This window comes from Delphinapterus leucas, chromosome 11 (genome assembly GCF_059928025.1).
Source record: "Delphinapterus leucas isolate spDelLeu-1000000601 "Yukka" chromosome 11, BTC_Dleu_Yukka2, whole genome shotgun sequence".
NCBI classification, from domain to species: domain Eukaryota; kingdom Metazoa; phylum Chordata; class Mammalia; order Artiodactyla; family Monodontidae; genus Delphinapterus; species Delphinapterus leucas.
This window is the reverse complement of record NC_143139.1, coordinates 18,113,737-18,257,915: the sequence shown is the minus strand read 5'-3', so window position 1 is coordinate 18,257,915 and position 144,179 is coordinate 18,113,737. Positions and strand designations below refer to the sequence as shown.

Below are 144,179 nucleotides of genomic sequence, written 5' to 3'. Positions count from 1 at the left end.
GCTGCATTGGGTCTTGTTGCTGCTTGAGGGCTTTCTCTAGTTGCGACAGGCGGGGGCTACACTTAGTTGCGGTGTGCAGCCTTCTCATTGCCATGGTTTCTCTTGTTGCGGAGCACAGGCTCTAGATGAGTGGGCTTCAGTAGTTGTGGCATGAGGGCTCAGTAGTTGTGGCTCGCGGGCTCTAGAGCGCAGGCTCAGCAGTTGTGGTGCATGGGCTTACTTGCTCTGCAGCATGTGGGATCTTCCCAGACCAGGGCTCGAACCCATGTCCCCTGCATTGGCAGGCATATTCCCAACCACTGCACCACCAGGGAAGTCCCTGTCAGTTATTTTTAAATTAACCTACATCAATTAGCTTTTCTCTTCTTCCTACCCCTTACTAATCTTGAACTGTGCATCTCAAAAGTCCATCAATACAGCCTGGCAGAGTGACCTTTTCTCTGGAGGAAAAGACGGGGGGCTAGGACAAAACAAAACAAAGCAAAACAAAAACAAAGTCAGCATTTTCTTTTTTAGCAGAGGGAGTGTCATTTCCACATTAAGAATTTTTTTTATCCTGTTCAATTATGAGCATGCTAACAGAATTTAAGATATCAAATATTGAAACTTGTTATCAAGTTCCAAATATTGAAACTTGGTATTCAAGTATGATTATCAAACTGGTTTTTTTTTGTTTAAATGTATCAACTTATAAATACGTGCACCAGAAATCCATCCTATAAGCCTTTATCAATATTGGGTATTTTACTTCTTTGTCTCTTTTTTCAGGTGAAACTAGGAAAAATTATTTTCAAATACTGATAAATACACAGTTACAACAATAGTAACATAAATGGAAGAACTAAAATGTAAAGCACTAGAAAGTTCTCCCCGCCGAAAGGGGAAGGATTTTGTGGTACAAATGAAAACTTTTATTGGAACTATGTCCTAGGATCCTGCCATTCCCTTGCTTAGTCACATAAGTATGATTTACATATATCCTAGGTACACTGAGAGGTCAGAGTGCTGAGAAGTAGCCAGTTGTTAATAGGGAATATGTCAAGAGGAAGTAAAACAGAAGTATGGACTTAAAAATACTTTAAATTGCTTCCTTGTTTTTGATTTTTAAAAAAAATTTCCATTTCTAAACATAATTGATATCACTAGAGCCCTGCTGCTCTCTTTGATTAAATGAGAAAAGATTAATTGCTGCACTTTGCACCACACTAGATACTTCCTGTAATATCCTGTTTTCTGTTAACTACTTAATCAATAATTCAATTAAAACTCAGTAAAATTGTAAGTAGGTGGGATGAAGTCTCATGAGGTCTTGGATTTACTTTAAAATACTTTAGCAATAAAAAGAAAGAAAAGGAGGGTGGATAAAGCCAGGATGGCTAATACTGATAAGTTTTAAAATCTCTGTGTTGCATGTATTAGGGTTCATTATACTAGCCGCTCCACCTTTGTGAGTGTTTGTAATTTTTCGTAATAAGATTAGAATCAGTAGTTACATTGAAGGCAATTTCAAGCTCTTAGCTTTAAAGAATAAGATTTCACATTCTATCGATGAAGATTTTTTTGATTTATGCAGAATAGCATTGAAAATTATCTGAAAATGTTGTAACCATCCAAGGATGAAAAAAAAAACCATGTATACCATAAATATCAGATTTAAGATATTTTGACATTAACAGTAACACCAATGCATTTCTTATTACAAGTGAAAAATCAAACTGCTCCTTGATTCCAAGATTCTTCATTAACTCTCTCCCACTTCCTGCATCACCCCTCTTCTTGCTCTTGTACCTCTGGAAATTTAGCTCTCAATTATTTTTTTACACCATACCTCTACTTTCTTAGGAAAATCACCTGTGTATAAAATAGTGTTGCTTGTATTTTAAAATTAAAGGAAATTAACTTAGAGCAGTTACAGTAGACAAAGCAAGAGGTATTTAAATCCATACCGCCTGTCCACAGCCACAGATTTCCTCATCCTAAAACTTGACTTAATTCCAACTTTGTTTCCTTATCTGAATAGTTCTGAATAGATCTCACTCTTGTTTTCTCCCCGCAAGTCCCATTTTTGCCTTGAAATCTCACCAAGCATCTCCCTTCACAGAGATGTGTTTCTGCCTCCAAATTCCTATCACATTTACCACTTATGTTCATACTCTTCTCTATTGTTACATTTAAGTATCTGAACTGAAATGGAACTTTTCTTAGAGCAGTGACTGCTTTCTAGATCTCTCTGAGCTCTCAAGGGGTTGAATGTGATGTTTTGTACATAGGCTAAACATTAGACTAAAACTCTGCTTTGGTCAGAACACATGCGTTCTTCCCCTACCCCTCTTTGGTTCCTTTTAGCTTAGTAACCAGCACGGACAATCGAATGTGAATCTTAGGGTTCCCTAGGGAACCAGGAGGGTTCCCAAGGATACAAAACTCTGAAGACATACCCTTTTGATATGGTAATGAATGAAACAAAGGAGGTAGTCCTAAAACAGAGTACAGTTCCAACAAATTGGAATCATATGTCAATATTAGAACTACTGTATAATGAACCGTGGCTTTCTGGTCATAGGAGGAGCCATTATTGCCCTCTCTATAATCAAACGTTTTACTTCAGTCACATCAAACAAACATCTCTAACATTTTAAAAATGAAATAATGAGGACATATAAAGGAGTGCCAAGAACGATATTACAACCAACCATGTTCACATAAGCCAGATTTAGCAAACATTAGCATTTAGCCATTTTTCCTAAGAAATAAAAATTATCGAGTTGAAGCCCTCTTACCTGGTTTTCTTTCCTCTTTCCCCAGAAGAACAGCTATCCTGAAGTTGAAATGTATATTCTTCTTATACATGTTTTTATATTTTTTAGCGTATGTATATATCCATTATATACTATGTAGTATTATTCTGCATGTTTACAAATGCACAAATGTTACACAAATATTATATAATACATTGTATCCTGCAAACTGCTTTTTCATTAAAAATTATGCACGGGTTTCCCCCGCTGTCTGAAAGTTCGTAGAGCGTTCCTGTGAAAACTTTCCTAAGTCAAAATTCTGTAAAGCGAAGAAGCATTTTCCTTAGGACACATCCTGCTAACGGGATGCGCAAATTAAGTCGAGATAAAGCACGGTACTCGCACAGTTCAAAGCTATGGCGGCTTGATGCTGAGTGTATTTCCCAGGGAAGGAGCTTGGCGTGCCATTCTCACTGCTCTGGCACACACTGCCTCTGTAATCGTTGGCTGCAAAACAAATGCTGAAGGCGATTTTCACTTTTTGCCATTTTCCTAAAGGTAAAAGTCCTCTTTGGATTTCATTAGGTTAGTGTAAACACGTACTAACGTAGGTCTTTGGTGAAAGGGAAGTGGCATAAAGCAAACGTTTGGAAAGCGGGGCGTACCTGTGTTTGAGATTGATGCCTGCAGATCTATTTAATAGATTCGTTTTAATTGCTGCATAGGATTCCATAGAGTGAATAACATACAATTTGCTTACTTATCGAAAAGCATTTAGATTATTTCCAATTTTTTGGAAATTATACCCAAAAAAGCCACAGTGAATAACTTTTACATGAGGACATGTGTGAGAATCCCTTTAGCGTATATATTTGAACATGAAAAAAACGTTAATATGATAAATTGTTACAGATTTTCTGGGGTTGGACCATGCTTATATTCATGAAATAAATCTTATTTGGGCATAACTTTTTTTCAATTACTAGATTAGAAACACATTTTGTTTATGATCTTTGGCTCTAGTTCATATGTGAGGTTTGTCTATGATGTTTTTTTCTTGTAGAACACTTAATTTTGGTACCAAGGTTACACAGCTTCATAAAATGATTTGGGGACCTTCGTGGTGGCACAGTGGTTAAGAATCCGCCTGCCAATGCAGGGGACATGGGTTCAAGCCCTGATCTGGGAAGATCCCACATGCTGCACAGCAACTAAGCCCACGCGCCACAACTACTGAGCCTGCGCTCTAGACCCTGTGAGCCACAACTACTGAAGCCCGCACACCTAGAGCCCATGCTCCGCAACAAGAGAAGCCACCGCAGTGAGAAGCCCGCGCACCACAGCAAAGAGTAGGCCCCGCTCGCCGCAACTAGAGAAAGCCCTCTCGCGGCTACGAAGATGCAACACAGCCAAAAATAAATAAATAAATTAAAAAAAATGATTTGGGCAACTTCCCTTCTATTACTATTTCTAAAAGTTTGATTACAACAGAACTCATTTCACATTTTAAAATCACTGGAGTACCTTTGTTTTGTTGATATGTTTTGAATACTTTTTCAATAAATATTGGAAAGTTAGCTTTTCCAGAACATTACCCATTTAACAATATTTTTATATTTATTGATGAAGTGATTCACAATATTTTTCTTATAGTTTTAACAGTCTAAACTGTATCTATAGTTATATTCTCTTTTCATCCAAATATTATTTATTTATGGCTTCTCTTTATTTATTTATTTTATTTATTTATTTTTTTTTGCGGTACGCGGGCCTCTCACTGTTGTGGCCTCTCCCGTTGCGGAGCACAGGCTCCAGACGCGCAGGCTCAGCGGCCATGGCTCACGGGCCCAGCCGCTCCGCGGCATGTGGGATCTTCCCGGACCGGGGCACGAACCCGTGTCCCCTGCATCGGCAGGCGGACTCTCAACCACTGCGCCACCAGGGAAGCCCGTTCTCTTTATTTTTTATTTTTGCTAGAGATATACTATTTTATTAATTTCTTCAAAGAATAAGCTTCTTCATTTACCTGTTGTCTCTTTTTTCTCATTATTTTCTACTCATTATTTCTATTTTCTTTGTCATTGCTTTATTATACTTTTTGTAAGTATTCAATGTGTGCTTAAAAATATACATTTTTCTGATTATTGTGTGTAGTAGGTCTATTAAAAAAGAATCAAACTCTTTCACTTGTATTACTCAAATGTTCTATATCCTTTAGAATTACATTTGTTTGATTCTTCAGTTTCCAATAGCATTGACAGTTTTTTCTTGAAATGTATTGCTAGAAATACATATACCAATATCTTCATTATTATAACTTTTCATGTGTCAATTCTTTCTCATGATGCAACCTTCATTTGTAACAGTATTAAATTTTTTGCCTTAAGTTTTTGTCTGCTGTTAATATTTCTATATCAACTGTCTTTTGCATAGTATTTTCCTTGCTTAATTTTTCCTTGTTTAACTTTTTCCATCATTTTATTTTCAGCCTTTTCATGTTGTTTTGTTATCAGTATGTCTTTTATAAGCAGCATATAACTGTATTTCTATGAATTTCTATTTTGCAATTATTTTGGACTTGCAAAAAGTTGAAAATCTAGTACAAAGAATTTTTATATACCCTTCACAAAACCCTCAACTGTTTACATTTTGAAAAATCACAATACAATGATCAAAATCAGAGAATTAACCCTGACACAATACTACTAACTAAGCAGTAGAATTTATTTAAATTTTGCCAATTACCCACTGTCATTTTTAAGCCCAGGATTCAATCTAGAACATTAACTTTCTTCAATTCTGAAAATTTTTCAGCTCTCTGGTATTTCATCACCTTGACAATTTTGAGGAGTACTGTACAGTTGTTTCATAGAATGTCCTCAACTTGGATCTCATTTTTCCTCATGATGACATTCAGGTTATGTATTTTTGACAAGAATACAACATAAGTGATGTTTTGTCCATCTCAGTGCATCCTATCAGGAAGTGCATAATATTGATATCTCACTAGTGATGTTGATTGTAATCACTAGGTTAAGATAATGTCTGCTAGCTTTCTCCACTGTAAAATTTCTATTTTTCCTTTTGTAATTAATATGTATCTTATGGAAAGGTACTCTAAGACTGTAAATATCCTGTTTCTCAATATACATTTGCCTACATCCATCGATGACACTTGTCTGAAACAATTATTACCATGGTGTTTGCCACGTTGTTATTTTCTATTTGCACTATGCTTTCTACATTTGTTAATTAAAGTTCTCCGGTAAAGAAGAGCTTTCCCTCTCCACTTGTGGAATAAGAAGAAAGGTATTTGTTCTTTGTCCCCAGTTCCTGGCACAGCGCACCTAAAACCCCTGGAATTTCCTGAGTGATAAGGGTGTTGTGAGCATCTTTTGTTCTAATACACTGAGTTTTGGCAGGCCCATAGATAGTTTCAGGATGACAGCTGGTCCTCAGAAAGACCAAACTTTGATTAGAAGCTTGGAATGTTCAGCCCCACCCATCACTAACCTCAGGTGAGAGAAGAGGGGCTAAAGACTGAGCTAGTCACCAGTGGCCAAAATCATGCCTACACAGTGAAACTTCCATTAAGTCTCCCAAATGACAGGGCCCAGGGAGCTCCCAAGTCGGTGAATATATCCACGTGCCAGGAGGGTGGCACACCCCAGCTCCACAGTCTCCTGGGTTCAGGACCCTTCTGGACCTTGTCTTATGTACTTCTTCATCTAGCTACTTATTTGTATCCTTTATAATAAACTGTAATAGTAAGTATAGCAATTTCTTGAGTCCTGCAAGTTGTTCTAGCAAATTATTGAAACTGAGGAAAGGTTTAAAGAAACTGACTTTGTGGCCAAATTGGACAGAACTGTGGATAACCTGGGTGTAACTTGTGACTGACATCTGCAGTGAGGGCAGTCTTGTGGGACTGAGCCCTTAAATCTGAGGAGTCTAATATTAGTACTAGGTAGTTACTGTCCAAACTGAATTGTTGAATTGTAGCCACCTGGTTGATGTTGTAGAGTTGGACAAGTGATGATGGGAAAGACACCATGTATTTGCCATCATTGTGGATTTGTATTTTATTTTAAAGGTTATAATTAATGGTATGCTGGAGCCAATTTATACTGGCCCAGAAGAGCCATTTGTTAACTTCTATGAAATCTGTCGGCTGGCTGTTAAATACAATTACACACACACATACTACACAAATGGTAGCATTTTTATGTACTATTTTGACCTTGACTTTTCATTAATGATATATCTTGGAGATTGTTCTATGTTAACAGAATTTTTTTTTTAACAGATACATTGAATTCCTTTTTTACTTTTAAGATGATCTAAGTTTGCTTTCATTATGATTGGTCTATGTGGATTACTTTATTTTATAATATTTTATTTTGGACTTTGGTATACTCCCTGATTTTCAAGATTTATGGCTTTCTTTAAGTCTGGAGTATCTTATTTATTATCTCTTCAAATACTAGTTCCCACCATGCCATCTCTTTTTTTGAAACTCCTCTTATTGCTTACTGATTATGCCACTTAATTACACAGATATCAAAATTGCAAAAGTATCATTTCAGTTAGTAGCAAAACCTATGCCCTGTGTTTTTAAGGTAAGCTTTAGTTAAAAAAAAAAAAAGACACCCCAATATACAGTGGCTTTAAAATGTCATTATTTAGTGCTCTCATATGTAAAAACCCTGGGGTGATTGGGCCACGTTTTCTGGACGGTTCTGCTCCACAACAAGTCATTAAATGAACCTGTTTCCCTCAGCCTGCATCTCCACCATTGCCTAGGGTGAGAGTTCTTAATCATTTTTGTGCCGTGAACTCCTTTGGCACTCTACTCAAGCGTATGGACTTTCTCTCAGAATAATGTTTTTTGTATTTGTTTCTGTTTTTTTTGCAGTACGCGGGCCTCTCACTGTTGTGGCCTCTCCCGTTGCGAAGCATAGGCTCCGGACGTGCAGGCTCAGCGGCCGTGGCTCACGGGCCCAGCCTCTCCACGGCATGTGGGATCTTCCCGGACCGGGACACGAACCCGTGTCCCCTGCATCGGCAGGCGGACTCTCAACCACTGCGCCACCAGGGAAGCCCTTCTTTTGTTTTTTATTTCTTGGCCAGCCACAAGGCACGCAGGATCTTAGTTCCTCAACCAGGGATCGAATCTGCACCCCCTGCAGCGGAGGCGTGGAGTCTTAACCACTGGACCTCCAGGGAAGTCCCAGAATAATGTTTTTTAGTGTGTAAAATGAAATGCACTTGGAGTCAAAGGAAACCAATTATACTGGATTACGGTTAACAAAATAGCGTCCTAAATTGTGATACAATAAAACATACTTTTCTTCTTCTTCTTTTTTTTTTTTTTTTTGGCTATGTGGCTTGCAGGTTCTTAGTTTCCCAACCAGGGATTGAACACAGGTCCTCAGCAGTGAAAGCGCAGAGCCCTAATCCCCCGACCACCAGGGAATTTCCAAAAACATATACTTGTTAATTCATTAACCCAACATGATCAATGGGTCTAATCACAACCATAACTATGAAGTAGGACTGAGTTATGATATTTAAATACTATTTAGGAAAATCTGAAAAAATGATCATGTGATATGAAAATATTCTTTTGGGTGGCCAATTCATAGGAATCAATATCACACTGTGGTTTGTGGTCTATACCCATAACTGAAAATATTAATTTTAGCTAATGGCTAGTTAAGACAAGGATGTAATGTTTTCCCATTCATGTTCATGAACCTAAGGTTAAGAACCCCTGCTCTAGGGTATCTCTTTGGCTTGAAGTTGAGTCCTAGGCAGCTCAGTGTTGTCGCTTACAGAAAGGGGAAGAGTACAAATAAGTTCACACTCAGTGTTTTAAAGTTCTACTCTGGAAGTGGCATATATTACTTCTGCTCAAAAGGACTTAGTCAGTGGCCACATTTAGCTACAACAGAAGGTAGGAAATGTAGTCTTCAGCTGGGTAGCTGCATGTCCAAATATAACTATGTTACATGAATTTTAGTAAGCAGCTAGCAATCTCCTCCACGCTCTTGTAAGAAAAAATAGTTTTTACAAATTTTGACTTATAGAACAGATAAATGAGAAAGTGGGTTTAGCTGATCATTTCTTTGAGGCATAAACTTCATAAGTACTTTTGTATAGTTTAGTTAGATGAAATATAGTTTCACATCGCAAACCTATAGCAAATAACCTAAGTTAGGGTAGAACCAGGGAATTAGCTCACCACAAAGTGGTGAATTAGGTAAGATTTATTTCAGTCATGATAACATTCTCATTCTTATCCATTTTTTTCAAATACCCTCTCCACTTCTCTCCCATTTTATGAATCTCATCTTTCAATCTTAATTTCCAATATTTTATTTTGAAAATTTTCAAACGTACAGAAAAGTTGAAAAAATAGTGCAAATGAATATCTGTATACCCTCCATCTAGATTCAATAATTGTTAATTGTAAATATTTGCCTTATCCTTCTTTCTTTATTTAATATTATATATATATTATATATTATATATATATATATTTTTCTAAACAAATTGAATGTTAGTCACAGATGTCTGGGAGGAAGAAATTTTCCTCTGTCCTTCTAAGTTCTTCTGCCTGCTCCAAGAATTAAATTGGCATGGGATGGATTAACAGGAGAAAATCAAACAAAAATTTAATAGCATGCATAAATGGGAGAGCCCCAAGAAAACTGAGTAACTCACAAAAATGGCTGACATCCTCACCTGAGATACCATTTTCAGCTAAAGACGAAAGAGGATGTTGGGGGTAGTGGTTTGGGACTTCAAAGAGGAGGAAGGCAACTGACATGGAGATGGAAAGGCAAATGTTCCAGGTTGCAGGTTGGGTGCAGGTATACTCTATGTGTTTCTACAGCAGCTACCCAGGTCAAATCACCAAAGCACAAGAAGAAAAGACAAACTGTGAGCACACATAAAACATGTGCTCACACAATTTCCTATCATATTATATTCTGTTGGCCAAAGCAAATCACATGGCCAAGCCCCAAATCAGTGAAGCAGGAAAATAGAGTCCACTCCAAGTTGGAAGAGGGGTAGAGTGAATATTTGTGAAACATTTATTTTATCTATTACACTAAGATTTCCAGGAATATGGACACAGAAGAGGATAGAAAGCATAGGCTTCAAAGGGCAGGACACAGAGAAGCTTAGCTCTGGCCACAATTGGTGTTGGGAAGGGGGAAATTTACCCCTCTACCCTTCTTGGGTTCTCGTGGCTGGACTAAGAGTAAAACTGACAAAAGTCAGATTAACAGGAGTAAAAGGAACAAATGTTGATTCACAGAGGTCTCATAGAAATGTGACCTAAGAAGTGGACAGAGGAGGCAGCTTTTATACTTTTTAGACAAAGAAACAGTAAAACTGTGAGGAATTGACAAGACAAAGAAACTTATGTTTGGGATGCTTAATTGGTGAAGAATCTAAATAGTTTAGTCTTGGGGTAATTAATTAAATAAGTAACAAGGTTTTCAATTATATATCAATAGAACTGGAATAATTTAAAAAAGGACGGGCTTCCCTGGTGGCGCAGTGGCTGAGAGTCTGCCTGCCGATGCAGGGGACACGTGTTCGTGCCCCGGTCCGGGAAGATCCCACATGACGCGGAGTGGCTGGGCCCGTGAACCATGGCCACTGAGCCTGCGCGTCCGGAGCCTGTGCTCCGCAACGGGAGAGGCCACAACAGTGAGAGGAGGCCCGCGTACCTCAAAAATAAATAAATAAATAAAAATAAAAAAGGAAAAAAAGTAGTAACAAGTTTGGTTTATAGAGGCTTTTCAGCCTAAATTTCCTACCTCTGTCAATAAGGACGTCCTCCTCCAGAGGCTGGGAATGCACCTTGCACACGAGACATGTATTTTTTGCTTGACAGAAAGGAGGGTCAGAGTTTCCCTCTTTCATTGGCAGTTTCTTAAGAAACTTTAATTTAAAACAATCAATATGCCATTGAGACATATTTGGGAACAGCCTACCCTGGGTCTCAACATTAGAGATGGAAAAGGAGAAACAGCTCCCCAGACATCAAATATCAAGAATTAATGTGGAGGACCTATGATGTGGCGTATGATGGTAATAGTGATGAAATGATGATGATGCTATAGGTATCACAAAAAGTCATAGACACTGATGCTGGGGAGAGAGAGGAAGAATCCAGAAATAAGAGGGAAAAAAATTATTTTTGATTGTGTATGATGAATTACAGCTATTTGTGTGAGCTGCTTAGCCTTTATGATTCACAATCCTTATGTACAATAACGATCACAAACATTGAATACGTCAAATTGTGTTATTTTAGTTATAGTAGAAAATTTATAGAATGAGTATTTATATATTTTTGGCATGCAATCTGATTTTTTGCTCATAATTAGAGGTATGCATGATCTAAACTAGGATAGAAACTAAGAGAATAGAAATTGTAAAATATATTTTAAACTATTTTACATAAATTAGGATAGTCAATAATTGGATTAGGTTTAAAGGAGATGGAAGAATGTGAGATACTTATGTACACAAGCCTATGTGACTTCTTGAATAGTACAGTCAACAAAAGCAAATAAGTTGTGAGGGGTTTGAGAGATAATCTCCAAAAATGACTGCCAGCAATTCCTGTCCTTCCTGTACAACACATGCTGCTCCTCTCATTCAGACTGCCTTATGACTTGTTTTGACCAATGAAATATGGCAAAAGGTATATTGTACAGTTTTACCGGGCAGTTATGGGCCTTTCCTTCAAGGAGTGATCTTGAACTTTTCAGCCCTAGCTGAGCTCCCAGCTGACTGTAGCTATAAGGGTAACCCTAGTCAACACCAGGTTGGCAGAGCTACCATTCAGCTGAAACTAGTGGAGTCACAGAATCATGATAAATTATAGTTATTGTTTTAAGCCATTAAGTTTTGGGATAGTTTGGTACTCAGTAATAGATAACTCAAAGAGAAATTGGTACTGGGCGTGGAGTCCAGTCACAACAAATAACACAGCATTGGCTTTGGGATTGGGTGGTGGACAGAGGAGGGAACGATGCAAGGAGACTGTTGGGGGAGGCTGGAGAATCAGGGAAGAAGCTGTCAATAAAGGCTGGAGAAATTGCAAGAATAACACTTCATGGAGACTGGAAAGGCAATGAGGAAATTACTACTGGGGACTAGGAAAGAGGAAGTCGAAGTACGTGGTGGCAGAACAATTAGCAAACCTGATAGCTGTAGTAACTTGGAAGAGAAGAAGTACTTGGTGAACCTATAAATTTCTTTATGGAGTTTTCCAGGCAGAACATTGAAAGTGCCAATTGGTTTCTACTGACAACAACATATGATAAGGTGTTACAAGAGAAAAGTGAGAGTTAAAAAAGGGGATTGTTCCGTTTTCAAGCAGAATTTAGAGGACATATAAAGGGCCCAGGACGGTCTTTCCACCAAGCAAAGAAGTCTCAAAGCTAAGAAATAGCCTCAGAGCAAAGTTAAAATTCAGAGTTCTGCCAGTAAAACACAGTCAAGAGCAAGTCAAGGGTGCAGCTGTAAGACCCTTTGTTAAGACCTCAGAATGATTAAGGAAGTGTCTTGTGGATCCTAAGAGTTACACAGAAGGGCTTCTAAGAAACATAAGGGCATCTGACCATGGCAGCCTAATATGCCCCAAATAGAAACACATGCCCCAAAATTCTAATGGTAGAAAGCAGGCTGCGAGAATGACTTATGGAAAAGGAATGATAACACAGGTGAAGCAAAGATCCCACAGAGGCTAAACCAAGAATCAATTAGACAATGAATATGGAAAACTCCCAGGGATCAGAATTGGGACCCATCCATGGGGTCTGAGGACTGGGTCACAAGCTGATTTCAGATTGCTATGGACCAGTGACTTACATGTATCTTTCATGTCCTTTTTTAGAACTTGAGTTCCTCTTGCAGTTATCTTATCCTTTTCTCACCAATGTATACTGGTATGTCAGGGAGTAGGGAGTGGGGATGGGTAGACAGGCATTTTTAACTCACAGGTCTCCAGGTAAAGATGAAATGAACCTGAGGAATCTCATCCACATCTGGACCTAATACAGATGACAAGATCGTGGACTTTTTGCTAGCAGCATAATGGGATGAGATTTGGGGGAGAGGGAGAGATGAATGTATTTTGCATATGGATGGAAGGTAAATTGTGTTGCTGGAGGCTAGACTGTGGTAGATTGTTTCTCAAGATAGCTATCTTAAGAAACAACTGAGCCAACAATTCCTCCCATCTCTGAATGTGCAGGTTACTTCACCAATCCAAAGGTAGATTCTAATTTCCCTCCCCCAGAATATGGGTTGGATTACAATTTACATGGACCTATAGAATGTATTAGAAGTGATGTTCTAAGTTATTAGAGAAATGCAGATCAAAACCACAATGAGGTGTCACCTCACACCTGTCAGAATGGCCATCATAAAAAAGTCTACAAATAATAAATGCTGGAGAGGATGTGGAGAAAAGGGAACCCTCCTGCATTGTTGGTGGGAATGTAAATTGGTGCAGCCACTGTGGAAAACAGTATGGAGTTTCCTTTAAAAACTAAAAATAGGACTACCATATGATCTAGCAATTCTACTCCTGGGTACATATCCAGAAAAAACAAAAACACTAATTCAAAAAGATACATGCACAGCAGCGCTATTTAAAATAGCCAAGATGTGGAAACAACCCAAGTGCCCATCAACAGATGATTGATTTAAGAAGATGTGGAATATATATACAATGAAATAGTACACATTCATAAAAAAGAATGAAATAATGCCATTTCAGCAACATGGATGCACCTAAAGAACATACAAAGTGAAGTAAGTCAGCAAAAGACAAATATATGATATCACTTATATGTGGAATCTAAAAAATAATACAAATGAATCTATATACAAAACAGAAACAGACTCACAGACATAGAAAACAAACTTGTGGTTACCAAAGGGGAAAGAGAGGGAGAGGAAGGATAAATTGGGAGTGTAGGATTAACAGATACAAACTACTATACATAAAATAGATAAGCAATACTCACTTACTTTGTAGCACAGGGAAATATACTCAATATCTCGTAATAAACTATAAAGGAAAATAATCTGAAAAAATACATATATCATTGAATCACTTTACTGTATACCTGAAACTAACACAATATTGTAATTTAAATATACTTCAAAAAAAAAAAAGAACTCAGATTCTAGAACATCCAAGCACAGGTGGCCTCAAGAGGTTTCTACTTTTAAATTATAGTACAGATATGGATTTTAGGCCTCAAATCTCTGCTCTTGGTCCTTTGTAAGTTTTTTATTGTCATTATTATTGTGACAAGCCAAAGTTGAGCACTTGTTCTTGTGTTCAGTATTGTTTGTGGGCATTTGAGACTACCTGCATGAATACATTGGTGTAGACTTAATCACTCAATATCCCTTTTTAAAGTAATAGTTTAACTACCACACACATAGCTATCTCAGTAAACCCCTTTATCTGAGAAATATGGTTAAGTGGTTATGGTCTTAAGGTAAGAGTAATGAATACCTGCTACTGTTTTCTTCCCAGAATCTACCCTATTCAACTGGCAACGGTATCTGAAATTTTCTTAGGGGAAATGAAGCCTTTATAAATCGGCAGTGTGGTTACTGTGGGACGTGACCCTGCCCAGGTTTGATGCATCACACTTTCCCTGCCCGGAAAGACTGATTCCGAGGTTGGTGCATGAACCGGATCAGGCCAATTAGTCAATGTATTGGAACCCTTTAAAAAGAGAAGCTATTTGTCTCAGAGTTACTGCTGGTAGATTTAAGCTTAGAGCTGCTGAATGCCACTTTTATTACCACATGTGTGGAGAGTCTGCATGAAAGTGAATCCTAGAGGGAATAGAGCCAAACCGAGGGATGGAGGGAAGCAGAATCCTGATAGCATCATCTGAGTCTTGGAATCTAGCCATACTTGGGCTTTTCAGTTATGTGTATCAGTCAGTAACAATCCTTTTTCTTGATACATTATTAGTTCTTGATAATTATTTTCATTGTTATATATTATATCATTATTAAGTCTTAATAAACAAAAAATGTTCTTCAGCCTATTTTTTAGGGTTTTTTTGAGTTTTTTAATTGAAGTATAGTTGATTTACAATGTTGTGTTAGTTTCAGGTGCACAGCAAAGTGATATATATATATATATATATATATATATATATATAGGTTATTACAAAATGTTGAGTATAGCTCCCTGTGCTGCACTGTAGGTCCTTGTTAGTTATCTAGTTTATGTATAGTAGTGTGTATATGTTCCAGCCTATTTGAATTGAGTTGTAATTAGTGACTGAAGAAGTCTGACTAGAGCTTGTTTGCAGAGCAGAGGTAGGGTCACAGATGTGGAGGGCAAACTTGTGGTTGCTAGTGGGGGGGTGGGTGGGGAAGGGGCAGTGGGGGGAGGTGGATTGGGACATTGGGATTGACATATACATACTACTGTATGGAAGGGTAGATAACTAATAGGAACCTGTTGTGTAGCTCGGGGAGCTCTTCTCAATACTCTATAATGACCTGTATGGGAGGGGAATGTAAAGAAGAGTAGATATATGTGTATGTGTGTCCAATTCACTTTGCTGTACAGTAGAAACTAACACAACATTGTGGATGAACTATACTCCAATAAAAATTTAAAAAGAAAAAGAAAGGAAAAGAAGCCTGACTAATACAATGGCATATAAAATCATCAATTCTAGAACTTGGAATTTCAGAGCATTCTGACCTTACCCCAGTGTCTTTCCAAACTGAATATTGGCTAAGACTGGGCCATACTAATGAATAACACTTTCTCCTTATCCAGAAGTGAGTTGTAAGAACCAGTGCAATTGTGCTGTTCCATCTACATGCATGCTTATCCCACAGTTCCCGCACAATATTTTTTTTCCCAAAGGCATGGAGAATGTTGTAGTATAATAGAGGAAATAAACAGAGCATTCTCAAGTGACCGGTTTATTCATTTTAGGAGAGAGTATGTATAACGAAATGCACTTTTGCTCAGAAATGAAAAGGGTCCTCTCTTCTATTGTCAAACTTGTTTTTATAAACTCCTATCTTATATTTTATTTTGGTTTCTCAATCTTGAGTACTTTATTGTCAGGTCTTCATTGGTAAACCCCTTCCCTATGACAGTACAATGTGTACTCAATTTTGGAGCATGGAAAATACATGTACTTGTTTTGGACCTGTAGTTTGGATATATAATTGACAGCTTTGTGCTTTGGTGTTTCAAAAATTTTAAGGCTATAATGAGGAGTCACATTTACAATCATCAATATATTCTCTACAATGAATATGCTCCCTTAATTAAATCATGATTCTGGAAATACACACACACAAACACACACATACACACAAAGAGGTTTCTACATTTTTGGGATCCAGCAGCAATATAAATAAGCTTGGGCTAGACCACTGAATAGTGAGAGACCACGCACTTCAAAAGAAAAGCCCTGGGCTTCCCTGGTGGCACAGTGGTTCAGAGTCCGCCTGCCGATGCAGACGACACGGGTTCGTGCCCCGGTCCAGGAATATCCCACATGTCGCGGTGTGGCTGGGCCCGTGAGCCATGGCCGCTGAGCCTGCACGTCCGGAGCCTGTGCTCCGCAACGGGAGAGGCCACAACAGTGAGAGGCCAGTGTACTGCAAAAAAAAAAAAAAGAAGAAAAGAAAAGAAAAGCCCTGGCTGTCAGTGCTCCCTGCTAAGGCCCCAGACTTATAAGGGAAGTCGTCCTGGGTATTTCCATCCAGCTTAGCTCTTAGATGCATGAATGACTTCAGCTGGTACTATATGAAACAGAGATAAGCCATTGCCACTGAGCCCTGCTCAAACTGCAGAATCATGAACAAATAAGTGATCGTTTTTAAAAGCCACTAAATTATTGGACTGATTTGTTATGCAAAAATAAATAACTAAAACAGGGTGCCTAAGAACATTTTTGGGGATGGTGGAACACATTTAGGGAAACAATGGTTTAATAATTAGGGATTCAAATATGTTGAATTTGAGATCAGAGTGGGATATATAAACAGAAATGTTCTGCTGTCAAATTTATAACACCTTAAAGAAGAATAAAACAGGATTATATATTTATAAAATAATTTAAGTACTGATTGATTTAACAACGATTTACTGGTATCTGTTATGTTCCAGGCATTCTGCTAGGGGTTGAAAGACAATGTAAATGTTTCAAGATGTCTTAAGTTAACTTAGCCAGTTAGCAATTTTGAGAATATTTTTGTATGTATTTGTGGCTCTCTCTCCTTTCCCAACAGCCTTGATATCAGTAGTATCTTACAAGAAAGATAAGCCATAGGTCAAATTCTGACAGATGTACTAAGATTTATTAGAATATCATTTTAATTTATATAAAAATTATGGCCCTTCCATGATGAGAAAGCAGAATTCTATTTAAGAAACGCATATTAAAGTGATGAAGGAAAGCAAAATTACAGTATTAATATTTTCATGGTAGGTTTGAGAATAAGTTGTTTGTCATTGGTATATTTTAATGTTTTGTGTTTTGCTGCTTTGAGGAGTATGGCGTATTTAATATTTTACAGATTATCTTTATGATTCCAATATAAAAATTTCATTGATTTATGTTTGCAGTTTCAAGTTGAAAGGCATAAGACAAAGTTATTAGGCTTTATAAATAGCATTATAACTTTTAAAATAACTTAAGATTCAATATAAATATATACACATATTTAATTTTCTAGATTTAGGAGTTATTTACGTACTTGGGGAGTTTTGCCGATCAGACAATTGAACTATTAACTAAAACAATAAATGTGACCGAATATTAATCAAAAGCCTCTTAAAAGTAATTGTTAAATTTTTTCAGATTTATAAATTACTAATTTAGTAAGTGAAATTAAAAGCTTAAAAACAAATAAGTTGAGGGGCTTCCCTGGTGGCGCAGTGGTTGGGAGTCCGCCTGCCGATGCAGGAGACACGGGTTCGTGCCCCGCCGCGGAGCGGCTAGGCCCGTGAGCCATGGCCGCTGAGCCTGCGCGTCTGGAGCCTGTGCTCCGCAACAGGACAGGCCACAACAGTGAGAGGCCCGCGTACCGCAAAAACAAACAAACAAACAAGAACAAATAAGCTTTTTAACTTATAACTTTAATAAATCAAACATTAATTTTAATAACCTCAACTAATCTTTTGGAGTCATTGTCAAGGACCCCAAAATATTCTCATTGGCATAATGCAGATCGAGAGTTTATCAATGTTAGGTGCAGTCTTTGTTGAAAAGGAATAAATGCTACCGTGTATGTGTGTTCTTTCGCTTTGTTTTTCTATTTGTTTAACGGCTAAAATTTACATTTCTAAAATTCAGTTTGAATGTTTAAGTATTTCAAGTAATAAACTGCTAAGAAAGAGATTTTTCTTTTCTTTTCTTGAGTACTACACCGTGAGGAGCAGAATTGTTTAAAAATGGCCCAGAGAACTCACTGCAGTTTTCCCAGACAAAAAGCAGCTATCTCCCAGGGGGTGGGGCTGCCGTTGACCTCAGCTATCCATCAGCTGGTGGCTTCTTCTACCTAGCAGGAGGGTTACAATTTTCCATGGGTTGAAAGATCTCCAGAAAGGGCTAGATCTAGGATTTGTGGGGCCTGAAGTTTACAGTCTCCTTTTCATAACTTTCATTTTTATTTCCCCAATAAATCTTACTCCTTAACCATATCATGTGACACTGTGGAATTCACTTTGACCCTCTTCTTAAGTTCTGCTGTTTGTGTGCTGATTCAGTGCTATTACTTTACATCTCTTTCACATGCAGCAATGGAAGAAATTAATTTGAAATTTTATCCTGCTCAAATACAAAGGAAGTGTAAGATACAGCCCTGCAGTCACAATTATGTGCAAGTGGAATGTAAGAAAGCTTAGAAAGACACTTGAAATAATTAAATTAGAAAGTGTCATTCCTATGAGCAAATTACAACAGATGTGAAAAATGTTTTAGGAATAAAAGAGGATATTGCTGTAAATTATGTGTTTTTGCACTATACAACCCTTTTTCATCTATGTGGTTAACGTGCCCTTTTTAGTAAATACAAGATCTTCAAGAGAAAACCTATCTTGAAAGAAAAAAACCTATCTTCAAGAAAAAAACATCTAAGAATATGAGCTTTGGTTTCTGCACATGCTCCCGAGTGATAAGTAGTTTTACAAAGAAGATTCTAGAGGTTGGGGTTTTGGTCCTGGCTCTGCTCTGCCTTTTTCCTGCCATGTGACTTCACTTGAGATCCCAGGTAAAGCAGAGATCATACAGCTTACTCTGCCAACCTGACAAAGTTATTTTGTCGTTTAGCCAAGTGGACGTGAAAGGATCTTTAAAGTTCAGAAGAGAGGTGCTATTGTACCCATCACTTAGTCATTGCTCCATAATCATGAGCACACAGCCTGCCCCGTGCCTGGAATACACTGCGTATTGGAAGGGCACTTGCCCTCTAAGTCCATGTTCAAGAGCTATCACTTCCTAGAGCTTTCATGTGGGTGTTCAACTTCATCTGAAGTCTTCTTTAGTCTGAAAGCATTTAGTGATCATCGGATTATTTAGCTCATACTTTTTGTTATTTCCTTGAATTATTTTATATATTTTTTTTAATTTGGCCATACTGTGTGGCTTGTGGAATCTTAGTTCCCCCACCAGGGATTGAACCCGCACCCTTGGCAGTGAAATTGCGGAGTCCTAACCACTGGACCACCAGGGAATTCCCAATTGTATTTTTCTAATGGAGTGTAATGTCACGTATTGAAGGTAGGAAGCGTATAATATTCAACTTCACAGGCTGAGCGGATGTCTACTTATTTTTTGCTAGGCAATGTGGCGATTCTAAGGTGAACATTCTTCCTCTTTCTAGGAGTATCATAATGTAGTAGTAGAGATGAGACATTTTGCTTATTAAATATTCATATTTATTACCACTGAACACTATAAAATCATTAACATCTACACGGTATCTGAAGCCCTAGGAGTAAAGGAGCTTGATCTGAAAAGATTTTAGAGAGAAGAGAGCCTAGGGGAGAGAGCCTCAGAGATTCAATATCTAAGACATCAGGAGAGGATACTGAGAGTCCAGGGAAGGCTGTGTGCCTGAAACTGCTCTTTCAAAAAGTCTATTTTTAAAAAACGAACACCGAAAAAAAAAATTACTCAGTGTCATAAGTCATGAGGGAAATACAAATTAAAACCGCAGTGAGACACCGCTCCCCATTCACTAGAGTGGTTAAAATTTATTTATTTATTTTTGGCTGCGTTGGGTCTTCGTTGCTGCCCACGGGCTTTCTCTAGTTGTAGTGAGCGGGGGCTACTCTTCGTTGTGGTGCCTGGGCTTCTCACTGCGATGGCTCCTCTTGTTGCAGAGCACAGGTTCTAGTCTCGCAGGCTTCAGTAGTTGTGGCTCACAGGCTCTAGAGAGCAGACTCAGTAGTGGTGGAGCACGGGTTTAGTTGCTCCGCGGCATGTGGGATCTTCTGGGACCAGGGATCAAGCCTGTGTCCCTTGCACTGGCAGGCGGATTCTTAACCACTGCGCCGCCAGGGAAGTCCCTTTCATGTGGTTTTAATTTGTATTTCCCTAGTGATTAATGATATTGAACTTCTTTTCACAGACTTATTTGACACCTTCAGGTCTTGTGAAGTATGCATTTGCACACAATTATGAATATTAGTATACAAAACCAATTTTTGCTCCACAGATTTCTTAGTTTGTTAGGATTACTGTTTTTACCGTGATGCTGTGATTCATCAGTAGTTTGTATTTGAATAAACTTTGCAAAAATTAAGTTTCAATGCTGATATCTTTAAATGGAATTTACAGTAACCTTCACAATCATGTTAGACGTTTAGATGTTTTACCTTTGACAGAATGACTCTCAAAAACTTAATTTTGATTGCATGAATTGTATTAAAAACTATTGAAATGAACTGAGTTTTTAATTTGAAGCATCGGATAACACTGACATGAAAACAGGCACCATTTAACTATTTGCAAAGCTCTTATTCTGCTAATGGAGCCGACACATTAACAACTCTTGCTCCACTTTTCATAAGAGCACAAGAAAACGTTCAATAAAAGATGAGTGAAATTAATGGAAACAGCCGTTTGACCTAATGCATCACAAAGTGATATGTTAATGGGTTTTCTACACCTGCACATGTTAAATTTTTGGTCTTTGGGCATAGTCTTTTTAAAATAAGCACTTACTTTTCAAGTATACACCCATGTTTCTTCCATTGATTTGTGTCTTCTGGATTTTTAGCAGTCATTTAGTAGTTATTACTGTTGTCCCCATGGTAGATATAAATAGTGGCAAATATATTGTGCAAGTAACACTTCTATCATCAATGTTCTTAAGAAATGGAAACACAGTACTTAATTTTTCATTAAACATGCATGTTATGGGTTGAATTGTATTGTTTTCCTGAAAATTCATATATGTTGACATCCTAATTCCCCATATGACTGTGTTGGAGATAGGGCCTTTATGGAGCTATAAGATCATGAGATCATAAGGGTGGGGCTCTGATCCAATAGGATTAGTGTCCTTATAAGAAGAAATGCCAGAGAGCATGCTTACTTTCTCTTCAACATGTGAGGACACAATGAGAAGGTAGCTGTCACCAAAGAGCTCTCACCAGAACCCAGTTATATTGGCACCCTGATCTTGGACTTCTAGTCTCCAGAATTGTGAAAAAAATAAATTTCTGTTAAGTTACCCTATCTATAGTATTTTGTTAAGATTGCCCAAGCTAATACAGATAGGAGGACTACCTTGAGACAAGGAGTGACATAATCTGACCTTTTATGGGGACTATTCTGGCTGCTATGTTGAGAAAACCTAGACAACCATAGGTAGCTAAGGGAAGAAACAGGAAGACCAGTTAGAAATGTGGTGGAATAATATACATGAGATATGATGGTGGCTTGAACCACTTGGATAGTAGCTAGCAGATGGTGAGAAATGGTAAGAATCCGGTTTCTGAAGCTACAAAGTGTGCTGACAAATTAAATGTGATGGACAAAAGAAAGAGGGAATCAAGGATGGCTCAAAAGTTTTTTGCCTGAGCAAGTGGACAGGTGATGAGAACAATTAATGAGATAGAGAAGAATGCAAGCAGTAATTTAGGCGAAGACTTACTAGTGAGATCAGGAATTCTATCTGAGAATGTTAAGTTTGAAATACCTATACACATCCAATCTGCAGGAGAATGATTCAGGCTGTAGATATAAATTTAGTAGTTGTGAGCATTTAAATAATTTTTAAAGTCATGATGTAACACAGAAGAACAAATCTGACTCCATATTGAATCTATTGCTTGAGTTCTAACCCTTGTGCTCTGTTACCTGTGCTTATCATGCTGGCTCTGCACCTTTTGTAAAAGAATGTTGCCTATGGCCTGAAATATGCAGGAGAGCCTATCCTTAAGGCTCTGACCTGGAAAAGTATAACAATTTTCCATAGAGATATAAAAAGTTGCAGAACAGAGAATAACATCCGTCTTGTTGGAGTTTTGTAAGAACGTTGTGACCAGGCCTATGTGGACAACTGCAAAAACAAAGGATTCTGGCACCAAGAAGTTTGCAACAACCAGCCACACTTCTTCCTGTTTTAGTATAAAAGAAGCCTGAATTCTAACTCGAGTAAGATGGTTCTTTGGGACATTAATCTTCTTGGTCTGCTGGCTTTCTGAAAAAAATCGCTATTCCTTGTCCCAACAAGTCTCTCAATTTATTGGCCTATTGTGCAGCAAGCAGTATGAGCTTAGACTTGGTAACTCTTCAACCAAAACAACATAATTCCAAAGGATTGAGTAAGAAGCAGAAATCAGAATCCAGCTGGCTCCTATTAAACTAGACAAACTAGACCAGGAATGGGCAAACTTTTTCTATAAAAGTCCAGATAGTTAATATTTTAGGATTTGCAGGCCATATGGTCTCTGTCACAAAAATGCAACTCTTCCATTGTAGCGGAAAAGCTGCCATAAACAGTATGAAAGTGAATGAGCATGGCTATGTTCCAATAAATTTGTATTTACAAAAATAGGCAGTGGGCTGAATTTGGCTTGTAGGACATAGTTTGTGGACTTCTGGACCTCTAAAATGGACAGTAAAGAGATTTTCAAAAGTGTAAAACAATGTCAGTTTTTTCACTAATTTCTTTTGAAGAATACAGTTTTGTTTCGTTTTTCTTTCATTAAAAACATGCCCTTGTACACTGCTGATGGGAATGTAAATTGATGCAGTCACTATGGAAAACAGTATGATGTGATCCAGCAATACCACTTCTGGGTATTTATCTGAAGAAACTGAAAACATTAACTTGAAGGCCATATGTACCACCATGTTCATTGCCACATTATCTATAATAGCCTAGACAAGGAAACAACCTAAGTGTCCATTGACGGATAAATGAATAATGAAGATGTGATACACACAGACACACACACACACACACACACACACACACACACACACACACTGGAATATTATTCAGCCATAAAAAAGGAGAAAATCTTGCCAATATGAATGGCCCTTGAAGGCATTATGTTAAGTGAAATAAGTCAGGTAAAGAAAGACAAATGCTATATAATCTCACATATATGTGGAATCTTAAAAAAAAAATGAGCTCATAGATACAGAGAATAGATTGATGGTTGCCAGAGACAGGGGGTGGAGGTTGGTGAAATGAGTGAAGTGGGGAAAGGTACAAACCTCTAGTCATAAAATACATATCATGGGGATGTAACGTATAGCATGGCAGCTGTAGTTAATAATACAGTATTGCATATTTCAAAGTTGCTAAGGCAGTAGATTCTTAAAAGTTCTTATCAGGCTTCCCTGGTGGCGCAGTGGTTGAGAGTCCGCCTGCCGATGCAGGGGATGCAGGTTTGTGCCCCGGTCCGGGAAGATCCCATATGCTGTGGAGTGGCTGGGCCCGTGAGCCATGGCCGCTGAGCCTGCATGTCTGGAGCCCGTGCTCCGCGACGGGAGAGACCACAACAGTGAGAGGCCTGCGTACTGCAAAAAAAAAAAAAAAAAAGTTCTTATCACGAGAAAAATTTTTTGTAACTATGTGAGGTTACATACCTAGTAACTAGACTTATTGTGGTGATCGTTTTGCAATATATACAAATATTAAATGATTATGTTGTACACCTGAAACTAATATATGTCAATTATATCTCAATAAGAAGAAATTTTTTTAAGGGAATTCCTTTATTTTTATTTTTTATTTATTTATTTTTGGCTGTGTTGGGTCTTCGATTCTGTGCAAGGGCTTTCTCTAGTTGTGGCAAGCGGGGGCCACTCTTCATCGCGGTGCGCGGGCCTCTCACTATCGCAGCCTCTCTTGTTGCGGAGCACAGGCTCCAGACGCGCAGGCTCACTAGTTGTGGCTCACGGGCCTAGTTGCTCCGCGGCATGTGGGATCTTCCCAGACCAGGGCTCGAACCTGTGTCCCCTGCATTGGCAGGCAGATTCTCAACCACTGCAGCACCAGGGAAGCCCAATAAAAATTTTAATAAAAATAATTTTTAAGTATTTATGTTAACATGTAATGGGTTTTTAATTATCATTGTAAATGAATTAATAGATTTTCTAAGTCTCAACTTTAATTTTTAGGGGAGTAAATATTAATAGATATAAGCCACATAACCAAAATCTCTTTGAGGTTCTCAATAATTTTGAAGAGTATAAAGGGAGTCCACAATGTTTGACGGAAGTACTGCTTTACAAGTTGGGGACTTGAGTAGGAACCAGAAAATGGTACCAAAGAGGACCAGCTCATGAGGAAAGAGGAAAACCAGAAATGTGATGTCCTGGAAGCCAAGTGAAGAAATTGTTTCAAGGAGGGGGTGAGGGTAATTGTGCCAAATGATTGTCAAAATTCTAATGATAAGGACACAGTAGACAAGAAATTGTGGAGCTTCAAGGGAAAGGAGGGCCAATTATTTGTGGTAGAACACTGAAGAAGAAGAAGGTGATGGCATCCAGAGCACTGGTTGAAGAATTTGCCTTAAATGAGTGAAAAGTCCCCACTTCTACAGAAACAAGAGGTAGTAAATGAAGGATGAGGGCAACTACTGGCAAATTTGTAGATGCAGGAGCAGGAAACTGAAGGAGTGCCAATCGAAGGGCTTCTATTTTCACCGAGAGGTTAGAAGTGAGACATCTGTTAGGATGAGGTTGTGATGTGTTTGGAGGCTTAGAGAGTGGAAAAAGTGAAAGGTGAGAAGATAGCTGACTAGAGAAATGAGAAGGCTAAGCAGGTAATGTTGAATTTCCACGTGGGGTTAGAGATATGAATGTATCATCTAATTCACCAATTGATGTAATTGATGGATTTTCTCTAGCAAATATTTAACAGCTCAGGTGTTGGGATAGAGAAGACAGACAACAGAATGGCTGGACCAGTGATAGGTAAACTTTTTCTGTAAAGAGCCTGATAGTAGATATTTTAGGAATTTGGGTCATATGGTCTCCATCACAGCTATTCAACTCTGTCTTTGTATTGTGAAATCTGTCATAGACAATATATAAATGAATGAGCATTGTTGTGTTCCAATAAAACTATTTATGGACACTAAAATTTGAATTTAATATATATTTTTTGTATTTATTTATTTAAATCCGTTTTTAAAAATTAATTAATTAATTTTTTTTGTCACACCATGTGGCATGTGGGATCTTAGTTCTCTGACCAGGGATCGAACCTGCACCCCCTGCAGTGGAAGCACAGAGTCTTAACCACTGGACCACCAGTGAAGTCCCTAAATTAGTTTTTATATATTGCAAACTATTATTCTTCTTTTGATTTTTTTCAACTGCTTTAAACTGTACAAGTAAATATTAGCTTGTGGGCCATACAAAAACAGGCAACGAGTGGATTTGGTCTGTAGGGGCCAGAGTTTGTGAGCCCCTACACTAGACAATGTGACAGATTAGAAAAAGTTGCACCCTTGAAGAAGAACTGTACCAGAACTTTGAGTAGTGCCAGGGTTGGCTTCCATTTGTAGGGTGCACTTGTACAGTACACAAATGCACCTATGTATGTGATGGTGCTCACGGAGTTAGAGTCTATCCAATGACATGACAACAGGAAACAAAGCATAGGAATTAAGGATATCAGCACAACAATGGCTGAAGTGATGTGTCACTGTAGTGTAAGCTGAATAGGAGTGGAAGTGAAGGTGGAAAGGGGCTGATAGACACCCAGGCAAGTGGGTCAAGGGCCCTTAAGTCTTGATGAGCCCAAGGAACTGATGTAGTAGTAATGGTGAAAGGAAGAGTTGGAAGGAAGATGAAAGTCCTAGAGTGGTGTGTTTGAGTTCAAGGTTTTAGAGTGAAAGGTTTTCAGATAATAACAGGATGTATGTGGCTCATCCAGGGGTCAAAGTCTGTGATGAGAAAGAAGGAATGAACAAGTTGTCAATAAGTGAATGTACAAACAAAGGTTAGAGTTTGCTACAGCTGATAACATGAACCATAAAGGAATAGTGAGGGTGAAAGTGTAATGACCTGAAAATGGTTCAGAGCCAGAGAGAAATCCATCAGTTGCTCTATCGTATGCCTGATAGTCCCTGACCATCTCCCTTCCAAAAATTAGCTCCCAAATTTTTGTTCCAGCATCCCAAGGAATTAAGTCCTTCAAGATCCATTTTTTTCCTCCCCAAGAATTTGTCTGGCAGAAAAACAGCAGTGAAGAAACTTAGAGGCTAAAAGGTAAGGGAGTGGGAAAGCTGGGTAACATGTTTTGCTTCATTATATTCATATATTTCAATTACTACCGGTGCTCCAGCTGAAAGTATCAGAGGCTTCTTAAACTAAGTATATGCCCAAACAGAATTTAATTTTCTCCTTGACACAGTCTCCCAGCTCCCCTTACCTAAAATTTGCCTCCCTTGAGTATACACTATTAGTGAAAGACATCACCAACCCTCCCCTGCCACAGCTCCTTTCTTGGTTCTCCTTAATCCCCAACTGTGTTGAGATCCATTGCTACTCTTCTGCTTTAGGCTCTCATCATCTCTTACTTGGATGATGACAACATCCTTTCAATGATCTCCCTAATAACTCTGCCTTTATTTAAAATTTTCATATATTGTTCATCATGGATTTTTTGCATTGTTTTTGATTTTTGAAAATATTGCATTAAAATATTGATCTTGTTGACTGAGTTTTTGGGGGCCTCCTTAAATGGTGCACAAAAAGGAAGTGCTTCACTCGCTTCGCCCTTGTCCCAGCCCTACTTAATATCTCTGTTCTTGTCTCCCACAATCTGTTTTCCATTTAGCGAGGGCAGCCAACTTAAATACATATGTAATCATGTCACATTTCTACTTAAAGTTCTTCAAGGGATTCCTCTCAGGCTAATTCGACAAGACCTCAATAAGCTCAGTCTTTTTCCAATTCCCACTTACTATTTTAGCCTCTTTTCTAGATTTCCTCCTCCTTTTCTCATCATCACGATGGCTAACATTATGTCTCAGTACAGAATGAACAAGTTGTTCTTAAAGCTTTCCATGTATTATCTCACTCTATATAATGAGGTAGGGTAAATACTTTTACATTATATTATTTATTTATGTATTATATTGTACCCAAAGACACTGAGCTATAAACTTCCACACCTCCCTTCCTCTAGGTTTTTTTAAGCCTTTTCCACATGTTTCCACTGCCTGGAAGGCTCTCCAATCTCCTTTTATGGTTACTTCCTGTGGTAGACTAAATAATGGCTTCCCAAAGACATCCACAGCCCAACCCCCAGAACCTGTTACTTGACATGGCAAAAGACACTCTGAGGGGCTTCCCTGGTGGTGCAGTGGTTAAGAATTTGCCTGATAATACAGCGGACACGGGTCCAAGCCCTGGTCCGGGAAGATCCCACGTGCCGTGGAGCAACTAAGCCCATGTGCCACAACTACTGAGCCTGCGCTCTAGAGCCCGTGAGCCACAACTAGTGAGCCCACGTGCCACAACTACTGAAGCCCACGCACCCAGAGCCCGTGCTCTGTGACAAGACAAGCCACTGTAATGAGAAGCCCACGCACCACAACAAAGAGTAGGCCCCGCTCGCCACAACTAGAGAACGCCTGCACACAGCAAGAGAGCCAATGCAGCCAAAAATAAATAAATAGAATAAATAAATAAAAGAAAGAAGAAAAGAAAAGACACTCTGAGGATGTGACTATATTAAGAATTTTGAGGTGGGGAAATTATCTGGATTATCTGGGTGGCTCCAATGGAATCACAAAGGCCCTTACAAGAAGGAGGCAGGAGGATCAGAGTGGGAGAGAATGTGACATAGAAGTAGTGGTTAAAGTGATGCCATTGCTAGAAGGGGGACATGAGCCAAGCAATGCAGGTGGGCTACAGATATAGGAAAAGACAAGGAACCAATTCTCCCCTAGAGCATCCAGAAGGAATACAGCCCTGCTGACACCTTGACTTTGGACCTCCAATGTCCAGAACTGCAAGATAATAAAATCATGGGTTTTTAAAACTGAGATGTAATTGACATAGAACATTGTATTAGTTTCAGGTGTACAATAAAGAAGATTGGTATATTTATACAATGGACTATTATTCAGCCATTAAAAAGAATGAAATAATGCCATTTGTAAAAACGTGGATGCATCTAGAGATTATCATATTAAGTGAAGCAAGTCAGAAAGAGAAAGACAAATACCATATGATACTTCTTGTATGTGGAATCTAAGAAAAGTGATACAAATGAACTTATATACAAAACACAAATAGACCCACAGACATAGAAAACAAACTTATGGTTACCAAAGGGGAAAGTGGGGGAGGGATAAATTAAGAATTTGGGATTAACATAAACACACTACTATATGTAAAATAGAAAACCAACAAGGACCTACTGTAAAGCACAGGGAATTCCACTCAATATTTTGTAATAACCTTTAAAGGAAAAGGATCCGAAAAAGAAGAGACATATATGTATAACTGAACCACTTTGCTGTACACCAAAAACTAACACAACATTGTAAATCAACTATACCCCAGTAAAAAAAAATATATATATATATATTAAATGATTCAATATTTGTATATAATGCAAAATGATCACCACAGTAAGTCTAGTTAACATCCATCACCACATGTTACAATCTTTTTTCCTGTGATGAGAACTTTTAAGATTTACTTTCTTAACAATTTCCAAATATGCAATACGGTATCATTAACTATTGTTGCCACGCTGTACAAATGTGTGTGGTTTTAAGGTACTAAGTTTGTGGCAACTTGTTACAGCAGCAATAGGAAACACTTCCACAGGGAAGCATTTTTTGATGCCCCCAAACTGAGTTAGATGTTTCTCCTCAATGTTCTCTCCCCTCCCTGGCCTTGCCTTTCTTGTAGTACTTGCCTTGCTGCACTGCATTTCTGGGCTAGGAGTATAGAGGAGCAAGCCTTGCTATCCACAAATGTCTCTTTGGCATGAAAACAATCAAGGCCCACAAGACTCAGGAAGAAACTTTGACCTTCCCACAACTGCCTAGAAGAATTAGATAGAGAACCTGTTTCAGGAAGGAAGCTATCGTCATAGATAACTATAGTATGAGCTATTTGTGTAGACAGAGAGGAACGTAGCAAAGTCTGTTAAAATTTCTCTCTGGGTCTCATTGTCTCTGCATGACCCAGTAAACATTTGTTTACCAAACAGTTGCTTTTCCATCTCTGTGTAAATTGCCTTCCTCCACTTTGAGGTCCCAAACCACTCCCCACAACATCCTCTTTTGTCTTTAGCTGAAGATGACATTTCAGGTGAGGGTTTCAGCTATTTGGGTGGGTTACTCTGTTTTCCTGGGTTTCACCCTCATATACATGTTATTAAACTTTTGTTTGATTTTTCTCCTATTAATCTGTCTCATGTCAATTTAATTCTTGGACCAGCCAGAAGAACCTAGAAGAGTAGAGGAAAATTTTCTTCCTGCCCCACAGGGGACCATCTCTAACTCTAGACTGTAAATTCCTTCAAAAGAGATCATGCCACTCCTTTGTATCCCCAGAGCCTAACTTACATATACACAACTGCAGCTCAAGAGATTTGTTGAGTGAGTGAAATGAATGTGACTTCTCAATCAAAGAGGGCTGAGATTACGTGTCAACTGAAATAAAAACACACACCACTGGATAAACAACAAGGTTCTACTGTATAGCACAGGGAGCTATGTTCAATATCCTGTGATAAAACATAATGGAAAAGAATATGGAATATATGTATGCATATATGTATGTATATGTATATATGTATAACTGAATCACTTTGCTGTACAGCAGAAATTAACACAACATTGTAAATCAACTATACTTCAAGAAAATAAAATAAAATAAAACATAAAAATTGTGAGTTAAGGGCTCCCCTGGTGGCGCAGTGGTTGAGAGTCCGCCTGCTGATGCAGGGGACACGGGTTCATGCCCCGGTCCGGGAAGATCCCATATGCCGTGGAGCAGCTGGGCCCGTGAGCCATGGCCGCTAAGCTTGCGTGTCTGGAGCCTGTGCTCCGCAACGGGAGAGGTCACAACAGTGAGAGGCCCGCGTACCGCAAAAAAATAAAATAAAAAATTGTGAGTTAAGCTTTATTTGGGGAACTTACTGAAGACAATAGCCTGGGAGACAGCCTCTCAGATAGCTAAAGTGAAGCAAAGTGTTCTTTACCCAAAGTGAAGAACCTGATAAGAGCTCAATGAGAGATGAGCAAAAGCTCTAGCTATATAGGCTCTTCCTCAGCCAAGTCAGCTGAGTTTCTAGATTTCACAGAGCAGGTAAATTATCTATTCATGCTTTGGAATTTGTGCATTGTTTAGAAGATTAGAAATCCAAAGATTTCCCAAAGTTTCCTTTATATTATGCAGAGAACCAGAATTTTTAAGCAAAACCGTTGTGACTTTTGTGACCACACAATACAGAACAATATAAAAAAAAAGTGTAAAGCACCCAAAGAGCAAGGTACCTATTTTCTCCTAGATACTGTTTCTGTGGTTTCAGTTACCATCACCATGTGATGAGCCCAAAAATGTATTCTTCTCTGTGGATAGGCTACACTCTAGGCGAGAAGAGAAGAGAGCTGAAATGAGCCTTTGATTCAGTTAATTATGATTGCTACTGTAAAAAGTATTTAAAAGAACTATTAAGTTTTAGCTTGTTACTTAATGAAACATCTAAACAAAAGCATCATATTCTGACATCGACATCAATCTCTAACTTATTTATTTAATTTGACCCCAAGCAAAAATTTTCCAGGCAAGTTCCAGATGCTGTTCACCAGCTATTTTCTCCTCACATCTTCCTTATTAAATCCTCATGCCTCATTACTCCAAGCCTGTAATAATTGAGGTCATTGACGAAGATGTCCTCACTCTGTTAATCCCCACTTATTTTTTCCCAAATTACTAATCTTCAGGGAATATCTCAAACCATCATTTCTATTTCTGAGTCAGAAAAACAAAAAGTGGAGAAAGATATGGATGACAAGGACTCTTGGAACATTAGACTTTAACATGGGCCATGTGACAATCTCTCCTTTACCTGGAAAGAGATAGATTTGATACTCTGTCATTGGAAATTCAAGGTGCCCCAAAGCTAGGATTATTTTATTCTCGATACATAACTTTTAAAAACTAAAACAAGATCTAGGGAAAGAGTATGAAGGATGTTTTTGTCTTTGTATCTTTCTCTTTGTTATGAGAATTTTTGTGTACATGTGTTGAGGAGGGGGAAATTTCCCCCTCTACACTTTTTGCATTCTTGTGGCGGGACTAATAATAAAATTGACACAAGACTGATTAATAGGAGAAAAGGAAACAAAATTTAATTCATGCATATGGTAGACCCATAGAAATGGGACCTAAGAAGTGACCAAAGGAGGCAGCTTTTATATTTTTTAGACAAAGAAACAATAAATTTGTGAGGAATTGACTGGACAAAGAAACTTAGGTTTGGGGTGCCCAATTAGGAATCTAACCAGAATTTGGGCTGGGGGTAGTAAATTAAAGACGTTGCCAGGTTTGTTTACACAGGTTTCTCAGCCCCAATTCCCTGTCTCTGGTGATAAGGGTGTCCTTCTACCTCCAGATGAAAAGAGGGCACCTTTCACATGAGCCATTTATTACCTGCTTTCAGGGAGACAGAGAGGAGGGTCAGAGTGGCCCTATTGCATTGGCTGTTTCTTAAGTAGCTTTAATTCAAAATTATCAATATGCCATTGAGGTACATTTTGGGGCGGCCTACTCTGAACCCCAACACATGTAATGCTTCAGTTAAAAGAAGCCCACCTTTCAAGGCCCTAAATATAAAAAAATAAAATGTTTTAATTTGGTGTCACTTTAGGCATCAAGGTCACTTTACAAGGAAAGAGGCAACTAGGTCATGACAATGGGTCCTAACCATAGATGGACTTTTCAAACTTTGGAGACAGTTAAGGCAAGAAATGTCAGCAGCAGGTAGCTTTTGCCCTACTGGAATTCTGCCTGAGACTACCATGTTAGAGCTAATCTAACCCGCCATAGGATGGCAGGCCATCTCAGGAGACCTGAGACCTATCGCTGACAGCCAGTGCCAAACTGTCCATCTTGTAAGGCCACATTCCCCCCTGGCCAACCTATATGCAGCTACATGAGTGGGCCCAGCAAAACTGACAGAGGGGCCATCCAACCAACCCCCAGAACTGGCATAAGGAATCCTTGCTGTTAAGTCACCAAGTTTTGGGGTGGTCAAAACAGATTGGAACAGTTGAGGAAGACATCATGAAACTCAGCTAAAAAGAAACAGGCCCCAAATGGAGTCATTTATGCTAAGTCCACATCACCAAACCAAGACTTAATACCTAACCTAATTGCTATCTCAACCCCCTCAGAACGTGACCTTTAACGAGTCAACCTGGAATTGCCTGTCAGCACTAATCGAGGTAATTTGCCCAATAGGTACTTTCTTTCCCATTAGGAAGGTGACTCTGCCTGAAACTGCATTCTTTGTTAATAATTTTGTTTCTGCCCCCCTTTTTGCCTTTAATAACCTTTCCTTTTCTGTAACTCAAGGGAGCTCCTATCTATTTGCTAGGTGGATGCTGCTTGATTACGAACTGTTTAATAAAGCTAATTTGATCCTTAAATTGACTCCATTGAATTTTTGTTGTTTAACAACATGTTTAACAACATGTACAAAACTAAACTCAATTTTCTTGACTTTAACCACTTTTTCTAGTAATAGTGCCTTCATTTCTATTTCCACTGTGTCTTGAAACAGAGGCATACTTTTTCCTTCGTTTTCTTTATTTCCCTCTCTAATGTACAGCGTGTAAGTCTCATGAATTCTTCCTTAATAATTTCCTTCTCCGTTTTCCCTTCTTTTAACACTGTTGCCATGTTTATGTTAATTTAATAACTAAAGCACAGCAATGATTCTTTGTTTTTGATCTTTAGCAGTTCAGTTTATCCTGAATCCTCATGGAGCTGTCATTGTAATAAAATATTGCTCTAATTATGCTTCTTTCCTCCAAAAAGTCCTTAAATGGCTTCCTTTGCTGACACAACACTGTTCTTACTCCTTCACTTTATTGATTGAACCACCTCCCTCCCAATTCTGGTTGCCATGTGTAGTCCTGAGCATAACCTATCTTTCTTCCAAGCTATCACTTTTCTCCAAAACCCCCAATTCCGGCCCAATAACAGTAGTTATTATTTCTACACTATTCCATAAGTATTCTTTCTTCAATACTTTTGCTCTTCCGTGACCATTCTCAGATTCTTTTTTAACTCCTTTAATATTTTGTCCAAACCATGCAATTAACACCCACTATATAGGCATTTATTATAGTTACATTTTTCATATGTAATATATGTTCTAACCACACACCTAAACTGCTAACTTCTGGAGATCAAGGTGCATACCTCAGACCCTGTATAAGGATAAAGTGTTGTCAGAGTAAAGAGTGATCAGTAAAGAGTAACTGATACTGAAGGAAGCAGTCAGATTTGGGTAGGTGGGCAGAGAAAGGGCATTTGAGAGGAACAAGAGGAACAAGAGAAAATGCACCGCTTGTTCCAGAGACTGGAAATATGATATCAAATAAAGGGTCAATTTAATTCCTTAACAACAACAACAAAAGCAGGGCTCAGCTATTCTTCTTCCCCTTGCTAACTTTTCTCCAAGGCACAAGGGTGGTCATTTTTGCCTCAGGACTTTTACACTTGTTGTGGAAAATATAATCACCAAAATAGAATTTTAAAATTACTTTGTTGTTTGCAAGAGCCGTGTTACAGGAAGGAAAGAGGGGGAGGGTTCACGAACTGTAGGCAAATTACCACCGTACCCCAGTTCCTTAACATACAAAATTACAGGATCTATTTTATCCAACTCCCCCGCCCCCGCCATCCTCCAGGGTTGCCTTGTGGTTAGCAGGGGGGAAATGCCTCCTACACCCAGCAGGGTGGCGGAAGGGAGGGTCCTGTAGTCAAAAGTTCCTGAGAGCTCTTTAAAACGGGCACTGTTTGCATACATTTGAGGGTTTTTTTAGTTTTTAATTTTTAAAAATTTTTAAATTTTTTGGCCACGCTGCGCAGCATGAGGGATCCTAGTTCCCCAACCGGGGATCGAACCCATGCCCCCTGCAGTGGAAGGGCAGAGTCTTAACCGCTGGACCTCCAGGGAAGTCCCTATCTGCATGTATTCGAGAGGGTCACACAGGTGGTCCAGTAAAACACTCAGGAACCACCATTTACACAAGCCCTTAACTTCTCTAACAACTGATATGAAGTGCTGTAACCATTCAACAAACTCATTTATTCGACAGATATTCTCTGAGTACTAGAGAATATTTGAGATAAACACTGTTCTAGAGGAAACATGCCTCACAATTAACAATATACAAAAATCATATACACAGAAGTTTTATGAAAGAGTAGGGAAATATATATACCATGAGAATACTGATCAAAAGAAAACTGGTCTAGCAATATTAATATAAATGAAATACACTTTCATACAAGAAAATATTACTAGTAGTTCACTTGTAATGTTGAAATGATCATGAGGAAGACATCACAATTTTGTTTCTGTATCCTCTGAATAACAGCCTCAATACATATAAAGCAAAAAAGTTGACCGAACTGTAATGGAAAATAAATAAATCCACATTCTTAATAGATTATTGTGGAGAAGCTAATTTCTTTACCATCCCTTCTCTCCCTAAATCTTTGCATTGCGTATTCCTCTTCTTTCTTCCTGATATTATCTTCTTAGAGAGCTAGTTTCAAGTTATTCTATTTAAAATAATGCCTCCCTATTATTCTTTTTCTTTTCATTAAATTATTCTATAATTTAGACAGTAAATATGGTCTATTTTTGCTTCTTTCCAATAGAATACATTTGATCACTTTTTTTTTTATACGGCAGGTTCTTAATAGTCATGAATTTTATCCACGTCAGTATATACATGTCAATCCCAATCGCCCAATTCATCACACCGCCACCACCAGCCCCCGCTGCTTTCCCCGCCTGGTGTCCATACGTTTGTTCTCTGCATCTTTGCCTCAATTTCTGCCCTGCAAAACAGTTCATCTGTACCATTTTTCTAGGTTCCACATATATGCATTAATATTTGTTTGGTAATCAGATATTTGCCCCACCATGAAGGTAAATCTTTCAGATAGAAAAGTTACCTCTGGTAATAGCTCTCTCTCTGGGCCAAGCCCCCTGTCTAAATTCTTTTAGACAGTTAAGAGAGAGAGAAAAGTTTTTCTTGAATCTGCTGGGTCTTGATTGCCTTCAGCTCAAAATAATCCACGTGTGCAGAGGGACATATTTTGGGGTGGTGTGTTCTGCTTCCCTTCACTCCAAAATACAAAGAGTTAGAATAGCTGTGACACTGTTATTATGCCTAAGAAACATGATAATATTATCAAATTTCCGGTCAAAGTTAAAATTTTCCTGATTGTTTCAGAAACGTTCTTGCAGTTGATTTGTTAACATAAGGATCCAATTAAGATTCATACACTACATTTGGTAGAATTGCTTCTTAAATCGTTTAAAGTAGGTAACATTTTGTCACCTTTTTTTTTTTTAAACAGTATGTTTGTTGGAGAAATTGTTCTATAGACTTGCCCTTAATTTCGGATTTTCCTGATTGCAGCCCCATGATGTTATTTAACATGTTCCTTTGTCCCCTGCATTTTCTGTAAAACTGGTAATTAGGTATAGAGATTTGATCAGATTCAGGTTCAATTTCTTTTGGCAGTAATACTTCACAGGTGTTGTACACATCCTATGGTATCAAATCAGGAGACATATAAGCCTAATTTTCTCTCCTTTTGTGATGTCAGGAGCCATTGATCACCATTGCATAAATCCAGGATTTCATTAGGGTTTGCAGTCTGGTAATATTTTTGTTGTTGTTTTTTAACTTTTTAAAATTGAACTATAGTTGATGTAAAATACTGTATGTTACATGTGTACAATATAGTGATTCACAATTTTTAAAGTTATACTCCATTTATAGTTATTATAAAATATTGGCTATATCCCCCATGTTGTGGAATATATCCTTGTAGATTACCTTATACCTAGTAGTGTGTACCTCTTAATCCCCTACCCTTATATAGTTCTTCCTCTCTATCCTCTCCCCACTGGTAACCACCAGTTTGTTCTCTATATCTGTGAGTCTGCTTCTTTTTGGTTATACTCACTAGTTTGTTGTATTTTTTAGATTCCACATATAAGAGATATCATACAGCATTTGTCTTTCTCTGTCTGACTTATTTCACTTAGCACAATGCCTTCCAAGTCCATCCATGTTGCTGCAAATGACAAAATTTCATTCTTTTTATGGCTGCGTAGTTTTCCATTGTGTATGTGTATATATACACACACACACACACACACACACACACACATATTCTTTATCCATGCATCTTTTGGACACTTAGATCGCTTCCATAGCTTGGCAATTGTAAATATTGTTATGAACATTGGGGTGCATGTATCTTTTCAAATTAGAGTTTTTGTTTTTTTCTGGTGTATACCCAAGAGTGGAATTGCTGGGTCATATTGACAGTTCAATTTTTAGTTTTTTGAGAAACCTCCATACTGTTCCACAGTGGCTATACCAGTTTATTGATACATTCCCACCAACAGTGTACAAGGCTTCCCTTTCTCTACTACCTCATCTACATTTGTTATTTGTGTTCTATTTGTTGATACACATTCTGACAGGTGTGAGGTTATATCTCATTGTGGTTTTTTTTAAATTGAAATATAGTTGATTTACAATGTTGTATTAGTTTCTGGTGTTCAGCAAAGTGATTCATATATAGTTTATATATATATATAAACTATAATGGAAAAGAATATATACATATAAAGAATATAAAGAATTTATATATATTCTTTTCCATTATAGTTTATTACAAGACATTGTATATAGTTCTCTGTGCTATACGGTGCAGACTGGTAATATTTTAATATTACTATTCCATCTTCAATTATGAACTGGAATACATCTATATAGAGAAACTTTCCCTTATAAACTATTCCCTCAGGTTATCCTGAGGTGCAATTCTTCTAGGAAAGGCAAGATAAATGCTTCATTCATTCTTTGTTTAGTTTCTGTCTTCAGAATAATGTGTTGGTTTCCTAGCATTCTCCAAAGGGAACAACGAGGCTTTTTATTCTATTGTTGTAAATATCACTATGACTTTTACAAATTTTAAATGTTCCAATAAAAGTATACATACATTGATGTGGTCCAAGAATAAATGTATGTATATTACACACATGTATACAACACCCATATTATTACTAACAATTTGATCACAGAAAAGAGATTAAGATTTCTTTGCAGTTATTTTTGTCCTTAGGATACTTCCCAGTGGGGATACATAGATAAATTCCTATGTTGTAAAGACATTTGGAATAATTTTTTTCTATGTGATTAATCTGTCATTTTTCTACATAATTAGGTTTACTTATTTTATTTCAATTATTTTTTAAATTTTACTTTGCTTTAAACTTACATATTTCCAAAGTCTATGCTACAAAACAAGGTACCTTTTTGAAAAGATTAGCTTTTTTCCTATCTCACACACTCTGTCTTCTCTATCCCCTCATGGCTAACCATTTTTATTAGTTTTCATTTATTCTTCATTTAAAAATAATATATGTGAATACATTTCTCTATATTATTATTCCTCCCCTTCCTTAGATAAAAGATACCTGGTGTTTTTTTTTTTTTCCTAAACATGTTTGTTTTCTAAACATGCTTGTTTTTCATGCTTAGCCAGTATATCCTGGTAATTACTCCACAGTAGTATACAGATACTGTCTTTATTCATTTTACAGTTGTGTACTATTTAAATATGCAAAATAACATAGTAGTTTATTCAGCCTGTCTTTTCAAGATGGGCATATATGTTGTTCTTAGTCTTTTGCTGTTACAAAGAGTGCTATCATTTATAGCCTTGTGCATTCAACTTTCTGTGTTTTTGTTAGTGTTTCTTTGGGATAGGTTTCTGGAAGTGAGAGTTTTGGGTCAACACAAATGCATTTGTACTTGTCCTGAATATCACCACGTTCTCCTCCATGTCGGTTACGTAATTTTGCATTCCCACCAGCAATGTATGGTAATATCTGTTTCCCCACAGCCTTGCCAACAGAGTATGCTGTCAAGCTTGTGGGTTTTTCTCCATCTGATATGCAAGAAATGGCAACTCATAATGGTATTAATTTGCATCTTTTTTTAAAATTATGAGCAGCTTTCTATATGGTCAAGGATCATGTGATTTTTTTGTGAACCATCTGTTTATATTTCTTAACCATTTTTCAAAAGCTCTTTTAGATGTTCTTTACACATCAGGGATAGTGCTCCTTTGTGATACAAGTTCCAACTATTATTATGTGAGGAACACGTACGATTTTTCCTTTTCCATACAGCTATTCAGTTATCCCAACATCAGTCATTAAGAAATGGAACATGGCATTGTTTTGCAGCTGAAAGGGGACCAATGTAGTTGGAATAGGTCACTGGGAGAGTCATGAAAACAAAGCTAATAAACTTGGTACGGGGTAGATTATATAAAATTTTACAATACAGATTAGAAATTTTCAATTTTATCTTGGTAGCAGTAGATAGACACTGCTGTGGGGGTGTTTGAGCAAGCTACCCTTGGCTGGGGGTGGTGGCAGTGGATCAATTTCTTTACCCAAGTTGAAGGCAAGACAAGCCACAGAGGTTAAGTAGTAGCAAAGGTCCCGAGGTATGTAGCTGAATTTATACTTGGAATATTTATTCAAATCCCAACATATTTAGTATTAAAAGACATGTAGTTGACTTTTCTTGTTCCAATATGGTTCCCATAGGTATTGCTAAAATTTCAACTGGCCGCATCTGAATTGCAGTAGCTGTCTGCGTGGATGGTGCCTGTAATGTGTGAAGCTACTCCCTCCTGCGGGAAGCAACTCAACCTACAGCAGGTCTAGAAATCCCTTATGCAACTGTCTGGAACAGAGTGCATAGGCATCGTATCACAGTGGGCTATACAGGGATACTAGCCATAGATTCGGCTCACTTCTGTTCTTCCCATCAATTGCAGGAATTACTAACTGCCCCACTTGTTAGCACCCCTCCTCTAAATAGTCCACAGTGAGTTCAGCTTGGAAGCTGAATCTTGCTCAAGACACATTTAGTAAATATATATCTATAGCTTTACTTTTTTTTTTTTTTTTTTGCGGTACGCGGGCCTCTCACTGTTGTGGCCTCTCCCGTTACGGAGCACAGGCTCCGGACGCGCAGGCTCAGCGCCCATGGCTCACGGGCCCAGCTGCTCCGCGGCATGTGGGATCTTCCCGGACCGGGGAACGAACCGGCGTCCCCTGCATCGGCAGGCGGACTCTCAACCACTGCACCACCAGGGAAGCCCTAGCTTTACTCTTTAAGGTACATTGTATACATTATTGGACAGCCCCTCTAACAAGATGAAAATATTGGAAGTTAACAAAGGGGGTGGGAAATTATGTATCAGTGTAATCCAGTCATTGTTGCATAGCAGCGGTCCCCAACAATTTTGGCACCAGGGACCGGTTTCGTGGAAGACAGCTTTTCCACGGACAGGGGGTGGTGGGGTGGGATGGTTCAGGCTGTAATGTGAGCGATGGGGAGCGATGGGCAGTGGCAGATGAAGCTTCTCTCGCTGGCCTGCCGCTCACCTCCCGCTGTGTGGCCGGGTTCCTAACAGACCTCGGACTGGTACCGGTCTGCAGCCCGGGGGTTGGGGACGCCTGGCCTATAGGATCCTAAAAACTCTCTTAGTGCCAGCTAACTGGCAAAGGAAAAATAACGTAAATACAGTGTTGAGTTAAAACTTTTAAGGGTCAGGTTTATAACTTGTAATGAACTGAGGTGAATTGGGATCTATTTCAGTTTGTATATGCTGAAATGAAACAATTCATTCGAAAAACAATCCCCTTGAAATGGAACAGTCTAGCACTAGGTGATAGGGTTAACACAGGTGGAGCATCATGGTTTGACTTGAAACAAACCCAGCAAGGCAAAAATTAAATAAAAAACCCACTTCTGACTGATGCCCTTCTCTTTAAGTTCTGAACATTCTTACTTTCTTATGAAGAAAAGGGTCTGACAAGAATAAAGGGGCGTCACCTGGTCTTTGGCAAAAAATTCCCCTAAAATAGAGTGATGCAAATATATTCACTATTTAAAAACATCACTTTGGCTGCTTCACGGTGAATGGATTAGAGGAAAGCAAGAGTGGAAGTGGGGATACCAGTCATCCAGGTGATAAACAATGGAGGAAAGTAGATGGATTTGAGAGATGTTTAGGAGTTATAACCCATGGGACTTGGTTTGTCAACGGTAAGGAAGAGGAAGAGTCAAAGGTAATTGCCAACTGTGGCTAGACTTTTCCAGATAGACCTTAAGTACACATAAATGGAAAATCTCTCAGCTTTGCAGTACAGACACTAATAAAGGGAGCTTGTCCTGGTGCTGGCACGGTAAGAAAGTCAAGGCCTTTAGCCTGCTTTTTACACTTGCGTGACATGGCTCACTGAGTGCATTGTTGGTTACTGACACAAAGCAATGGGTTCCGCTTTAATAATCAAACAATCTGGAGCACATCGTACTCAATGTGGTGAGGATGCCCACCATCCACTGGGCTTGGCTTTATGAGATTCAAGGAAACCAATGGGAGGATGAGCCTACCTAGCTGCCTATTTGGCTCATTTTTATCCTTTATGCAGCTGATTTGCTGCTTTAGAAGTGAATCAATGCAAAAGTAACTGAACCGAGTTCAAGTTGTCATTTGTATCTACCCTCAATCTTAAACCAGTGAGTCTCCGGCTTGAGCAGTTGACTAGGCATCTGGTTACGCTACTGTTTGAGATGGGGACCACAGTGGAGGAGAACTGGGCCTTTTATTTTGCTGCTGTTGTTGTAACTGCTGTTGCTGCAGCTGTGTGAGAGGTAAAGAAAATAAATTCCGTTTTGGATATGTTGACTTTAAGGTTGCTTTGATATTCCAAATGGAAATAGGAACTAGGCAGTTGTATATATGGGTCCAGATCCCAGAAGAAAGTTGTGGGCTAAAGATAAAAATATGAGAACCCTGGGCTTCCCTGGTGGCGCAGTGGTTGAGAGTCCGCTTGCCTATGCAGGGGACACGGGTTCGTGCCCCGGTCGGTCTGGGAGGATCCCACATGCCGCGGAGCGGCTGGGCCCGTGAGCCATGGCTGCTGAGCCTGCGCGTCCGGAGCCTGTGCTCCGCAACGGGAGACACCACAACAGTGAGAGGCCCGCGTACCGCAAAAAAAAAAAAAAAAGTGAGAATCCTTAGCCAAACAGATAGAAATGGAAATTATGAACATGAATGAGATCGCCTAGGGAGAGAGTATAGTTAGAAGAGGAGCAAGAACGGGACTCTGAGAGAAACACGTTATTTGTCAAGGACAGAGAGCGGGCTGAGAAGACAGATGTATATAGCGGAATAGGGAAGAGAAGCTTGGGAGACTGTTTCAAAGGAACGTGATCAACTGTCCAATGCTATTGAGAGTCCTGTAAAATGCAAACTGTCCACTGGATTTAGCGAGCAAAGTTTATTGATGGGCTTAAGCGAAAGCTGTTTTGGTATAGCAGTGGTAGCTAAAGCCAGATAGAAATAGTTTTAGGAGTGCCTGGGACGTGAGGAGAGGACACCAAATATAGACAACCCTTGAGAAGCTTAACTTTGAGAAGATGGAGAGAGATTAACAGATTTTAGGAAGCCAGGAAAGAAGAGAGAGCAAAGTAGTAATAGTATATGTGCTAAATGTTACGTAAATTTAATTCCACAAACATTTGTTGATCGCATGAGGGGCACAGGGCGGGGAACTGAGAATTGCAAGATGAGAGAGTAGAAAGCAGTCCTTCCCCTCAAGGTGCTCAAAGTTGAATAGGGGAGAGACAGCTAAATAATAATGTATAAGGACAGTGCAGTAACACATGTGCTAGACACAGTGGTAGCATAGTATGTTTATTACGAAGGAGAACAGGGAAGACATTTGAAGTCACGTTTAAACTGAGTTATGAATTCTTAATTGTTTTCTCGGATGACTATGAGAAAGGTATCCCAGGCAGAGAGATAAGCATCATTTACCGGAAAACTGCATACAGCCTTTAAAGAATATGGGTTCTTGGAATGGCATTGTCTAGATATAAACCCTGTCTCCAAAATTACCAGCTCTGTGACTTTGGGTAATGACCATACCTTTGCCAAGCCTCAACATCCTCATCTATAAAATGAAAGCTGATAATTCCTATGTCAGATTTTTCGGGAGGCATAAAAGCTGAGATGCACTGAATTCAGCAGCTGGTACACAGTAAATATTCAATATACATTAGCTCTTGTTATTACTGTAGGATCTAAAATGCAAAAAGTGTGGCAAGGTATGAAGCTAAAGAAGGTAATCAGGAACCAGATCATGGTGGATTTGTCAGGAAATTCAGCATTGTTCCCAGCACTAATGAAAAGAAACTGGTGCAATTATTAGAAGACAAACTGAAGTCAGGCTTAATTCTACCAAAAAAAAAAAAAATCTTCAGGAAACATCTTAATTATAATCTCCTGTTGATGAAGCCTAAGGCGACAGCTATGTACAAGTACCTCTCAGGCTACTAATTAGGAGGCTGAACTGCTAACCTCTAACTGTGCAATTTGCAATTTTTTTTTTTTTTACATTACAACATCTTGTAACACAATGTATTATTTTTCATTAAGATTGTTGCTAAACTTCAGTTTTCTAATTCTTCTCTTTATATTTTTTGGTATCTAAAGTGAAAAACTGGTAGTATGGCAACGCTTTGATTTCAGTAAAAAAGCTCTTTCACCTCTACCACCAAAAACAAAACAAAACACACTAGGATTAGCTGATCATGTACTATAGCTGACCTCGAGAGTATGACAAGGGCATTTTTTTTTTTTGTGGTACGCGGGCCTCTCACTGTTGTGGCCTCTCCCATTGCGGAGCACAGGCTCTGGATGCGCAGGCTCAGTGGCCATGGCTCACAGGCCCAGCCACTCCGTGTGGGATCCTCCCGGACCGGGGCACGAACTCATGTCCCCTGCATCGGCAGGCAGACTCTCAACCACTGCGCCACCAGGGAAGCCCTGGTAAGGGCATTTTTAAGTGTAGGGTTAGACTCCATAAAAAAACTGCAGGTAGATCTAAGGAAATTTGCATTGGAACTGTGGTCTCTATCCTTTTGTCATAGTTTGGATGGATAAAGGTTTCCCTAGTCCAAAAAGTCAGTGGTTTCTCTTTTAGATTTTTATTTTGAGGTAGTTCAACTTCTCACTTATGTAAGCAATATTCCTTCTGTAAAAGAAATTTTTGCTTTGAAAAGATAATTCTGGGTCACCACTGCCTAGAGTACTTAATTTAACCCATTGAGTAATTTTTAAAAAATTTTTATTTATTTATTTTATTATTATTTTTCCTTTCTGCGGTACGCGGGCCTCTCACTGTTGCAGCCTCTCCCATTGCGGAGCACAGGCTCCAGATGCGCAGGCTCAGTGGCCATGGCTCACCGGCCCAGCCGCTCCGCGGCATGTGGGATCTTCCTGGACCGGGGCACGAACACGCATCCCCTGCATCGGCAGGCAGACTCTCAACCACTGTGCCACCAGGGAAGCCCTATTATTATTACTTTTTAAACAAATCTATTTATTTATTTTTGGCTATGTTGGGTCTTTGTTACTGTGCATGGGCTTTCTCCAGTTGCAGTGAGCGGGGGCTATTCCTCGCTGCGGTGCGTGGGCTTCTCATTGTGGTGGCTTCTCTTGTTATGGAGCACAGGATCTAGGCACATGGGCTCAGTAGTTGTGGCTCGTGGGCTCTAGGGAGCAGGCTCAGTAGTTGTGGCACAGGGGCTTAGTTGCTCCGCAGCATGTGGGATCCACCCGGACCAGGGCTTGAACCCGTGTCCCCTGCATTGGCAGGCGGATTCTTAACCACTGTGCCACCAGGGAAGCCCCTTTTTTTTTTTTTATTGAGGTAAGATTGGTATGTAACATTACATTAATTTCAGGTGTACGACATAGTGATTTGATATATGTATACACCACAAAGTGATCAACACAGTAATTCTAGTTACCATCCATACAATTGACCACTTTCACCCATTTTGCCCACCCCCAACTGTCTTCTCCTCTGGTAACCACCAATCTTTTCTCTGTATCTATGAGTTTAGTTTCGTTTTGTCTGTTCATTTGTTTTCTTCTTTAGATTCCACATGTAAGTGAAATCATATGGTATTTGTCTTTCTCTGACTTATATCACTTATCATGATACCCTCAAGTTCCATCCATGTTGTCACAAATGGCAAGATTTCCTTGTTTTTTTATGGCTAAGTAGTATTCCACTGTATATACATACACCACATATTCTTTATCCATTCACCTATCAAGGGACACTTAGGTTGCTTCCATATCTTGGCTATTTTGTAAATAATGTTGCAATTCAAATGCATACATCTTTTCAAATTAGTGTTTTTGTGTTCAGCAAATACCAACAAGTGGAAGAGCTGGACCATATAGTAGTTCTATTTTTAATTTTTTGAGGAAGCTCCATAATGTTTTCCATAGTGGCTGCACCAATTTACACTCCCCCCAACAATGTACAAGTGTTCTCTTTTCTCCACATCCTTTCCAACACTTGTTAAATTTTGTCTTTTTGATAGTAGTCATCCTGATGGGTGTGAGTTGCTATCTCATTGCAGTTTTGATTTGCATTTCCATGATAATTAGTGATGCTGAACACCTTTTCATGTGCCTGTTGGCCATCTGTATGTCTTCCCTAGAAAAATATCTATTTAGATCCTCAGCTCATTTTAAAATCAGATTGTTTGATTTTTTTACTATTTAGTTGTTTGAATTCTTTATACCTTTTGGGTATTAACCCCTTATCAGATATATGATTTGTATTCCCATTCAGTAAGTTGTCTTTTAATTTTGTTGATGGTTTCCTTTGCTATGCAGAAGCTTTTAAGTTTGATGTAGTCACACTTATTTTTGCTTTGGTTACCTTTGCTTTTGGAGTCAGTCCAAAATTTCAATGCCAAGACCTATGTCAAGGATCTTACTGCCTATGTTTTCTTCTAGGAGTTTTATGGTTTCAGGTCTTACACTCAAGTCTTTAATCCATTTTGAGTTAATTTTTGCCTATGGTATAAGATAGTAGTCTAGTTTCATTCTTTTGATGTAGCTATCCAGTTTCTCACTGTATATTCTTGGCTCCCTTGTTGTTAATTGACCATATATTTGTGGGTCTATTTCTGGGCTCCCTATTCTGTTCCACTTATCTGTGTGCCTATTTTTATGACAATATCATACTGTTTTGATACTATAGCTTTGCAGTATAGTTTGAAATCATGGACTGTGATACCTCCAGTTTTGTTCTTCTTTCTCAGGATTGCTTTGGCCATTTGTGGTCTTTTGTGGTTTCATACAAATTTTAGTATTGTTTGTTCTAGTCCTCGAAAAATGGCATTGTAATTTTTGATAGGGATTTCATTGAATCTGTAGAATGCTTTGGGTAATATGGACATTTCAACAATATTAATTCTTCCAATCCAGGAGCATGGAATATTTTTCAGTATTTTGTGTCTTATTTCTTTCACCAATGTCTTATAGTTTTCAGTATACAAGTCTTTCACCTTGTATTAATTTATTCCTAGGTATTTTATTCTTTTGGATACAATTATAAATGGGATTATTTTCTTAATTTCTCCTTCTGATAGTTGGTTATTAGTTTAAAGAAAGCAACAGGTTTCTATACATTGATTTTGTATCCTGCAACTATAGTGAATTCATTTATGAGTTCTAACTATTTTTCCATGGAGTCTTTCTTTATACAGTATTATGTCATCTGTAAATAGTGACAGTTTTACTTCTTTCCTTCCAATTTGGATGCCTTTATTTTTAAAGTTAAAAATATCATCCTGATATCTTCATTTGGGAATTTGCCACTCCTGATGAATCCAGTGGTATAATCTTTTTACTGGAATGGTTAGTGCTGATTTTAGTATTTGATATGGCACTTATTGTTATTTCTACTTTTGATGCGTGGTATGGAGTGATTTGTGTTGCCTCTTGCGTATGTGTGTTTCAACTTCCCTAAATTTTTTCTGATGGTCTGAGCTTATAAATTAGGCCTCATTTTAGCATGTTTATGTATATATACAATTGGGTCGATTCTTCAAGATGTTTAATCAAGCTTATCTGGTCCAATTAGTTGAACACAATTTCCTATGATAGGAGGTCCTGAACTACTGCCAGGTCTTATCTTTAGGTTTGCAGATGTTTAATAACCACACTGAGATGATCTAAGAGTGCAGGGCAATTTCTTTCAAGCAGTGGCTTTGGATTTCGAAATTTTTTGTTTTTTTTTCCCCCAAAGATCTACGTTAACCTCTGTCACCCAGTACACGTGTGTATGACTGAATAAACAGTGTTACTGCAGAATACTTACTCGACTATCCAAGATGTTCCTGAAATTTTTCACTCTGTTTCAGATATAAGAAAAACTGTACCCTTTCCAGGTGGAAACCAGTTAAGCTGATTTCACAAACTACTAGTGGGTTGTTAAAGGCAGACTGAAATCGCTCCTCTAGCAGTCTCCGCTGCTTCTCCTTCTGTCCCAGCCTTTTGGAAATGCATTGCAGAAGTTACCGAGCCGCAGCTGCGGTTCATTCCCAGAGGGTGGGCAGGTTTTCTTCCTGGTAAGCAGCAAGGCGCCAAACTACAGCCCCAGACTCGGTGGATGATGCGGGGCTCGACCCGTTTCCCTGCCTACCAGCTTCCTCGAAGTCCGTCCCGCCTCCTTTATCTGCTCTCCGCGAATTTAGTGCCTCCCAGGAGAAGTGGGCCGAGCGCCGAGCGATCGATGCCTCCTCCCCGCCCTGGGAGCCGCCATTTTGGGGGGAGGAGAAACACTCGTATGGGCGGCTGCGGGTCAGTGGGATGTTGACTGGCTTCTGCTTTTCTTTCCTGCGCTGTGGAGCCGGGGCAGAATCCTCCACCGGGGTCGCTCCTCCGGCTGCCTCTCCGGAATGAGGCCTCAGTTCCCGCGCAGGACGGCTCCCTTTTTCTTCCGAGAGTAAGTGGCGGCGCCGCTGCGCGCCCTCCGCTGTCAGTTACCCCGCGCGCCCCCGTCCCTCCCCCGCCCCACTGGGCGCTCGGCTCAGACTCGCTTGTTTATTTCTGCAGGAGCCCAAGGAGAGGCCGAAGCCGAGACGATGCCTGGGAAGCTGAAGGTGAAAATCGTGGCCGGGCGCCATTTGCCGGTGATGGACCGAGCTAGTGACCTGACTGATGCCTTCGTGGAGGTTGGTGCAAGGTCCTGCCCCTCCAAACACAGGGAGCGCCGAGCCCTGTGAAGGATCTTAGTCACCTCGCCCGCAGCCTCTCAGCCTATTCCCCTGTCGACCGCCCTGCTGGGTGCAGTGTTTGTACAGCCCTCCCTGGAGGGCTGACTGCCGAGACTGCAGCCCATGTGATAGGAGCACTGCTCGCAGGCGTCCGCGGCGCGCTGTGCCGCGCGGGGAGGCTGTTACTGCTCTGCCTGCAGGGTGACCCTGATGTCAGGACTCCTAACAGGCCACCTGCCAGTCAGGACATCCCAAGGTGTGACCACGCGGCCACTGAAACACACACACACATACACACACACACACACACACACACACACACACACACACACACCCTTCGTTGGCGGGGGGAGGGTAGCTAGCTTTTAATGCTAGAGTGATGGAGATGATGTTTAAAAAAAAAAATTGTCATGATGAGCCAGAGCATTAGAACGATAATCATTTGGGCTATTAATGTTTGGAGTTGATAGATGCATGATAATATACAGCCTGATTCCATATCAATATAAAATATTGTTGATATTTCCTAAAGATTCTCTGACCTAATCAGACATTGCCATGGCAATACTCAAGCTCAACTTCATTTTTATGTGAGAAACAGTTACTGGGTGTGTTATTGGGCCAGATGATAGGTAATGGGGATACACAGATTGCCAAAGCCTAGTCTTTGCTTTCCGGTATCTCAGAGACTGACCCACACAGTTTAGGTTAATAAATAATAGCTAATATGTATTGAATCTCATTATTGCCAGGTCTGTGCTAAGTTTTTTTCAATTCTTAGTCCTTATAACAGTCCTGCTCTTGTATTATTTTCCCATATTGTAATTGAAGTACCTGAAAGATACAAGTTTTTTGTTTGTTTGTTTTAATATCACATGGACTTTTGTTTCCAAGCAATATATACATGTAATCAATTAAAACATATCTGAAAGGAACCATGAAACCTGAGAACTGCTATGGGGACTTGCTGGTACATAGGAGCCTAGCATATTCAGGAAACAAGGGAAAATGTTCTGAGATAACATTTGCGTCGTCAACCTCTATTGACTGTTTTTACAATTAAAAATATTTTATAACTTAAAAAACCCTAGGAACAGTAAATAATTTGCCCAAGGTGCCTTAACCTTGTAAATCTCCAAAGCCTAGTGGTTTGTTAATACACGGTGCAAATACTGCCTCTCCAGACAAGGTGATGAGTGTTTCTGTAGACTGTGGAAACTTAATTCTGTCTCTGAAGGTTTAGGGAGGCTTCCTAAAAAAAGTGACATTTGAACTGGGCCTTGTAGGGTACCCAGGATTTTACCAGGCAGAGGGAACATCAGAGGCACAGAGTGGCATACGTGGTATGTTAGGAAACGATCTTAGTTTGGGATGTGTCTGGAGTCAAAGCGGATGCGTGCGTAGTGGAGGTTGTGAGGGATAAGGCTGGGAATGTAGGTTGGCACCAGCGCCCTTTTCTGTGTTTTTTGTAAACGGGGTAAACGGGGGAAGTTTGTAAGAGGGTAAACGGGGGAAGTTCTTCAAGCAGAAATGAAGTAAGATCATGTTTGGATTAGGTTGTTTCTTTGTAGAATGACTTGAATGGTGATGTTATCGATGGACTGGATAGATGAGAGATGAGGCAAGATCAGTTAAGAAGGTGGTAAAATTACCCAGACAATATGTGCACGTTTAGAATGGCAATGGGAATGGATTAAAGGGGAAAGATTTGAGGGACATTTCTTAGGTAAAATTCTCAGGCCTTGGTAACAAATGGCTTTTGCTGGTGAGGGAGGGGTTGGATTAAAGGGTGACTCATTAATTCCTTCTTTCAGCAAATAGTTACTGAGTGTCTGCTCTTTGCCAAGCCCCATGCTAGTCACCGATCTAGCTGATGCATATGTGACGGTGAACAAAATAGACTTGGTTCCTGTGTTTATGGAGTGTATATTTTGGTGGGAGAGCCAGACATTAAAAAGTAAAGAAAGAGTATATTTATTTATTTATTTATTTATTGGCTGTGTTGGGTATTCGTTGTTGCGCGCGGACTTTCTCTAGTTGTGGCGAGCCGGGTCTACTCTTCATCGTGGTGCATGGGCTTCTCATTGCAGTGGCTTCTCTTGTTGCGGAGCATGGGCTCTAGGGAGCGCGGGCTTCACTATCAGTAGTTATGGCTCATGGGCTCTATAGAGCGCAGGCTTAGCAGTTGTGGCACACAGGCTTAGTTGCTCCACAGCACCTGGGATCTTCCTGGACCAGGGATCAAACCTGTTTCCCCTGCATTGGCAGGCGGATTCTTAATCACTGCGCCACCAGGGAAGTCCCAAGAGTACATTTATAATTACAGGTTGTGATGAGTGCCACGAAAGAAAACGATGGAGAATCTCAGGAACTTTAGGTTGAATTATCAGGGGAGGCCTCCGAGAAAGTGCCAGTTAGGCAGAGACCTGTGGACGAGAAGGAGCTAGCTGCTCAAGGTGTGTTTGTGTGTGTGTGTGTGTGTGTGTGTGTGTGTGTCTGTCTGTCTGTCTGTCTGTGTAGGGGAGGGGCCGGGCAAAAGAGGCTGGAGGATAGGAGAGTCTCAGCAGAGGGAAGATCCTGAGGGTTTGCTTTGTTTTAAGAAGTGAAGGAAGATGTGTGTGCTGGCATGTAGTAAGTAAAGGGGAGAGTGCTGTAAGGTAACGTTGGAGAGTTAATCAGGGAGCCAGCTGTGCAGGATCCTAGAGGCCATGACTGAAGGTTGGATTTTATTCTCAGTTCAGAGGGAAGCACTTGTTGAGATGAGCACTGTTGCTGTTTGCAGAATGAACTGCAGAGGGGAAAGAGCTGAAGCAGGCAACTAGTTAGGAGATTCCATTATAGTTCAGAAAAGAGGCAGTGAGGGTCAAGGTGACGGTTTTGCTAGTAGAATGGATGGATTCCAGATATGCTTTGAAGATAGACAGTAGGGGATTTGTTGGTAGACTGGAGTAGGGCTCAGGGAAAGGGAGACTGAAAGGTGATTCCTAGCTTTCTGGAGTCACTGGGGCAATTTTCTCACTCTCCATAGGGTTGAGAGAGGTTGAGTTGGTTGAGACTCACCTTCCCTTTGGGCATGTTAAATTTGAGATGTCTTTGGTTCCTTTAATTGGAGTTGTCAAGGAGAAAGTTGGATTTGTGAGTGTGGTGTTTCGAAGAGAGGTATGAGTTAAAAATAAGCTCACACAGGCCAGTGCTTCTCAACTTTGTGAGACCCGGTCCTGCCTTTATATGGCAGGTGTTTTGAAATCTTCCCTTTACTATCTTGGCATGATATCTATAGCTAATATAACCTATCTATGCCCACAGTTTAAAAATATCAATATAATGCTCTAACTGTAATATGATAGAGAAATAAAAGTATTTTTTAATGTGTTTCAATATGGAAGTGCTTGTTAATGACCACAGAAGACATGAAGTAATCAGGTTGCACCCATGATATTTACTGAGCCTTTGTCTATATCAGATACTATACTGGCTGTTGTGCAGCATGCTGGGGATAGAGCAGTGAGCAAAATGAAAGTTTCTGTAGTCACTGAACTTAGGTTCTAGTGGAGGAAGGAGTTAATCAAAAAAATAGCTAAGTAAGAGATAAAGTATGCTAGATGGTGAGAAGCTCCCCATGTGGAGAAAATAAAGCAGAATTCAGGATAGGAAGTACCTCACCTCCCTGTAAAATCACGTGAACATGACTGCTCCTCTCACAGAGTGAGACAGTTGTGTAGTTTTGGCATCTCGGATGGGCCTTCACTGCCACTGGTTATCTGATTTCCCAAAATACACTATAGTCAGCTCATGGGAAAAAAAGAGAGTTGTCCATTAATTTTCACAGTGGTTGCATTTCTTGACAGTTAATGTGTATTAAAACCCATCATAATATTCTATCTATAAACCTGAGTTAGGGTCTAGGTAGGTTTTTTACCCATGTGGCTATCTGGTGTGGATATTTGAAAGTCATGACATGAGACAAGTCTTCATTGTTGGGGACTGTCTCTTGAATTGCAGGACACCTAGCATCTCTGGTCTTCCTTACTAAATACTATTATTATTCGTCCCAAAAACGAAATTTTTGAAATTTAGAAATTATTCGTCCCTAAATTTGTAAAGTTTCTTTAGAAGTTGGTTCTGTCCCTTTTGCGAACCATTGACTTAGGGGAGAGAAGAGGGAGCGAGAAGACGGATAGATTCTTGAATGAACATGACATTAAGAATTTATTAGAGGTAGAGGACTAGGGGAAGGAAACTGAGATTGTTAGCCAGTGGGTGGGAGAAAAATCCAGAAAGTAATGTCTCAGAAGGCAAGAGAGGAAGTTTCTAGAAAGAGGAAATCCTCAACTGTCAAATGGCACTGAGAGGTCAGGTAAGGGGACAGAGAAATCACAGGATTGGACAACATAAGGATGTTAAGGGTCCTGGCTTGAGGAGTGTCAAGGACGGAAGCCCATACTGTAGTGATTTAGGGGGTTAAAGTACATGGGAGTAAGGAAGTAGGAGAGGCGTGAATAGGCAATTGTTTCAGGAAATATGGCTGTGAAGGGAGAGAAGAAATAGTGTGTTATTCGGGGGGGAGTATGCAGTTTTTAGTACTTAAAAAAAAATAAGGTGGAAGATATTAGAACATATTTGTGTGCTAATAGGAATAATCCAGCAGAAAGGGAAAGATTAATGCATGAAAAAGGGGATAATGAAGGATTACAATATAATAAAGGGATAAATTTTGTGATATGGGATAAAGGGATAAATATGTGATAAATAAAGGGATAAAATAAAAAATAAAGGGATAAAAAATAAAGGGATAAATTATGTGATATGAAAGATTTCTATCTTTGTGCTGGGCTTGAAAGATGGTGCCATTTCCATAGGCAGAGAGGAAAAGGGGGCATTTTTTGGATGAAGAGGATAAATGATAAAAGCAAAAGGAGGGAATATAGCACATGTAATTGAAGGGAGGGTTCTTGTTAAATAGAAGTGGGAAATAAAATTTGGCTGGGTAGAGAGGATGCGGATTACTAAGTGGTCTGAAAACGATGGGGAGAAGTCTGTACAGCAGATGCTCTCTTAACCAGTTTCTATTAACTGCCTCATTACAGTGCCCAGTGCTCTGCATTTCTGCCATAAACACATTCTTGAATACCCCATACCGTTAGCTTATACTCCAGTGTGCCTGCTTCTCCCATCAGTTGGCTGATATGCTTTACCAAGAGGCAGTTGCGTTTATTCCCTAACCTATTTATGCCAACACTATTTGTTATTGTTATTTATTTAAATCTTATACAAATCAGTGAAATAAGTGGGATAATGAAGTTGATAATGCTGTGTAAAGCATTATGGATACAGTTGCTAAAAATTGCTCTTGAATTAGATGAAGATTGTAAAAAATCTAGGATTCTCTATCCATAGTTATTTTACCAGTGATTTTAAGTTTTACCACATTTTAAAGAAACCCAGACTGGCAAACACAGATGATATGTTATGAGAGACTGGCAAACACAGATGATATGTTTTGGTTTATGCAAAAAAGATGACACAGAACTGTCAACGGTGGACCCTTACTCAAAGAAGAGGCCTCAGTCTTATGATAAAAGATAGAGGAATGAATATTTATTTATATGTTTTATTTGAAAATGTTTACTGTTTGTATCATTTTTAATGATTATCTGATCTAACCAGATTATTTGATTGACTAATCAGATATTGGTCCTGATTGCGTTGGGGTTGAGGGAATTTCTACTATATATGATGTGAGGAGTTTAGGAAGCCAGTGAAGACCAAGTAGTACTTAAGGATGATTATTGTGGGAATCTCCAGGATGAACAGGATGGGATTCTGTACCAGGGGAGTATTAATCAAAATATATCCCAATATTAATGTGCATGTTACAAACTGTTCCGCTAAACTACATTATCGTTTTGTGTTTATCCAGGAGCCTTTGAGGGAACAGGGAGAGGAAAGGAAATTAATATTTAATGAGCATTTTCTACCAGACATTTTGCTAAGTCTCTACATACATTATCCTGTTTAATGCTCACAGCAACTCCCCTTTTCAGAGGAGGAAGCAGCTTTAAATAACAGGTTAAATAACTTTCTCAAGGTAATTTAGCTAATGAGTGGGGAAAGAGAAAGCGTTTACCTTAGTAGGGAATCTTGTTAAAATCCCTGATGTTCTTTAACTAAATTGTAAGGCATTCATTTAATTGCTGAGTAATAAAATCTCCTTCGAATTAAATAAGGCCAAATGAACTCTGATTCTTCTTTAGTAGAAGGGGAATCACCACAATGTTGGCAAAACATACACTCTAGCCTTTTTCTTCTTCTAAAATCTTGTCTTTTGCTTGTTTGTTTAGTATAGTGTGGGGACTATCAGATTTTTACTATATCTAGAATGGACAGTTGACCAAAAAAAAAAAAAAAATCACAGTATAGCACTACATTATAATGGGACAAAACTGAAGAGGGCTCTGAAATCATAGCTTAAGAAATGATATGCTGTTTTTGGCAGTTGAGCCAAACTCCTTAAGTACATTTGGCTTTTGAATGGTTTTGAATGCGTTTATGAATCCTAATGACATTTTACTTCAAATAAAGCAGTTTTTAGGTAAATTAAACAATAAGTATTTCTTTGATATTTTGAATATTGAAATGTAATGAAAACTAGATAAGTAAGATTTCTGAAGTATGAGCAGATTTCTTCCCAGGTTTCTTTTTCCTTGTTTCATTTCTTTAACATTTGTGATTTAAAAGTAAAAAAAAAAAATGATGCAAGTAATACATTTGGCCCTTCGTATCCCTGGGTTCCACTTCCTCAGATTCAACCAACTGCAGGTAGGAAATATTTGGAAAAAAATTCCAGAAAGTTCCAAAAAGCAAAACTGGAATTTGTTGTGTGTGATCGCTGTTTACATAGTATTCACATGGTATTTACAACTATTTACATAGCATTTACATTGTGTTAGGTGCTAAAGAGATGATTTAAAGTGTATGGGAGGTTGTGCATAGGTTATGTGCAGGTACTGTGCCATTTTATATGAGGGACTTGAGCATCCACAGATTTGGGTATCTGTGGGGTGGGGGATGGGTGGGAAGAGTCCTGGAACCAATACCCGTGGGTACTGAGGGATGACCGTACATGAATAGCTCCTGTTAGAAAAGATTCAAATACTCAAGTAAAACTTGAAAGCCCCTTACTTCTTACTTACAACACTATACTGTGTTGTCTACACCCTTATCAGTCCCTTCAGAGATAATTGCTGTCACTTCTTTGGCATGTATTCATCTACTCCTTCTCCTTGGCTTTAAAAACAAAAACAAAAACTTTTACATATCATATTTTTAAAAACAAATGTAATCATACTTTTATATTCTACTACTTGGTTTTTTCAGTTATTATGCCATTGACATCATCCCCTGACAGTACATGTAATCAACTCCATTCTTTAGTAGGGAGCATGTGATTTATTTAGTCGTTTTCTTGTTGTCACTAGGTTTTTGTATATCTTTTGGGAAGGGGCCATATGTGAAAGTACTTCAGGAGAAATTCCCGGCAGTGAATCCAGAATTTTATAACTGAATCAAAACAGTTTTTGCCATTTGAATTTTATTTTAATTTTTGATGTTTTTGAATTTTAAATAATCCGTTTAAAAAATAGGTAATATATGTGCATGGCTCAAAATTCAAAATGTACAGAATGAGTCAGCCTCTCATGGCCTTTCCTTTAACCGATCTGTCTTGTTTCGTTTAGTGGCCACTGTTAACATTTGTTGTATATCCTTCCAGAAACAATCTGTGCATATATAGGCATATATCATATGCCTTATAACATTTCGTCATTTTTTTTCCTCCACAAAGAATGCCGTACACACTGCTCTGCAGTAGAGGGATGTATCTTGGACATTGTTCCATACTAGTGCACGGAGAACTGCTTCTGTCTTCTGTATAGCACTGCATTGTGTGGCTTTCCCATACTTAATTTAGCCAGCTCCTGATTGATGGACTTCTAGGTTATTTCCAATCTTTTGCTACTATATGCTGCTTATATATGTCATTGTGCACCTGTGTATGAATTTAAAGGGTATAGGCATTTACAATTTCGATAAGTGTTGTCAGACTGCACTTTGTGAAGATTGTTCTAATTTGCATTCACAGCAACAGAGTATGAGAGTGCCTCATTCACACTGTGTTTTCAAACTTTTTGATCTTTGCCAACCTGAGTAGTAAAAATGTCGGTTTAGTTTGATTTCTCTTAGTATGAATGAGGTTTTCAGCTCTTGATATACTTAAAAGGCATCTATATTTCCATTTCTTTGAATTTCCTTTTTTTGGTTGGTTTGTTGATCTTTTTCTTATTGCTTTGTAGGAACTTGTTAGAAATTGAAGAAATTAGCTGTTTGTGACATATTTGGCAAATCCTTTTTCTCACTTTCTTGTTTATCTTTGACTTTATCATATTCCTTACCATGCAGGAACTCATTATTTTTATGTAATTTCTTAAACCTTTTCAACCCTCTGACCAAACTGCCTAGGTACCAAATGGTTGGTATCATTCCTTGATAATTCAAATTGCATGATTAAATAACTAGAAAAATGTACAGAAGATAATAACTATAGGTTTGGGTATTTTGCTTTTAGAACATTTTCTGGACTGATTAAACATTAATATCTACAAGTATTATAATACCAATAGTAGGGTTGTAGGTCAAGAAGGAAAGGAGATTTCATAGATTATCTGATTAAACCAGCATTTCCTAAGTATCTACAACATGCAAAACTCTTTACTGGGTATCGGGATAAACCTTTAATGAATTTTGAGGTTAGAAAAGATACTTAATGGTGATAACTGATAGAATTAGGGAAGAGCTTAGAGAGATCAAGTTTAGGAAAGGTGAAACAATCTAGGGAGTAGTTTCTTAACTGTTTTGCTCTTAAGCTTCCTGACCACTTCTCAAGTCCAGGCTGAGGTTTCACAATCTCCATCCTTTCTTAGAAGCAAGTCCCAGGGATTTAGCCTCCTTTCTGCCTTCTTCCTTTTCTTCTTATTTACTTTTGCATTTTGATTCAGTATCTGCCAAGACTGGCTATGAAACAGGGTAGTCTCCCCATTCCAACCCCTTTTATTGTCCCTGAAGATAGAAACATAAAACCCTTAATGACCATAGTTTATTGCTGATCACTGTGTATGCACAGGTAAGAATTTAAAAAGTAACAAATACTGAGGAAGTGAGAAAATATGAGGATATGTTACTAAGTTCTTATAATAATGGGCTGTAGTTCTGGATTCCCTTGATGAGATGGTAAGAGTCATTTGTCCTTTCTACCTTCTGATTGTATTTTGCTGGTCCTCCACCCTTAAGACTTTCCCCTTTTGTCTGAGCTCCTGTTTAGTGAAGGCCATGTGATTACTTTCTCCACACTGACATAATGGTCTGATTTTAATTTCCCTGTAGAGCTAGTCAGGCAGAACAGTGGGTGATCCCTTGTTCCAGGTTTAGTTTATAAACTTGCCTGGACCCATCCATACTTTCTTGCCTTTTGTCTCAGGGGATAGTTGTCTTTTATCCCCTTCATGGTTAATCCTCCAATTGTTTAGCTGATGTTAAATTTTAATTTTATTCACATTTTTAATATTTTTATTTGAACTGTTCTTACTTGTTTTTAGGTAAAATTTGGTAATACCACCTTTAAAACAGATGTGTATCTCAAGTCCCTCAACCCTCAGTGGAACTCAGAATGGTTTAAATTTGAGGTAAGTTTTTAAATGTCAGCATTTTTGCGTGTGCATTTTTGAGGTGACCCTTTTTTCGCAGGAATGATTGGACTACGTTTTATTTCAGGTATAGTAGTTTTCCTACACCATAAAAATATTTCCTAAGAATATTGAGTTTTCAAAAAATTATGTTACAGTTCAGAAAATATCATATATGAATAGGAGAACCCAGATTAAAAAGGTATTATATTATTATATAGTAATTTTCTCTGGATTTTAGCATATACCAAAAATCACTTAAGAATAATGTACAGATTAAACATCTTTTTGAATTGTGATAAAAATACGTATCATAAATATTGCCATTTTAGCCATTTTTAAGTGTACAATACAGTAGCATTAATTGCATTCACATACATACAATGTTGTGCAACCATCACCACTATTTCCAAAATTTTTTCATCCCTCCAAAGAGAAAATACTCATTCAGCAATGACTCCCCATGCCCTCCTCTCTCCAGCCCCTCGTAACCTCTAATCTACTTTCTGACTCTGAATTTGCCTATATAAGCATTTCATATAAGTAGAATCATAAGTATTTGTCCTCTTGTGTATGGTGTCTTTCACTTAGCATAATGTTTTCAAGGTTCATCCATGTTTAGCATGTATCAGAATTTCATTCCTTTTTATGGCTGAATGATAGTCCATTGTATGAATATACCATATTTTGTTTATCCTCTATCTGTTGATGCACACTTGGGTTTGTTTCTGCCTTTTGGCTATGGTGAATAATGCTGCAGTGAACTTTGGTGTACCAGTATCTGTTTGACTCCCTGTTTTCAGTTCTTTTGGGTCTATACCTAGAAGTGGAATGGCTGAGTCACACAGTAATTTCTGTGTTAAGCTTTTTAAGGAACTGCCAAACTTTTCCACAGTGGTTGCATCATCTTACATTCCTACCAGCATGTGTGAGAGTTTTGGTTTTTCCATATCCTTGTCAATACTTGTTATTTTATTTTATTTTTAAAATGTAAGCCATCCTAGTAGGTCTGAAGTGGTATTCACAGTATAATTTTAATGTGTATTTTTATTATGAATGAGGTGAGTTTGATTTCCTATGGCTAAGGACCATCTGCATTCTTTTACTTTGAACTGTCTCATATTTAAACCGCCTGAAGAAGGTATTTAGGTTTCGGAGGTTGACTTCACCAGACTTGATGACCAGTTTAATACAAAGAATGTAGATGTGAGGTGTTATCTAATTGGTTTTGATTTGCATTTCCCTAATGACTTATCTCTCTACCTTTGCTTAGAGATAAATCTATAAGATTTCTTTTCCTGGAAATAAGTAATCTTTTACATGTGGTATATGTATACATTTATGGTAATGAAGATTTTTAAATTATAAGATTTAATTTTTAAGATATACTTTTTTAGGTGGATGATGAAGATTTACAAGATGAACCTCTCCAGATCACAGTTCTTGACCATGATACATATAGTGCAAATGATGCCATTGGTAAAGTGTACATTGACATTGATCCTTTACTCTACAGTGAGGCTGCAACAGTCATCTCAGGATGGTTTCCAATTTATGATACCATTCATGGTAAGCAACACATTTTAAGAAAATAAGTCACAGTCTTTTAATTTATCCTTAAAGACTTTTGTGTTGTGCCTGGTATTTTTTTTTTTTTTTTTGCGCGGTACGCGGGCCTCTCACTGTTGTGGACTCTCCCGTTGCGGAGCACAGGCTCCGGACGCGCAGGCTCAGCGGCCATTGCTCACGGGCCCAGCTGCTCCGTGGCATGTGGGATCTTCCCAGACCAGGGCATGAACCCGCGTCCCCTGCATCGGCAGGCGGACTCCCAACCACTGCGCCACCAGGGAAGCCCCGTGCCTGGTATTTTTAAAATACATATCTTCAAAAGATGTCTTCTCTTTTAATAGACATGTGGTAGTCTGTATTGTTGGTAGAATTGTAACTTTTCTGACCATAATTTGAAATAATGCCTGCTAAATTTGTACAATATAGTAAGCAGATGTATCATTTGAAAATCATCTAATATTGCTACTCTGTTTCTAAAACACATTTTAAAATGAATAATCTTGAAACTTTTCTACTTAAAAATTCTTGAAAGGAAAAAAAAATTCTTCAAAGGCTTTTTGTTGCCTAAAGCAAAGTTCTCAAAGTATGGCCTGGGGACATCTGTGGGTCCATGAGATACTTTCACAGGCTCTGTGAAGTGAGATGAGAACTGTTTTCAGGATAATACTTATATGACATTTGCCATTTTTAGTCTCACTTTCTTACAAGTTGTACAATGGAGTTTTCAGAGGTTTTATGATGTATGATGTTACCACACATTGAATGTAGAGCAGAAATTAGAATCTAACTATTTCATTAAGCTACACACTGTAGAGATTGGCAAAAATGTAATGTAATGCCACTCTTATCACTAAAATTTCTTTTGTTTTTCAAAATAGTTATTTTTATAAAAGTGTTTATTTTGACATAAATCGATTTACTGCTACTTTAAATGAAGTAATAAGTAAATATTTGTCTAAATTGTCAATTTAAATTTATAATATGGTAAATATTGAAGGTTTTGACCCGCATAGACAAAGATTCTTTGAGATCTTCAGTAATTTTTGAGATTGTAGAAGGGTCCTGCAATCAAAAAGTCTGAGAGCCACTAGCCTAAAAATATGTCATCTCTTTAAAATGGCAGAGGGACCATTATGGGCATAAGGAACTGGCAGATGCTCCTGCCTACAGTCTTGCATTTTTCTGTCTATTTTACATTTTTGACCTGGCAATTCCATTGGTAGTAGTTTATTATAAGAAGATAAGATGTTTGATGAGATTTATGTGTATTGTAACATTCATATTCTATATTATTCATTGATGTTTAAAATGGTAAAATAAATTGGAGAACAGGATTTACTTAAATAAATTAGAGCATCTATAGAATGAAAATAATTAGGAAACAAAGTTAGCATTGCTGTTATGATTGATACATTATTTTTAAATCATTATTTGCCTGATTATTTAATTATACTTTATTTTCTTAAGGTAGAAACTTGTTTTTCCTTTTGAAATTATAGGTATCCGTGGGGAAATCAATGTAGTTGTCAAAGTAGACCTCTTCAATGATTTAAATCGATTTAGGCAGTCGTCATGTGGAGTCAAATTCTTTTGCAGTAAGTAAATATATTTTATTACTTATTTGACAGGAAATTTAATAATTGTTAAATATGAGAAATCACATTAATGTTTCAGAAGTCTAATGGAAAACGTATTATACCTTGGTCTTAATGCCAGAGAGAAAATTGTGAATTTTTCAGAAGTAATTACTGTAGCTCTGGGAACTGTTTATCTGATTTTAAAGTAAATGATATCTAATTTTTCACAAGTTCATAGAAAGTTTTTTTAGAAAAATCCAGTGGGGCATGTGTGTGCATGCGGTCATCATGACAGTGACACTGTGGCCCACAGGGAGGCTGCCTCTGGCTGTTCCCCACATCCCCCCTTCTCTAGTCTCTGTGCCAGCCTCTGCCCACAAGAGTGTGATTAGAAGGAATCACATTAATCATTGCTGGTTACAGTCACTTAACTCCAGTAGAAAGGGTAACAGGTGAAGATTTTTGGATCTTTTTCAGAATTTTTAAAGAAGAATCCATATATTAATGAGACAATATTTACATAAACCTTATGTTTACTGATATTGAGTCTGAGGTGGAGAATTAATTGTTAAAGCACTACATAAGATTACAGCTCTGAAATACTTAAGAATGACTGGAAACAAGATTGAAAATAAAGGTGGAATGTTTTTTCCTGCAATGCAACAATTTAATTCATCCTTAGAGAAATTAGATATGGGAATGCAAAGTGTGCATTTGTAGGTGAACTGTGCATTTGCTACAGTCCTAACTCAAAACCCAACAATTAAGGGAATAAACCCAAACGGACCTATACAGAAAGAGTCCACAATTCATTTAGGCCACATGTTGAAAGAAAATCACTGCATTGTTAAACTAGGTATGTGTCTGCATAATATGAAACATTGTGATATGAAACAGATGATACACTGTATCTGAACAGTAGCCTATGCTACTTTGATGTCAGCAGGTTGTCAGAGGTTAGCGACAACATAGGGGGAGAGGACTTGTCACACTTTCTCAGCCAATGAAAACAAATCCCATTAATGTCTACATTTGGGAAACAAATTTGATGAGGCTACACGTGTGGCATATTCAGACTTAATTCAAATGGGCTCTTCGAAACCGGGCCATACAGACGTGGAGCCATTTGTGGTGGATGGACGTGTATATCTTGCAGAAGTCTCAAATGGCTTTAAAAAGCAGAATTATTTAAAAAGCATAATTACTGGACACTAATTTATAGAGAAGATTGCAAGCTAATCATCTAACGTAGATTTTACTCTTGTACCAGTAGGTCAACAAAGGTTAAAATAATTTTCACGTATTTGTCTTACTTTATAAAGGTTAATATTTTATTGCCCATTACATTTCTTTCAAAAGTTAGAACAAATTACTTTTGTCAAATGTGTAAAAGATCTGACTATAATTAAGCTTTGAGTAACTGTCAAAAAAAGAAAAAGCCAGTGGCATTTTATGCTGGTATAGGATGCTAAAAGATAGGAGTGGAGCACTAGAGGTGGCACTGTGGTACTATCCATAGTGACATAAGCATCTACAGGTATGGAGCCCTGCGGATGCCATGAAATATGGGTCACAATTAAACAGATCTGGGCAATTCATAGCCAGCCTGGACTAATAGGGTTGAAAACTCCTATGTAGTGGAGTTAGTTTCAAGGCATGCATATAGTTTGGTATAGATGTTCTCACATTCTCCCGTTTTTAATAAATCCAGTGACGTTTGTTGTTCTATGTATTGAATGAGTCTATTAAGTAGTATAGTGACTACTGAACCAATTGGCCTTATAACCATGGATTATTAGAAACTACAGGCCTGTATGACTTCTCAGATTATGTCAGAAAGGTAATGGCTTGGTTTTTAAGGCTGCAGTATGTGCTGTGCAGAACTTTTTCAAAGGGCTTCCAATGATTAGAGTGTTTTGGTATTCATTATCTGCTTTCTGATTTTTTATATAATATCAGCTAGCTCACTTTAATTTTGACTTTTTTACACTTCGTATTGAATGCTATTTAAGATGGTCTGTAGCTGTTTTCTAAATTATAAAAATACAGTTTATATCTTACTATGCTTACTTGAGAAAGGCAAGAGGCCTCATGAATGAAAATGATTATGTCTAAGAATAAAATGGAACTTAGAAGACTGTTTGATTGAAAGTATTATTATGATTGCATTGAGGTTATCACAGTAAAAGATGTTCTTGTACTATGTATCCAAAAGGTAAGAACTTAGTTGTACATTTTTAAAAAGTTAAATTTAGCCTTGTGATAAAGAGAAGCATAATAGATAATTTTTTTTAACAGCGACATCTATTCCAAAGTGCTATAGAGCTGTAATAATTCATGGATTTGTAGAAGAACTTGTGGTCAACGAAGACCCAGAATATCAATGGATTGATCGAATTCGCACACCAAGGGCATCAAACGAGGCCAGACAGAGACTCATTTCTTTAATGTCAGGTATTAAAAAAAAAAAAACAAAAAACTTCATGGCTGATTGACTTAATCCACCAAAATTCTTCACTTCCTTTTGACATGCTACTAAAACTTTACAATGAAGACTATGAATTGTTAACTGACTGATTCCCTATCCCTGGCCCCGTCCTCACATGTGCATTGCCATCTTATAACAAGACGAAATCTGAATCAGAAGCTTATAGTTACTTCTTAACTAGGTAGTAAAAGGAAATTGGGCTTATGAAGTGGCATGGTAGAAAATGCCCTGAGCAAGGAGGTAGGAAACTGAGTTCTAGTTTTCCTCCTTGGAGTGTTTATTTGTTGTCAGAGCTTAGGTAATCTCTCTAAGGTGTTTTGTTTAAATGTTGCCTTTTCATAGTCCTTCTCTGACAACTTGTACCTCCTTTTACCCCTACTCCCCCGCCACTCTTACCCCATTACTTTTCTTTATTTTCCTTTGAAGAACTTATTTCCATCTAAAGTTTGTATTTATTATGTACATATGCGTGAGTGTATATATACACTCGCGCATGCATACATACACACACACACTCTCACACAGATATATCAGATAATAAATATGTTATATTTAATAAGTACAAATGTTACGTTTATAATAAATTTATGTATTTAAATAGAAAATAGAAATATATTTATACTTATATTAACATGTTAATTGTATTTAATATTTATAAATACATACAAATGTTATATTTAACATAATGTTACACTTAATATATTAAATAATCTATGATTTTCTGGACTCTTTCCTATTGCCACCATGTCCAGCTTTGTATTATGCAACATGCAGATAAGAGGCCGACTGTGTTTTCTTCCTTTTTTCGTAGGTGAACTGCAGAGGAAGATTGGCTTGAAAGTACTTGAAATGAGAGGAAATGCAGTTGTCGGGTACTTACAGTGCTTTGATCTGGAAGGCGAATCTGGGTTAGTGGTACGAGCCATAGGAACAGCGTGTACACTGGATAAATTAAGTAGCCCAGCAGCATTCCTTCCTGCATGTAATTCCCCGTCCAAAGAAATGAAGGAGTAAGTATGAATCGATGAATTGTTCTTATGGAGCTTTTTATCTTTTGTCTACATATTTTCATTTGATTTGAAAAATTTTTTTTTTTTTTTTTTGCGGTACGCGGGCCTCTCACTGTTGTGGCCTCTCCCGCTGTGGAGCACAGGCTCCGGACGCGCAGGCTCAGCGGCCATGGCTCATGGGCCCAGTCGCTCCATGGCATGTGGGATCTTCCCAGACCAGGGCACGAACCCGTGTCCCCTGCATCGGCAGGCGGACTCTCAACCACTGCGCCACCAGGGAAGCCCTGATTTGAAACATTTTAGTAGAGTTGTTCAGCATACATTTTTTCCTGCAGCAGTTTTCTTATCAGAGATGACTATCAAAATTTGAAGCTTAAAACTATTTAGATATTCCTAATATTTTATTTATACTGTCATGAAATTCAAATTAAGTAATGTAAAATTAAACTTGTTCCACATCTTTAGACACTGTATATCTAAAGCTTATGCATTCTGAAGAATTTTACTTGTTGTCTGGGGAATGCTTAATACCCTATATCTGATATTCCAATTATGCCTATTATTAGCAACATAGTATAGAAAGCAGGAAAGATTGACCTGTGCAGGGGTCTCAAACTCCAGTGTCTACAGAGGCCAAGCAGTTTATATAAATAAAATAATTGGGTATAATGGAGAATACTGGGTACTGCATAAAGCAGATGTTGGCAGACTTTTTCTGTAAAAGGCCAGATAGTTAATATTTCAAGCACTGGCCATATAATTTTTATGTTTGTTTACCAAAAAAAAAAAAGGAGTTTGCCAATCTTGATCTAAAGGAATTTAAACTCTTACATTTTTTTAAAAAAGTATTTGTGATCCAACAGAACATTTCTGTTGGCTCCATTTGGCTAATGTGTCATCATTTGTGCCTAAGGCAGAGATTCTCAACATGGTGTTGGTGGTGCTATCAGCAAAGAATGCTTGAAATGAAAATTTTCTGTCGTAATGCTTGGGGTGAGCAGGATGATTCTATTGGGGACCAGAAATGCTGACTGTCCCGCACAGCTAGGGACAACTCTGTACAACAAAGACTTGTTCCATACTAAATGCCGATGGTACTTCCATTGAGAACCATTGCTCTAGAGATTTTTCTAGATCAAGGGTCAACAAACTTCTTTGGTAAATTACCGGAATGGAAATAGCAAGGACTCAGGTCTGCAGATGTTGCATGAAAGCAGCCGTCAATAGTATGCAAATAAATGAGTGTGTCTTTGTTCCAATGAAACTTAATTATTTTCGAAACAGATGGCAGGATGGATTTTGGCCTGTACTGTATATAGTGTGCCTCTGTCTTTTATCATCAGGAGGTCAGAGTTCTGTAGTCAGAAAACCCAAAATGTTTCCCAGTTCAGCAGTAGTCAAGAGAGGTTGCCTAGAAAGCAATCACAATTTTTTTTTTCAAACAGTCTATGTAAAAGTGAGATTCTTTATCAACTTTTTCTTTTTGTTTAATTGTTCCTTTCTGCTGGCCTTTAGTTATTTGGGTTAAATTTTAGTCACAAGAGGGAGCACAGTATTACATATATTGCCTAATTTTATTTGGAAATATATTGATAAGTGAAATGTTTTAAATGATTTATTGAGTGAATTTGCTTTATCTTCCATTTAAAATCTGTCTTAAAAAAGGTATGAACTGCCTTCTGCTACAGGTAAAGTCAGATTGCAGGTATAACTTTTTGAGGGATTTAGTTTTTTTTTCTCTTTCCGTAGCAAATTTAAGTAAAGAGCTGGGTCCCTCTTCCTTCTGCCACCCTCCAGCTTTATCTGTACTGCCTGAAGGGGCCTGGCCTTTGCAATTGTGATGTCTGAAGTTTTCCTCTTTTCACTGAATTACTTAGTGGAAAGAAAGCTGCAGTACCTGTTGGTGCCTTAAAGTGACATATGGATGGTAGGGGAATACATTTCGCCTTCATTCAGGAAGAGCTCCATTAATGTAAATCTGAGCTTGTCTAAGTTTTCTTTTTCTAATTTTGTTGTAGCCATTTGCCTTAAGTTGTCAGCTATTCACACCATGAAGAATTTAAGTGGCTTCATTAAGATTTCCTAATGGCATATTACTGCATAAGTCATGTTATTTAAAAAAACAAAAACAATACCTCAGGCTGCTTTATTTCAACCAGCTTCTTTGTATTTTTGTTAATGAATCAATTTGGGCACTAGTTTAAAATTGTTTTATGAGTCACCTGATTATAATTATTTTGGTTTTTAATTTTAACATTGTTGATTCTAGACAGGGATTTGATAAGGTAGTTTGGATTATGTTCCTGCCTGAATAGATTTAATGTTAGAAATACCACTAGGGTATTCTTGTAAGGCAACCTTTCATGCAAGGAGATTGATAAGAATTAGGACTCCAAGAATACATTATGGTGATGCTCTCTCCATTGTACTTGGATTTTAATTTGATGTCATAATTTGAACACTTAATGATGTTCATTTTATTTTACTTTTATTAATGGTGTGTTCTGCTCCATCAGTTTGTGTTTTCCTTTTAGATATTTAGTGTATTATGGAGTATAAAGCTCTTTGGTGTTTCCTAGCTGAACTATCTTGATGGTAGAAAGTGCATTTAAATATGGTTTATTGATTCTCTAATTAAAAAAAAAAGTACTTTCTAGGAGACATTAGTCATAGTTTCTCCTCTGTACGGCACCGATTCTTAGACTTTTTAACTCCATTAGCCACTTACTTCAACAGAGAAAGAAAAAACAAAAATAAAACCTCACCCAGTTGCTTGTGTAGAAATTAGTCACCAGTGAGATATTTGATTTTTACCAGTTAAACACTTTAAAAAATTAAATTAGCAACAAAAGCAGAAACATTTGTCCCATAGTAAAAGCAGTGATATTTTCAGAAAGTAGATGGTCTTTAAAAGACCATTATTGCCAGTTAACGAAAACTCATGTTTGGATCTTGGTAAATTGTGATTATTGGGAATGTTCACTGGGCAGCGGAAAAGGAAAAAAGGCCAGGAAAAGTTGGGCTCTCGATTACTTTTAATTTGAATTCTAAAAAATGGGAGTATGATAGTTTTTCAGAGTGTAGTGACTTAATTCATTTCCCCTCATTGTGCATAAGGGAAGGCATTGCACGATGAAATAGTTGCTAATATGAAGTCTAGGATTCTTAATTATATAATATACCTTTTTTTCCCCATCCACTATAACTATGCTCTTTCAGCTAAATTTCTTTGTGAAAATTTAAGTGCCATAGATGTATGTTTCTGGTCTAAGTGTATCTGGTCTAAGTATCCTTTACATGTGCATAGATGTGATCTATTGCAGGATGTTAGTTGATATCTTACACAATTTCAGTTTAGAATGTAGTTTAACTAAATTCTGTTTAAGTTTAATAATCTATTCTGTTTGAAAGCTACACAAAAGTGATTATATTGCTTAATGTTTTTTTTTTTAAAGCGGTGTCCCTTTGCTTTGTTTTGTTCCCAGTGTAACCTGGTTTTAAGCTATGTACTTGGGGTGCTGAAATATGGAATAATTGGATCTACTTATATTAATTCAATTCACTCATTTCTCTTTATGCTGTCATTTTCATATTCTTATATAACTCTGTCTTGATATGCTAGACAGAAACAGTTCTGTTAGTTAAACCTCCTTTGTAGAAAAATATATCAGCAGTTATTCATATCTCAGTTTCAAAGTAGTATAAGAACATCATATTTGGCTTTTCATTTTTATGTGTGTTTTCTTCCTGAAATATTGTTTAGTAAGCTCTGTGGTGATCAAAATAATAGCAAACATTTTAAAGTAACTGAAAATCCAAATTTTAATCTTTTTCTTATTTAATTCCACTGGCAGTTCTGCTTGCTATTTTTCTTATTCACATTCCTAATTTATTAACCTGATTCTTTGTAACTATTTCTTAACAAATTAATATTTAGCTCTTCTTTTTTATCTCAACTTGTTTTGTGCATGCTAGGGATTAAAAAATAATTCCTGTCCCCTAACTACAAGCTCCTTTGAAATTATTTTAACATAACTTTGCTATCTCTTGTATGTATTGTTTTCTTTTCTTCCACTTTGACCACAAATTCCCTCAGGTCTCCGCTGGTTCATCCTCCAAGCCATGGATGCCGCTCGACTCACAACAGCCCAATTCACACTGCTACTGGCTCACGACTTACTCAGAACTTCTCTGTGTCTGTTCCCACTCTCATCTATACTGGTACGAGACTGCTCAGACTCCAGAGCTGGGGAAGCAGGCCACGGGCAGAGTGGCTGCAGAGGGCAGGCAGGCAGGTAGCGTAGGCAGGTACCACAAGTCTTTGCTTCCTCCTTTTCTCACTCGTAGTCCAGTGGCACTGAAGAAATCCTGTATTTAGCCGCCGCAGAGGCTCTAACTACATGGAAGTGAAAGTGTTCTTCCAGCTTCCAAAGTCTCTTCCATAGATCCTCTAAGAACCCTATCTTGTATATGTATACTGTGAGTTTTTAGGAGAATCCTCCAGTATGTATTTTTCCATTATTTCTGCATTTGGTTAGAAATAAAATTGATGATTGGACTCTAAGTGAAATAGCTGCCAAAGCTTCTGATTTGCTTATTTTCTTTATATACAAAACTTGTAACAGTAGGGTCTGTTTCATTCTGTGGAAGAGAGCTGTTGGAAAACAGGTAAGCGACTCTTCTGCATAAAATGCAATGTTTCTGTGTAGCCTATATTCATTTTCCACTCTGCTGTGTTTTTAGCTGTGGCACTCTTGATGCTATAGGATAAGGAAACATGTTTTTCTTTTCAAGATATCTGTGTGTGCAAATATAAAAAATATTGTGAATATTTACACACACCATTTGCAGTCATCATTTTTTCTTTCGTAACTTAAAAAAGCATTGTTTGTGTGAAAATATTTTTATTCATGTATTCTTTTTGTTTATTTCTTCTTTTAATGTTTTTTTACCCCCTTAGTCTGCCATTTCATGCTGTTTTGCTTTTTTACTTGGCTTATTAACTGTTTCAAGGCAGATAATTACTTATCTGGAGAATGATGAATGGTTAAACAGCAATTGGATGTCTTTGGCCTCATACCCAGCTCCACACTTAAGAAATGACTGCTGGCCCTGCCCCAATATTTTCCTGGTGTTTAGATCATGCTGCCTCTGTCAAGTCCTTTGGCACATGATTACTTAATATTTCTCCACCTTCTTCTGGCAGGATTCCCTTCAATGAAGATCCCAATCCCAATACTCACTCATCAGGACCCTCAACCCCTCTGAAAAACCAAACTTATTCCTTTTCACCTTCCAAGTCCTACAGTCGACAGTCCTCTTCTTCTGATACAGATTTGAGTTTGACACCCAAAACTGGTAAGGCACTTCCACTCACTTTTTCTCTTTTTTTTCCAAATTTGTTTATGTTCCTTATTAGCTTTCCATCCAAGCCTTTCTTCCTGTTTTTGGCATTTAAGTTAAAAGATAATGTGAATACTGATCATTTTCAGTTACTACAATTAAAATGTGAAAATTTTGTGTAGTTCAGAAGTTACCTTGTTCAGAGAGTGACATTTTGTTGATTTAATCATAGCGTAGATAAGAAGGCCAGAATTTATTTTTGCATGTAGTCATTTTCCATTTCATGCTCAAATTAAGAGGAATAACATCGTAAAGCATTTGGATAGAAAGTAACACTAGTAGCTTGCAATCCAATTCCTCATGCAGTATAAGCATTTTTGAATTCATTGTTTCTATTTTGGAATTTAATTCTAAGATTTTATTAAGAAAAAAATCTTACAACTGATTTGGTTATTTTGGAGTACATATATCTTATTTATTAGCTTATTATTTAAAATATTTGGTTTTGCTAGTCTTACTCTCTAGGTTAGAAAATAGCATTTTTGCTTTACTTATTCTTGCATATTTGCCAGGGTATGAAATTTATAATTTTTCCCTCTCCTATTTGTATTTTGTTAATCTCTGAGTTTTTGTGAATATGTTATATGATAAAAACTGATTAAAAAAATCAAATTAGTTTCTTACTCCTTAAAATAGAATTAGCTTATTTAAGTCATTGAATTATTATTCTTAAGAAAAATAAAAAATAAATAAAACATTTAAAAGTTAATAGTTTGCAGTTTTTGCAAATAGCATTTTTGTCTGGGAGTTTCCTTGCCAGATTGATGAAAACATTTTGCCTAGTTTATTTGCATTATTTTTAATTTATCATCTTTAATAACTTTATTTTTGTGTTAGACAAGAGATTTAGAAAATGACCCCAGATTTTACGAAAACAATGAAAAGAACCAGCACTACTTCCAAAGTAAAGGGCATTTTAAAAAATCCTGTAGATATAATATCTATTTTTATAAATGTAGTCACAAAATGTAAAGAAGATAATTATTAACACCTAATTCTTTGAAAATAATTGCTTTATTTTTACATGTATAATTATAAATAACAACTTAAAATAATGTGATATTTGATAGTAATGGATGCTTTGGAATATGGCATCTTCACCATATTTGTGTCATAAAAACTGAACCATTGAAATTGTAGTGAAGTGGGTTTTCTGTTTTGTTTTTAAGTAAAGGCTGAGGTTCTGGCCTTGAAATTCATAACAATGAAAACAATAAAGACCTAGGATAGCATTTGAAGAGTAAGTTTTCTTAAACATATTTTTGAGGCTTTGTCCACTGGTTGTTTATTTGTGTATTCCAGGTCACTTTTCAGTATTTCTTACCTTCCTTTTTTTTGCCATACTACAGACACATTTTTGAAAGTATTTCCTTGGTCTTTCTGTTTCTTTTTTTTCATTCACCAGAAAAGCCAAGTCTAAAGAAGATTGTCAAGTAATAAATTAACTGAAAGAGACTTCTCTTCCCTTAGCTTTCTAGTAGGCAATCAATTGTACTATCAATGAAAACTTTTTTGCATTTTATTTTCTAGCTCCAAATTTTTAGTTTTTAAAAATTAACTTACAAAAGAGCTATTATTCTCATGTATTTCTACATTTATAAGCTGTCGCTAAATTAATCATTTTGTTTTACTATAACTATTCAATACCTCAATGGCATATTTATAGGATATTAACAATTTTTAGTTGTTTGGCCTTATCATGGGTCCCAAAAATATCTTTGAATACTCCTGAGGAGCATTGTTATTTCTCATGGAGATTTAAAGTGGCAAAATTATGAATGTTCTAAAGTTCCTAGAGCTGTAGTTCAGCATGTATTTCATGATAGATTAGTTGTTTATGATTGATTTATTATAGGTAAATTGGAGAGCCAAAAAAAATAGAATAAAGTTAATAAAACTTAGACTGAGAAAGTTGTTTTTCTGTTTGTAGTTAAAGCTATCACCCACCTTCAGGTGGGTCTTCAGATGGGTTTTTAAAAAATTTCATATTGATTTAAATGTTTTTATAGAGTCTAATTTTTGACATTTTACAAGGTTTTATTTTCATTTTTTTTGCAAGTATTCAACTAGTAGGAGTGGAATTTTAGAATTCTAGTGTTAGGATATTGATGTGACACCTGACTAAGCCAGTTTTTACTTTTTTTGGTCAGGCTTTTTGCCATGTATGTTTTTTGTGATCCAGAGGGTATTTCTTTGGCTCTTAGGTACTCAAATCTTTGTAAATATAAACAGTACTGTGATAGCATTTGCGTATTTAAAATTTTAGAGGAAAAAGAAAATCATTAATGTACATCTCAAAGATGGACAGAAAGAAGTTAATATTTTATTTATTTAAACTTAATGGTGACTATCTGCCTAATGTGGCAGCAAGTGTTGATTTGTTTTGATGGGTATTCAATTAAAATACTCATACGTGGTATGTTTTAGTTAATAACATTTGAAGAACTATACTTTTACCACTTTGAATAAGTTTTTATATTTGAGACAACAAATTTCTGGCTTTAAAAAATGTGGCACATTTTAGCTTTACACAGCCTTAAGCAAAAAATGGCAGGAAAGTCAGCTAAAAGTAATTAGAATGGCATAAAATCCTATGTTAGTGATTTAAAAATTTTTAATGAGTGCAGAGTTTGTAAAGGTTTTGTTGAATTTTAGACTCTGCCTTTTATTTATATTATGTTGAATAGATGATCTTGCTGATGACTTCATATGCTTACTTGATTTGTGTATGCATTTTACAGTTCATTTCTACTGTTATGTTTTGCTTCATCATTGCTTTCCTTATCCTGCATTTTCTGGTCATCTTCTGAATCTGCAACTTTTCTCTGCTACTTTCCTCCACAGCACCTTACCCACAGGGGGCTAGGATTTACCTGTGTCCCAGCTCCCCCTCTCTCTCTTGTGGTTCCCTTCATCTTAAAAAGTCCTGTCTTCTCCTCTCGGAATCTAGCCTTCCCCCTCATCCTTCTAGCCTTGTCAGCCCAGTTCTGAGGAAAAGTGTTTCTTTCAGTGAAGAGCTGTTCCTGGCTGCTTCTGGTAGGATCATATTATGTCAGCTTTTTAATCCCTTTATTTTAAATCATCTTTGAAAAAAATTATTTCATACCATATAGAAGTATTGGGTATTTTACACAGGATGTACTCTTATTTTTCTTATTGGCAGACAGAGTTTAATGGTTAGCATTATTATGAGGACATGATTGAGGATTACTTGATGGATAATTATGAATATTCTGCTAAAAGAATTTTATGTATTAAAAATTATGTCTAAGGACACGTAGATCTGCATATTTCCAATAATTTTTAGATTCTCATTACCAGAGTTTCTGTTTTAGATGCTTTACTTTCTTTCCCTTCATACCAACTCCATTCATGTTGGACCTATACCATCATGTTGCTAAACCATATGGTTACATTAGTAAATTATTCTGTTTGAATCAGTTTAAGTCTCATTTTGGTGATATTCTTTCATTATCCATTTTTTTTCTGTCCATTGCATTAATTTTCAAGTTATTCTGCTCTATTTTCTGATATTTCATTTATCTCTACAAAATTACGTTTTATTTTATGGCTTTCAATATGCTTCATATAAAAATCTTAGTTTCATTTCTGTGTTTAGTATTGTATAGTCTCTAAAAATTACATTTAGGTTACTACAAGAAAAATACATTTCTTTTTTATTTTTAAACAACAGAATGGGACTATACACATGCTAACTTTTGTTTCCTTATCCAAGAACAGCTAAAAATGTAAAAGTAAATTAGTTCCTTTTTTAAGTCATCGTACGTAGTAAATCTGCCTGCATGTATCTTCAGTTTTAAAAGGTGGGACTAAACTATAAACTCTAGTTTGTAGAGTACTGGCTTCTCACCTGTCCCCTGCTTTCTATAATTCTTTGACCATAATTGGTCTATTAGTATTATCAAAAGAATAAACTAAGATAGGGAAAGAAATTTAAAATTAAGCCTTTAAAAAAATACATCTAAGAGCTTGGGAAATATAATTCTTTCATCCATGACTGTGTACATTTGTGAGGTGTCTATTATATGCCTCTGGTTTTTAAAAAAAACTCTTTATGTTAATTTTTGCCAACGAGTGTTGAAAACTATGATATGACTATTAATACTGTTTTGTCATGAATGTTATGTTTAGGAATGGGAAATTATCAGAAAATAGATGTGACTATATTTCAGAATTGCCTGAAATTATTCATGCTCTTTAGAGAATTTTAGAATATTTTAGATAAGCCCAATTAGTGCTTTTTCTCTCTATATATTTACTTTTAAACAAACATTTAATTTTCTCTTATTTCTTTTAGTACTCTTAAATTGTTAGCATGGTATAAAAAATTGGTATTATATTGATTATTTTTTATTAGAAGGTTCAACTTTTAAAATTGAATATTACATAAAAATTTATCACCTTAATATAATTTTATAAATGATTTTTAGAACAAATTAAGTCCAAAGCTTGCTGTGATCAGTAGGACTTTGGCATCTTGCTTCTAAAGAAAACTTTGTGAATAAAAAAAGTAAAATATGTGCTTAGTTGCCATCACAAATACTTTAAATGTTTGGATTGTTTTTAACAGATTTTGACTCATGATATTTATGAAGATGAATGCAATTAAACTGTCTGTTTCTCTAGTTGTTTTTTGGTTGTTATTTATGTACTGATGTTCTGTAGGAATGGGAAGTGGTAGTGCTGGAAAAGAAGGGGGGCCCTTTAAAGCTCTATTAAGACAGCAGACTCAGTCAGCATTGGAACAGAGGGTAAGAGTCACTCAACATTCTTTATTCTTACACTGTTAATATGATTTTATTATCATGCTTCCATGTACTTATAACTTATTTTTATAATTTTATAATAAGTTTATTTTATAAACTTATTTTTATAAACTAGTTTTGGTCATGTATCTATAATACTGTAATTTCAATCCAGAATATATTTAAGGTATCAGAGTAATTCATTTATGAATAATTACTTTTAATTTGGAATAATTCTATAAATATTTTTGTTTTGTCTTCCAATATTATATTAGAAATAATCTATTTGGAAATACCCACTGAATGATGAAATCCTTTCTGATTTTACATTAAAGTTATAGTATGTAAAAGAAAATAGATAATTTTCTAGAAAAAATTTTATTGATGTTATATTAAAAATAATTCTTTAGTATATTAATATATTTATTTTCTGAGATGATTTTTATCACTGGCCAATGTCCTTGGGGTTAAGAAATGCAGATTCCATATTTCTACAGATTAGCATAGATAATGTGGTTGTTCAGTATGTGAATACATCACTTTTAATTACTATAAATTTGTTTTATTAAATATGTTGTATGGAACAATGAATAGTTAAAGTTTTGGGATGATTTTCTCTTTTTATTTTTTTGTATAAACTTCATTGCTAAGGGAGGATCACCTCATAGGTTCTGTAGGAGGCGGGTATGTTTCTGAACCTGTGTGAGAACCTATTTCATGTATTGGTAGCTTTTGTAGTTTGAATCTTGATCATTTAAATTTTATTTAAGCTGTTAACAAATGTTGCCAGCTTTTTTCCTTTTCATAATGCAAAGTTTCTTATTTTAATTTAATAGCACTATGAGGCTCATTTTTTTTCCTACTTAACTAATACAGTGCATGATTTTATATGTCATGTCAGTTATTTTAAGGCACAGTTCCATAGCTTTCATTATGTCTGATTTGGAAGTTATAAGCGTTTACAGAATTTTCTTTTACATATTCCATTTTATACTCGCATTAAATTAAAAGAAAAAGAAACATAGTGAATGGCTGTAAAAGGATGTATTTTATAAACCAAAGGTATTTCTTTTCTAGAGGTTGACTTTTGAGAAGAGTGTTTTTCAGATCCTATTATTATAAACAGTACAATAAGTAATTTTTTTAGACTTTCTTTCCTAGTGCTGAAAGTATCTGTGTACGCACTGTTTGCCTTTTAGACGAGGCTCCAGAGAACAGAGCTGAACAAACAGAGCGATGGGACTTTAGCAATACCTAGTTCTTTGCCTTATGCTCTGTCAGGCAGCAGTTAGGCAGCAGTTGCCTTTCAGCTACTCTCACATTTGGCAGGCATACCAACCAGGCCATCAAGTAGCCCACCTAAACTTTCAGACTGTGCATTGAAACCAAACATAGACTAACAGCATGGGGAAGAAGGTCAAATAAAGGTGTGTGTCACTTACAGTTTTTAGGCCAGAGAGCTCTTACTGCCTCCCTACTCCCAGTTTTACACTCTCTCGAGTCCTGTACACTAGGAATATTTCCTGTAATCTAGTTACCATTCTAGAATTCACAGGAACAGAAAAACTTGAGTTGCCTTGACATTTGCTATAATGAGATTTTGCTTGTATGTTAAGCCCATGACTTTACTCTCTGTACTAAGAAGTTTGAAGAGCACCTAGCTTTAAAAGAAAAAAAAATACTAATCAATGAAAATTGTTTTGGATTTAGTTTGGATAATATTTATGTTTTCAAATATGCTTTCAAAAATTCTTAAAATTTTGGACACATTAACACATTGGGCATACATTACTAGATAATCCTCGTGGCATTAACAGCAAAGGTGTGGAGAACTACAGTTTTCATTTACAACTTTATAAAGCCTCAATTGGCAATATATTTACATTACCGAACCTTGCAGTGGCAGTTACTTGAATTTGTGAGCCTCCCTCTCTACCCTGTGTACGTAATAAATAGAAAAAGCATTATCTTGTTTGGCTTTCCCATTTACCTGTGGTTGCCATTAGTATGGGAAAAATATGTACAGAAGTATGAAGAATTCTCCCTGTATGTGTACAGATACGCCTTAACTCTGCCAAGTTGAACACTCGATCAAATTGAACACATGATCTACTTATCATTTTATATATTCATTTTAAAATACTCATTTCTACCCCTTGCTACCTTTAATAAATTATATGGCTTTTTTTTCTTATGGAAAAGAGAAGCTTTATTTGTCCATCATTTTTTATTTTATGAGTTATTCAAGTAGCAGTTCTCAAAATTGAAAGTGTTATTATTTTTTTTCTCTCACAAAAGCATTAAAAAATAAGTTGACAAGACCTTGGTAACAGGTATCAGATTATTGGGAGATGAGAAATAGAGATAAAACTTTTATTTAGATTTAGGTTCTGCCTATAAACTGTTTGCTGTAAAGCAAATAGATTTATTTTTTCAATATGTTTTTTTTTTCACTTGTAAGAAAAATGAAGTTACTTTTTAGATTCCGGGATGTATATTTTTCTTCAATAAAGAAACCTAATTGACTTAGTTTAACCTAGTATTTCCCAAATATATTTTACCATGGAGTCTTCCATTTAAAGAAAGAAACTTCCTTTAACTTTGGGAAACTTAGATATATAAAGCAAAGTCTTTTGACAAATTATCATTTTAGAAGTGGGGATAAAATTATATAATAAGTCATAGTAGGAACCTGGCATGGAGTTTTATATCTAGAAAGTTTACTGTGGTGTCTTGAGATAATAAAAAGAATCTTTGATTTCAAAAAAAATTGCTTAACTGTCTTCTAAGAAAAATCCTATTTAAATCTTAAAAAAAAAATCCATTTTGTTCTCAGAATTTTCAACTAGCCTGTCTTTGAGCACATGCTATTAAATGATTTATGCTGCATGTACTTGGCTTATGTCAAAGTATTAACATATGAAGTCTTATCTAGGCTCCACAGGGCAAGATTTTTTTTTTAAAATGTATGTATGTATGTATGTGTTTATTTATTTATTTATGGCTGTGTTGGGTCTTCGTTGCTGCACACGGGCTTTCTCTAGTTGCAGTGAGCAGGGGCTACTCTTTTTTTTTTTTTTTAAATATTTATTGGGGTATAATTGATTTACAATGTTGTATTAGTTTCTGCTGTACAGCAAAGTGAATCAGTTATCCATATACCTATATCCACTCTTAGATTCTTTTCCCATATAAGCCATTACAGAGTATTGAGTAGAGTTCCCTGTGCTATACAGTAGGTCCTTATTAGTTATCTGATTTATATACAGTAGTGTATATCTGTCAATCCCAATCTCCCAATTTAAACCTCCCCCCTCCCTTACCGCCCGGTAAACCATGTTTATTTTATACATCTGTAACTCTATTTCGGCTTTGTAGATAAGTTCATTTGTAGCCTTTTTTTAGAGTCCATGTATAAGCGATATCATATGATATTTGCCTTTCTCTGTCTGACTTACTTCACCCAGTATAACAATCTCTAGGTCCATCCATGTTGCTGCAAATGGCATTATTTTGTTCTTTTCTATGGTGGAGTAATATTTCATTGTATATATATACCACATCTTCTTTATCCATTCCTCTATCAATGGACATTTAGGTCGCTTCCATGTCTTGGCTATTGTAAATACCACTGCAGTTACCACTGGGTTGCATGTAGCTTTTCGAATTACGGTTTTCTCTGGGTATATGCCCAGGAGTGGGATTGCTGGATCATATGGTACTTCTATATTTAGTTTTTTAAGGAACCTCCATACTATTCTCCATAGTGGCTGTATCAGTTTACATTCCCACCAACAGTGCAAGAGGGTTCCCTTTTCCCCACACCTTCTCCAGCATTTATTGTTTGTAGATTTTTTGATGATGGTCGTTCTGACCTGTGTGAGGTGACACCTCATTATAGTTTTGATTTGCATTTCTCTAATAACTAGTGATGTTGAGCATCTTTTCATGTGCTTTTTAACCATCTGTATGTCTTCTTTGGAGAAATGTCTATTTAGATCTTCCACCCATTTTTTCATTGGGTTTTTTGTTTTTGTTTTTTTAATATTGAGCTGCATGAGCTGTTTGTATATTTTGGAGGTTAATCCCTTGTCGGTTGCTTCATTTGCAAATATTTTCTCCTATTCTGAGGGCTGTCTTTTCGTTTTGTTTATGGTTTCCTTTGCTCTGCAAAAGCTTTTAAGTTTCATTAGGTCCCATTTGTTTATTTTTGTTTTTATTTCCATTTCTCAAGGAGGTGGATCGAAAAAGATCTTGCTGTGATTTATGTCATAGCGTATTATGCCTACGTTTTCCTCTAAGAGTTGTATAGTATCCAGCCTTACATTTAGGTCTTTAATCCATTTTGAGTTTATTTTTGTGTATGGTGTTAGAGAATGTTCTAATTTCCTTCTTTTGCATGTAGGTATCCGGTTTTCCCAGCATCACTTATTGAAGAGACTGAGGGGCTACTCTTGGTTGCGGTGTGTGGGCTTCTTATTGTGGTGGCTTCTCTTGTTGTGCAGCACGGGCTCTAGGCGCGCGGGCTTCAGTAGTTGCGGCACGCAGGCTTAGTAGTTGTGGCTCGCGGGCTCTAGAGCACAGGCTCAGTAGTTGTGGCACAGGGGCTTAGTTGCTCTGTGGCATGTGGGATCTTCCCGGACCAGGGCTCGAACCCGTGTCCCTTGCATTGGCAGGCGGATTCTTAACCACCAGGATACTTTTAATATAAGGGCTTTCCAGAGAAAATGTCTTCTGTAGTCCCTGGCATTCCCATCTGGACATTGAAAGCAGGGTGTGCTTGGGCTGATCTTAAGGAGGCTGTCCTTTTCAGTGAAAGAGAACCTATAGATTCATCAGGTATAGTAACGGACTAGAGATTAAAATCAATTCTTTAACTCAGTGTTTTAACCGGAAATGGCAAGAAGCCAAGTGATAAAGTCTGTGGTTCAGAGAGAACCTAAGCCCTCTTCATCTCAGTTTTTGACCTGAAACACGGAGATGATGGTACCTCTGTCTCAGGGTGTGGGAAAGATTGTGAAGCATAGTTTTAAGCTACTGTGTGTAGGACTGGCACACTGTAAGTGCTCCATAGTAGTCATTGGTGATGGTAGTGGGAGGATAGGTATTTAACAGTCAGCTGAGATACTGGCAGCAGCTCTTCTGAGAGAATTGTCTGAAGATGCTAATTTGGGTTGATTAACGATGTCATTTTAATTGTAGGTTAAATTTTGTGTGTTAAACTGACGGAGTGTGCTGGATGAACTGGGGACAGTTAGGACAGAGTTTAAGTTGGTAGCGTGGGTCTCCGCCTCTTTGGGCAGCCATTCCCCTACATTTTCTGCTGTGACCGGCTCTAGAGTGATGCTTTCCCTCCTGTCCCTTTATCCCATCTTCTGAAATCTGGGGAGAAGAGTCAAAGAATCCTGAATAGAGAAATCATTTAGGTTCATTTTTTTCATACTTATCTGAAATCTTATATGCAGATGGTTTCCAGCATGGAATTTACCTAATTTATTTCTCAATTTTTGGTGGAAGTACTGTTTTCCATTTAGCTTACAAAATTTTCATTTTCAGTGTCTCTTACCCAGAATATTTAAAATGTTAACTATCAAGATTAAGTGTAAAGTGTTTTTTTATACTTGGCCACAGTAGTTTGAGGAAATTTAAAAACTTCCGTATTCTTAAAATTGAAAAACCTTAGAGATCTAACTTATTAGGTAAAATACTAAAGTTTCCAGTAACATAAGCTTACCTGTACATTCCTCATTTAAAACTTATATTTTAAAAAATTTAGATGGAAATAAGGAGCTATCTTGACTAACCATTTTATAATACTTTTAAGTAAAATTCTCCTCCCGTCGTCTCCCTTCTCTTCCTTTTCCTCTTCCTATCAGCTGGACCAAACCTGTCCACTTCCATTGACTGTTTTTTTACTCCTTTTTGTATAGCCTAGGTTTTTCTTGCCCTTGTTAAAGATTACTTTTAAATTCGAATGAATTTATTTCTAAATATGTATGTGTGTGTATGTATACACACACATGCACACACATATTTTTTAATACTGTATCTCATGAGTTATTGAGGTGTGCAGGACTGTTTGCCTCTGTGGTAAATGGCTCCAAGTTGCTATGCTGTGTGAATTATGCTTTGGTCAGTTCGTACTCTCCATGCTTTAAGCAGACAATCAGTAATCTTGCTGTTTTTAATGTGCCTGCTTCTAGTAATATTCTTTATCTCCCAGCTTTTATTTGCTGCATTTAATCTGCTGTGGGTCCAGAAAAAAAGATACCAATAGATTTTAGAATATGTTCCTAACATTATACATTTATAATTACCATATATCATCATATGAATATGGTCTGTGGGGATCTCTTACGAATGAAGTACCTAAAGTTTAGTACTTGGAACTATAACAGTTCTTTTGACTGTTGAGGGCCCTGTTTTGCTTATTTTCCAGTTCTCAGTTATGTTCTGAATAGCTGAGGCTACTGGTAAGTGACTTCTGGTTAAGTGAGCTACATTAATCTTGCAGCTAGACAGGTTGGATAATAAGTTTCCCTTACTTGCATCCAATTTGTACAACGCGAGAGGCTTCTGTATTTGGGCAACCACAGGAACTCCCCTTTCTTTCTGGGTGTTGTTTCAATGAATTTCCTTTCTCTGCTTTACCATTTCTCTCTCGCATGCTTCTCTTTGTCTCTAAATTGACAAGTTTGATATCCTTGAGAGAGAAGGGGAGAATAAAGCCTAAAAGAACTTGTAGAATTTTATTGCTCGCCTTACTGTCATCTGCATACCTCTCCCCTTTCTCAATACGCATTTATGTTTTTACATTTTTTTCCTGCTGCCCCCATGTTAATAGAGTAAATAATCTCACACAATGATTCTCTGCCCACCTGAACTTGACATTGGCTCTTCTCTTCACCTTTCTATGTAGCTCTTAACCTGATCTGCTCATCTCTGTCTCCTCCTCCCTGAGTCCCACATTCTTTTCCATCTCCTGCCCCAGACCTTCAGAGTCTTTACTGGTAGCCCGGGATAGGGTATGTGTGTTGAGGGATAGTCTACGCCCACTGAGAAGTAGGTGTGGGGTAGCAGGGCAGGCAAATTCCCCCCCCGCCCTCCTGTCTCATTGCCACCTTGCATCAGAATAGGAGATTGCGAGGAAGGAAGAGTGTGTTCAAATACCTTTTTTTTTGGGCCACGCCGTGTGGCTTGTGGGATCTTAGTTCCCCAACGAGGGATTGAACCCGGGCCCTCAGCAGTGAGAGCGAGGAGTCCCACCCACTGGGCCGCCACGGAAGCCCCCTGTTCAAATATCTTAATTTAGAACTCTGAGAACGTTTTTTTTCTCATTTAGAATTGATAAAAAGAGTGTTCGGACTTTGTATAACATGTGGGAAAATGGATTTAGAGCTCTAACATCCAAGAAAACTTTTAATTACAAAGCATCTGTAATGCATAATTGGTAGCCTTTTGTAAGGGGTAGAATTCATTTCCTTATGACAAGCTTTTTAATAAGCACATTTTTTGTACTTCACACATGGTCAGTTGTTTTCTTCCCCCGTTCTTTCTACTAGGAATTTCCATTTTTTACCTTGACGGCGTTTCCTCCTGGATTCCTCGTGCATGTCGGGGGAGTTGTTAGTGCACGCTCTGTGAAGCTTTTGGATCGTATCCACAATCCTGGTATGTTCTTTAGAAGTTTGTTTTCGATGTTTCATTTACTTACATTGTGATTATTAACATTGATTTTTATAATTTTTTAAGCCAAATCTATCCAGAAAGAAGAATGACAAAGAAAGTATGAACTGACGCACGTTGCTCTAAAATATTTGCAGTAATCTTAATTAAAAATAATTAAACTAAGTAGAAGTATATATTTTAGTTACGTTTGTATACAGAACAAATCTTGATTCATCTTTGGCCAAGGTGTATCACTTTGAGGGAATCCTTAAGTCACTTTTGAGTCAGCTATTATTTTCTTTGACCCATGCAGATAACAAATTTTACAATTTGATCATTGTGGCCATTGGCTTAAGGTGTTAATTCTTTTCACTAGCAATAATTCTTTATGGATTTTGAGTAATTTCCTTATTCATAAAAGAAGTATTCTTTTAAAATGTAATTGTAAACATTGTGTAGAGTACCTTAAGAGTTTAAAAAAGGCAACTGTTCTCTTCGGGTCCTTGGTTTCTTTCATGTAGCTATTTGTTCCATATAAGTGAACAAGAAAAAATAACAGCTCACTTCTTTAAAACACGGGGTCTTGATTATAAAAGAGAAGAGGCATGGAAGTCCTAGTAATTTCAAGCCCTTGGACTAAAAATGCTTTGATGATTTTTCTAAACCTAAAATAAGCATGATAAGTATGGTAGGAACTTTCCTATGGACTCTGTTCTCACATCTCTCATTGACTAGATGCCCAGTAACTTGCTCAAATCACTTATTATTTTGATGACATACCTTAAACCTGAAGTTATATTAATATTCTTACTTGGCACGTATCAGATATGTTTTTGAAAATTTTAAATTGTCACTTCCAGTAACCTCTTCCTGGGGCTTGTACCGACAGCTATATAAAAGAGAAAAATGCTTTGAAATTATTGTATGCAAAACACAAATAGTGATTTTGAGGATACAGAGCATTACCATTCTTTTAGATTTTTAAGAAATTTAATCTGTGTCCTATGGTTTGATGTCATTTGAGTTAAGCAGAATGGAATTTTTCTAGACCCTGAACAGGATTTCAGAAAAACAAGACTAGCTAGGATTATTTAACTCTAAAGCTGAGCAAATACATCTTTTAAGCACCAGTCTTCTCTTTTTCTTCTCTGGTTTATTTTTTTTTCCCTGTTCCTTACTTTTTGAGTCAATCTAAGATCTTATCTTCATGTAGTATTTGCGTATTCTGCAGTAATTAAAAGGCATGTTTAGACTGAGGCCAGTTTACTGGATTGAGACCTTGAGGACTATGCCAAGTTTCATATCTGTGTGTTTAGGAACTTGAATTATTTGGAAAGTGCAAGGAAATACTGAGTTAATACTTGACATTAACTGGGTGACCCAAGGCCAAGCTACCTGTGTTTCTGTGGACCCTTGACTCAAATATTTTGATAGATGGCACCCACCCATGGATCTAATAGCTCCAAAAATTCAGGAATGTATTCAGTTGTTGGTGATGTCTTCTGTTTATTGAAAACATTTTGATGTCATCATTGCTTCCACATACTCTGAGTAAGCTGTAGAGTCTGGGAGAACAAATGAAGGTTACTTAACTAAGTTTAAGTAGAGAGCCATATTTTACATGGCATTACTTAAAAACAACAACAACTGCTTTTGGGGGTTTTCCATACTTGCCAGTTTATTCTAGCTGTGTAAGAAATGTAAGAATCCAGACCCAGGGAAGAAAACACGAATCCTTCCTTATTACAGAATATATTTTGTGTATTGTAACTACAGCTCATCCATTCTCTTCCTTTCCTTCTCTATCAGAATATTTTTTCAGTTCACATGGAGAAATTCTCAGTTACTAATGTTTTATTTCCCAGAAGATTGTGGGCATATACATATAAATACTTTAATGTTATGTAAGTTGTATTTCAGTTTTGTTTTATTTTCAGTTAAACACAAATCAATTACATAGTCTAATGGTCGAGTTATTATATTATTTTGATATAGTTATCACATTCTTTGCATTGTGTTTTTTGTATGTGTATTATGCATTAAAAAGGAACATTTGCTTAACATTTTCTTAATCTCCAGGCCCCTTAAATAATTATTTATGAAAAAAATTTTAATTTTGAAAAGAGCTGAATGTTAAAACAAAACTCAGTTAACATCTACCATAATGATGATGTATTAATTTTATGACACTGAGTTACTCTGCCGAGAGAAAATTATGATGGATGAGGTGCATGTGCTAATGTTAAAAGTGCTGTATTGGACTCTCAGATGAATCTTGCAGCTGTTTTTTGACTAGTGAATATGGGAAATTTTCTTTTCACACTGAGTGTAAAAGGAAAAGTCTTATTTTAAAATCACAACCACCTGCTAACTCTATGGGTTGTATTTTGGAGTTATTTCTTTTGGAACTTCCTCTTTTTAAATATTAAGCAAACAGGGTCATCCAATAAGGGAAAGAGTGGGGTGGTTTTGAAAAGGTAATTATCTTTAATTAGACTTTAGTTAATGTTAGATTATGATAGCATGTTCCTTCTTCTCTATTTCTACTTCTTATTAACTCTGCTGTCTGTGTCTTTCTAGTTCCTGTCAAGTGGTGTTGTCAATTGTGTTCTTATTTGTAGTGTTTTTTGTTTTTTTCTTACTATTCTGCACCTAAAACTGATCTACTAATTTGCTGTTTTGAACTCAGCCTTTGTCGGAATTATGGGTAACACAAGATCTTACAAACTGCTAGACTGGAATAGTTTCAATTCAGGTATTTTAATGGTCATTCAGTACTACATATGCTGACAAAAATTATGGCAGCTCAGTGAAGTTTTTAGAAATGTTCTAGATTAAATAGGCTTAATGTCAATTCAGTTATACAGATACATTTTGCAATACATATGTGATAACTTTTGTAATCTCCATGGAAATGGCAAACATAAAAATGTGTTAACTAAAATGAATTAATCAGAACCATAGAAATACCATAAATTATGAATGACTTCTGTTAGGTGATTAACTTTCAGAATGATAACTTTAAATTATATTTATTACATTTTGGACAGTTTTTTCATATCAGGTAAATGACACTGGCATTAGCTTTGTGATTAAGGAAATATTAATTGTTAAATGTATAAGTATTAAATGACTAGTTTAATAATTGTAAAGTATATTTAAACTTCAATTGAGATTTGATTATAATATATTTAGTGTTCTATAAATATTATAAAAGTATAGCTTAGCATTTTTATTTATAATTCTAGAGTGTTCCAAAATTTGGTAAGTAAGAGCAGATTTTGGGGGGATTAACAGCTTTCATAAGCTTTCCTCCTTCCCCTTCGACATGAGAATATATTTTTTCTTTTTAAGTAATTTTACATATGAATATAGTTTGTAGCTTTTAAAGAAACTAAACTAAGATAGCTTTACAGCTGATGATGTGGTTTAGAGTCAAAGGCAATTTTTCTTTTTGTTAAAAGCATGTTCTGTTAATATAAATATCTATATTTTTATGTTATTTCTATTTTAGATTTAAATTAAGTACTAGAGCCATTTTGATTTAGTATCAGAAACTGGTATTTTCCTATAGAACTTTTTCAGTTAATTGCGTCAGAAAGTACATCTATTTACAGAAAAACAGAAACACCAGGAGGCTTAGCATTTGAGATAATATCCCATAATCTTTTCAATATTGTAAACTTTTTTTGTTCTTAGGAGTCCAGGATGTAAGTTCTGATGTAAGTAGTGCATGTTTGACTATGAAGTAACTCATGTTCATCATGTAGATTTACCTAAAGTCAGTCTAGTACACAATCTGATCAAGTCCAACCTTTGCAGATTTAGACCGACATCAATTGGTAAATCTTTGGGGAAATTACCTCTATTTTCTATCCAAGTTTTTGCCAGCATGTTATCACATTGATTAGAATTAATCATTTGTAATGTCATGCTTTATACTTAATTTTTAGTGAGAAATTAAAAATACCCTGCTGGATTCATTTAATAAAAATAAGAATATATTTTTAAAACATAGGCAGATTAGGGTAGTGGGCAGAGAAAAAGGCTAATTACATGAGAACAGGACATTGAGGGCATAAATCATTAATAATTTAAGGAGCCTGAAACCTTGTGAGGGCAAATATGTTTAGAATGAGAGGTGTATTAAATGATAGAACAGTTTTGGAAAAGTGGAAAAGGCAAAAGTTAAATCTTGTAGACATAATAAAGACTTTGTCCCATGTAAGCAGAATTACAGAATCTGGCGAGGAAAAACATGGTTGAGGAAGCAGTATATCTTGCCATCATTTAAAATAAAGTCCAGTAGTAAGTATAAGAAAGAAAAGGTGGATATGTTATAGCGTATTAAAAGATGACGCTTTTAGTTCAATGCGCTCATAGTTGTATGCTTTTGATTGAGGTGTTAGAATCTTTTGATTCCAATAGTTGGCACATATTCAGAAACCAGGTTTTTTCGGATACTAGTTTCAGAAAAATAACTTGATAATTCTGAAAAAAAGTGATTTATTTGGTAAATATATTCAAATCATTTATATATTTTTCTCCATCATTAGGGAATATTTAGCCACTCCTGTCCTGTATTACCATAGAAAATCAAGAATTGACCACATCAGTAAGAAAAGTAGTTGTTGATACAGTTTCTATTAATGCTAGAAACTGTTCATCAATATTGTATTTTCTGGACCCTCTGAATACCAGGTGTTAGATGCCTTCCAAGAGAAAAGAGAAGGGAACACATGGTAGTCAAACATACTTACTAATTATTAGACATTCCTATTTCAGAAACATTAAAATGTGGAAAAATATAGGAGAACATTTTATATCACACAATAGTATTTCATGAAATACGATATATCATGCACACATTTATTAGAATTTATTTTGGGCCATACAGTTCACTAGATAATAGGTGTGCAAAGGTGCCAGTCCTCCTGTTTTCAGAAAGCTCATATTCTGGGAGGATAGAAGAATATGTAAATGGATTACTGTGTGTTATGGAGTGATACAAGATACAGAGTTAAAGAGGAAGGCAGGATTAACGCTATGTGGCAGGGAAGCTTATAGAGGTGGTAATTCTTGAGCTCAGTGTTGGATGGTATATGGGAGATTCACGCAGATTTATATTTCAGACAGTGTATTTGGAGCCATGTTAATACATTCTTTGAATGTAGTTCTGAAACTTCAAGCATGTGCAAAACAATATCCTAGCCATTACTCATTTGATGATGTTTATTACATAGCTACTTCATACTTATTTTAAGTTTTTTGCCATTAATTTAGAATGTCTTTGTTAGTTTACCTTTTTTTTCCTGCCCCCTTTTCTCCTGCTTTGTTGTCTTAGTTTGTGTTAACTACAAGTGATAGAAAATATTTTTATAGAGCAGGAAGAAGGGAACTCATTATCTGATAATTTATTTAAAAATTATTACCTTTTCTTACCTTGTTTCTTATTTTCTTGGCCTGGTAACAGACTTTGAGAAAGACAAGATGAATCTTGCTGCTAGGAAGGAGGATGTAACATTTGCGGATCTGTATGTGACATGCCAGGAGCAGGAGGTGCATAGGAATAAGACAGGGTAGCCCATGACCACATTTGCATTAAATCATTGACTAGAGGTTGGAGAATGGATTTAAAAGCAGCGAGACTAGAGACAGGGAGCCCAGTTAGTAGACTGCAGTGGTACTGGCCAGATAAGTGACCTAGGATTTGGTGGTAATAGGAGAGCTAAAGGTTTATAGTGCACTTACTATGTACTGCATACTCTTCTAAGTGCTTTATGGTAGTAGATCATTTAATCCTCAAAACACAACCCTGACATAGGCATTATTCCTATTTTGTAGATGAGCAATATGAAATGTAGCAGTTTCCCCAAAGTAAAATAGAAAGTGACTGAGCCAGAGTTTCAACCTTACTACTTTGGCTTCAGGACTTAAACTCGTAACCATAAATTTACGAACTATTTATAATGTAAAATCCACAGGACTTGGTGATTAGTAGGATGTGGTGAGTGAAACAGGCTCTTGGCAACTTTCAGCTGAGAGAGAAAGATAGATTAAGGTTATTCCACATGTCTAGAAGTCTGACATCCCAGGGGGCATGTGGAAACTCAAGTCTATTTGAAAGTTCAGTTGTAAACTTTTAAGAGTAAATTTTCATAGCCTGAGCTTATTGTTTCTCAGATGGCTATGATCTTTTTTTTTCTTCTGAGTTTACCACTAAAATTATTTCTGAATAGCTCACACATACATGTTTCTTAATTAGTAATAGTCTCAGTGAGTTGAGTGAAATTTGTTATTTTTTCTTGTGTAGGATGCCTGTCAGCTTAGATAATTTTTTCAGGAAGTGACAAGAGGAAATATAAAGTAGTTATATAATGTGGTTTGAAAAGTACTAGTTTGAAATAGCTTATAAACTTAGACAGTATTTTTAAGAGTGTTTTTAAGTCCTGAGTTAGTAAAACAAGGTGTTTGAAACTAACTTCTTTTGTTTCTGAGAATATTCTAAAAAGTTTTCTTTTTTTTAAGTTTTAGACAGATTGTAGATTTTAAGACATTAGGCTGAAGATTTTCTCAGTCTTATAGTAAATGAACTTTGGCTAGTGATAATGCAAGCTCTAGATTAGTGGTCTGAATTTAGAAAATATTACTCTTTTTTGTTAGTTTTTAGAACTGTAGTTGTTCAGAAATTTCACTTTATTTTGGGGGCAAAAATTAATAGTTAAAACCTAAGAAATGTATAGTTACTGCTTTAAAAATATTTACTTTTAACAAAATATGAGTCAGCTGATATATAAGGAAATATTTATAGAATATACATATCAGTCTGATCATGCAAATATTTCTTCAGTGGTTGTTTGTGGAGTGCCCACCATGTCTTGAGCACAATGCTGGGGATTGGGAACACCAGTGTTCATCCAGTGTAAATCCTCATCCTTTTTACATACCTGGTCAAGGCTTTTTGTTATACTATTTTGCTCTGTGAGTGTGTGTGTGTGTGTGTGTGTGTTAGTTAAATGGAGATAGGCTTTCTTGGAACTTGAATTCTGCTGATAATCTCAGCAATTATTATTTTTCTATGTCTGAGAGACACTCATGAGCAGCTGTGCAAACTAAGCCTAAAGTAGTTAAGCAGCTTTTGGTTTTCAGTATTTTAATAAGGTTTTCAGGAAATAGATATATAGAGTTCAAGAAGGCATAAATATAGCATGCGTGACATGTGAGCTTTTCTTTATAATGTGACATATAACTGTAATACATAATTTTCCCTCTATACATAATGTAACGATATTCATTACTTTTCATTCTTTACTGTTAAAAAAAAAGTCAGATGGGTAATCTCCTTAAGTGTGAAATTTCACTCTTTTCATATATATGTATATGTAAAGTGTAACTGGATATTCTGTTACATTATTTTAATGTAACATGTAAATGTAATATATCATTCTCTCTCTGTATAAAATAATGTAACTGGTCGCCAGTTACATTATGTATAAAGAGTGAAATTTCACAATCAAGGAGTAGATTACATATTTGACTTTTTTTTTTTTTTTTTTTTTTTACAAATAGTAAAGACTCCAGTTTGATCCAACATGGACTGTATCCCAGCCACCATCCTAACATTCTAAATTACTATGTCTTGAAGTTTTCTCTGACTTTGCACATCACTTCTTCTATAATGAGACTCTTCTTTTTAGTCTTTACTGAATCACCATCCAGTTTAAGGTTGTATACTCCCTTGAACCTGAACTCTCTAATTTCTATTTCATTAGGGGAAATATATCTTCTTCAAAAGGTTGTTTTGGGTTGGAATATTAATTTCAGGTATTTGAGAATGTAGCTTTTTGTGCTGTCCGTTAACAAGATACACTATCATTGTACTGAAAATCCTACCTAACACTTCATCTTTCTTGCTTATTTAAAAATTAGATTGAATAACTATCCATTTCCTGTTTTTCTTTCAACTAGATTAAAAGATTCCCAAGGACAGAGTTATTCTCTTCTAGAGCTATATAAAAATAGAACTAAATTGAACACTTTAGGTAGTCAGCGTTTCTTAGTTGCAAGTGTGTAATTGCCTAAAATCTCAAAGGGATTCAGTTTTATAAAAGCGTGTTATGTTGAGTTGTTCATTTCTTTACTTTTTGAGGTGTAAACTATTACTGTCATTTTAAGAATCTTTACCAGTGTCACCTGTACTTCAAAAACAAGATAAAATGCTAAAACGATGGCAAGATATCAAGCTATGGCCATGCTCTAGACAAGTAACAGTAGTAAAATGAATTGACTGTGGTGTCAACCCAGGCATGAAGACATTACCCCTAAAAAAGGCATCAGTGAGGTCTAGAGCTCAGTTCATGCCTACAATTAAAAGGATATAGTAAAAGATTTGTGATATTAGCAATGAAGAGTTTTGACCCTTAGAAGAAAAACACAAAATAGTATGAAATATAGTTTGTATAAATATATAACTTTTAATATCTCCTAAAATGATAATCTTTTTATAATTATAAGTAATTCTATAGATTATTGGGAGGAGCATGGTATTTAAAGTGAAAATATTTTTTTCTTGACATCTCTGAAATGTTTATTTGCAACCCTCGCATCTCAGCTGTATATCCTTCAAGTGACCAGATTGTATCCAGTTTCATATATGGCATGTATAGTTGCCAGCAAATTTTTAAGCTGGACTCTTTGTTTTGCCTTTTATATTAGTATGGTAAATCCTTAGTTTTTACTTTTGTAGGGTGAGTAAAACACTTCAAATTCACTAGTGTGTTTCCTGTAAGAAATGTAATTAGCTGTTTCTAAGCTTTAAAAATTCCATTAATAGGGATTAAATACTATGATATTTCTGAATTTTCAGTGGTAATAAGTTAGGCAACTATGATATTTCTGAATTTTCAGTGGTAATAAGTTAGGCTGAGTTATGATTACTACTTGAATTTTCTCTGGCTCATCTCTGGCATTAAGTATAAAACAGGCTTTGAAGATAAATTTAATTTTTCTGTAATATTAAATAAATTGATTTATCCTAATTTTATCTTAATTAACCCCTAAATTTAATAGCCAAAAAGTTCCTTTGACTTCTTGCTTACAGTTGTAGGTAATTATTGTTAATCCAATTACTAGTTTGTGATTAAGTGCTCCCTACTGTATGCTTGCCTTGCTTTCACCTAGAATCTAGGGCCATTACTTTCTGTAACCATTTCAGTGAGCTGCCATAGTTTTCAGTCTGTACTGTCACCTGATCCAAGCATGCGCCAAAACATCCACTGTTTCTGGCTCTTGTCTGCTGAATCTGCTTTGCAAAACCCTTCGTTCTTTGAGCTTTTGCTTTAGCCAAAAACCAAATTTAAGAAATTCTTTGGAGTGTGGACATATGCCATTTGCTTCCTTAGCCCCCCTGTTATGTAACTCTTTAGCTTTTATTAAGCTTGTAAATACTTTATTAACAGTGGCATCCCCATGTGTAATTGTGTGGCTCATGTGTCAAAGGCTGCTTGTGAACTTGTCAGAAGAGAATGAATGCTCTACTTGCGCTGCATTCAGCATTTTTTCTTGGTTTTTTTTTTTTTTTTTTTAATCAGCCACTTATTCTTTCATAGTGTTTGGTTTAATTATCTGATTATTTTATGTATTATACCAAGGTAAGTTTGATGTAAAAAAACTTTGTATTCTCTGTGGTTACATGTATCTCATAGTAATTATTATTACATATTTTTCCATTTAGGCATGCTGGCCTTTCTAAATAAATAGATCTTGAACTTAAAATAAGTAACTTCCTCCATTTTTCATTAATTTAAACAACAATATTGAGGATTAATTCCTGTAAAATTCATTTTTAAAACAGAAAAGCTACCGTGTATTACTTGCAGCAATATGTAGGCAAACCTACTGTGAGAAATCTAAAAATGTAGTGTACGATTATTTGGTTTAGCAAGTAGTATTGTAAATACTGGGATGATGTAAAAAGTAAATAGCATGTTCTACTATTAAATTTTAGAAAAGTTAGACTTTTTGTTTTACATAGTTTTTCAGGAAAATAATTATTTTCTAAACTGAGATATGTTTCTCTTATTTGTGATATCTATTTTCAAAGAATCATAAGTACTTTGATAGATTGAGCAACTACTTGAATAATAGTTCATCTTAGTGGTATAAAATTTCCCTTTTAGGAAAGGATGATGTTAAATAGATATCCAAATTGGTCTGAAAACATGTATGTCCTAAAAAGAATGGATTTGAAAGTGTATTTGTGCTGTTGACGTCTACATGTCAGTTAGGAATATGAAGCAGTTCTTTAACATAGTAGCGTATGTGCAAAATAGGGCCGCCTAATTGTCTCACACATTTCTTAATTCATAATATTGATTGCTGACACCATATTGTAGTAGTTTCTGTTTCTTTTCCTTCTTTATTTTATCTCGTACTCTGATCTTTTCCTGAGTTTCCTGGAGTTTGCCTTTCTTTCTTTTCTTCTGAAAGAAAGTTTTAAGGTAGCTCTGTATTGGATCCAAAACTTTAAATCAAGAACTGGCTGGCATCATTTGTAGTTCTGGCTTTTATCTCCTCATTTCTCCCCTTTGCTGATCTCCTCCCTGCGGAGGAGATCATAGGAATGTGAGCTATACCAAGCCTTTTAACCTTTCTTTACTTTGCTGTCTTCAGTATTTCACTAGTGAGTATGATTCTGCTTATTCTACTTATTTTGAAAAACGTATTTGAAAACTGCGTAAGTAGTGAAATTCAAAAAGAAGGCTTTTGGATTGTTTGATTTTCAGTCTTAATAGTGCCTTTTATGTGGAAAATTTACAGTAAGAACTTAGCATATTATTTAGAGTTGTTTTTTCTATTCCAAATTGTTCCCAAACGGAATTGCCACAAAAAGAAACAAATTAGGATATGCTGATTATAGACCGTTTCTTTTTTAAACATCTTTGCACTTAAAAAGTTACTATATATGCAGCTGCTGTTCATCAGTAGTTTGCAGCTAAATGCAAGTGATTAGGAAGTATGTGTGACAGATGCTCCATCTATAATGCTCCATTACAAGCAATATTGGACTCCTTATGGTAATAAAATGCAATTCTGTGATTCTAAAGAGCCATTTATGGAGTTACAGTGTTCTATCTGAAATTTGTCCTTATAAACATTAACCAGATTCTTTGTATTAATCTTTTAAATGTATTTGCTTTCCTTATTTTGCATTGGCCAGTCCCTTTATTTCTTGCCACTTTGCTTCAGGACCCACATCTCTTTAGAAGAATGGCTACAGATGGCTTTCTGCTTTTTCACATTGACAAATCTTTGCTTTGGAAAGAACCCAGAATATAGCGCATTATAAAAAATAGGTACCAGGAAATGAAATCAGAATTTAAGTTAAATTTATGGATATAACTCATAAGGTATCCACTCAGGGAGGTGAGACATAGGATGTCCTTTTAGGTTAAGATTGGAATCTGGAAACTCTGGGTCTACCTTTCAAGTTGTATCTAATAAAATACCTCCCTATAGATGTCCCTTAAAGTAATAAAGCAAATAGAGCTAGGTGGTTTATCTTCTAGCAATCGAGTTTAAAATGTTAAACTTTTTGAGAAGTAGCATTAAATTAAAATGTTAATAAGCTTTTTGAGAAGTAGCATTTTAAAGATGTGAAGTTTTAAAAACTGTTGTAGAATAGTACTTCTTTGCCTTCCAGAGTATGCTTACTTTAACCATTTCTTGTTCAGATAGACAATGTGCTATTGAGTAGTGAACTGATTTAAAATTTATTTTTCAGATGAACCAGAAACTCGAGATGCGTGGTGGGCAGAAATCAGACAAGAAATAAAATCACATGCCAAAGCATTAGGCTGTCATGCTGTAGTGGGCTACAGTGAATCAACTAGCATCTGGTAAATGAAAACAACTTGATTTTCTAGATGCTGTAGGTTACAGATTGTCATCTGAAAGGGGGAAAGCTTTATGCAGATACAGGGAAAAGAAGAATAGTGGAGTGGTCCAGGAGCATGGGCTTTTTTAGAGTATATCACACCGAGGTTCATATGCCATTTTTGCTACTTAATTAATGTGAAACTTTGGGAAAGTTACTCTACTCCTGTGAGCCTCAGTTTGTACACTGAAGTGGAGATAATAACTGCCTATCAGTTAAGGTTATTGAGGGATTAAATGAGAATATAATACTGGCACATAGCAAGTATTAACTTTAGGCCTACTTTACTCCAGTTTGTGACTCCACTAACTCCTTCCTCTGGGATTTTGGAACCCTTGATCTATTGTAAATGAACTTGCCATGTGTCTTTAAAGTTCATTGTAAACTCTTTCTGCCTTTTTTTTTACTAACTGTAACTTAACTTTCTCCTGCCAACAAATCATCCTTTCTAACTCTACCCAGTTAGGAGGGGACTTCCATACTCCTAGTTCTCAATCCACTTTTCTCCTACCTTTCATTTGGAGAGCCTCTCCTCCTTAACATCCATGACATTCCACAGTTTAGAATCTTCTACCTCCAAAACTTTCTTCTGCCTTGTTCATTACTGCTTGGCCAATCTCCTCCAGTTAAACAAGGTTATCTCTCTTCTAACAGCCTGGCATTGTACTTTCTCATTCTCAAATCCTCTATCCCCACGTGACTTTCAGCCTTATTTTGGACCTCACTGTCGCTTGAAACTGCTTCTCTTTAAAAATTTGAAACCATAGGGCTTCCCTGGTGGTGCAGTGGTTGAGAATCTGCCTGCCAATGCAGGGGACACGGGTTCGAGCCCTGGTCTGGGAAGATCCCACGTGCCGCGGAGCAACTGGGCCCGTGAGCCACAACTACTGAGCCTGCGCGACTGGAGCCTGTGCTCCGCAACAAGAAAGGCCGTGACAGTGAGAGCCCCGTGCACCGCGATGAAGAGTGGCCCCCCCTTGCCACAACTGGAGAAAGCCCTCGCACAGAAATGAAGACCCAACACAGCAAAAATAAATAAATTAATTAATAAACTCCTACCCCCAACATCTTCAAAAAAACAAACAAAAAATTGAAACCATAAAATTTCCCTCTTGGATCACAACTTAATATTTTTCGACCCATCCCATTTGCTCATTTACACCTAGTTTGTTTTGACCCTTATCCTAACCAAGAGTTTTCCCAGTTCCTTACATAGGTTCTGACTTTACTTGCTATCTGCCATCCTTGAACCCTACTTTCCGCTCGTTCAGAAGTTTGTGTTGGATATCATCTAGAAACTGTGTGACCTTCTGCTGTCTTATTTTTCCACCTTGTGTTGGATAATTCTCACTGCCAGCTGTTACATGGATAACTCTCTTGTGGTGGTGGCGATCATTTTTGTTGGAGAAAAAATGACTAGACTGTAGTAAATGAGGATGTTACAGAGCCATGCTATTTCATCTTCTGAGGACCCTTTCTTTTCCTTTGCAGACCACGTATGATACCCTTGAACTGCTGTATTCCCATAGTAGCTGTTCTCCTTTTGTTAAACGACTAACTTTGTTATGCTTATCCTGCCTTACTCCCCAGGTAGTCTTGCTTATTCATGGATTTCGTGTCATGCACTCTCCGGTCTTAGGGATATGGTTTTAAAAGACATAGTTCTTGCCATCAGATTCACATTCTCCTGGAGAAGTATGACAAGTATAATATATTTTATGATAGAGACATCCTAGGATGCTTTAGGATCTCAGAAGGCTGGAGGTTAGAAGTAGGATTGGAAGAAAGTGTTAAGGAAGTAACTGAAGCTTGAACTGAATCTTGGGAGATGAGCATGAGTTATATCAGTGAAGAGAAAAGGCATAGGGAGGGTTTTCAAGGCGAAAAGACTAGCATGTGGAGAAGGCCAGAGGTGTAGATCAGTGGCTGGAGATGAATCACAGTTGCAGGAGTCTATAGAAATGAGTTCAATTAATTTACTTAGAAGTTTGCATTCACCTGATACAAATTTCTCTTTTCCCTCTAGACCTCAAAATGTCTTTGTCTTTAAATCCTGTCTTTACCAGTTTTTTCTGTTCTAACCCGTCCTACTTACTATTGTTGGATTCAGTTCCCTGAGACGCATACCTTGAAATGCACACCTGCTCTTGTAGCTCCTTGATTTGGTGCCTTCTGTGGCTCCCCGTTACTTTTTCTGACGTTCTCAGTGCCCACTTAAACATTGTAAGCCTGGCCTCTTACAGACCATTTCTTTTATATCCTTTCTTCTGGTCCATTTACTCTTTGTTTCCAGCATTTCGTCCCGAGGCTGCTACTTTTCTCACTAGCTTTGGGTGATCTCATTCAATAATTATGTTGATTGTTTAATTTTTTTGGCTTTCAAGCTGGGTGGTATGTAATCAAGAGTTTCAAAGAATTCTTTTGAAAATCAGTTTTTATCGTACATATAATGATGTACCAAAAGCTCTGTTTAGTTTATTTTGTATTTTATTTGTTTCAGATATCTTTTTATTATTAAGTTTGAATTAAGCTATAACAATATAGATATTTACATAGTTGTGCCTTTAGAATAATTTTAATAAAATTCAGTATACATTTAAAGAGTATTTTAATACGGTTTGATGGGTTATTGCTGGATTCAGCAATATAGTTTATTACTACTTATATTTTGAAACATTCCAGTCTTTATCAGCTTTACCATGTTTTAAAGGAGTCACACTGCTATATTAGAAATAAAATGCCTTTCCATGGAAAAATAAAAAAATAAAAAACAAACAAAAAACAAAATAAAGGAATCAGTTGGCATTAATATTATGCTTTATCTTTTACAATTTTTAAATAAGAAAGAATTCTTATCCTTTCCATTTTAACAACATTATTTCTGTTTTCTATTCTAGGTTTAGGAGGTAATCCTGTGATATTAATATTTAGTAGAGTCTAACTTTAAATTTAAATTGTCACCCTTGTATCACTTTGATAGTTAACATTTTCCAAAGTTAGATTCCCTGAAAATGTTAACTTGTTTATGTTTTTTTCTTTTGTAGTGAAGAGGTCTGTATTTTATCTGCATCCGGCACAGCAGCTGTACTGAACCCTAGATTTCTGCAGGATGGCACCGTGGAGGGCTGTTTGGAACAGAGGTTGTCATGACAGCCTGGCTTATTTTCCTTAAGGGCAGAGGAGGGAGAGGTTGACTTCCTTCCTCTCAGAGCTGGGCTAGTCCTTCTCTACGAGGGTGGGTTATAGGTGTGCAATTTTGAAATCAGGACCAGGCACTTTACTGATTTTTACTTAATCCATAGCAACAAAGAAGTGTTGGGTTCTGCACTGTATGACACATCATTATTTCTATTATCTTGATAAATTACACATATGATTACCAATCGAAGGATTTCAAGTATACATTTTTTTGTTTGCTACAGTATAGAAATAATTTATTTTATTTGAGTTTTCTCTTCCTTTCCTTTTCCTTTCTCTTACCTCCAAAACAGGAAAAGGTCATGAAACAATTTTCATAAAATTCTTAATTTACAAAACAATCAAAATACTATGTTATCCGAAAATTATGTATAAAAGCTTCAGTTATGTTATAAAAGCTTCATGAAATATAACTTTAATAGATGTGAAAGAGAAAGCAAAAATGAAAGCATTAGGTAAAATGAGATTACTTTTTGGTTTATTTGATTATTGGTCCCTTTAATCTGTTAGCTTCCATAAATGTCATAAGTATTTTCCATAAAACGATGAAGTTATCAAATATATATACCAAAAACTATTAGTTTGGTACCAGAGTTTGCCCAAATAATATAAATTTTAAATACCCCTTGCTCTACACTATGCATATTTATTTTCCCCCGGTATTAATGTATTAGTGTATATTAAGGAAAAAAGCAAAAAAAATTCTGTATGTGATCAAATTTAGAATAAATTTGCAAGTCTCTGTATAGCAAAGAAAGATATGCTAGCTCTGGTAAGCACACGGAAGACCTTGGTCAGTTTCTTCTTTTGTCAGTATTAAAAATGGGTTTTGACCATAATATATTTCTGAGCATTAAAAGTCATGGTGAATAGGAAAGTGGAGGTGGGACATTTTGAAGTATATTGAACAATTGGAATATTCCTTTGAGAAAACTGACTTTGCCAGTGAGTTGTCCCAGTCCTGTCATATAGTTCTCACCTGTGTTAATAGATTCCATTCTTCACTAGATAGAAGCCTAATTAAACAAACAACCTTTCCCATCCAGCTTGGTTGTTTCGGTATTGTGGCTTGGATGGACACAGTGAGCTCTCTTGAATGGCAGACTGATGCAACAGATACCATCCCTACTTGTAAAAGTGGAAAATGTCTTTTTCTTTCTGCTATGAAATTACTAGAGAAAATTTGAAAAATGTAGGAGAGTAGAAGGAAGAAAAAAATTCCCTAGGGTATGAGTATTCAAAGATAATGCCTTTTGTATATTTCATATTTCAAATGCTTTCATAAATTTTAGCACTTTTATTTTTTATGCCTTATGATGTTACACCACTTATGTTCAAATTTCTGTGAGGTGTTTAGTTAAAAATTGCCCCAGTTTTCATCTTTCTGTGCCCCCTTGTAACACATGGGCTTTGGATTCAAACAAACTGGCATAAAAATCTGGGGTCTGCTACTTAGTACTTAGTGTGACTGAGCAAGTTACTTAATATCTCAGCTTGGTTTCAGGCCAAGTGGAACTAGTTTTTGTTGCCCTCTGTTGGGTGTGAGTATTTAGCTATAGTTTTCTTACTTAATCTTCAAAAAAAACCAAAAAAGACCCTTTCTAGGTAGATATTGTTGTTGCACTTTTATAGAGGAGGCTCTGAGAGGTTAAATGACTTGCTCAGAGTCACACGGCTCTGCCCAGATCTGTCTGATTCCCCTGTTACTTCTAATAGGCGAGAATGCCATCTCAACAATAAAAGAATAATATCTGGGAGAAACTTAATTTGATTTAGAGGGTTATTGTGAAAATTCAGTAAAATAATGTATACAAAGAATACAGAAAGTCTGACTCCTGGTAGGTGTTGTATGAGTTTTCTTTTCCCTTTTTAATGTGTCTACTTGCCAAATTTCAACTTTTAAAGGGTTGCTTTAGATGAAAGGGATTTGAGAACCCACATCTTACCAGAGCCATAGAAGATGTGGCTCTGTGAAAGCTGGGATTTCTCCATGGAGCTTCCCTCTGTTTCCCTTCCTGTTCTCCTCATTTCCTCATATTTAATGACTGAATAAATACTTAATCATTCTAAAATGATTTCATAAACAGCACAATACAACAGACATTTTACAATGAATGGGGAGGTTGTGGGTTGTTCATTTGTGCTTTATGTATGATGGATATTCATTTCTGAAACACAGGTGTTTTGGTTTCACAGAAATGCTAAAACAGACATCATAAATAGAAACTTTAGAATATGCCTAGCTTTAACTTACATTTTTTCCTCTTAAATAGATTTGTTTTTAACCATAGATTTTTTTCAAATTGTTAGGTTGGTTAAAAAGCTTTTTTTCTTAGGAATTATTTTGTGATTTTATTTGTGTTATCTTTGTCACACAGTAAAAAAATGTCACGCTTATTTGTTTTTATGTTGTATCCCAAAGGAAAAACCATTGGAATGATAGTGGTTTTTGTCAGGTGATAAGTCATCAAACATAAGAATTGATGCAAAATGACTCTACTTGTATAAGCCTCTTCTTTCATAGCACAGTGCATGGTTCTGATTTCCTGGTCATTTCTTATCAGTCATAGTGGTACTTAACTATGGTTGAAGTTGTGGTGTAGTTTGTATACAAGTACTGGATATGTAATATATGTTTTTGAAAAAATGCATAGAATTTTCAAGAATAACTTTTTTTTTCTTAATGTATTCTTAATAGGCTAGAAGAAAATTTGCCTGCAGGCTGTGGATTTTGCCATATACCGTATGATGAACTGAATATGCCATTTCCAGCCCATCTCACATATTGCTATAACTGCAGGAAACAAAAAGTTCCCGATGTTCTCTTTACAACTATAGACCTCCCAATGGATGCAGCAGTTATTGGAAAAGGTTGTCTCATTCAAGCAAGGTATGTTTGTGAAGACGGTATTTGGGGTCCTTGAAGGAGTATAGGGTATGGAGTCAAATAGACGTATTTTCATATATCTGCTCCTTCCTACTTGTGTGATCCTGGGCAGGCTTGGCAATTCTATCTGAACCTCTTATTTTACTGTATGGAAAATATGGGGGAAAAATATCCTCTTTATGAAACTCAGATAAGTTTATATGCAAAAGCAGTTTTAAACATTTAAATTCTGTACAAATGTGTATTATTATGAGGATTATTAATTAACCTGTTGCAGGCTGGGGGTGTGACTCAGTATGCTTTAATGACATTAAATATCTAATACTTTGTGGAAATTGACTTTTTCGTCTTTTTAAGAACAGTGCTATGTGGTGTTTCCTTTACAACTTCAGTTAGCTGTTAAGAATTCCTTTTAAAGTGTACTGGAATAGGAAATGCTAAATTGTGGCTGGCACACAGGAAACAGCTGCAGCTATCTAGGTCACCAACAACTACCAGGCTACCAAATCCATTGAGCATATCTGTCCTCATTTTACTTAACATCTCAGCAATAATCACACACTTGATCATTTTCTCCTTCTTGAAACTTTTGACTTCACAATGCCACACCTCCTCCTTTTTCCTACCTTTATGTATAGTCTTCAGTCTCCTTGTTGATTCCTCCTCATTTCTTGTTCCTTGAGAGCCGTGAGTTTGGACCCCCTTTCAAAGCTTTCTCCCTAGTTGAACTCGTCAACCCCTGTAAGTCTGTATGCTGTCTGTAAGTCTAGGACTCCCAAATTTATACCTCTAGTCCAGAACTTTCTTCTGAGTTTCAGACCCATATACTTTCCTGTCTGCTTTACACATCATTTTCTTAGGCATCTCATACTTGTTCCAAATTGAACTGCTGATTTTCTCCATTTCTTTCTTTGGTCTTTTCTGTTTTAATAAGTGATACTTGCTGTATCCAGTTCTTTCTTCCAGATATGGTATTCTACCTCCCCATATCAAAGTTATTACAAAGACATGTTACATCTTCTTCTAAAGTATGTTTCTAATCCATTTACTTTTGCTTTCATTCCCTGTTGCATCTTAGACCTTCCATTTAGGATTGTTTTTCTTTTGCTTGAGTTATCTCCTTGAGTATTTTTTTTTGGTGGATCTGCTGGTGGTGAACTATTTTTACATGTCTGCAAATGAGTCTCTTTTATCTTTAAAAGATATTTTGGGCTGGCAGTTATTTTCTTTAAGCACACTGAAGATACCCTTCCACTGCCTTCTGGCTTTCATTGCGACTGTTGAGAAATAACCTATTAGACTAAATGTTGTTCCTTTGAACTTTGTCTATTTTTTCCCCTCAGGCTGTGTGTGAGCTATTTTATTTGTCTTTGGTTTCTGCAGTTTCCCTATGAAGTGTTAGGTATGGAGTTCTCTTTATCCTAATTGTTATACCTTGGGCTTCTTGAATCTGTAGATTGGTGTCTTTCATGAATTAAAAAAAAATTTTAGATTAGTTCTGTGTTTCATCTGTTCTCTCTTCTTGATACTCCAATTAAAAGTATGTTAGACTTTCTCACTGCCTCCTCTATGTCTGTTATTTTCTTGTCTTATGTTTTTAAATCTTTTCGTTTCTTTATGTTATATTTTGGATATTTTCTTATTTATCTTTCAATTCTTTAATTTTCTCTTCAGCTGTCTTTAATATGCTATTACACCTAATAATTGTGTTTTTAAATTTTTGATTATCTATTTTTATTCCCAGAAGTTTTATTTTGTTCTTTTTCAAATATATCATATACTGTAGTCTTTGATTGATTCTGTAACTGATGATTTTAATATCTAAAATCTTTTTTTTCTGTTGTTTCTGCTGGTTATTGTTCATTGTGTTTTACTTGCTTTGACTCACAGAAAGTTGCAAAAATTGTACAGAGTCCTGTGTACCCTTCAGTGAGCTTCCCCCATTGGTGACATCTCATACAGCTGTAGTATAGTATCAACTAGGAAATTGACATTGTTATAATACTGTTAACTATGCTACAGACCTTATTCAGTTTTACACTTCTTTAAACTTGCATTCATTTATGTATTTGTATATATATGTATAGGTCTATGCAGTTTTATCCCACAAATAGATTCGTGTAAACCACCACCGCAGTCAAGATACAGAAGTGTCCCGCCACCACAAAAGAATTTCCTTATGCTACCTCCTTAAGTTTGTACCCGGCATTGCTCCTTGCCCTGGTCCTGTGATGCTTTTAGGAAGATTTTTAAAGATATAGTTTATTCAGTTTTTATTTTTTTTTTCTGTTTTAGGTAAGAGGGGATTAGTCTTCATCAGCAGTTCTCAGAGTGTGGTACCTAGACCAATAGCATCACCATCTTTGGGGGACCGTATAGAAATGCAGATTCTCAGGTCACGTGCCAGACCTGTTGAATTGGAAACTCTGGGGATGGTAATTGTTTTTTAACAAGCCCTCCAGGTGGTTCTGATGCGAGGCAGAGTTTGAGAACTATTGGCCTAAATAGCCTGGCTTGCCAGTTTGGGGATCTTTCCTTCATCTTCACAGCTACCTGTTTTAGTCTAAGCTCTCATTGTCTCTTACCTAAATTTAAGCCTTTTGTCTGCCATCCCCACATCAGTTCTCTTATCTTTACTCCATTCTCTGTGTAGCAGTATAAACGATGTCCTAAAATATACTTTGGATTGTGTTAACTACGTAAAACCTATGTGGGGGTTCCCATTGCTGGCAGAATAAAATCAAACTCCTCACCATGACCCGAAGCCCCTAACATGCTCATGCCCATGCTTAGCTGCACCCTCATCTGTGCTGCCCTCACCCTTGCTCACTTCACTTGACCTACAGTGGTCTCCTTTTGGTTCTTCTAATATGCCAGCTCCATTCCGTCATTGTCTTTTTCCAGCACTCTCAATTCCATCATGCTTTTAAGATCCCAGTTCAGGTGTTGTCTCTGCTGTGAGGCCTTATGTCGAGTTATTCTCACTTTTCTTCACCTGGTTTATTTTCTGCACAGACTGGATTCTTAAGCATTATCTGTGGTTGCCTTGTTTCTTTGTTTATTCCTACTCCTCTCCCCTCTGCCCCCACTGGAATATGAGCATGAACAGGGACTTTGTGTTTTATTCATTGATCAGTGCTCACCACCTACAACAGTGCCTGGCACATGGTGTACACTCAAGTAGGCTTTGTATTCTTTTAATGAGTAAATTAAGTTTTTTCCTTTGCTATCCACCCATTATATGATCACAGGGAGTTATGAAACCTAAGATGCAAAATTATATTCTCTGGTGATTTTGATCAGTATTTATTTCATTTCTAGAGATTTTGAGATTTTTTTCCTTTTTATTCAAACAGGACTTTTAGCAAAAGTATGTACAGTGAAAAAAGTGACAGAAAAGATTATTGATAAAACTTAAGAAGTCCGTTTGAAACAAGTAAATGTTTTATCAAGCACACTTTTAGAAACTTTAAAAAAATTGGACATTTCTTAAGATTGTACCAAGAACACTCTCCACTGACTAAATTATTTTCCTTAACAGGTTGTGTCGCTTAAAAAAGAAGGCACAAGCAGAAGCAAATGCCACAGCTATTAGTAATCTGTTGCCATTTATGGAATATGAAGTGCATACTCAGCTAATGAATAAACTAAAACTCAAAGGAATGAACGCTTTATTTGGACTGAGAATTCAGATCTCAGTGGGTGAAAATATGTTGATGGGCTTAGCGGTGAGTTTCGATGTTTTGGTTTTGTTTTGTGATTCCTGTAGTTGTAGATTCTGTTTTATGTGATTCAAAGAGTCTCCTAAAAAGACTTATCTAAAGATCTGGCATTAAGGCTTTTAAGGCTTTAGGGACATTATAAGAAGTAAAACAAAGCCTAGTGATAGGCTTTCAAATGTTTTTATATTTATAAGATTATTATTTGAAATTAAATTAATAAACTATTACATAAATTTATTTATATTTTATACTATTATTATATTTTTGTATTCTGATCATAATTCCTATGGTCAGATTTCTAAGAATTGCCATGTATAGCTTGTTTTGTAAGTTGGCCACCACTGTTCTGAACTTTATTATTGTTTGTACATTGCTAAAACAGGGTTTCTCCTTCTTGGCACTATTGACATTTGGGGCTGGATAACTCCGTTATATGGAGCTGTCTTGTTCATTGTAGAATGTTTAGCAGCATCCCTGGCCTCTGTCCACTAGATGCTAACAGCTTCCCCACAGTGTGACAACCAAAACTGTCCCCAGATGTTACCAGATGTCCTTTGGGGGACAAAATCACTCCTGAGCGGGGAGGACCACTGTGCCAAAATAATCTTTAGTTTTAATGGAGGAAATCAATACATGAGAGACATGTGCACCAGCGCTCAGCAGTGGATTGTGCAATAAAATACGTGTGTTTCTGAAATGCTAATAAATTGTGAGGCAGTGAAAAGCTCTTTATCTCACCTTCATGTTCACCTTGGCTTATTAGAAAATAAGTTCCAACTAGAAAGTTATCAGTGGGGAAAGTGAGAACTGCCTTTTTAAGTAGCCAGAGAACTAGATACCTGCAAAATATTTATGGAAATTCTCTCATATTCTCCACACTTTGCCAGCCAGAATTTTTGTCTATGTCACCAGTACTTTTCAAATTGGAATTCTCTGTCATCTTTCTGAGACACGCATAGAAATTTAATTTTAAGAAATTTATGGGGGACTTCCGTGGTGCCTCAGTGGGTAAGACTCCGCACTCCCAATGCACAGGGCCCAGGTTTGATCCCTGGTTGGGAACTAGATGCCACACGCCACAACTAAGAAGTCAGCATGCCGCAAGGAAGACCCAGTGCAGCCAAAATAAATAAATAAAAGAAATTTATGGAATTTGGTTTCTTTTTCTCAGTATGCATTTGTAGATAAAATGCTAAATCGTTTCCTGCTTCATCTGTTCTTTCTTATGCAAATTTATGTATGTAGGGGATAATTGTGTGTTGATGATTAATTAGGAAATCTCACTTTTTTAACAAGATGAATTTGCAGTGATTAATAAAGGTAATCTGATTCATATTAAAATACTTGATATTTAGATTAACTTGGGGAAAAGAGTGTTAGTTATAATTCACCCATCTAAAAACTAACAAGCTTAGCGAGGGCATAACATAAATGTGTAGTCAGGCTGAATACAGAACTGTAGCTATTGGTGGGTGTCTTGGGAACTAAGAGCTTGGTTTAGATTCAGAAGTTTAAAGAACATTGTGCCAATTGTAGCAAACACTTTTGATGGTTGAGCCCCAGGAAACTAGTTTGTGACCCTGGTATAATTCTTCAATGCCTGCCTCAAATACTGCCTTTTCTGATTCTTACTAACCTTTTCTTCCTGATCACTAGTGGCACTCATTATAACTGTTTGAGCTTTTGATCTTTGTGCTGTTTTAGCCTGTGCAGTTAAATCTCAAGGTCCTCCTGAGCTACTAAATCTCAAGTAGCCTCCATGATAGCTAATCTCCGACGAGTGCCTCCTGGGTGTCTGGCACTGGGCTGCTCCAGAAAGAATGTAATATTATCTTCACTTTGTAAGATGAGGAAACGGATGCTGTGATAGGTTGAGACTTGTCCAAAGTGATATGGTTACATGTACCGGAACTCAGTTTCAAACCCAGGCCTGTCTAGTTCCAGAGTTTGTGTTCTCAGCCATTCTGGGCTGTTGCCTCATTAGTGAATGCAGTTAAGAAAGTGTCAGAGATGGGGCACTATGGCGCAGAAGGTGTTCTGAGCTTGAGCATCAGAGACTGGGTGGTGAGTGCAGTCATGGACACATGAACAACCCAGGAGAAAGAGCTTCTGGGGATCAGTTTCATCTGGTGCACAGACTTCATCATAGAGTACTATAACCTTTCTAGGAAAGACTTTTACAAAATTGGCAATTGTGTAATAACAATAACAACAACAACAACTCTAACAATTCAAAATACACAAATATCCAGAGTTAAAAGAATTGTCTTCTCTTTTCTCCATTCTACTCCTTTGATGGTAACAATTTGATGTTTGTACTTTTATACATTTTTTTTTTTTGCTTTGCTTTCCTTACAGAAGCATATTTAAACATAAATGTACATAGGTGTGTGTGTGTGTGTGTGTGTGTGTTTTATCTTGTTTTGTATTTCCCCTAATAGTTTTTCAGTACTAATGGCATGTAGTACTTTTACAAAGTCACAATTTAGTAGTTATTTAATTAAATATTTAAAATAAGTCTGTATCAAGTTTTCTCTCTTGGTGATTATGGAGGCAGGATGGTATAGTGAAAAGTTCTTGGTATTTGGAGTCGGAAACAGATTCAAGTCTCTTCCCCACATTTATTGACAGTGTGATCTTGGTTAAGTTTCCTGTCCTTTCTGAACTCAGTTTCTTTACTTGCTTTGCATGTTTCCCTTTTACTTTTGCCACTTTAAATGTAAGCTACTCATTCATGAAAAATTTACTTTTCAACAACTTTCAATCATATTTTTCTTTTTTTTTTTTTTTTTGCGGTACGTAGGCCTCTCACTGTTGTGGCCTCTCCCGCTGTGGAGCACAGGCTCCGGACGCGCAGGCTCAGCGGCCATGGCTCACGGGCCCAGCCGCTCCGCGGCATGTGGGATCTTCCCGGACCGGGGCATGAACCTGCGTCCCCTGCATCGGCAGGCGGACTCTCAACCACTGCGCCACCAGGGAAGCCCTTCATATTTTTATAAGCTGTTTTTTTCAGTGCAGATTTTTACAATCATAACAAAAAACTTTAAAGTCCAGTTGGGTATGCAGTGAAAAGTAAATCATCCTTTCACTGCTGTCCCCGACCTACCCAGAGTTCTTGCTGAAGTAACCAACCCCTGTTACCAGTTCTGATTTTCTGTGCCCTTCCACATATGTCCTATGCAAGCACTGATGCTAATTATCTTTTTCCTTCAGGGCAAGGACCACATTCCTGAATATGAAAACTTAAGGGCTATTATTCTTTAGGTATTTTTTTCTGATTGTTTCCCCATTATTTTTACCAGTCAGCCACAGGTGTGTATTTAGCAGCTTTACCAACGCCTGGTGGTATTCAGATTGCTGGGAAGACTCCTAATGATGGCTCATACGAGCAGCATATATCTCATATGCAGAAGAAGATAAATGACACGATTGCTAAGAATAAAGAATTATATGAAATCAATCCTCCGGTAAGTGAAATACATCTCCACTGTGAATATATAAGTTGCTGTTTAGATTTTAGTATATTTTTAGGTTCTCTTAAAGATTTTTCCGCCACTGTCTAGATTTGCTCTCCTCATTGCTCATTCTTTCACCTCCCTTTACATCCATGCTCAAATGTCTTATTTTTTAGGGAGGCTGACTTTGACCACCCTATTTAAAAAATTAACTCTCCTGTCAATTTTTGGTACTTCCTATCCTCCTTCTGTGTTTTATTGTTTTCTGTTTCTCTTACCTGTGTGTATCTTTGTGTGTGAAATATGTTTTTGATTTTTGTCTACTGCTTGATACTCCCAATAGAATGAAGCTCCATCAGGGCTGTATTCCTAATGGCTAGACCAGTTCCTACTGGTAGTAGCCACCTGATAAATACTTGTTGAATGCCTAAAGAAATGGCCTAAAATGTTCTTTTTTAGTAAAAAGAAAGATTGCTTATCTGTGGTAAATATGTTCAAGAATACAGAGTCTTTTCTTTCTCATTTTGTAGTCACTGTAATAGGTACCCTGTCAGATTTATCTAGGGCAGGTTAATGTGGAGTGTAAGTAAGATAAATGGATGTGAAGGTGCTGCAGAGGTAGCTGTGTTATGAAACTGTGTGGTTGCAGCCTTATGCAAGGTATGCCCTAGCAATGAACATTGTAAACATTTTTGAAAAACCTTTTTTAAAATAATCCTTTTTTTTTTAAAGATAGTTCCGTTACACCAACAACAGGCTGTGTCTTTTACATTTGTGCTTACATACCCACATTCTCTTGATATTCCTTGTGGCCAGCGGATATTTAGAACCTCTGATTAGCTGTGATCTTTGGCTAAAAAATGGGTGAAAGCTTACTAACCCATACAAGATTGTAGCCTACACTGACCTCAAAAAGATCATTATTGTAACTATCAGAGTTTATTTAGCTAAATAAGTTGCATAGCAAATACATGTATGATATGTGTATTATATAAATATACACATACATAGATACATATATCATATTCCACATTTTACTACGTGAGGCTTTGAAAAATTACCACTGCATAAGATATAAAAGATTAGAATCTTATTTGGGTACATAAATCTTTAATTCTTCATAGGTTGTTAGGACTTTTAAATGCTGAGTAGAAAATACCTTCTGAGCTGGAAGGACCGCCAATTCCCTACTAATTGTTGTGTCCTCTTTTTACACTAGATGTCAGTGTTGTCTTGCTGTGTCTGTGACAGTTTCTGGATTAGTGTATGAAGGTTGCTATTATCAATTAAAGGAAATAGCTATGTACTCTATAAAAGGTTAATTAGTCATAAAGGTGATAATTAAATATGGACTATGAATACATTTTACATACTCCCCTCCCCCCCGGTAGTTTTCTGTTAATATAAAAATGTAAAACCAGACTGAAGCATACAATATCAAATCATTATGTTGAACACCTGAAACTAATAGGTTACATGTCAGTTGTACCTCAATGAAAAAAGAAAAGACTGCAGTTTACAAAAAACCCCCAAACAGAAAAAGACAGTCATATGATATAAAGCAATTATATTTCTTTTAGGAGATATGTGAAGAGATTATAGGATCACCTATTCCAGAACCTAGACAACGCTCAAGACTTTTGAGATCTCAATCAGAAAGCTCTGATGAAGTTACAGAATTGGACCTTTCACATGGGAAAAAAGATGCATTTGTTTTGGAGGTATTATTACATTGGACTAATTTCTTAACGTTTTTGGAAGATAAGATATATATTTTTACAGTCAGGTCCTAAATTGGTGTAATATTTTTGTATCATTACAACTGTTAAAAATATCAAAAGAATATTTTATTATAGAAATTACAACAGACTTGGTAACATATCTTTTGTTTAACAAAAGTTAAAAAAGTTTCGGAAAACTTTGTTTTGGAAAATTAGTTTCGGAAAAATTAGTGTTTGGGTTGAAATATAATTAAAATATTAAACTGTTGGAGCTTTTTTGGTAAACTTGGATTAATTTCAATAAGGTTCTCTTCTTTCACTTACTATAATTATTACCTGCTTTATATGTCATAACATGTTACTATAATTATAACATTTTTACATGTAACACAATAATATAAGCACTGTGAATTCTGAGTGTAGTGTTTTTTTTTACTGAATTCAGAGGGTGTAATTGAACTTTCATTGTAAAAACGCATCCAGAATGAACTAATAACTTTCTTGGAGAATAAATGTGACATGAAAGGTTTATGGAGCCTGTGCCCTCACAGATCTTCTTCCCATGCACTCCCCTGTAGAATGGTTAGCTTTGAAAGGATAGACGATCTTCCTTTGATATTGAAGGAAAGGAAAATAAATGAGGATACTTAGAAATGTTTTCTGGTAAGGTGCCAGTTAAGAGAAAAAATCAGATGCCTGGATCTCAGTAAAGCAGGAAGGTGACAGTGGAGTTGTATTGGGATGGGATTGGAGGTTTGAAGAGTCTAGAATACTGCCCTTGAATGTGATCAGGATGTCAGCTGTGGGAGATGCTCAAGGCTTAACTGAGGTGAGACTGTTACCTTGTAGAAAACTCAAACCATATGAATTTGTGCCTCTTTCTCATAATCTCTACAGTCTGAGAATGGAGGAAAAAAATGGAGGTTGGTAAAAGGTTAAGGAGTAAAAAGTTCCAGGGTACAGTTTAGAGCAGTTGTACTCAAAGTGCCCTGTGATGGTGGCATCAGCAACAGCTGGGAGCTTGTAAGAAATGCAAACTCTGGGGCCCCTACTTCAGACCTAGTAAATGAAAATTTCAAAGTGGGGCCCAGGAATCTGCTTAACAAACCCTCCAGATGAGGGTTACTTTCACTTCGATCCAGAGCATTTTTCATATTTTCTGATCCAGGGATCCTGGCTAAGTAGAGAACAGAAGTGCTTGGAGTATGGGCAGAAGAGGGCAAGGTGTAGATTCAGTAAGAGAGATGGGGGTTATAGTTGGAGAATGCTGGAGATCTGAGTGTAGAATGTTTTGGGGAATACCACAATCGAGTTATGGCCATGACTGTGAATGGCTAAAGCAAAGTGGAAGTGAAAGTGGTTCTTGACATCTCGGGAGTAAGTCAGGACTTAGATCCCCAATGTACAGATGAATGTCAATATATGTCCAGTTGGATATGTTCATTACTTATAATTCACAACAGAATATTGTGATGTAGGAAAAATGTAATTTGTACTTATTCTTTTAAGACATGCCTTTAAATTTACCCCTATGTAATTTTATTTTAAAGCAGTTCTGTATTTCGTCAAAAGATTTTTTTAAATTGCACTTTATTAATTTAAACAAATAGAGATAATGATTGCTTGTTATCTTTGTAAATCTTTTGGAACATGCCCTCATAAAGACTTGAGAAAAGGCTCGATTTTTTTTAAACTCAATATACTTTATAATGTAAAATATTTCATTTAGAAGTATTTATAATTATTGTGGAAAAATTTATAGATACTACAAAAATTGTTTCAAGTTTTATATTTTAACTTAGGGAAAAATGGCCCTACTTTTCCTTGACTCTTATGTTTTCTATTTAATAAATAATAAAAACGATTTTTAAAAATTTGAAACAATTATATATTTACTACTTATGTGATAGGTTCAATCTTTCATTTTCAGATCGATGACACAGATGCTATGGAAGACGTACATTCTCTACTCACTGATGTTCCGCCTCCTTCAGGTGAACAGAGAAAAATTACCTGGAGATGAGACTAGTTTTGCATATCAGTATTTCAGTTCATAATTATTATAGCACTAACTTTATTTTAACAGCTTTATCAGTGTTACTTTGTGTCACGTTCTTTGCTGCTCCAAGATTGAAAACATCGTTTAAAAATATTTACATTAGAACTTAGGTGAACTGATTTTTAATCTTTTTGTTTATGCATTACAAAAAAAACATGGTAATTTATTAACATGGTCTAAAATTTCCCAGAGGTATAGAGTTTTAGAAAAAAAGAATGAATGGATCTTAGTTAGAACTTCATGTAATAATTGAAAAATGTTATTCTTTTTTTAAAAACTTTATTTATTATTCATTTTTGGCTGCATTGGGTCTTCGTTGCTGCACGTGGCTTTCTCTAGTTGCAGCGAGTGGGGGCTACTCGTCGTTGCAGTGCATGGGGTTCTCATTGCGGTGGCTTCTCTTGTTGCGGAGCTCGGGCTCTAGGCACGTGGGCTTCAGTAGTTGTGGCTCACGGCTCTAGAGTGCAGGCTCAGTACTTGTGGTGCACGGGCTTAGTTGCTCCACAGCATGTAGGATCTTCCCAGACCAGGGCTCGAACCCGTGTCCCCTGCGTTGGCAGGCAGACTCTTAACCACTGTGTCATCAGGGAAGCCCCGAAAAATGTTATTCTTTAACACAAAAATAAATGAAATGTTATCATATGTTTTCCCTATAATTTATTTTGACAGGCTTTTATAGTTGTAATACAGAAATTATGCCTGGTATAAATAATTGGACATCTGAAATACAGGTAAACCTTTTATTCTTTATTTTAAGCAAATATAGCATATGTGATTTTAGCAAGTTTTTTCTTAATATATGTTTTCTTTTCGGCCTCTTTACTGCAGTTAAAATCTTATCTTTAAAAAAAATGCCACAGTAGTTATGATTGTTTATTTTGTTACAGTATTTAGTTCAAAATAATGAAATGACATGCCATTATATCTCCCCATATTTAGATGTTTACATCAGTAAGAGTAATCCGATTAAGCAGCCTTAATCTAACTAATCAAGCCCTCAATAAGAATTTTAATGATCTCTGTGAAAACTTGCTCAAGGTAGGAACCTTTTGACTAACTATACTTTAGCTAAAACTCCTCAGGATCATGAAATTAAAGAAGAAAAGTATTTATATTGTCTGGAATACCTTACACAGTTGCAGGCCGAATTATTTTAATTTACTTATCAGTCTTAACCTGCCATCAAGTAAAATGCTAAAGATGTCCTCTCCATCTTAATATGCCACACTATAAAAGGAATATATTTTAAGTTATTTCATAGCGTTAAACTTCATAAAAATCTATATTTGTAAATTTAAAAAACGCCTTATTTTTTATGACTTAGAAATATGATTAAATCTTATTGTCTGCTTAGATATTAAAAATGTATTCTTAATGAAAGAATAGATGAAACAGAAGTGTTTTAATCTTCTCAACTTTATTTGCCATAGTATAATATACATTAAAAGATCAGTTTTTATAAATTTTTAAATTAAAAGAAATGATATTACTAATATTTTCTTTTGTGTAGAGCCTGTATTTTAAACTACGGTCTATGATCCCCTGCTGCCTTTGCCATGTAAATTTTACAGTATCTCTCCCTGAAGATGAATTAATTCAGGTAACTAAGGTTCAGTCTGTTATTAAAGAAGATTTCTAACTTTGGTCTGTTTTAATATTATACATTTGCCATAATTAAAGAAGTATAAGCTGCTTTACTTCAAAATATTTTTAAATGTACTAGTATGAGGCAGACCTTGTCTGTCTGTTTCACTTTTGTGAACTCTAGTTATCTGAAGGTGTACTCATACGTGTGTTCCAGCGTATGTACACTAGAAGGTGTGCTTCTGTGCGACTTCTCTAGACCCCATCTTTTAGAGAAGGTTTTTGAGCTCTTTCTGGAATACCTACGTTTAGGTATACATGTTGGGCTTAGTTGTAGTCTGAATGTCTGAGTTTATGTGCAGTTCTGGTTGAGAATCTTAACCAGGAAAGGCAAATTAGCCAGTTTGCATAAGTTGTTCCATGGTACTGAAAAAGAATTATAAGAAACTTTTTTGGGGAATGATTGTTTTTCTGATCATATTGTTTCTGTGATTCTAGGTTACAGTCACAGCAGTTGCAATAACTTTTGACAAAAATCAGGCTTTACAGACCACAAAAACACATGCTGAGAAGTCATTGCAAAGAGGTAAACCTATGGCAGATGGCAGGCAGCATAGTTCATGTTTGTCTGTGTTATAATTCAGTGATAAAATATAGAGGATAGGTAGAATAAATAAATGACGTGTTTCTTGACAAGATACTGTCACTTTTTCTGTTTTCTTTATCAAGATAGCTGTGTGGATAAGCATATGGCTGACGATATTTTTCACACATGAATAGGTGGTTGGCTGCTATTTACATAGAAAATGCTGCTGTTTTTTAGAGTTAGCTTATAACATTAGTTCTGCAGTAATTTAGAGGCTCCTATCCTAGGAACTCTGGGGAGGTCCTCAAGGCATCTGAGAACCAACTGATGTAGCAAGCACCATGGATTTTTCTCAGGAAAGGTCCCATAGTGTTCAGCAGATTTTCAGAGTTGTTCTTTATCCAGTAAAATCTAGGAAGTACCATGCTTAATATATTCCAAAGAAATGCAAAATCTTAGAAACCATTTGTGTGTTCTGAAAAAAAAGAAGAGGGAAATAGTATACTTTCTAAAGTTTAATGACTTACTGGCTAAATAAATATTCATGATTAATATTTTTTAAGTTGAATATATCCTACATATAGCATTGAATTAATGTCAGATAGATGTATTAAATGATTATGTGTTCAGATATTTATCAAAAAATATAGATAATAACTGGTTTAAGTGTCACAGAACTAGTATAGTACAAAAAGTAGGATAATAATAATCATTAGTGAGTGCTTATTCTTTGCCAGGCACTGTGCTAAGAGATTTATATACATTACCCTTTCTAAATCTCACAACAGCCCCACCAGAGAAGATAGCAACCACTCTCAATGTCTGCAGCTGAAGGACCCCCATGGAAGAAAGCAAGGACAAAACAACCAGAATTAACTGAGTTGGGGGGAAATTTATATGTTATCCCAGAGTAATTTTTAAAAAATTAGTAAGAGATCATTACTAATTAACTTGTGTTTTTCCTGCCTCTCAAGCCTCTACAGATAATGAAGAACTTCTGCAGTTTCCCCTCGAACTCTGTTCAGATTCACTTCCTTCTCATCCTTTTCCACCGGCTAAAGGTTGGTTAAGTAAGGGAAATGCAAGCACAAATACTAGTTTCTAGATCCTTTTACTTGCCTCTTCACTGTAGGTAATCTTAACTTAATTTTGAGATGGAGATTTATTCTTCATTTCCACATTGTATGTTTCTTCATGTTCATAAAGGCGAGAGAGTAATGTTCCTTTTATTTTAATTTCTCAAGTAATCTCATCATGACTTATTAAGGTAATTTTTTGTGTGATATTCCATTCTTGTAACTCAAATGTATTAAAGTTTTATTTTCAGAGATTTGGATTTCCCAAAGTAACTATTCACATATGGTATATTTTGATATTTATATTATATCTGGTAAATTTTTTTCTAGCAACACTAACCTGCAAAAATTTTTAGATTTTCATAGACAAACAGAATACTTATTTTCTTCAGAAGCTATGTGGAGAGATTTTGGGTGGAGGTTAGTACAAGTGAGAAAGGGATGAGCTTTCTGTCTTTTGGGTGTCTTGGTTATATTTGAGGAACATTTTTTCAAATGCAAAATGATTGTCCCTTAATTCAATAGCAGTAGATCTACTTAGATCTGTACAATCTTTGGAGAAAAGTGGGAGGTGGTTTTTTCCATTTCTCTTCTGATTTCAGTGTAATTTTTATTATAAAAATTTCAGAATTAGTGTACCTTATCTTGTAGCATTACATACACAATAAATGTAGTTTGTGTTTTTTCCTAAGTCCTTTATTCTTAGAAATGATGCTTTTGTTATTTAAAACCAAATTGGCATTTCTAATTTTTCTGTTTTATAATACAAGTGACATTATTTTATGGTTTCCACTTATCAGTTACTTTATCTGATACCGTATTAGTTATAATACAGCATAGTTTTATATTCACATTGCCTATATGTCAATAGAGTACTAAATCAGTGCAAGGCCTGTGTAGATAAATAGATCTTGTCTCATATTTTGAAGCTGAAAAGAAGCTACTTTCAGATTCTGAACTTTCTAACATGGTAACTGTGGCTCTTTTTCCTTTTTGTCTAAATTAAAATTCTAATTTAGAACTCCATAGAGAATTTCTTGAAAGAATAGAGAGGAAAAATCAAATCCAAAGACAATCTGAGTTCAGATTTATAACTTAAACATAGCTTTCAGAACAAAAAGCAGAACAATCTAGAATCTTCCTTGAACTGACTAGATAGGATTTTTTTTTAAACACGTATTTTCTACAGAAAGTTATATTTAACACAGGGTTAGTTCCAAACCACTTTTAGGTATCACTTCATTTATCCTTACCCAGCAGTGGTGGCTAGGGGGAAACCAAAACCAAAAACCCAGTCAGCAATGACGAAAAGGTTTGATCAATTGCTAACCTATACAGATACTTATTTGTGGATTTGGGGTCCCTGTTAGCCCAACTTTACCATGTTGTTAATAGCTACTGAATTCTGCAGAAGATTAGATTTAAACTCTGTAAATTGGCCATATCTATATTGATAACTTACAGTTTCTGCGATAGCTTTCAAAATATTTTCAAAGGTAGTGAGAACTAGTGCTTTTTGAAGTCACTAGTATATTTTGTACAGATGATACTCTGAACTTAAAAACAAGGAAAGAAGAATTTGAGTAGAATAAGTCATATCTGAACAGTCCCTAAAATATTTGCAATTTATTTTAAGGAGCATGGAGAGGGGCCATAGGTGGAGTAATAAACCAAGAGACCTGGCTTTTCTTCTCAGTTCTGCTACTGATAAAGTGTGAGAACTTGGGCCAGGTAACCTCTAATTAAGCCACTTTTAGTTCCTCATTTGTAAAATGTGAAAGGATTAAGATTCTCTCTAGCCTTTAAATTTCTCTGATTTCTTGAGTTTCTATAGTTTATGGTTCTTCAATTATTAACATGTCCCTATTATTAAAAACGTAAAAGCTAAATTATGCCTGAGGTCTCACTGAGCTTCTGTTAATTAATTTTCCAAATAACTTGAAATCAGTTAAACCAATGATTTTTAAACTCTGTTCCTCCAGACCATAGAGTTTCTTCAGAGGTGCCTCATGGCCTTCCAGGAGGCAAGGTGCCGGCGGGGTGAGAAGATAGGTCTCTAGACCCCCTACTTCTGAACTAGAGCAGCTTCAATGCACTACACTTTATGTATCAGCTTTCTATATATGATTTTGTTGGAAGAAAGGGTTTCAAAAAGTTTGAAAATCACTGAATCAGATCATGCCACCCTTATCATCATCGTCACCGTCACCATTGTCAGCTTCATAATGATCAATATCATCACGTCTAATACTAATATATATAAAACTTTAATACTAAGTGCTTAACTATAAAACCTATGTGCCTTTCCTTGAATGTTACATTTTAAAATCATCAGTGAACACTAAAAAGTTTATCTGTTTACTTTTTTTAAAGTCGTGTAAATTGTGGTTTACGTTGCATCCTTATGTATTGTCTTTGCGTCCTCATGTCTTGCCAGGAGAACATGGGCTATGATGTATATATTAGAAAAAGTTATCTCGAAGTGTTTTGGATAATTTGAGGATAGGACGGGTTTTGAAAAGGTCTGAAAAGTGTAATAATAGAGTGTTATATCATGAATGTAGTAATTGAACATTGTAACATGAAGGAAGGCTTTGAATAGAGAATAGAAATATCTGGGAAAAGTTAAGCTTAGCAGTTTAGAGGAAATAGGTGGGAGAGAAAGGTGAGGGTGAGGAATAAATGCTCAGAGAACTTCTCTACTTTCTTATCTGCAACCACAAGAGGTTTAAAAGTTAACTACTAATACTGATAAGTAAATAAATATATAGTTTTTATAGTTTTGTTAGGTTAGTTAGCTAAGCTGATCGAGATTTATCTTTTTTAATTCTGAAAACTTTGAATACTAATTTATTTTTCATGTTCTTATCACAAATGGGATAATTTATTAAAATTTTTTATTTCCTTTTATGTTGACAGAGTAGTCTTAAGAGCTATGCACAGTATGTTTATTAACACTTCCATCTTTTCACTTGTAGATAAACCTTTCCTTATCTTTTTGTGTTATTGAAAATGAGTGAGTATTATGTGAAGAAAAGATGCTTCAATAACATGTTTCCTAATTGACAGTGTAGAGTAAGCTTGGGCCTGAATTGTCCATCCATGCTTAATTTTTTTTCCTTCCATCTTTTGTTACATTTGTTACATATTTTTTTTCTCAAGGTAACAGAATACTTTGATGTATGTCTCAAATTTGTGGTTGATTTGGTGTTACCTTGATAGTTACCATGATTTTTCCGATTTGAAATATTAAAACGTGCTGAGCCTAAGTAATTTCTTAAAGGACATTATCATGTGAAGGTCATCAAAATTCTTTGATGAATACTGTGAGGAACAGAGATGATGTGGCATCAGTATAAATTCCTTTTTTTAATGAAGCTGTGTTAAGAAAAAAGAGGACTATAGCAAATTTTTTATACCACTTTCATAATGTTTTTTCCTCCTCATTAATATCTACATGTCAGCTTTCTGAATATCTGTCACTTCACTCTGAAATGGTTTTTTAAGAGGCTTTAAAAATGATATATATTTTTATGAAATGAAAATGAAAAAAGATGGAGCAAATATAGTAAAAATAGGGAATCTGAGTGAATGTAATCTGGGTGAAAATTTTTAAAAAATCAATAAGATATTTCTCATGAACTGTAATTAATCTTAAAAATTTTATGCATGTAATTTTTATAAAAGGTTGGCATGTTACTTTAGATACATGTCTAAAGACCTGAATCTTGAGATATTTGAAACCATATTGAGGGACTTAAGAACTTATATTAGACAAAAGTGTTTGAATTATATACCACTATAAATAGATCTCAAATACTTTATAAATCTAATCTATAATAGGATAATTGCTTTCATTAAAATTCTGAGAGTTTAAGGCTATAAAAGGGTTTAATTAAGTCAGTTTTAGTATTTATATACTGTTGGATGAAACTGTATAGAGGAAAAGTTTTTTATATCACCCTTGTTTCTGTGTCCATTTTGCTTTATGCCGGGGTGGTGGTGGTATCCTCATGTTCAGTGGCATTAGCTGTAGCCTGGGAGAAGTTCTTTTTTCACTGAGCAGTTGCTGATGAATAAGACAAATATAGGTCAAATTCTGGATTTCAGTAAAAAAGAAAACAAGTTTGCTTACACCCTCAATATATTATACTCCATAATTAGGTATCCACATTTGAAGCTTTTTTCTTTATTTTTATGGTAGGCTATCAGAATTACTTTTTGTTAAACCAAATTTGATTTTAAAAGATAGTTTAATTTTTTAAACTTAAATGACTTGCCTCACATTATTTTAACTTGTAATTAGAAATATAAATCTATAAGACCTACAAAAGTTAGCTCTTCCTTTTTCCTGCCAACTAATGGTTCTGAATTCTTACAAGTATATATAATTCTTTATGCTAACTAAAAATGTTTTTATGTATTAAGAGTTCATTCCATGTCTGTTTTCTCTCTTATTTTTTTTAAGATATATTTTGTCACTGTGACCAAATGGTAGCAACTATAAAAAATGCTAAAGTTCTTCATGTTATCTGTGGCCACAGCAGTGAGTGAGGGCTCCTGAAAGGAGAAAAATGCTGAGGGGAAGGAGAATGAGAGGAAAACAGAAACTAAAGAGTGGAAAATGTGAAAACCTCATCCAAGAAGTGGGAAGGAGAGAAAGAGTTGATGGAGAAGTAGAGATAAGGAATCTTAGCTTCTCCAAGAGCTCGAGGGCAGTGAAATCCAGAGTCAGAGGAAGAGGGAGTGAAAAGCAAAGAAAATTGAATTGGGTTACTGACCCAAAACAAGGATTATTTGGAAAAAAGGATACAAAGGATGGGAGTGAGAGGAAGAGTGAATGATGGGGATTGAAGAAGAAAAGCAAGTGAGTTAGAATGTTGCACACCCGGGGTTGGAAGCTTTAATGACTCAAATAGGGCAGCTAATTGCCTTTTGTCATCTACTGTACGTATTACCTGTGTAGCTATGTAGTTGAATTTTTTTTTTACTAGTGGAATATCCAGATCAAAGCAATTTGTGTCTTTCTGTATGCCTTAGTAATTTTTAACTAATATGGCAATTTCATTATCAATCCACCAATATTTAAAGACCATTATGGACCAGATTTATACTGAATGTTTATGTACATCATTTGTTTAACTCAGTCATTAAGCCAGATTTTATAGTTACAAGACATAGCTGATCCATGCATTATAGATTGATGGAAGTGCTTAAAGGGACATAAAACCAAATTTTGATCATAATCATTTAAAACTAAGAATAGTTAAACAGGAAAATAAAACATACAGTTTAGAGACTCCAGATTGCATATATTTTAATCTGCCAGAGAACCTTTTCAGAATTTGCAGGAGGTTTTTCAAATTTTGTAATTTTCTTAGGGTGACTGGAAAAGATTATCTCAAATACTTTTTAGTTATTCAAAGCAAAGGTGATCTGTAAATTTTAATGGTAGAAAGTAAGTTGTTAGAAGACTAGTCAGTGTAAAACTTTATCATAGCTAACCCATACCTTTGTCATGGGTTATTTAGGAGAATGGAAGCATCTCAAACTTTGGAAGCACTGGCAGGTGTATAATTGAGGGAGGAGGAATTCTTGCAACATTTCTTTTTCTGTTTTTCATCTGTATGCTCATTTCCACTAAACTGCTTTAATCTAGGTTAATCCCCCTCCCCACTCCGCTAAGGCCTGTTAAAAATTGCTCAAGTGTAGTAAGAAAATAGTCAATCTGCATGTTCTGTTTGCCTCAGTAACTTTCTAGGGTTGTTTTTTGAGGGATAGCGGGATTATCAGTAACTGGTGACTTTTTAAAAAAGCAAAATTGTATTCAGTGGGGAAGGAAATGCTAAGAGAAGTGGGCTGCTGGGTGGCTTGCTGTAGACTGTCTTTGCAGCTACAGTGGGGCCTCGCATACGAAGTATTTGTGTCAAACTCTTCCACAGAGATGTGCAAATAGCCAGAACTGGGTGCCAGCCCCTCAACAAAGCCCAAAGGACTTTTAATAAGGTTTTTACCCCTGAGTATGAAATATGTTGTCTTTTTTTAAGTATTGGCTTAGAGATTGCATACGGATTTATTTATTCTTAAGCAGAATTACTGCTTTGTCAGTGAGCCAGACAGCTAATATCTGCAGTTCCTTCTCTTGTGAAAAGCCTGTTATTACCTGGGAAGCCAAACTGTAATTGGAAGGAGCAGAGTGACCGAGAATCTGAGGTCATTAGATATTTGAGGTGTTCAGACCAGTCCGAGTTGCTGACGTCCAGCTGCTGCCAGGACCAGCTCCTCTTGGGCCTTTTCTCTGAGAGAAAACATGAGCATCCTGGCAAGCATGTTAGGAGACGAACCTGCTCTCCTTCAGTGAGGTCAAAAATCTTGTCGCTCAGCCATGTCTCTAATTTAAAAGTTTTGTTCTTTTAAAATTTTAATTCAAACACATTCATATTTGAGGGCAGGGAATAAATATTTTCCCTCACTTGTTTCTCCTCTTCCCTACCTTTCATAAAATTTTTTTTGGAAAAGTAGTAAGTGTACTAAGTGTACATGGTGAAAAATTCAAATACTACAAAAAAAATCACATTGTCCAAAATAAAGCTTCCTTCTCCCTTCGTTTTCCTTCCCAAGAGGCAGATACTCTTTAACAGGTTACTGTCTGTCTTTACAAAGATACTCTATCCTTTTTTAAAAACACAAATATTCTACAGATCATTGTATACCTCTGTTTTTTTCCACCTGACATATTTAGAGATGGGAACAGATACCTTCTACATGTTTAAGCTCTTTTCATGGGTACTTGCCATTAAATTATATACAGTTGCTACTGGAGAATTCCGTATTACCAAGATAATATCAAGGTATAGAGGACAATTTTAGTAATTTTCACTTTTTCTTTTAGTTTCCTTCCCATCCGCACATTTTAAAAACTTTCACAGAATACCTAATGCCGACTATATTTTCTGTGTCTATACTTACCGAGGCTATACTGCACAGGACATACGAGAGCTCTAGGACACTCCTGGGATGTATGAGCCTGGGGTGGGCTATTTACTGTCCCAGCTTCTGCACTGGGTCTGTTTCCAGGCTGAGCTGTCCCTAGAGATCTGGTAAGCCTCTGAATGTCAGTTCTGTTCTGGTCTTCCTCCTGTAGGTCCCATCGCTTCCTGGGCTTCCATTGCCCCTCAGGATCCTGAATCAGGAGGATACTCCCTCTAGAACTACAGTCTGAGGGCATGATGGTCAGGGCGCATCCAGCGTGATCTCCTCATAGCCATTGTATGGACCTCACCTAGTGATCCCTTTTATCGGACAGTTCTGTATTGTAAGAGGATTGTCAGCCACTGTACACTCTCCAGTATTAGCTTGTGGTCATTGCCTTAAAAACTGGGGGGTGGGGTGGGTGCGGGAGATACTTCCATTGCACCCAATTAACAGAAACATTCTATAAATCCAATTTTTGAAAAGTATAACTTTTGCTAATTTAAGAATATTACCAGAAGGTCAACACATTAAGCAGAGACAAAAATACATATATTTACTTAGTTTATAATTAAAAAAAAGACTGGCTGACCCAAGTTATTCTTAGTGTCTTTATGTGTTATTTCTATCTTGGCCACACTATATTCTCAGTTCTGAAATTCTTTGAAACAAAAATTCAAGTAATGCCAGTGTGGATAGAGCCTGAACATTAGAAATGGATTATGAAGTTTTCTTTTTTTTATAGTACTGTTTAAATTTGTACAATGACTTAAATATCTATAGTAAAAATATAAACTATCAGGGAGAATGCAGGATGCTGCTTTTATGAGCTTACTGTAAAGGGGATTCTAGTTTGGGATTCCTAGTTATTTCCGTGGAGAGCGGTCACCTTTTAGTTCCACAAAGTCTTGATAGCTCCAGAAGGAGCTGTTGAAAGCGAAGGCCTTGAATGAAGGGATTGGTGGTGAGGGGGCAGGTCAGGCTGAGGTTTATGTTTATCTGTGAGACATAGGTCATCGCCTTGTCTGTAATTTTTAATCTTACTGGCTCTTCCGCCACAAACATTTCCCTTCTGTTTTTCATTTCAGATTTTCTTCCCAGTAGGTTGACCCTTTTCTCTGTTCAGTTTTCTCACGTCCCGCTTCCATCCCACTAACATTTGTTACTGTGTTGATATTTTGTGTGTAGAGTTTCTGAAACCTTTTTTGTGTTATAGTAACAAGTAATCTTTCTTGGCATGGTATTTATTAATGAAGCTAGTTTTCATATATCAATAGAAACTGTGTTTTAAACCTAAATACTTCTATTTGGTTTACTTTTATAATGAAGCCATAAAGATTCCCTCCTATTTGTCTGGCTTTTAGAGAGTATTAACCAAGAGCAAAGAAGAGATACTGGCTTATACTTAGCACCCAAGCTAATGTTGTTCATATTGTCTTATTAGAACACCTGGAGAGTGCAAGTTCTAACTCAGGTATACCAGCTGCACAGAGAGGTGAGTTTGTCTAATCAAGCAAATAGTCTCCAAAGGTGTGAAATTCTAGTGTGGTGATTCATGAGCGTACAGACATCAGAGAAATGCACTCCATGGACGAGGGAATAGACACCAAAATGTGGCTTTATTGTAGTTAGAATGTGTCTTACAAAATAGTAATTAAACAAATATTCACATTTTTAGCATTTTAATAGTGTCCCACTTTCTAAAACTAAAGCTTTAGCTTTTTAACATTGTTTTTTAGCTCAGCAGTGGTAAAAGTTATTCTTTTTAAAATGAGAACTTGTTAGGCTCACACTTGCCCCTCACCCCATGTTATCAGAAGCTTTGTCGCCAAAATCAGACATGGAAATAGAATATTGACAAAAATGACCCTTTGGCTTTCCTGTTACTATTGGTAGAAAGAAGATATTTTAATAAAAGATAAGTTAACTAGTGATTTTTTTTCATGTATTCTTCACCATTTGATTCTCATTATTTTTATTTTTGATTTCAGGGTAAAATTAGGGCAAGGAATTATTCACAAAGTTCTGATTGTAAATTAAAGCCCTGAATATAAACAGCTAAAACAGTGTGAAGTAAAAAGAATGGGAAATGAAGTTAGTTAAAACACAGCGTATGGTCCTTTCCCTGATCTCTCTGTTAGACCTGCTTCCATTCCCCCTAAGAGACCACACAGCTGTGCCATCACCAAAGATGCTCAGCCAGCCAAGAACTTGGTTTCGGACAAATCAGTGTCTGAAGCTTGACTCTTTACTATCTCTCTTACCTGACTTGAAAAGGACCACTTTTTCCCCTAAGTCACAGTTAAATTACGTCATCGGAAGGAGTGTTTTGACGAGTAAGAGACGTCATCCATATTTTTTCTTTGTTTTTTCTTTTGTTTTCTGTCTGTGTTTTCAGCAACGTCAGTTGATTACAGTTCCTTTGCAGACAGATGCAGCAGCTGGATAGAGCTCATTAAACTGAAAGCTCAGACCATAAGGCGTGGATCAATTAAGACAAGTAGGCGGATGTTTCTACCATGTTACAATCTGAGAAGCATATCCTTGATTTCCCAGTGGTGAAGGCTAGACCTGACTACTCAGTAATAACATTGCCAATCAATCATGCATTGGAGTGTGAAAGCTGCAGACTCTAAAGGTCATTTAGCAAAAGCTATTGAAGGGCCTTTAGATTTTTTTAACTTTAACTGTAGGGTTGTGTTTTTAGTATTTTATTTTTGTGAAGGTATTCTTGAAAGTATATAGATATTATATCATCTAGTGTAAGGAAATGATGAGCTCTCTTATTGAAGAGACACTCTTCCAGGACCCAAGGTACTAGGTAGTGTATGGTATTTGTCAGTTTACTAAGAGCGATGTCCAGAGTGATAAAAGAATGAGGTATTTCCAGAGAGAAAGTGGTCAACTCTTATCTCACTGCTAGACTCAGGATCAGTACTTACATGTTCTTTATCTATACTCCATGTGTTTTGGTAGACTTTGAGGTATTTGAGTGAAAGATTTTACATTAAAGGGAAGGAACTGTGTTTTAGGGGGAAGATCACAAGATATGGAACCAGCCAGCTCTGGTTTTGAATCCTAGTAGTGCCATTTTAATAGCTGTGTGACCTTGGGCAAGTTATTTAAGTTTTGTGAACCTCAGTTTCCTCACGTGTAAAATGGAGATAACACCTACGTTGCTGGGTTGTTGTAAGGATTATATATATACATATATGTGTGTGTGTGTATATATATGTATATATGTCTGGTTTATAGTAGTTATTTGATAAGTGGTAGCTATTATTTGTTATTTTATGAACAAACAACTTTTAGACAGCCAAGGTCATTTGTTGAATTTTTTAAATTATGAGTTTGATCGAGAAGGTTTGGAAAAGAAACCTACTACAACTAGTTAAGATATGGTTTATCTACAAGTTGACAATGATGAAGTTGTCTGAAAAAAAGATGGAAAAAGCTGCACTGGGAAATGTAACAACTTTCACACTCTCCTTGTAATAATTTGTTCCTACAGCAGATAATTTTTAATGCTCTACCGCTTTTTCTTCACTTTATAACGATCATTGTGTGTGTAGCTCCACCTCATCAACATTTTCTTTTGCAGGAATGCCATTTTTCTTCCAAAAGATTCCATTCCAGCATTTCCTCTTACGTTTTTCTTTCTCTCTCTATTTTTAATTGCATGCAGTGCATGATAATTTCTTTTCTTTCATGACATGGCTTAGCCTCACAGACAGCTGAATGTTGTCACCACTTATTTGGAAACCTTAGGGAATAATTGAGTCACCAGCATATGATCTTGATGCTTTCTCTTCTTTCTCCAATTTTAGCTGTGACAGTCGAAAAAGCAAGTCCAGTGGGTGAAGGAAATTTCCGGAATCGTTCTTCTCCACCTTGTGCAAATTCTACAGTTGGCGTGGTTAAGATGACACCTCTTTCCTTCATTCCTGGAGCAAAAATAACAAAATATCTTGGGATAATTAACATGTTTTTTATTCGGGAAACCACTTCTCTTCGTGAGGTAATTTTATAGTTGTTATTTAATTGTTTTTGTGTGTTTTCTGTGGTTGAAGATATTAGTATCAAAACCAAACAAGTTTCAAATTGGTTGTTTATTTGCCAGAAGTAACACAGACACACACACACACACACACACACACACACACACACCTTTTTCATAACCTGTCTGGATTGTCTCTAGCAGCTAGTATTATCACAAGAGTTGTGTTGTGTTTAATCCCATTTATTATTAGAAACTCCAGGTCCTTATCATGTGGTAACTAAAACAAATAAATGTATCCGTGTTTGATTAGAGGTTTAAAACAGCCCTGAAAGAACAGCTTAGTCTTCTCAGTAGGTATTTGCCTGAGATATATTTAAATAGCAATTTTTAAGGGTTTACATTTAGAAATAGTAAGGGACTGTATCATGGAGAGATGTCTTGGGGATTGTTTATGTCATTTAGCTCTATCGTTTTCTTCCTCTGAAAAAAACTGAGGCCGCTTGTTTTCTTCCCCTCTCGCCGTCAGTGTGTAAAAATGTTCAAGTTCTTACCTCACACTGGCTGGGTATCATTAAACTTTAATTTGTTTTTTTAAGTAACAGCAGTTCTAATCTTCTACTTGATGTAGTCAAAGTTAAGAATCAGAGTCAGCCTATTATATTTTGCATTACAGAGGAATTTAAACTCAAGAAAAGATTATATTTCTATTTGTCTTATGTTTTGGAGCAGGACTGCTAAGCAAATTACTGTGAATGGGGAAAATTTTTAATTATTTAGGTGTGAAACCCAATAAACTCTTCAAAATTTACTTCAGCGGTAGTTTGTATTTTTAAAAAGTGTGTTCATTATAAACATGACTTAACTGTGCTTTTTCCCCATTGCTTCACTAGCAATGTTTCTGTACTTTCTTGGAAATAACAGCTTGCTTATTAATTTTTGATATCATGCTCACCCTCCTGCACCTAGCACAGTGCCTGGTGCAGAGTAAACATAAGTTGTTTTTGTGTAAGTGAGGGAGTGACTTCTGACAGATTAATTAGATAGATGTTTCCTTTAAGATAAATTACTTTTAAAATCATATTCTAATTGTGTTGAGATGGGAAAGAAACTATCTTAAGATGCTCTCAAAAACCTTTTAGTGTAGAATTAAAATAGGAGACACTTTTGTTAAGTTTGACGAAGAAATTTGGGTGTGAGAAGCTGGCATAGATTGGTGAATTGGCCTTTTCCGGTTGCTCTTACTAGCACATGGATATTGTACTATTGAATCCATACACTTTTATTTCCTAAGTGCCTTCTCTACTGCTTAAGCAACCATACCCCAAAATGTTACTTCACAGTAGATTTCCTTTCAACAGAGATTTGTAATATTAACTGTATGGTATAATATCCCAAATTTATTCATTGCTTGATGAATTATTTGCTTACAATTATATAATCTTTTAAAAATTACCCCTCTGTAGTCTCTTTTACTCTGCTATCAGAATTTCTTGATTTGAGATGGAGGAGGAAAACTGATAAAAGTACAAGAAAAAACTGTCCCGGGTGATGATTGAGTCAGAGGCAGGCTGACACAACTCACTTAATTCCTTAATTACAAAGAGAGATACCTGTACAAAACTTTATGTACCATCCTGTGACTTTTCAGAAAGATGTGACCTGGATGAGTGGTTCTTCTAACAGTGTGTTAAATTTTGCCCTTAACCTCCAGTTTAAAGTTGGAAATTTCTTCCTAGACTATAAATAACATCCAGTAAAATTTGTGGAAAACTTAGGTTGAGAAGCATTTTAAGCTCTCATTTAGCCTTTGGTTTCTGTTTTGTTTGTTTTTGAACACTGAAAAAGTTCCCCAAACTATTGGATTTCATTCCCTAACTAATGCGTACGGACCACTTAGTACGTGCATCTGTTGAAGTAAGTGTCAGCCTATGTAGTTGTGAGCACAGCAGAGTCAGTTCCCGACCTGATGGGATTTAGTCTAGTGGAACTCGGGCATGGTGGACAGTAAATAAATAATCATGTGATTAATAGGTAACTCCTAGTAATAGTAAGTCATATAAAGAAATAAAACAGGGCCTGTCAGAGAATATAATGGGAGAACTTAATTTAGATCTGATAAGGAAGGTTTCTCTGAGGAAGTCACATGTAAACCAGGACCTGAAGAACTGAGTAAAAGTTACCCTGGTGGAAAATTGGGTGTGGAACCTACATGTGCAATGACCCCGAGGCAGGAAAAGATGTCACACCTTTGAGAAACTGAAAAAGACAAGTGCGACTGGAACCTGGTTCATTTTCAGAATAGGAGATATGGATAGCCGGGAAGTCTCATTGTTTTTATTTACCATCAGTTTATTTGAATGATGATGGGAATGACTTGGTAGAGGGAGGTGCTGAAGATGGAGGGACAGTTAGAACTCTTGCTCGGCCGTCTGTCCACTAGCTCTGTGGTCCTGGCTCGTCATGGGCACGTCACAGATTCGCTGAGCTTCAGTTTCATCACCTGTAAAACGAAGATAGTGATCCCTGTCGTAGACATGTGCTCAGTAAAGGTTGGTTTGTTCATTCGTGCAACAAATCCCCGTTATGGAGGGAATTAAAATGATCGTCCGTTATATTAAGATCACCTAAGATGTTTTAATATGTATTCTTTGATGTTTTATGTACATTAGTTTACACATGTATCCAGTTTGGTTTTTTGCGCGTCATCATTTAGGAAGGAGGTGTCAGTGGTTTTCTCCATGCTTTTATTGCTGAAGTGTTTGCGATGGTGAGAGCTCACGTGGCTGCACTGGGAGGGAACGCTGTTGTCTCCTACATAATGAAGCAGTGTGTCTTCATGGAGAATCCAAATAAAAACCAGGTGAGATGGGGTTAAAAACCTCTGATGGCGGGAACCTGTGAATGTATCCCATGGCCTTTTCACCTCCCACCCTCCCCCGAAAAAGAGAATTGCTCTTCAAAGCTCTTTGATTCTAGAGGCTTAAAACATGTTTTAATGAATATGTTGGTAACCATGGTCCTGCATAGGTCAGATGCTGTTTTCACATCCCCAGTGACTAGTTATTATTCTTAAATACCTCTGGAAGTTTTGCTCCTAAATTACTGTTTCCTCCACCTTCTTGGTGGGTCTTTGGGATCCAGTGATGGCTAACGGAGGACAGTTAAAGACGCCCTCTGGTTTGGAATGTGATGCTGTCCAGTTCTAACCGCCCTGCTGGTGAAGAGTACATCATGATGGGGCCACACTGTTTGTTTATTTCTAATAAGTAATATAATTCTGTTAATGGGGACAAGGGAATGTTGCTTAGGTTAAATCTTAGAATAAATTTCTTTTATCAGTTTTTTAATAACTCACAATTGTTAAAAATCCCTTTAAAAATTAAATAACTATATTAATGAGTTTGTTTGTTTCCTGTGAATTGCCTTCTTATCCTTTGCTCATTTTTCTCTTGGGTTGTACGCTTCTTCAGCTCTACGGCACTGCCCCCAGGGTAGCCAGAAGAGTATGAGCGTGTTGCTGAGTTTGTGACTGAACATGTCCTGTTGTTCTTATAGGCACAGTGTCTTATAAACGTAAGTGGTGATGCAGTGGTTTTTGTTCGTGAATCTGAATTAGAAGTGGTGTCAACTCAGCAACCTGCTGCCACCTGCCAGCCCTCATGTACTGGTGGAGAAGTTACAACCTGAAGTCAGTTAGAAAGAATGAGCTTCACTAAATGACATTCATGGGTCTCCTTTGTTTTGTCATTCATTTATCTTACTAGATGTAAAAAATGGACTTGAGAGAATTGAGGAAGAATTGATACATTATGAGTATATTGGATTTGTCTGGGATCACTTGGAGGCCTGAGAATGTTCAAATCTTGACATTTTAGTTTGGCCAGCCTAGATGGACAGGCCCCATGGAGCCTTGACCGCACCTCCCCCCCAGGAAGTTCGGATAAACTTCTCTGAGAACTGTAGTAAAGATGGAAGCTATGTATAATTTATGTTGATTTTAATAAAATCATAATTTAGAAAATTAAATGGTAAGATTATCAGGAAATTAGGATAGCTCTCCTAGTGTAATTTAGAGAAACTATGCAAGAAATGAACAAATTGTTAATGAGTAAGTCATCTGATTCGAGGAATGTATGGGGAAAATGGAGAAAAGTTTTCAGAAAACTATGTGGGCTTCTTAGTATGTTATTTTGATGAGGAATTTGGTAACAACTGAAAGGGAAAATTGCTTCAGCCATCTTTGAAAAAGAAGTTAAAATTCTGCAACTTGTATCCATAATATGTCCTAACTACTGGAAAAGAAAAGTAATTTATCAGAGCCAGTGTCCTTCCATTGGAAGTTTAAATAAGGAAGGAGGAAAAACATTACTATATAACTTCGTTTCTAGCCAAGTTTCAATTTGTGTTTAATTTGTCTGGAAGAGGCTTGGCTTCAACTGGGAAGAAAAGGCCAGTGAATTTTGTTGAAGTAGTTAAAATATAATTGATCTAGAAGGAACACAAAATTATTTTCTAATAAAGTCATACTGCACTCCCACCAAATAAACAGAATTTTAGTAATATCTTAGGGATTTTTGATGGTGAGTTAGACTGTATTTGGCATAGAGTTTGGAAATGTAACTTGAATGTAAATATGCTGCAGAATGTTGAATATATGGATAGAAGTACTTTTTTTGTCAATGCCAAATACCTATTACAAGTGAACCTTTAAAAGTACATTCCTCCTTTGCACAACAAAATTTCTTTATAAAACTCATGATTTTGCTCTTCCAGGATAACAACTGCCCTAAAGATTAGGAGTCATTTCCTTGTTATCACAGGTGTCAATATTTTTCTGTACCTTGTTTATAATTTTATTTTTTAAATAAAAAGTTTATAAACTGGAATATTCCTAAATCTCTTTTTTTGCCTCTTTGATGTAGTACTGTCAGTGGTCAGAAATCACTTTCCATCTGATCATCTCCATTCATTTCTTTAGTTAACAGTCATCTGTTGTGCGTGTGCTATATGCAAGGCCCTGTTCTTAATTTGGGGGAAAAATACATATGTAATTGTGCTACTCTCATTGCCTTTGGTAGGAAACCTACACTATTAAGTGAGAAAATGTGTGTAGCTTGGGGTGAAGGTAGCTTCCCCAAGGAAATGATACTTAAGCTCAGTCTAGAAAAATAGGCAGGTCCCTGGAATTGACTGACTTATTCATAGTTTTATTTATCCAGCCAGCCAGCCAGCAGCTATTTGGGGATTCCTGAGTATGTTTCTGAGTCCTTTCTTGGCAGGGGATTCATAATGTAATTATCACTAATTGAGTACCTGTTTTGTGCCACATCCTGTGCATATGCATTGTTACTAATTCTTAAAACATAAAACTAGCTGGGTGACGTTATCTCCATTTTGGTCCGAATATTTGGATACTCAACAGAGGCACAGGCTGATTTCTAGAAAAGCCAGAGTTACAGAACTCAGGCTTGCTGTCTGCAGACCCAGGCTGTTTGCTCGGTGTGGGTTACCTGTGAAGTACAGTCAGCCCATGCCAAGATTGGCTCCTTCCAGAAAAGCTGATGTTACCTGATGCCCCAAGAGTTGCTGCTGTTCCCTGTGTGTGGATTCCCTCAGAAACATCATTTTAGACGTGCTGGGACTTAATCTTTTGGAAATATTGAGGCCAGTTATGGGATCTAACAGCACACCTCACAGTATCTCTTTCATTCTTTATTCTTTATTTCATTCTTTATTATTTATTCTCTTTCATTCTTTATTACAAAGCTTAACTACACAATTTAACCAATACTTTGTTAGTTTGCTAGACTCACTGTCCCACTTCCTCCACCTCCTACTCTGCTGTAATCCATCACCATCTGGCTTCCATCACCTGATCTACCCCTAAATTTGAACATGCCAAGGATGCCAAGTGTTGGATTTCAATATTGCAGCGTCAGATAGCTGACAGGCTTCTTCATGCATACACATATAATTTTTCATAAATGCGTAAATTGGATCATGTACATAATTTTTAAAAAGTGGTTTTATTTTTTACCTTTACACCTAGCTTTCTCTTCCCCCATATCATCCCTCCCAATCCATGTTAATAACTTAGTATGTATCCTTATTACATATTAAAGTATGCTAATAAGGTATAATTTACATTCAATAAAATTTAAGTGTACAAGTTTTGACAAATAGGTTCAGTTGCGTAACCAAGATAAAGAACATTTCGTCCCCCGAAGAGCACACCCTGTTCCCTTTTGCAGTCAGTTCACTTCCCCTTCCATGTAAATAGGATCTTGTGCTTGGTAAATTTCACTTAGTATAATACTTTCTAGATGCATCCCCATTTGGACATTTTTGCCTATTATGAATAAAACCTTTTTATTTAAGTTCACACTTTCCTGTGAAAATAGGATTTCTGTTCTATGGGGTTGACTTCTTCTTATTGATAGATAATCTGCCATATGTGTGACAAAACTTCCCCTGATTTTGCTGTCCATCCATGTAGCTTATGGCAACTTTGATCATATCCAAACTTGTAATTTTATTATAGATAGTATGACTTTCGTTCCTTAGATTCCCTGAGTTAAGATGACCTCCCCTCGAGTTTTTGGCTGTCTTGCAGGTTCATGCAACTTGTCCTGAATTGCTTTCGTCTTGGTGGCTCCCCATCAGACTTGCTACCTTCATTATTTGTTATTAGATAAATGCCATCACCACTTGACCAGTTTTAGCTTGAGTCAGACGCCTGAGAGATTCACAGTCTTCCCACGATAGCCCCCAGCCACACTGAACGAGATGCAGAAAAATGTGGAAGCATGAAAATGTATGTTACGCGAAAGCAACATATTTATTGTCAAACACTTTTGTAGCTTTTTCTTTTTTCAGGGGGAGGGTCTTTCAACGAGTACTTTGAGAATCTGATCTAAGCTCTGTACCTTGTCTCCAGAAGAATAAGCATACATGTAAAATTTTGCACACTACTTCAGGAGGTTTATCAAAAACCCTTCGTTGACCTCAAGTTAAATCTAGTATAGGCTGAATGGAGGGGAATAAGGAACCAGGCTGAAGGAAATATTGGGAAGGATTGGGTAAATCCTATCCTAAAAAGTTTTGACTTTTCTCCAGTAGAAATGTCAAGACATTTTTAAGATTAGACTTTTAAACTTTAAAAAATACATATTTATAGTAGGCAGAATAATGGCCCTCCTGCCACCCTCTGCAAAGCTGAATCTCCAGGGCCTGTGAATCTATTACCTTAGATGACAAAAGGGACTTTGAAGTTAGGATCAAAGCTAAAGACCTTGAGATGGGGAAATTATCCAAGGTTATCTTCGAGGGTCCTCGAATCTAATCAGTTGAATCCTTAAAAGTGGAAAGGAGGGGTAGAAGAGTAGGTCAGAGAGATTCGATGAGAGGTGAACTCAACCTGCTGGCTTTCAAGAAGGAAGAAGGGAGCTACAAACCAAGGAATGTGGGTGGCATCTGGATGCTGACAGCCAGCAAGGAAACGGGGTTCTCAGTTCTACAACTGCAAGGAACTGAATTTTGCCAACAGCTTAAATGGGTGAGGAAACAGATTCTCCCCTCGAGCCTCTAGAAAGGAACAGGGCTGAAGCCAACAGCTTGGTTTTAGCCTGGTGAGACCCACGTCAGACTTATGACCTGTGGAACTGTAAGATAAACTTAAGTCACTCGGTTTGTGATCATTTGTTATGGTAGCAATGGAAAACTAATACAAGTTCTCATAAGTTTAAATTGTAGAGATACAGTTCAAGTATCAAGTTACCATAGTTATGCCACTTACGGTAACATCTAATATGAAATGCTTCGCAGACTCAAGGTACAATTGTAACTTTTATTTTCCAATTAATTTTTTAATTGGAATACACATCTGAATAATTAGCAGAAATCCATAATCTCCAGTCTTTGAAGTCATCGTCAATTCTGGGGGCTTGAAACAGTCCCCCAGATATTCAATCAGCTTCCAGAACCTCTTTGGTTTGCATTTGCTTCTCACTGCCACGTGGTGTCGCTGTTGGAATGGGTTCCACACAGTAGAAGATGGTCTTCTGCAGCAAGGGTGCCAAACCGGCCAAGGCTCCCATACAGGTTTCCAGGATTCTTTAGCAGGTAATTTCCTCCATGCCTACTCCATTCGAGGAAGGCTGCCAAGTTTCAGTTCCTAGTGCTCAGCAGCTGTCAATTGAGTTGTGAGAGCTATATATTCTAGATGTCAGGTTTTTTTAAAAAATACGTATTTTGCAAATATTTCCCCTCAGTCTGTGGCTTATTTTGTGTTCCTTAAACATTATCTTTTGAGGAAAAGAAGTGTTTAATTTTGATGAAGTCTAATTCTTTTTTTTTCTTTTTTGGTTTGTGCTGTGTTCTATCTAAGAAATTTTTGCCTGATGAACCTCACAAACATTTTCTAGAAATTTCACAGTTTTTGGCTTTACATTTGGGTACATGATCATTTCAAGTTACATTTTTATATGGTGTGAGGTAGGGGTCAAGGATTCATTCATTCATTTGCTTGCATATGGATGTCCAATTTCTCCAGCAATGGACAATGTTGACTAGCTTTTCTACATTGGATTGACATGGCATCTTTGTTGAAAATTGATTTTTAGTATATACAAGTATAATTGATTTTTTACATTGATCTTGCATCCTGCAGCCATGTATTGATTCTAGTAGATTTTTCCGTGTTTCTTTGGAGTTTTCATGTAGACAATCATTTTATAATTGTACATGGGGACAGTTTTATTTATTCCTTTGAATCTAAATAGCTTATATTTATTTTCCTTGTTCCTTACTAAATTGGCCGTATTAATTATTACCTTATTAAATTATTAAGTAAATATAAGGTAGAGTGATAAGGGTGGATATTCTAGCCTGTTCCAGACCTCAGGGGGAAGGCATTCACTATTAAGTATGATGTTATCTGTGGGTTTTTCCAACATGCTCTGAATATTATCAAGTGCTTACTCTCCATCTACTGAGATGCTCAGATGAATTTTCTTCTTCAGTTTGCTGATATGGTGAATTACACATTGATTTTCAAATGTTAAAACCAAATTTTCAAATGTTAAACAAAATGTTCCCTCCTTTTTTATTTTCCAGAAGTTTGTCTAAAATTGATGCTATTTTTTTCCATAAATGTGTGATAGAATTTGCCTATGAAGGCATCTAAGTCTTGAGTTTTCTTTGTTCAAATATCTTTAACTATAAATTGATTTTATTGAATTTATTAATAGATATGGGGCTGTTCAGGTTATCTTTTTCTTCTTGTGTAAGCATTGGTAGTTTGTGTCTAAGTAATTTGTTTTTTCTGATTTGTGGTTTATTGCTATAAAGTTATTAATACTAGCTCCTTATTTATCTTTGTAATATTTGTGGGAACTGTAGTGATGTATCCTCTTTAATTCCTGATATCGGTAATTTGCGGCTCCTCACTTCTTTTCTTGATAAGCTTGGCTGGAAGTTTATGTCATTAATTGACTTTTTCAAAGAACCCGCTTTTGGTTTTATTGATTTTTCTCTATTGTTTTTTCCTCTGTTGTCAATGCTATTTGAGTCTGCTCTTATCTTTATATTTCCTTCCTGACACTTGTTTTGGTTTAATTTGCTCTTATTTTTCTAGTTTCTTCTAAGGTGGAAGCTTAGATCATTGATTTGAGGCCTTTCTTCTTTTCTAATATATAAAAGTGAATGTGGGGCTTCCCTGGTGGCGCAGTGGTTGAGAGTCTGCCTGCCGATGCAGGGGACATGGGTTCGTGCCCCAGTCTGGGAAGATCCCACATGCCGCGGAGCGGCTGGGCCCGTGAGCCATGGCTGCTGAGCCTGTGCGTCCAGAGCCTGTGCTCCGCAACGGGAGAGGCCACAACAGTGAGAGGCCCGCGTACCGCAAAAAAAAAAAAAAAAAGTGAATGTGACACATTTCTCTACATACACTACTTTAAGAGGCTCCCCAAATTTTGAGATGTTGTTTTCATTAAATTCAAAGTATTTTACAATTTTCCGTTTTATTTCCTTCCGGACTAATGGGTTATTTATAAGAGTGTTGTTTAGGGATTTTTCCAGTTATATTTTTGTGGTGATAACAAGATCTAGTCTCTTAGCAACTTTGAAGCTTGTAATACAGTATTGTTGACCATAGTCACCATGCTGTGCGTTAGAGCTCTAAGACTTACATATCTACTCTTTGCAAGTTTGTACCCTTAAAAAACATCCCGCCAATGCCCACCCCATCTTCATCCCAAGCCCTGGTATCCACCATTCTGCTCCGTTTTTTACGAGTTTGGCTTTTTAAATTTTAAAATATTTATTATTAATTAATTTATTTATTTAATTTATTGATATAATTGACATGTAACCTTGTGTAACTTCAAGGTGTACAACATGTTGATTTGATACATTTATATATTGCAATAGGAAATAGCACCATACTGTTAACTAACACCATTTCTTTTTTGTGGTGGGAATAATTAAGATCTTTGTTAATTACAAAATTTTTACAGTTTCTGAGCAATCAATTATTTATTATAAAAGAATTAATATCAATTGAGAAACATTTCCAAATGCTGATTTAAATCTATATCCACTTATTGAGCTTGATAATGTCTCTTGCAAATGATTCAGAAGTTTTGATAAGGTTGGTTTATTTTTCATTGCTAAACAAGAGAATCATTTTATTATGTCTCTCAGATGTAACTTTTACCTGTGAGATTTAATTACCTCAATTAGCAAAAAGTATACTGCCACAGCAAAAAATATTATATAGTTGAAGATTCTCCTCCAGTATATCAATGTAGCGCTTTCATTGTGATGGTTTTTGAAGTAACTTTACATATACAAGGTTAATTGGAAAACTTGATACTCCTAGCAGTAATGTTTTCTTGACAGGAGATTATTTATCTGAGATTAAGGGAGTTGATTAGATCTGTAGAGAAGATGACAGATGAAGCTTAGAATGAATGATGACCCACTTTTTCTCCATTTACATTGCAGTCAGTCACACACAGCATTTTATTCTCACAGGTAACATTTTCAAGGAAACTGCTAGGCTTCAGATTGAGGGAACAAGAAGGATTCTTTTTGGCATAAGGATGAAGGTAACTATTTCATACCTTATAAGACAGAGGCACACATATATGTTTTAACAACAGAGTCATCTAGTTGAATTATTCTTGTCTGCCTTGGGTGATATTTGCTAGGTGTATTTAGAGAAATGGGTCTATTTACAGACACTCCCATCTCTTTCTCACTCTCTGAAATCGAGGAAATTGAGGAAGAGTCCTTTCTGTGTTTGCTTGGACACAGTTATGTTTGATGGGCCTTCACCAGAATATAAATTGATCAGTCTCCTAGTCCTCCGCTTTGAAATGAAGTACTCAGCCATCATTGGCTCCCAGAAACATTTATTGGCCCGTAAGGTTGTCCTCCGCACATTGGCACAAATATCTCATCCACCAAAGTGGTTATAATGATGGAAATAAAAGCTGAAGCATCAATTTGTAATGGGTGGAAGGAGGTGGGGAGCAGCTGTGTTCAGTGGATTGATTGCTGTTTGTACCCTTGGGCATTTTCCAGAAAGCCCTTTCATATTTATTCTTATCATGTTTCAGAGGCATGAACCTAAGGGACTGCCACTTAATGTCTGTAGTTGGGAAACTCGAGACCAATTTTCTTGGATGCTCAATGGGAAGGACATAGGTACCACTTTATCCCTCAGATTTTAGGTCTTAAATTATTAATAACCTGTTTGCAATTGCTTTTATTTTGTGTCAGCTGAACTTGGCATATTACAATGAGTTCTACAACCAACCAAGAGTTCTTGGCATATTACGAAGAGTTCTTAGTACATAATAAAGGCAGGGTAAATATTTATTACAGGTAAAATGAATGAAACTTTTGTTTTTTCTTTAAAAAAATTGAAATGCCATTGTTTAGGGTTCAAGATAAACTTTTAAGCATAAAGCTATTTAAGATAAAAACCAGTTAATTCTCTTAGTGCTTACGTATCTCTAATAGCTTTTACCATTTTAGTGTCATGCTGTCTGAATTTTAATCTATCCTAGGAGTTACTTTGTTTGTCTTTTTTATTAACATTTTATTATTTTTTAATCCCAATGTTTCAGGAGCTTTTATTTTATCACTTTTTTTTTGTAGGCTTGTTTTTGGGATTTCAGTTTTTGGAATCTCTGATATTTTAAAACTAAATTACTGGCCAAGAACCTTTCAGTCATTCTTTTATAAACATTCTGGTTTTAAATACCTACCATCTAAACAGCAATCAATCAAGAAAAGAATAAAAAGCCAATGAGGTCAACTATTCTTCTTTCCAAACTCCAAATTGATAGTCTTCAATTCTGATATCGGTTTTGTCTAATTATTTAAAGCTTTGGCAAATGTTTTGACAGGACATTTGATGTTAAGTGTGTTATTCTCCCTTCCTCCCTCCCTCCCTCTTTTTCTTTCCTTCTCTTTCTCTCTCCATCTCCCACCATTCTTCCTTCCTTCTTTCCTTCCCTCCTTTCTTCTTGCATTTCACAGGGATTTTCAAGATTCATTCTCCTAAGGTCACTTATTACATAAAAAGTTCAATGTGTTTATTTTATTATTATTTTAAAAATATTTATTTATTTGGCTGTGTCAGGTCTTAGTTGTGGCATGCGGCTCCTTTAGTTGTGGCATGCATGTGGGATCTAGTTCCCCGACCAGGAATCGAACCTGGGCCCCCTGCATTGGGAGTACGGAGTCTTAACCACTGGACCACGAGGGAAGTTCCCAGTGTATTTTAATGCATAAAACACCAGCCATCTAAGACAGTTCCATTTAAAATGATGAGAAGAAGGAGTAGTTTGCTCTAAAGTCCACATTCACTTTGAAATAAGAATTGTGCCTCCAGAGTGAAAAAGAACTGTGAATAGGCTTTGTCACTGTAGTTATACTATCAGCCTGCAGAGGTATGTTGGCAAAGGTGCTGGTGTTCAGGAGACTCTTCTAGTCCTGGATCTTCCACCCACCTAGCATCATTACTTCTTCCGCTTAAAGTCACCTCCATGGGGTGAGAAACTTGATCACTTAAAGAAGCCACCCAATCTCTCTCTTGAACATCACCTAATGCTAATTCTCCACATAGCCCTTACTACTCACTACTTGATATTTTCCTTGTTTGTTTCTTTTGATTATCCTCCTGGAATTTAAGCTTCAGAAGCTTTATGTCTTTTTTTCTTTGCTGAAGATCTGGCATCTAGAAGAGAGCCAGGAATATACCATATCTCATTGACTAGCATGACATCAACTGTAAGATACACCATCATTTTACATACGTATGAAAAAAAATGCCACCATTTATGCTATGGGACAATGCCTTCTTGTCACTTTAGGCGTTTAATTTTAATATATAGAAGAGCTCTTTTAGATTTGTTTAGAAAGAACATAAATTTATCATACATAGCAAAAATAAATTGCTTGAGCTATTCCTGAAACAACTTCTCACTCAGAATCCAAATCTCCAGTATAAATTTTCAGTGAAAGTTGCCAGTACATACATTTTTCCACACAATATCATGGTCTGTGTCATCAAGTGCATCAGTGAAGCAGTATTTCTTAAAAGATTGCTCCATTATTGTCTTCGTGATTTTTTTCCCAGATGGTGACACTCGCTCTGCAAGTTTTGATGCTTGTGGAAAGTCAATGCCTGGCAGACAGCAACTCTAAGACTCACCCAGATTTCAGAGAGGTCAAAATGTGAGAAACTGTACATCCATGCATTGCAAGAATAGGGTTGTAGATACTCAATAAATAAATGATTTTTGAATACTTAAAGAAATGACTCTTGGCAACTCTCTCTGTCCTTGGGCAAGCCAGTTTATTCCTTGAGCCTTATTTTTCTCATTTAGAAAATTAAGGTGTTAGACTAGAAGCCCCCTAAGATCATTTTTGCTAAAAGAAAAATTGTTAAGTGCTTTGTAAGGGGCTGTAGCTGTATAAGACAGTATAGTGTTGGTGAACCATTAAAAAATACTCTGTCCAACATGGTCTTCAAAGGTTCGAGGTTTCAGTTCAAACAGTAAGAATCCCACCTATCTGTCCTTTCAGATAATTGATGGGCGATGCAAGAGCTCAGCTCAGAAGGTATAAGGTATGTGGAGTGTGGGCATTCTCACCACACTTAGCTGGCCCCTTTCTTTCTTTTTTTTTTCTTTCTTCCTTCCCTGTGGTATGCGGGCCTCTCACTGCTGCCGCCTCTCCCGTTGCGGAGCACAGGCTCCGGACGCGCAGGCTCAGCGGCCATGGCTCACGGGCCCAGCCGCTCCGCGGCATGTGGGATCTTCCTGGACCGGGGCGCGAACCCGTGTCCCCTGCATCGGCAGGCGGACCCCCAACCACTGCGCCACCAGGGAAGCCCTGGCCCCTTCCTTTATGTGCCTGGTTGTGGCTGGTGAGTGAGTATACAGCACACAGAGTACTGCCATTAGAGAGAAAAACTAATCATTGAGAGGATTTACAGACAGGAAGAAATAAATGTATGCTTAACCTCTACATGGCCTAAGATGTAAGGAAGGGATGACCTCTGGACCCTTTGCCAAGGTTAGAAAGTACTTGGAGGGGCCAAGCAGAGAGCAGGACTCAGGTTGCAGCTGTGGTAAGAGGAATATCTGGCCCGACTGCAGGTGACCCAATTGGGCAGAATTTTAAAAATCTTGGTTGTCAAGTTTTGTCTTGGTTTTCTCTATACACAGCCCTCAGAGTCTTGTATCTCCAGATGTGGCTGAATGGACACTTTGTGGATACAGAATTGTTCCTTTATAAGCCTGAAGTCAGGGCTTCCCTGGTGGCGCAGTGGTTGAGAGTCCGCCTGCCGATGCAGGGGACACGGGTTCGTGCCCCGGTTTGGGAAGATCCCACATGCCGCGGAGCGGCTGGGCCCGTGAGCCATGGCCGCTGAGCCTGCGCGTCCGGAGCCTGTGCTCCGCAACGGGAGAGGCCACAGCAGTGAGAGGCCTGCGTACTGCAAAAAAAAAAAAAAAAAAAAAATTCTCTATAAGCCTGAAGTCAATGCCTACAAATTGGGGGAGCAACTCCATGAACCACCAGATAACCCATGTAGGTATGCACAACATCCAGCTAAAAATGTCTATAGGCGCTGCCCGGCATGACTACCTACACCAATTAATCTCTATGGCCTTGAACTTGCTGTATACCTCGCTATGTTTCAGGAGGCCCTATCTTAGACACAGTGACCTCCTGCACATCAGTGAGAGGATTGAAACTAGAATAAGAAAAGCTGGGATTGGTTTCTCCTTTGTTTCTTCTATTACTGAAAGTATCCGACTATTGTAATTAATTGCTTCCTGCCTGTTTCTTTCCCTAGGTTATGAGATACTCCCCAGAGAACTGAGGAACAACAAAGAAGTACATTATTAACTAAAATCAGCACATTCCTTTTTTTTTAATTTTTTTATCATCCTGGAATAGATAATTTATCGTAGTTTGATGCCTCAGGAAACATTCCATTTTGGTTACAAGACACAGAAAGAGGCTGTCTTAAACTTGCCTCACAGACACCTTCATATACTTGGCATGGTGCTAACGCCTCCTACTGCCGTGGGATTTGTTCCTTCTCAGCGTAATTGGAAATTCTCCTTCCAGGTCAGAATCAGAGAAGGATTAGAAAGAAGTCCATTTCAACATTTAAAGACCACTTCAAGAATACTTATAATATCCTGCCAGTTATGAATATATTACATTTACTAAAATTTTTTAAGTACCCTGCCAAATTTTTTCTTAATATTATAATCAAAAGTATTTAGTTATTGGTACTTCTGTAGCCACTGAAAATGCCAAGTAATTATATACAGAATATATTTTCTCCTTTGAAACTGCAAAGCCCCAGAGGTTCAGACTATAATGGCCACACTCTTCCAGATATATTATTCATTATAGACTAGCTCTCAAGAATCCTACATTATAGAAAACTAATTACCTGCTACATTTTAAACCACACGTATGCTAATTTACATTATGAGCATTTTGAACAATCTTTCACTCCAGGTCAACTATTTATTTATTTATTTTTTTAATAATAAAGGCACTGAACATTTTTTGGTAAAGCTTAAAAAAATTAGGGAAATTTGACTAGCGAAGAATTTGACAGAATTCATTATTAGATGCATGATAAACAAGTATAATGGAAGATGGGTAAGAAATTTATGTTCTGGGCCAACTGTTTAAATATAAGTCTTTATTGCTTTATGATTCTGTACAGATGCTAAGGCCTGAAATGGAGGTGATAAGAGATGTGTCTACCTATTGAGGATGTGAAAGACACCACTTGTCCGTTTGCAGGCAACACCTCGGAGAGGATGAGGTAGGATGCTTTTTCTAGGTGCCCTGCTGCCCGTACAAGGAAGCTTCCCAAAGGATAGTATATGGAATTATATGCATGGTAAATTTGGGTTTACAGTAAGTCCCCTACATACGCACCTTCAAGTTTCGAAATTTCAAAGATGCGAACGTGCGTTCAACATGTCCAATCACGTTAAGTTAGCTCGCGTGTCTGGCGTGCATTTTCACATGCGTGCATCCTCTACAAATGGTTGTGCTTTTGTGTACTTTACTGTACAGTACTGTATAGAGTACAGTAGTACAATGTCTTTATCTCAAGGCCAGGATGTCTGGAAGCAAACATAAAAGCAGCCGTGATGTAGCTGGTGCTGCTAAGAAGCGCCAAGCGATAACAATGGAAACAAAAGTGGAAATAATCGAGAGAGTGGGGCGAGGCTAAAAGAGGTAGACGTTGCTTATAGCAAGAATTGTTCAACCATCAGCACGATTCTAAAGACAAAATCATGGAACATGTGAAGTCTCCTGTGCCAATGATGTCGACAGTAATATTGAAGAAGCATGGGAAAGTGAGGGAGGAGATGGAGAAACTTCTCAGTGTGTGGATGCAGGGTCAGCATCAGCATCGAGTCCCGCTCAGCTTAATGCTGATTCAAGAGAAAGCTAAAAGCCTTTATGAAGACTTGAAGAAGGAACATGGCCAAGAATCAGAGGGCTCATCTTTTAATGCCAGCCATGGCTGGTTTCATTGGTTCAAGGCTAGAGCCAGCCTTCGCAATGTAAAAGTGAGTGGTGAGGCAGAGACTGCAGATACGGTAGCTGCCTGGGAATTTCCTGAAATGCTTTGAGAAATTATTGGTGAAGGCACGTATTTACCTGAGCAGGTTTTTTTTTTTTTTTTTTTTTCCGGTACGCGGGCCTCTCACTGCTGCGGCCTCTCCCGTTGCGGAGCACAGGCTCCGGACTCGCAAGCTCAGCGGCCATGGCTCACGGGCCCAGCCGCTCCGCGGCATGTGGGATCTTCCCGGACCGGGGCACGAACCCGTGTCCCCTGCATCGGCAGGCGGACTCTCAACCACTGCGCCACCAGGGAAGCCCCCACATCTTCTTTATCCGTTCATCTGTCAACCTAGCCACCATAGTTTGAAGATTAAATGTGAGGAGACCACATAAAGAAGCCATCAACCCCAACAGCCAGCATTACTGCCAGACATATGAGTGAGTTTTAAGCTGATTCCAGCCCTCACTTTGTTATGCAGCAACTGGTAAGGAATAACAGATTTCAAGTTCTTTGCTCACTGTCTTTCATTTTGGAGGCTCACCATGTTCAAATTCTACGTGGTTTTCTTTGGCTTCTGCACGTGTCATACATTTCACTTGGAGTGCTCTTCTTCTGAGGAAATATGCATTCTTCATTTTTGTTCCCTAACGTAACTCAAAATCTCTTTTGAGACTATAGGGACTATTGCTATTCTCTTTATTCTGCATATCCCTACACACAATGATCTCCTATAGACTGTATTTTCATTCATGTTTGTTTGGTTTTTCTTTCTCTTTGCTTTCTCCCACAGAGTCAAGTCCTGAATATTGTGAATATTCAATTAGACTGCTAATGACTGGAATTTACCGGAGGGGCTGTGTGGTGTTGTAGGTTAAGAGCATTGGTTCCAGACCCAAACCACCCAGGTCAGGATAGTGGCTCTACCACTTGCCAGCAGTGTGCCTAGAATAAGCTACCTACTGTCTGTATCAGTCAGGGTTCTACTAGAGAAACAGAACCACTAGGAGATACACCCCCACACCCCCACACACAGAGATTTCTTTCAAGGAATTACACGACTGTGTGGTTTTGGCTGGGCAAGCCCAAAGTCTGTTTTCTTGCCACAGCAGCTGACCAGATCCCAATCCTAGGCCACTCTAGCCATTTACCCTTTGCTCGCAAATTGGTGCTGGAACAATCTCTCTTTGACAGTAAACCATGTGTAGGAGGCCTCATCCAGTCTCGGGTCTGCTCTCTCTCCCCTTCCTCCCAGTAGCTATTTTCAACCTTGTCTCCTCCTCTCTACTTTGTCAGAGGAAGGGAAATCCCGTCTCTTTTTCTCAGGCTAGTTTCTGTAACTCAGTTTTAAGTCACTTCTGTGCAGTTTCCCCCTAAAACTTCTCCAAATTCTAGTCCATCTCTTATTTTCAAACTTTTCACTCTGCTTGTTCTTGATCTTAAAATATAAACGTGTTCCTACTCTTCCCTACATCGGGCTTTAGCTACTGGGCCTTCCTTTGTCAAACAAATTTCTTTCTTCTCCCAGCTTTATTGAGCTACAACTGACATATAACATTAACATTAGGTAAGTTTAAGGTATACACATGTTGACTTGATACGTTGCAAAATGATTACCACCAGGGGTTAGCCTACACTTTCATCATGTTACCTAATTACTATTCTTTCTTCAAGCGAGGACATTTAAGATTTCCTCTCTTAGCAGCTTTCAAGTATTTAATACAGTATTGACTATAATCACTATGCTGTACTTCAATCCCCAGAAATTATTCATCTTATAATTCAAAGTTCTTGAGAAAGGCATATGATTTGCTCTTTTTACATCCTCACTTGTCATTCACTCTTCCATGTGCTAAAATCTGACTTCTACCTCAACCTTTCCATTGAAACTGCAGTCACAAGGTTGAT

At 36.8% G+C, this 144,179-nt stretch overlaps 1 protein-coding gene and 1 pseudogene across 10 annotated transcripts; both read left to right on the top strand.

The window, feature by feature from the left end:
* The first annotated feature begins 47,286 nt into the window (after positions 1 to 47,286).
* C2CD5 (C2 calcium dependent domain containing 5) lies at positions 47,287 to 130,035 on the top strand. Of its 10 annotated transcripts, XM_089920383.1 has the most exons (28): positions 47,288 to 47,465; positions 47,576 to 47,694; positions 57,387 to 57,473; positions 58,871 to 59,042; positions 60,542 to 60,637; positions 62,918 to 63,073; positions 63,919 to 64,117; positions 69,324 to 69,475; positions 72,365 to 72,556; positions 74,207 to 74,292; positions 81,849 to 81,957; positions 93,737 to 93,851; positions 96,934 to 97,029; positions 99,786 to 99,977; positions 103,516 to 103,702; positions 106,999 to 107,163; positions 108,732 to 108,872; positions 110,803 to 110,866; positions 111,601 to 111,662; positions 111,871 to 111,969; positions 112,442 to 112,531; positions 113,014 to 113,101; positions 114,076 to 114,162; positions 122,594 to 122,644; positions 123,548 to 123,649; positions 124,977 to 125,167; positions 127,863 to 128,009; positions 128,705 to 130,035. In XM_089920383.1, the coding sequence occupies exons 2-28, from the start codon at positions 47,605 to 47,607 to the stop codon at positions 128,834 to 128,836; spliced, it is 3,348 nt and encodes a 1,115-aa protein (XP_089776509.1). In that variant the 5' UTR covers positions 47,288 to 47,465; positions 47,576 to 47,604; the 3' UTR covers positions 128,837 to 130,035. The 10 variants fall into 10 exon arrangements, 8 of the variants coding, with proteins under 8 accessions (XP_089776508.1, XP_089776509.1, XP_022433472.1 ...); XR_002645165.2 differs by lacking the exon at positions 72,365 to 72,556 and having other exon boundaries at positions 47,289 to 47,465; positions 127,906 to 128,009; positions 128,705 to 128,816; XR_002645164.2 differs by lacking the exon at positions 72,365 to 72,556 and having other exon boundaries at positions 47,289 to 47,465; positions 127,819 to 128,009; positions 128,705 to 128,816.
* On the top strand, positions 61,008 to 62,911 carry LOC111176544 (leucine-rich repeat-containing protein 34 pseudogene; annotated as a pseudogene).
* Positions 130,036 to 144,179: the final 14,144 nt, after the last annotated feature.

Excerpts from the sequence above, each read along its gene's own strand:
- C2CD5 (XM_089920383.1), top strand. The coding sequence starts at position 47,605 with ATGCCTGGGAAGCTGAAGGTGAAAATCGTGGCCGGGCGCCATTTGCCG. Across the intron at positions 93,852-96,933 it reads AGTGAATCAACTAGCATCTG|TGAAGAGGTCTGTATTTTAT; the intron begins GTAAATGAAAAC and ends TTTCTTTTGTAG. Across the intron at positions 99,978-103,515 it reads GGTTGTCTCATTCAAGCAAG|GTTGTGTCGCTTAAAAAAGA; the intron begins GTATGTTTGTGA and ends TTTCCTTAACAG.